The 144179-nt window shown below is 38.0% G+C and overlaps 3 protein-coding genes across 5 annotated transcripts; 2 read left to right on the forward strand and 1 right to left on the reverse strand.

The window, feature by feature from the left end:
- Positions 1-601: 601 nt before the first annotated feature.
- KIAA1143 (KIAA1143 ortholog) lies at positions 602-41354 on the reverse strand. The gene is made up of 3 exons (XM_001379316.4): positions 41114-41354; positions 31415-31559; positions 602-4957 (listed from the first exon to the last, which is right to left on the reverse strand). Exons 1-3 carry the CDS (start codon positions 41219-41221, stop codon positions 4746-4748), a joined length of 465 nt encoding a protein of 154 aa, XP_001379353.1. The 5' UTR covers positions 41222-41354; the 3' UTR covers positions 602-4745.
- A 40-nt stretch (positions 41355-41394) lies between these two features.
- On the forward strand, positions 41395-109574 carry KIF15 (kinesin family member 15). Its single transcript, XM_001379339.5, has 35 exons — positions 41395-41586; positions 44578-44620; positions 45497-45683; positions 47760-47836; positions 48974-49011; positions 50490-50587; positions 51490-51669; positions 57024-57233; positions 58184-58309; positions 58434-58556; positions 62302-62410; positions 65612-65688; positions 65925-66134; positions 67657-67831; positions 70323-70464; positions 71057-71198; positions 72654-72851; positions 74163-74270; positions 74652-74757; positions 79131-79296; positions 82502-82652; positions 85077-85162; positions 85653-85722; positions 86158-86244; positions 94497-94601; positions 95199-95321; positions 99204-99350; positions 99664-99765; positions 100417-100581; positions 102747-102856; positions 103368-103443; positions 105546-105583; positions 107146-107311; positions 107546-107677; positions 108011-109574. The coding sequence occupies exons 1-35, from the start codon at positions 41568-41570 to the stop codon at positions 108095-108097; spliced, it is 4179 nt and encodes a 1392-aa protein (XP_001379376.2). The 5' UTR covers positions 41395-41567; the 3' UTR covers positions 108098-109574.
- A 6481-nt stretch (positions 109575-116055) lies between these two features.
- On the forward strand, positions 116056-135378 carry TMEM42 (transmembrane protein 42). 3 transcript variants are annotated; one of them, XM_007505058.3, is made up of 3 exons: positions 116056-116461; positions 131850-131996; positions 133133-135378. In XM_007505058.3, exons 1-3 carry the CDS (start codon positions 116111-116113, stop codon positions 133271-133273), a joined length of 639 nt encoding a protein of 212 aa, XP_007505120.1. In that variant the 5' UTR covers positions 116056-116110; the 3' UTR covers positions 133274-135378. The 3 variants fall into 3 exon arrangements, with proteins under 3 accessions (XP_007505120.1, XP_007505121.1, XP_016281907.1); XM_007505059.3 differs by lacking the exon at positions 116056-116461 and adding an exon at positions 121655-122099; XM_016426421.2 differs by lacking the exon at positions 116056-116461 and adding an exon at positions 126433-126815.
- Positions 135379-144179: the final 8801 nt, after the last annotated feature.

Here is a 144179-nt window from a genome sequence, read left to right on the forward strand (position 1 = left end):
CAACTCATATTTGGCCATGTTCACAAAGACCATGCTAAATCATCACAGTGAACCATTCGCTGTCAGTGGGAGTGATTTTGCCATGTTAGGAGTCTTGCTTTTGTTTGCTTTAATTAACCAAAAGAAGTAGGTATGCTTATGCAAGAGTTATCCTTATTAAAGGATCTGGAACAATCCCATAGAACGAATGAAAAAGGATGATGCCACATCTAAAGGAAGAGCTATGGGAGTAGAAACGCAGAAGAAAAACATATGACTTATCCCTTGGTTATATGGGTATATTATATGGGTATATGACTTGGGGTTTTGGTTTTTAAAAGATTATTACAAATATGAATAATAGAGAGATAGGTTTTGACATGTATAGACCATTGGAATTGCTTGTCAGCTCTGGGAGGGGGAGGAGAAGAGGAGAGAGAGAACATATATCATGTAAACATGGAAAAAATTCTAAAAAATAAATAAAATAATATGAAAAAAAGTTATCCTTGAAAATATACAATATTTTTTTACTAGTGTTTCCTCACCCTTATCCTCAAGCCTCAGAGTGATGCACTTCACAACTTGAGAATTCAGGAGAAAAAATAAATTGTACACAATGTTTTGAGTCATTGGTATTTTTAAAATTAAAAAAGCATAACATCATTACTGTTACCATTTACAGAACATAGATTTTACAATCAAGACACACACACACACACACAAATCAGACACAGATTTCACTGTAACTTATAAATATAGCATAAGAATAATCTCAATATGAAAAACCAGAAAGCTCTCAAAAAGGTTACAAAATGAAAATTATTTAGAAATTGCTGCAAATGTTGACAAGTTAAAACAATTTTCCCAGCACTTTAAAAACTTATACATGCAAAACAAGCTGAGGATTGATTTAAAACTAAGACAAAAGCAAAGCATTCATTAAGTCTAGTTCCAGAATTAGAAATAAATGAAATGCCTAAAACAAGGATTACCAATAAGAGAAAAAAAACCCCAATACATTTTCTATTTTAATAACTTAAAACGGGCTATTAGAAGATTTTAAGTTTCTCACTTAAAAAAAAAAAACCAACAAAAAACAGTCAAGAAATAGCTAGGTGGCTCAGTGGACAGCCAGCCAGACCTGAAGATGTGAAGCCTTGGCTTCAAATCTGGTCTCAGACACTTCTTAGCTGTGTTACCCTGGGCACAAGTCACTTAACCCCAGTTGCCTAGTCCTTGCTACCACTTTGCCTTGGAACTGATACTTAATATCAATTTTAAGAAAGAAGGTTAGGGTTTTTAAAAAGTTATAATAAAACCTCAATTAGAAAGTAGGATAGATCAAAAGGCTTCATATTAAATTACAGAGTAGAGAGGAAACACTCTACCAATAAGTTTTCAAGTTAACTGTACATTTGTTTTATTTCTGCACCATAACTAACTTATCGTTTTGTTTAAAGTCCTAAAATAAAAAATAACTTTCTTTTCCTACAGTTTAAATTTTTACCTTATTTTTTAGTGCTAAAAAAAATTGAAATGGCCTTTAAAAAGCATCTTTAAATTATATGGCATATACTCTCATGTCTCTTCCAAAGCATTTAAAAAGCATCATAAAATTATAATGTAGAAACACTATATTATGCATTCTATACAACATGCAACTTTTATAATTTGTGATAAAGTTCAATTTTAAAATGAACTCTAAGAGTGGTTGGCAGCCAATAAAATAATTTCAACTATGAAACTTTGCTTTAAGACGCCCACAATCCAGTGTCTAATTTATTTCTTCAGTGTATCAATACATTGTTGTTCTACCTTGAAGACATGTCCAGCAACTTCTACCCGGGGAGGAAGTATGACTAATAACCAGCATTTGAAAAAGAAATATTAGTATTGCAAAGAACCTCAAGAGGGCATCTTTTCCTCCCTCATTTTAAGCAGAACTTCACATAACATTCTGAATAGTTTCCAAGGAAGTACATTCCTAACCTCTTTCAGGAATGCCCTGGGGAGCCTTTGAATGCTATTTTCTTTAAAATGCTAGTTTTTGAGGATCTGTGCTGAATAACCAAGTTGCTCAGGCCCCTTTTTCCTTTGCTCATAAAGAAAAATGTTCAAATCAGTTAGAAAGTAAAAAAAAAATCCAAAGAAAATGAGGGTCATTTGGTTCGGATCATAATTTTGAAAATGTTCATCTATTTCAATGTAGTGCCTATTGAGAATACAATTTTTGATCTAATTCATAAGGATGAACGCCATAAAACCACAATTTAGAAGTGGGAGGGGCCATCATGTCCAAAACCCTGATTTTACAGATAAAGAAGTTTAAGTATAAGAGAGAAGAAATGATTTACGTAAGAGTCACATAGTATAGAAGTATCTAAAGATGCCAAGTCCCACTCTAGCTTTGGTACACAACATCTGCTTAGACCAGCAAATAGCTCTTCCCACATTTTCAGCAGTCAGGGTGGGAAGTTGAAGAAACCTTCCCCACCCCAGCTCACACCAATACTTGGGAAGCAAAATTAAAGTGTCTTCTTCTAGATTTTTGTACCAATTTGCACCTGAAACCTTTCCACTTACCTTTTTCTCCAGTTTCTTAAAGAGATGGCGAATTCCACAGGGATTTTTAAAAAATCATTATTATTTCAATGCTGACAAATTTTTTGCATGCACTTTTTTCAAACCTATTATCAGCTCAACTCCAAAGCCTTTCGCATACAAATTTTAATAATTATCTCAGCCCCACAGCCTGAAATAATTATATTAGAACTAAAAGATGACTCTGAGCAATGAAGAATTATAATTAAAATGAAAAAGAAAAGTTTCCCACAATGCTGGCTACCATTTTTTTCAAGCCACTTAACTTTTCCATCATCAGATGTTTCATTCTGACAATTCAAAAGTAATGGGGAGCTGGTGAAAATCTAGGGAACTGGTAATAATGATAGATATTACCTAAGCTTAATTTACAGGGCAAGTTTATGTAGACCATGAACCAATCGTGAATAATCATTATTATTAACAATAACCTTCTAAACCAATGTAGGGGTAAAGGATAGCAAGGAAGATCCAGGACTGTAGGCATAGTGCTTTTGAGTAAGTCTAAAACCCCTAAGGACTGGCAAACTCTATATGGAAATTAAAAGCCCTTTGGCAATTTTCATAAGTTTGGCTCGAATGAGTTGGCCCAAATTTCCAGGATATAACTGACAATCCTATGTAACAGGTAGTAATACCACTGAATGAAAATTAAAATTTAATTAAATTTTTATTTCTTGCCTTGAGAAATTTGCTGCCATCTTGTTCAGCTTTTAGCCTATTCCCCAAGCTCTCTCTCTGCTATATTTTAGGCAGAAGACTAGTCACAGAGCCAAAAGCTTTACTGCAAAGTAAAAGAACATTCCCATCCATAACCAATTACTGTAAACCACCATTTCTCAAAGTATGGTCCACAGACACTTTCAGGGGGTCCTTGAGGTCAAAACAATTTTAATAATAATACTAAGCTGTTTTCATTTCAAATACAATAAATATCATTAGGTATAACCCAAACAAACAAAAGCTCTTTGGAGGTCCTCAATAATTTTTAAGGAAGTAAAGAACACTAAAACGTTTGAGAATCACTGCTGGAATCTAAAGTGCTGATGGAGTAGAGTAGAGAAAAAAAGAAGCAAGTCATTTTAAAAGAATTAACCACTGGCTTAGGTGGGCAAAATCAGAATCACATCAGAATCCTCATTTTGTCTTTATGGATCTTGGCTTTAGGTTCATGTATAAACACATATAAGGATCAGTTTTATTTATTTACGTTTTCTGCTTTTATTTTCTGCTTGTGAGCTACATTGAAAAAGTAACAGTTAAACCTCAAACAGCTGCAACAAGACAAATTCCAATCTGCTCTTTTGCAAAGCTTTACATTCTCCATTAATTTTACTTCTCTTGCTGCAAAATAAGAAAATAGATTCAGGATGTTTTCACACACCAAGAGAGTCTGGGCCAACCTGCCATAAATTCTTGGATGTGTTTTAATTAGAATAAAATTAGATAGTTATATGGGGTTGAGAATCCACCTAATTTTTTTGTTGTTGTTGAAATGCACCCTAAATCTCAAATCTTTTTTTTTAATATATATGCCATAAAGGAGTAAATCATTCACAAACTTATGTGGAACTTTCTAAGGTTGAAAGGGGGATTATAACAAAAATGGCAAAAAGTCTCAAAAAACAAAGCATAGGCTTTAAATACTTACATTAAGCAAAGTGTTTTAACGTTTGAGGGAAGTTGCAAGCAATAAAGTAAAAAAAGTATTTTGCATTAATATTCATTTGGAGAGATTCAAGGTGTTAAAATAAATCAATGCATAAATTATAGATGGGGAAAACAAGGCAAGTTCCTCATGGTTCTTCAAGGTCATTTAGCAAATCACATAAGATCCTTGTCTCTAGCTCTAATCAATAGTCTTAAATGAATACATATACTTCCTGTCTTTTACCTAAATGGTCATAAATTTTATGTTAGAAATCTTACAAAAGCAGGAAGAGTGGTGTTAGGTACAGACATATGCCATGGGTTCCTGATCTAATAATTGCTATTATTTTTGTTGAAATATTTCAATTACATTAAATAGAGTTCAAACATACTCCACATAACTAACATATGCCATTCTTTAAAAAAATGAAGAGGCCAAAATAAAATGCTTAAGAAACATTCCCAAATGGCTGCAAAGGAGAAAATACAAATGTTCATAATATTTACAAATATTAATCTTCTTCCTCTGCATCATCAAAAGAAAGCAGACTACTATTTTTTATTTGCTTTTGAACATTTTTTGGAACCAAGTCCTCCTTTTTCTTTTCTTCATCTTTTTTCTTCTTTCTGGAGTTTGCTGTCAAACCCATATACTTCTCATCAGAGGATCTCTTGGCTGGTTTTCTGAACATAATTTTTCCATCAGATGGAGCTGGTTCTTCATCTATAGTAAAGAACAAAGTTAAAAACTTCTTTCAAGTTATTCCATACTAGCATTTTCTCCTCTTCTGGTTAAGCCTTGCATAGTTAAATATTGAACATCAAAGTTTATTTCAAAAGAAAACAAGGGGACCCAACACAGTAAACTATTTTCAAGAAACTCTTGTATCATGGTTCTTTCCCCAACTACTTCATTTTTAGAAGGAAACAAAAGGCAAGAAAACCATCTGATAGTAACAGTTTTTAAAAATAACTTCCAGGGAAGGTCCTGGAGTCATATTTTGCCTACTTTTCTATATCTTCATTATCTAAAACACATACAATTCCAACTCATGAAAAGAGTGGTTGACTATTTGGGTCATTTTTTTTTTTGTTTTTTAATTGTTTTGGTTTTTTGGGGTGTGAACAGACCAATGATTTCTTTGGTGTGGGAGATCTCCCTGGTGGGGAAACACCCTATGTCTATCAGTTAAAAAAAACAATTGTTCCACTACTTATGGTCTTAGAAAGTTGCCCAGGAGCACCAAGAGTACTTATGTGACTTGTCCAAGATTATACAGCCAATATGCATCAGAGGAGAACTGAATACAAGGCATTTTGACTGAGGCTGTCTCCTGTTTTAGATTTATGATCCAAAATTTTGATACTGAGTTACCTGGCACTCAGATATATTGTCACATAGAAATAATTTTCCATATACTAGTTTTCTAGAGCGGCTCACAAAGGCCCATTAATTCTATATGTATAAAAAATATGGTGCTAATTATATTATTTAAATTATAACTATGTTGTCATTAGAAAATGCATACCTTCTTCTCTACTCCCCCAGAAGCTCCCTGTATTTCAAGAAGAAGGTAAAGAATGGGTTTTGGTAAGATGTTCTCAAGCACTATTAATGCTGTATTCCTTCCTATAATTTTGGATCTCAAATAAGAGAAAACATTTCTATAAATTAGTCATTTCTTAGATATTCTGAAAGGAGGAACAAAGGACTTCTTATATGCACTGATGTCAGAAGACTGATGATTCTTGAAAATCATTAATCTTCAAAAAAGGATTCAATTATGTTCATAAAATCGAATTTACCAAAGAAGATTCCAAACAAAAAGGGATCTCTAGTTAAGATAAATTTTATCTTCTAGTTAATCTTGGTTTTATTGTAGAATTTGTCTCTTTTTTTTTTTTCCAGAAAAGAGGCAGCGGGTAACTAAAATGTAATTGATGGTCATTTCCCAATAGAGTAGTGGTAAAAAACTATGAAGTTATCAAAAAAAATTACAAACTATCATTTGAAAATGTTCCAAGTCACTTATAAAGAAAATGTAAATTAAAACTACTCTGAAGTGACAAAAAAAATAGGACAAGTCCATTTTGAGGAGACTGTGGGAAAGTAGCCACATTAAATAAACTATCTGTAGAACCATGAATTGGTCCAGCTATTCTGGGTATCACCTTGTTCTCTGATCCACCTATCCCACTAAGTGAATAGCCCAAAGAAGTTAAAGACAGAAACAAAGGTCCATTCAAATAGCAGCATGCTTTGTTTAAAACTGGAAACAAAGTGGGTCACTATCAGTTGGGAAATGGATGAAATGGTACATAAATGTAATAAAACATTATTGTACACTATGAAATGTCAAATATAGGAAATTCAAAGACAAATGCAGATATCCACATGAACTGATCTGAGAGTAAAAAACTAACATATAATATGACTATAATAACATAAGTAAAACATAAACTAAAAAAATGCTACGTATTTTTTAATGACCCCAGAAAACAGATAATGAAATATGCCTTCTTCATAGCAGAGGCAGACTATTAATAGTACCTACCATTAACTTCGTGTTTTAAGATTTGAAAAACATTTCACACATATTAAATCAATTTATCCTCAAAACAATCTTGAGAAGCCAATGTTGCTATTATCTTTATTTTTGCAAATGAGAAAAAATGAGACAGAGGTTAACTTGCCCAGGATCCCACAGGTAGAAAGTGTCTGAAGTCAGATTTGAACCTGGGTCTTCACTCAAGTTCTAGTGCTCTATGTTTTGAAACCATCCAGTTGCCCCACTACTAGACTAAAATGTTCTGTACATTAACAAAAGGGGCTGCTATGTCTGATATTTGGATTCAATTCTGTGGTTTGTAGCAGCTATAAAGACAAAAGGCATCAATATAGTTTTTTAAAGTAATGTTAAACATTTTTTTTTTAATGCAGACCAGTGTTTTTTGACAGGAAATTTTGGAGGGCAGCTAGGTGGCTCAGTAGATATCCAGACCTAGAGATGGGAAGTCTTGGACTAAAATCTGGCCTCAGAAACTTCCTAGCTGGATGACCCTAGGCAAGTTACTTAACCCCAAATGCCTAGCCCTTACTACTCTTCTGCCTTGGAATGAATACTTAATATCATTTCTAAGACTGAAGGTAAGGGTTTAAAAAAATTATGAAACTATTAATCTTATAAACTTGGGATGATACTTCTCCAAGCACAAACATCTCATCACAGAGTTGAAAAGAGTTCCACTACTTGCTTGGCCAGGTAGATATGCTACATTTTGAGTTATTTGGTTTCCTAATTTTTTTTTTAATGAGGACGCACTTATAATCTGTTTTCAACAAACAGCTCATTGCATGTGTAAATAAGGGTTACCTAGATCTAATAAATACATGATGATCTAAATAAATCTCTTCTTTGTTTTCTTAAGATTATCTATAATGGCATTCTATGTTTTCTCCCTTTATAGGATAACATTAGGCCAAAAAAAAAATAGGGCCTGGGCAGAAAAAAAGTCTAAGATGACAAAATAAATGCAAGAAGTATCTCTGACCTCAAGTCTCAAGGTGACTTGTTATTGTTGTTCAGTCTTGCCCAACTCTCTATGAACTCTTGTGGTATGCCATTTCCTTCTCTGGCTCATTTGACAGATGAGAAAAATGAGATAAATAGGGTTAAGTGACTTGTCCAGGGTCACACAGTTGGAAGTGTCTAAGGCTAGTTTTGAACACAGGAAGTTGAGTCTTCCTGATTTGAGAGCTGGAATCCATTATGTCATCCATTGTACTACTAGCCACTCTGTTTTTTTGACTAGTTCTGTTTTTAAAAGGAGAGTAGCATAGTAGAAGGAACACAGGATTTAGAGTTAGGAGATCTGAGTTCAAATATTGACTCTGCTACTCATTGCTTATGTGAGATTGGGCAAGAAACAACATCTTTGGGCCTCTGATTCTTCATGTGTAAAGCAGATGATTGGTTTAGGTGGCTTTAAGTTCCCTTCTAGCTCTAAATCTATGATCTATGATTTTTTTGGTGGGGAGAAGAGGTGGGAAAAAATAAATTCTACAACCTGCTGACTTCCTTTAGAAATCTCTACTTTTTACAAAGACAAAAATAATTTTCTTTGCGGAGAAGAAATGTTTTCAAAGCATTGGTTTCACCTCTATGTGTATCAGGGAAGCAGTTTTTTCCAATGTAGTAATAAACCAAGAATAGTTTAAAGAAATAGGGAGGTCACTTTAGGTCACTTTGAGAGTAAAGTCATGCTTTACTGGCCAGAAATCTTATTGGTTTATTTTTTAAGTAAGTTTTAATTGATATTTTCTGCTTCTTTTTTCACTAGAATAGCTTTCCCCACTTCTTCCAGAGTCATCCCATACAACAGATAGTATTTTCTGGAGAGAAAAAAAAAAGGTTGGCACAAGTGATTGATACAATGAAAAAGTCAAAAAACATGTGCAGTGTAAAGTCCCTGAAGACCTCCCACCTCCACCAGGGGTAGGTCGAGTATGACTGCTCAATATTTATCTGCATCTCTTCATCTGCGTCCTGCTTGATTTTTAGAAGTCTCTCATATTTACTTCTGATTTTCTACAGCGTTGTTCTATTCACAGCAATCATTTTGTTTTCCTAGCCCTGCTTACTTCACTCTGTATCAGTTCAGAGAGATCTTCCCATGCTTCTCATATCCATCACACACATATCATTTCTTATAGCACAGTAACATTCTAGTATATTCATGTACCACGAGTTGTTAAGCCATCCTCCAATTGATGGACATCCACTTTGTTTCTAATTCCTGGCTATCACAAGTGCTACTATACATATTTTGGAGTATATGGGGATTTTTTTTTCCTTATCAGCAGCTTCCTTGGTGTGGCAGCTCAATAATGGAATCTCTGGTTCAATGGGTATACACATTTTAGTCACTTTACTTGCATAACATCACTTCACAGCTACATCAACGATGTTAAGGTGCCCATGCTTCCATAACTCCTCCAACATTAACTATTGTTATTTTTGCTTATTTGCAGAGTATGAGGTAACACCTTAAAATTGTTTTAATTTCCATTTCTCTTACTATTGGTGATATGGAACATTTCTTCATATGGCTATAAATACTCTTCAGTCCCTTTGAGAATTACTTGTTCATATCCTTTGACCATTTATCTATTGGGAAATGGCAGTTAGTAATACATACACATATATACAAATGCATATATTTATTATTTATGTAACCATATATTTAAGCAGGTAAATATATATTTATAACTTTATATATCTTAAATACCAAACCCCCATTAGAGAAGTTTGAATGCAAAGATTTTTTTTCCATTTGACTATTTCCCTTCTTAACCTCAATGCATTAATGTTTCTTTAGTTCATTTAAATAGTTGTTTAAAAATTTTTAAATAAATACCATCTAACATTCCTTCGTTTAAAAAATTATAAGTGTCTTTTTAGAGTCGCTTGCACATATATAAAAACTCAACCGATATACTGCATGGGGAAAAAGCAAAATTCTGTTGCCTCAGTATCCTTCACCCTAAATAAGTCAAAAGAAATCAAGATCTGAGCTTGAATTAAGAAGAAAAAGGGTTTGTGTCTGTGCTTGAAAGCAAGATCTCACCATGGTGTAGTGGAAAGAGCATGAAATCTGGAGTCAAGAGAGACCGAGGCAAGTCAAGTGAGATTCCCTCAACCATAGTTTCTTTACCTGCAAAATGAAGTTAATAATAATCTATGCTACACTGAAGATCAAATAAGCTAATTAATATATATGGAAAGCACTTTGCAAACCTCAAGGGGTCATACAACTATCAGTTGGAATTATGGAAAAAGAGAAGAGGTATCATAAGCAGGCTTCATTCCTGAACCACTTTGGTAAATGTAAAAACCAGAAGCATGAATCAAAATCCAGAGTCTGGTATTCTAGTAGGTTACCATTTAGAGAATTTATAGGTGACAGAACATTTAAGAATCACAGCTTCACAGGACAACACATTTTTCTTAACTACATAAAAACATTTTTTTTTTAAAAAGGGGAGAAAAAAGGTCAGTCATGTAATAGAAGCTTCTAGATGACAGAATGGTAGGGTCTGACTGTCTGGGCCTTATTGATTCCCATTTAACAATGTATACTGTGCCTTCCTAACGTATTATCACTATATTTATTACAAATGACTCAAGGCAGAGGAATCAGTGGCAGCACTGAAATAAATGGTGAATATTTTTTAAATGAACTCTAGCAGGAGGCTGGGCTTGGTCAGAGTCACAACAACCATTAAGCTACTTGGGTGAGGGCTTAAACTGAAAATACTGATTTTCGTTTCCATTCTATGCCCCTCCACCCCCAACTTTTAATTTCCTTTCTAAAGAAAAGAACTGAACACTTTTGACAATTTCCAGAGATCAGAAATGAGTCTGGTTTTTCTCATGACTAGAAAACAGGAAAATGATGCTCCTCATTAATGGTCTGACTGATTGTACAGGCCTCGCTGGAGGTCTTTAAGCCTATAATAGGGACCTGCTACTTCCTCTCTTGTGAACTAAACAGCCCTCCTTGGCTTCCTGTCCAGTCTTCAGATTTGGATCTGATTTCTGTTGGGGGCAGAGAGAGCCTTCGTCCCTATCCACTCTCTGGACACCTTCTACCCCTGGCTTTTTTGCTCATCCTCATTCATTCTGGATCAGTCCTCCAGACTTAGCCTTTCAGTCTAATATTTGGATCAGCTCCCATGATTCTGTTGACCAGCGATTCCTCTAAGTTTACTTTGGATATACAGCACATGGGACAAAACTTGTATTTAATTCAGGTTGATAGTGTTTCTGAATTGATATTCTAAAGTGACCAAAATGAGGAGAACGATGGAACAGAGAGAAAGGACAGGAGGAACCGGAGGTTTGTGCAGGAGAGAAGCCTTAGGGAGTGGCTAATCCTGGGTAAAACCGCAGGCCTCTTCCCTGGCCCTTCAGGTTTTTCTGAGGGATACCACGCATAAGTCCACCCCCTCCTATTTGGGACCTCCTCACCAAGCGCCCAGCCTGAGGAAGTGGTGGTGAGCCTCTCTTCCTCGGCAGCAGCACCCTTCTATTCAGTCAGTTTCTTAACTGTTCCTACAAGGCTTCATTCAAACCAACAGGCACAAATGGTTGCTTGCATTGGCCCTTAATTTGCAGCTCGCTAGCCAGACCATTCATCTAAGCTGAGGGTGACAAGGTAAGAGGGCCCTGCTGTCCAAGCAGGCCTGATGGATGGCCAGATGAACTGCCTCTAATCATGACCCCTGGTCGGATGGTGGCCACCATGCTGGACGCAGCCGCTAAAGAGCACAATGAACTTCCCCTCCCAGGGAAGGAAGGCCTTAGAGCTAATCCTTGGGATGCTAATGAGATGGGGCCTCAAGGTGTGGCAGCCAGCAAACCTGCTTCTGCTGCTGCTGGCTAGTGGCATTAGGCCTGCTCTTGGCATTGTCCTAAATGTGTCATTTCTATCGGAGAATAGATTGCTACTAGCCTGGGTTAGCCTCATGGGATAGGGAAGCCTATATAACCCTATTATGGCCACGTTCAGGCCAAAAGGCAACAAAGTGACATACAGAGGGGTCTCGGGCTCTAGCAAGAAATACACAGCCAAAATAACAGAAGGGGATTTCCAATACAGCAGGATTTTTGGGGAAGGGGACATCATTGGGGGCTTGGCTCAGTAACTCCTAAGCCAGTGGATGTTTCTGTCTTTCTTCAAAAGGAACCTCTCAAGAAGCAACACAAGAGGGGGCAGCTGGGCAGCTCAGTGGATTGAGTCAGGCCTAGAGACAGGAGGTCCTAGGTTCAAATCTGGCCTCAGACACTTCCCAGCTGTGTGACCCTGGGCAAGTCCCTTGACCCCCATGGCCTAGCCCTTACCACTCTTCTGCCTTGGAGCTAATACACAGTACTGACTCCAAGATGGAAGGTGAGGGTTTAAAAAAAAAAGAAGAAGAAACAACACAAGGCATCACTATGTACCATTACAATTTCAAGTGTTACTGGATTAAGGGAAACATAAAGGCCTCGTGGTAAGGCTGCTTACTCTACTGCCTCAGGTTGTCAGAAGATTCATTGCTGGGTCCCTTCCATCCCAAAAGGCACCAGCCTTCCTGGTGGCCTGCCCTTTAGAGCAAAGCAGCACATTCAGGTGGGCACTAGGCCCTACTTTGTATTATGAAGAAGCACCACATAAACGTCCCAGGATGCTTCCTAAAATGGCACCTTCCTGCTCTTCCTCTGGTCTTTCTCCTTTTCCAGATGACATAATTCCCATCTCCATTTGGTGGGCGGCCCCATATTCTTTCCTTTGTAATGCCACAATCCAGCAACAATGCAAATGTGTCCCTGAAGGACATTTCCCTTTCCCTGAAATGCTGAATCTCCTCCTACCCTGAGTGAATGCTAAGGTCTGTCAGGTTCCCGGTGGTACCCAAATGTAGACCAGCCTTCTGGCCAAAAGATCCCAGTCCACCTGAGGAAAAAAGTCAGCACCAAGAGGGACATGTGTCCTGACAACAATATGAAACCTTTGGAGTAAAGGGTCGAGGAGGCAACAAGCTCAACCTCATGGAGAGCAATGCGCTCTGTATACAGAAACCAGAACTCTCAGGGTTTTCCTGGATTTTTGTCTGAATGATTTAGCCAAATCCTGGGATTCATTTTGCGCATCTTGCCCTTTCCCTCCTCTTCCCTGGGGAAGGCAGGGAGGGGTTGTGCCACTCTCCTCCTAACTCCGGGACGAGCCTGGCATTGATAACCCGGAGAGATGTTGTAACCAATGAGGAGGAGGTCTGAACAAGGCCACTTGACAGAAACTGCCCTTCTCGATTTCCCTGTTCCATGAGTGGAACTGCACTCCTTTCATACGAGGGCATGGACTTTAACCATCAAAATCTGATGGGACTTTTAATTAATCAAGCAGTTAAATCCTGCCACTTTAATCACCAAGCATAGGACCTTTTCAGCCCTGGAGCTACACGTGACTGGAATTTCTCATACTTGCACTGTATGAGTTGTCTTAAGATTCATTTTCCCTCCTTGACCTTTCTGCCTCTCACTCCACTTATTCCTTTCCTTTTGCTAATTTAGCTGATGTGATGAGCTAAATCACCAGCCCACCTCACTATCCATTATCTGCTGTCATCTTGCATGCCACTACACATCAGTAGTTACTGCTGAAACTAGCCATGCTCGTCATCTCATAGGATCATGGCTGAGATCTGCTGAGATCTGTCTGGAACAAGGTACTAGTTACCTGACACCCCCCTCCCCCAGGCCCCAGGCCCCTACCAATCTAGAATGACCTTCCCTCTCAACTTCCCCATGTGGCCAGTGTGGGAAAACCACAACTCTTGGAATGAGGATGGCTTAGAATACTAAGTCAGGTCATGCTATTCCCCAGGTACACAGCTCTTAAAGTTCCAAGCTACTTTTGCCTTAAAAAAGTATTGAAAAAACAGTCCTGGAGATATAATTAGGGCCAGACCTATTACCATAGCATGCTGGTGGTCTAAGTGAAAAAGAAAAAATCTGAACAGTCAAGAGCTCCTCCTTCAGGCTTCAGATGAGGACCAGCAAGGCCAACCCAGACAGAGGAAGGAAGCCTCCCAAAATTCACCTCCTCATTGCACAGGTTAGGACTGTATTGCTTCAACTGCATACTGGTAATAAAATGGACAAAGGGCTGGGCTTGGAATTGAAAAATCTGAGTTTGAATTGGGCCTCTGACATTCATTAACTATGTGATTTAAGCAAGTCATCAAACCTTTCTCAGTCTCAGTTTTCTCATCTAAAAAATGAAGGTGCTAACAACTAGTTTTCTTCTCAAAGAGTTTCCTGTATGGTCCAACAGTCTTTGGCCTTTCTTGGTCCTTCTTCACAATTAGTGTTTCTAATATATTTCTCATAATATCTAGCTAATTCCACCTTAGCAAAGAAGTCCCTGAGTATCAAAGAATATATTGATTTAATTTGAAGAATGGTATCAAGTTCATTCTGGAATTTCTCCACCCAATCAGCTACAGAAGGCAGGCACATAAACAATCCCTTTTTAGAGCAATCTTTTTGCAAATGCACATTATGCATGACCTTGCAAAGTGAGACAAAACTTACACAAAGGCCATCTTTCAGTTGCTCTAAAGCACATGATAAAACCAAACCAAGTCCTCCAACTCCCTCATTTACCTCTCAATGAGCCATCCTTGTATTTAAATGTAAAAGTCTTTCTTTCTTCTAATTTCAGGTATTGCTAGAACATCAGGATTAATCACTAGTACTTCCTAGTGCCTAGCCCTTACCTTTGGATTCTAAGAGGGAAGGGAAGGGTTAAAAAAAAAAAGATGAATGAGTTAGGTCATTCACTTAAATATGTACTTGCTGGTTTGTGGATGAAGAGTTCACCTTTAGAGTACCAACAGTCAAGTTAAATTCACAGGTAGCCTAAAACCTGTTTGCTTCTTAGCACCCTGAACACCATTTCTATGATTCTGCCACATCAACTACACTAGTTAGAAGAGAGTTAAAGAGGAGCTAGAGCCATTTTTGTTTATTTTTTTCATGGGTTGCCATGGTCAAAGAATTCATCACCAAGTAGCCCGTGTACTAAATGGTACATTTTGCTTAACAGAATCCTTTAGAATAAGTGAATTATTTACATATTTTTCCTTCAACTTGGCTATTTTCTCTTCATATTTTTGTTTTAAGAACATTTTAAAATCTTCACCCACATAAAATTAGAGTTTTAACAATGGAGAGAATGGTAATTCAAATATTTGAATTTCTGTTTTAAAATGAAAATTAAAAAGGATATATCATATCATTTACAATTAATAGCAAATAGAAAACATATTTGAAAACCTTTTCCCATAAGAAGTATTCATTTTTCAACACTGACACTAAATGTTTCTTTAATTAATGCCCTACTATTTCTAAAAACCTTTTTTCTATCACCATTACAAAAAATTCAAGGCTCCAAATTTCCTTATGGCCAAAGTACATCTCACCAAGAACATGCGTGGTTTATTGACAATATTAGCACAGCTCAGACAAATGTTTATACCAACTGTACCCTACAACTTCTGCCAAAACCCAAGTGTTGTCATCATTTTCAATTAAATTGCAGACCACTGTATCTTGAGGATCTTTTCTTTAAACAATGGAATGCTAAATCATACTTCCAAGTCTTCTAAAGCTCAATCAAACTGAGGGACCAGATGGCCCAGAAAGAACCACAATGTTTTACCAACCCAGAGCCCAGTCAGTGCTAAAACACTGCCCCCAAATGGTTAGTCTCATGGCTCCAAAATGGCCAATATGAAATAATCTGATGATTTTCATTCAGTTATGAGTTAAAAAAAAATGTGTTCACACCCAAAACTCCAAACTATTACCAAGGCAACCTGGAAATCTGGGGGAAGTTTTAGCGAAGGGCCAAACACGAATCAGCCCCTAAGGTAAGTATCCACAGATAGAGATCCAAATTAGTAAGGAAGCATTTTGGCACAGCATAGCAAAACACCACCTAACATGACAAATTAAAAGAAAGGCTGATCTCTAAGGGGGTCAATCTTTTGCATATAATTAATGTATTAGTTTGGTTTATTTTTAGGGCACTGAAGATTGACAACTGGAACTTTTAACATGCTATAAATCAGGCTGGAAAAAATATGCTTTTTTTCCCCTATTTTAAAAGAAAGGTCAATTCTTCTTTCAGATGTTTACACAGAGTGTATTTCTAGTAGGCCTCAACATGAGAACCATGGTCATTCACCTTGAAGGGCTTATATGCCTTTTTTTTTAACCCTTACCTTCTGTCTTGGAATTGATTCCAGATGTGTAGTAAGGGATAAGCAGTTGGGTTAAGTGATTTGCACAGGGTCACACTGCTAGGAAGTGTCTGAGGCCACATTTGAACCCAGGACCTCCTCTCTCCAGGCCTGGTTCTCCATCCACTGAGAAACGCAGCTGCCCTAAAGGCTTACTTTCTAATGAGCTGAAAACATAAATACATTTTACAACACACTTGGGTAGGAGGAGGCCATAGGAACGGGACACATTTATGTATTCATAATGTAAATTATTTTTAAAACTCCTTCAGAAAAGCATTACATTTTGTTTTTTTTTTTCATTAAGAGGCAGACAAATAACCTTTTAAGACAGAAACTGGATATATAAACAAAAAGGATCCTCCTGCTGCTATTGCATTGTTCAAAAGCTGGACATAAAGCAACCCCTGCTGGTTATTCTTGACATCCAAAAAAATCACTTCCTAATTGTCTGAACGATTTAAGACAGTCAGAAGGAAGCTTCCTGCTGCTCCTAAGATTTTTCCCAGAACAAATATCAAGTTTCCTAGAAATAATAAAGTCAGTCAGATAGTCAGTCAAGTAGCATTTGTTTAATGCCACCCAGTTTGTGCCTGGCACTGTGCTAAAGAACATTAAAAATACTCCCTGCCCCCATGGAGCTTGGAGTCTCATGACAGGGAACAACATGCCAATATAAACAAGATATAGACTGGGGGTAGTCATAGAGGGAAAGAATTAAGATGAATAAAGATATGATTATTAAAGGCATTAAGATGAATAAAGGCACTCGAAAAGAACAAAGACTCCCCTATTTATTAATGCTGGCCTAACTTCTGACCCCTCAAATCACCCTTCCTTCTCTGAATGGACACTCAGCCACCTGTTTTCTATACATTTTCCATTCTCATCTTTATCAAGTGAACCTGAGACTAAGCATTTTTGACCAATAAAGGATGGGAAGAAATAAGAAACTCCCCTTGAGAGTCTCCAAAAAAAAAGGAGCATTGTTGCCCGCAGAGTCCTTGGCAAAGTTTCACATCACTGTTCCTATTGTCCCTCCTCAAGAACCCCAGGACAGCAGCGAAGATAACAGCAATGGAGGAGTCCTAAAGAGACAGAGGACTGCCCATCTCTGCCCTGGTCAGCAGCTGCCTGGGCTTCCAGGGGACAGAAGAATCACTGTGGCTTTCAGGGAACAGCTGGGATTCCCAATATCAAGCTGACAAAGGGGATGGGGGAAGTGAAGGGGGGGGGGGGGAACGACTCTCAAATAGTCCAACCATTTTTCTGTATCTACACAGACTTTGGATATGACAAAAAGGTAGAAAGGAAACTCTTTCCTTTTTTAATCAATTCAGGGTTCCATAAAATAATGTCTATCCTCTATAGATCAGCGGCTTGGTCTGCAAGGCTATTTCAGAATCTACTGAAGAGTGTCCTAACAAGACTGTCAAAACGACTGTGCTACTCTGACTGTACTTTAATAGTCACTATTAACCACAGAAAGCCCAGGCAGGGGCACGAGCACCCATGGGAACTGCAGCCCGACCAGCCCTGCCCATGAAGTCAGAGAATGCTGGGAGCTGGGAGGGCAGAGGAAACCATGGTTACTACACACAGCCAAGCTCTGTTTAAATGCCATCATTTGAGGGGCAGGCTCCTTATTTTTGACCATAAATTCCCCATCTAGGCTGAAGATTGTTTTTTAAAGCTGATTTAGGGAACAATAATATGAAGTAAATAGGTATGAGTGTATGGACACACAGACATTTTTTGGCCCAGCCCTGTGATTTCTCTGGAGTGAGGAACTCCAGGTGTAGAAACTCTCTCCACCAAAGTAGAGGGACAATTTCTCTGTAATTGACAGTTCCAGAGCCTTGCCTGGAACTCTGAGGGGTTAAGCAAGTTATCCAGAGTCATACAGCTAGGATATATGAAGAGCAGGACTTGAACTCACGTTTTTCTGACAAAGTCATTTTCCTTGAGTGTATATCTGACCTTGCCCCTCAATCAAACTCCAGTGGCCCCCTACTGCCTCTTGGACAAAGGAGAAGTTCCGCTGTTTGGCTTGGTATACACCCACAGAGCGAGGGTGATTAGACTGCTGGGCCTGGAATGAGAAAACCCTGAGTTCTAATCCAGATGCAGAATATTTACTAGCTGTGTGATGCTGGGAAAGTCACTTAAATCTTTTTTTGTTTGCCTCAGTTTCCTTAACTGTAAAATAGGTAAAATAATAACACCTAACACAAGGTTGTTATGAGGATCAAATGAAATACAATATAGTATTGATTCTATGATAGAAAGTAAGGGTTTCAAATGTGTAATTAATTTATGTACCCTTGAACTATGATTCCCAGCACCCTACTTTCCTGTTTACATTGCATGAACTATGCATGAATCATAGTTCAAGGGTACGGAAATTAATTACACACAAAGAGATAATAGGGGAAAATACATTTACAAGAATGTTCATAGCTGCGCTCTTTGTGGTGGCCAAAAATTGGAAAATGAGGGGATGCCCTTCAATTGGGGAATGGCTGAACAAATTGTGGTATATGTTGGTGATGGAGTACTATTGTGCTCAAAGGAATAATAAAGTGGAGGAATTCCATGGAGACTGGAACAACCTCCAGGAAGTGATGCAGAGCGAGAGGAGCAGAACCAGGAAAACATTGTACACAGAGACTGATGCACTGTGGCACAATCAAATGTAATGGACTTCTCTACTAGCAGCAATGCAATGACCCAGGACAATTCTGAGGGACTTATGAGAAAGAACGCTATCCACATCCTGAGGAAGAAGTGTGGGAGCAAAAACACAGAAGAAAAACAACTGCTTAATCACATGGTTCGATGGGGATAGGATTGGGGATTTTGATTGCTCTAATGCAAATATTAATAATATGGAAGTAGGTTTTGAACAATGATACAAGTAAAACCCAGTGGAATTGCTCATTGGCTCTGGAAGGGGGGGAGGAAAGAGTGGAGGGTGCCATTATGAATCATGAAACCATGAAAAAATATTCTAAATTAAATGAAAAATGAAAAAAAGAAAGTGTTTAAAAAAAATTTTAGGGGCAGCTGGGTAGCTCAGTGGATTGAGAGCCAGGCCCAGAGATGGGAGGTCCTGGGTTCAAATCTAGCCCCAGACACTTCCCAGCTGTGTGACCCTGGGCAAGTCACTTGACCCCCATTGCCTAGCCCTTACCACTCTTCTGCCTTGGAGCCAATACACAGTACTGACTCCAAGATGGAAGGTAAGGGTTTAAAAAAAAAATTTTTTTTTAAGTACTTAGCATAGTGCCTGGCACATTGTAGGCTCTATATAAGTACTTGTTCACTTCTCTCTGCCTCTGTCTTTCTGTCTCTATATGTATGTCTATGTATAGATATGTACATCTAGATGTACAGCACACAGAAAGACACACACACATATTTACTTAGGGAAAGGAAGGACCGTTTCATTTTTTTTTGTATTTTGTACTTTGTATTCTTCTATTCTTTGTATTCTTGGCACCCAGCACCCTGCCTGGCACCTAATAGGGACCAAACAGGTTTGTTGATGGATTCCTGACTCTAAGGAGAGCCTTCTAGGCTTCTCTAGAAACACGGGGCTCCATAAACAACAGAAACATTTACCTTTTGTAAAAGGAAGGCAGACAAAGCCTGTCAAGCCCAAGTGGTGTGTAGATGGAATTTGCTTCCCAGAACTACCTTACCCAGGGTCTCATTTGTGTCCTTATGTTAAGTGTGAAGGCACAGAAGATAAAGTTTTGGTGTAACTCTGCCCCTCTCTCTCTCTTCTTCCCTGAATAAGGCTGTGGAGGCCTGGGAGAGAGCTTGGTCGTAAAGTTTACTAACATGGTCTTACTTTAGTTAGAAAATTAGGCTTTAAACTTCTATTTCTATTTATTTCTTCTACTTCAAGTGATTACTAATAAATCTTACAAAGTTATTGATATTAATTTAAATCTTACATTTTTGGCGACCAGAAATCCGTAGGACCCTTAGTCTTATCTGAAAGACAGATTAGCTTTAAAATCCTTTGCTGCCTTCGGTGCCCCCCCCCCCCTTCTTCCTTCCTTGCTAACTACCTGGGGGTCCTTACTGAGCTTGCTGCCCACCCGTCGCTTCTCTTGAGCACACTGGCTGGGGGTCCTTGTGAGCCATTTTCCTGTGCAGGAGGGTGAGTTATAAATCCATTTTAGCACCTTCTAACTTGGTAATAACATAATTCCTTACAGGCAGAAAATCTTAGAGAAATTCACCTTCTGAGGCAGCAGTCAAAATTCAGTCTCTGAAAATGAATATGGGAAATTCCATGGAATTCTTGTTCCAACATGGGGACTGAGGCTCATTAGACATCATGATGTGGAACAGGGGATGAAGATGAGAAACTCAAAGCTGTGTCCTACCTCCAATCTGTAAAGTTCATGGACTTTCAGAGCTCACAAGTATTTTCAGCTCTTGACTAAATGCTGCTAACATGGAACAACCAAAAAGCTCAATGATATTTTTCCATGGTTCAAAATCTCATGTCAGATCAGAAGCTACCTTGGAAATGGAAATGGAAATGGAAATAGAAATCAATCATTAGCCAAAGAAATGGGGATGCTGGTCAGGGAGAAGGCAGATTGGCTGTGGCATTACAAAGAGGCCTGGCTAAGGCTTGACTAGACCTCTGCCTTGTTAGGCCCACAGCAATGCTAAGGATCCCAAAAACGGTACTGGCCTTATATAATAGGACACAGCTAAGGAGCAATGTGGATAGAGCACTGGACCTGGAATAAGAGAGTCCTGAGCTCAAATTCAGCCTAACTGTATAGCTTTGGCCAAGTCACTTAACCTCTGTCTGCTTCAGTTTTCTCATCTGTAAAATGGAGATAATAATAGCACCTACTTTCCAAGGCTGCTGGGAGACATAAGAAGTTAATATCTGCAAAGTGTTTTTCAAATCTTAAAGTGTTACATAAATGCTTCCAATGATTAGGAATTAGTGTGGGGTTAAATGGGACAAGGAAAGCAGAAGAGAAATTCTAGCCTACAAATGAGTAAGTCTGAAGTCTATTGATAGGGGTAAGTGGAGATACCCCAAGGAAAATGAAGGATGGTCTCAGAAGCATCTGCTTCTTTGCTCTTCCCTTTAAATCACTTAGTCTGGGTCTCTGGGAGAAAGGAGAGCAGGCCTCAGGGCCATGAAAACCCCCAACAAATACTGGCTATGTGACTGAGTAAGCCAATTAACCTCTCCCTGGTGCTCTTAGCAACTCCCCAGGCAGAGAAGGTCCTGATCTGCACTGGGAGAGGAAGTTTCCTCATCAGGGAGGTCTCTCTCTCCCTTATCTTTTCTGATAACCAAGGGAAGGCAAAATGGAAAGAGGAAAGTTGATCATGAATTCCAGCAACCCTGTCAGAGTAAAAGGGTAGAGGAAGAGGACCACTGTCCCTCACTACTACCAATGCCTACTAGCTGAGTGATAAGCTAGAAGTTTCAGGTCCTGAGTTTATTCAAAGGTGACAAGGAGAGTGTCAAGATAATAATAAAGCCATCATACATTAATCCAATTTCACATACTGCTATCTTGGCCACATCACACTGAAAGGTAATAAAAAGAAAATTAATTTCCACTTAGGTGAAGTGGGATAGCACAGAGTTATGTGCCTGACAACCTTGAAGAGAATAGGGTCAATAAGCCAATAAAAGTAGTATTGGGTGTGCAGTCTCAAGGGGATCTGGATCTTTCCATGCAGGTATGTCCATATCAAAGAAGTGGGGCACTCAACTTCCTTTTCCAACCTGGCCTGGGAAGTTCATTGGTTGTAGGGAGCTATATCAACTCTGTAGGGGCCTTTCTACATCCAGGGATTAGGTTGCTGGGCAGTACATGCCCTTTCACTCACAGTCTTAAGAGACTTGCCCTGGCTCACATGGGAGTACAGGGGAGGCAGGCTTTGAACCCAGGTCCGCTGGCTCAGAAGCCTGACTCCATGGCCCCTCTCTCTGTGACTAACTTCTTGGTCACACCAACTGCCACTGCTGTCTTCTCTGTCACTAGCTGTCAGTCTTCCCAACATGACACTTTGTTCTTTTTGGATCCTTCTCAGCACTTAAGATAAGAGGAGCCACACTGAGGCTGCGAGGAGGGAAGGGTCTGTGAGACAAATACAAAAAGGGAGTACACAAGGGCCCCAGAAAGGAGGCAAGCCTGTGGCCCAGATGGGAATTAGGTGCTGGCCTCTAATTGATGGTTACCTATCTAGTTATAATGGAGCATAGGGATGGGCTGCATGGTGCTAGATGAGCCAAACAGAACAATTTAACCTACCTGATATCTTTTTGTAAATTATAGTATGGAATAGATATATTTATAAAAATTATGAAAATAAATATATAGCAAAAATATTTTGATTATATTGTACTATATATTGTTATATAGTAATGTGGTGGGAATATTAGCAATCAAACTGAATTGATTTATATAATATTAGTCTTCCTCTCATTCCTAGAGCACACAATAAATCTATGAATATATGGGGACATAAGCTGCAAAAACACTATGATTTCCACTGCTTAGTAACAAAGAAGGACCTCTAATATTCTGGGCGCTACAGAATTCTGCACCCAGAAATGATGATTGGTTCTGCAGGCAGCAAATACATCACTCAGAGGGGCAAAGCAGCAGGGGCAGAGCTTTAAAGAGCACGCTATGAAAGAAGAAGACTAGAATGATCTAGACCCAGCGTCATTCATCTGAAATATTGAAGTAAAGAAATGTTGATTTGTTAATGCCTGTTACAATGCCTTCTTTAAACTGGTAAAGCACATCTCACCTTTTCACATTAAAAAGAAGACGGATGAGACTAACCTTGCTTTGAATTTACAAGGACAACCTCTAGAAATTGATTTAAAAAAAATCTTTCCTCCAGCAGCTTGAGAGATGAAATTAAAGATGCAATCTTGATTCTGATAGTTCTTAAATTGAAGCTAGAATAAAAGCCAACCTCAGGACTACAAATCAGGGGAAGTGGCATTTCTAGATCAAATGCTAAAAAGAGTTAAAAAAAAAACAGCTGGAAGGTAATGATTGACAATATGAAAGATTTTTTTAAAAAGGAGGAACTTAACTGTCTGAACGGGTAATTTTATAGTTTCATCTACGTTTAGCAAGAATTTATCTAAGAGCAGGTAGGTGGCTCAGGAGATAGATCACCAGGCCTGGAGAAGGAAGGTTCTGGGTTCAAATTTCACTTCAGCTATTTGATGGCTAATAAGTAGGGGTCAGTTTGCTGATGCTAGACAAAGAAAGTCTGATTCACATTTCACACCAAATTGCCTCCTATATCTCCATCTCTACTCTAATCCATCCTGCATATTACTTCCAAATTAGTTTTTCTAAAATACTCCTTTCAACAAGTCACTCCCACTCTCAAACAGGTTTATGTCTTTTCCATTTAGATAAAGGTCAAACTCCTTGGTCCCATGTGCAAAAGTGACGTAGCTGTGGAAGTTAAAGCAGTGAACAATAACAAGAGATTTGGGTTCTAATGCTGACTCTGTTACTAACAAACAAGGCATTAATTACTCTGATTCAGTTTCCTCATCTGTAAGATATAACTAGACTGTGAGTTCCTGAGAGGAGGAGTTGTCTTTTGTTTCTTTGTATTCTTGGCATTTAGCCCAGTACTTGGGCCACAGTAGTGTAAGGATAATTTTAGGGTTGTAACCTAATCTAAATTAACTTGGTCGCCAGAGAAAATCCCAAATAAAATACCCATGTCAGTTTGGAAATTTATGGTGATTTTAATTAATATAGAAGGAAGGAATTAAGGAGAAGAAAGAGAAAGCGGGTATAGGATTTCTCCTGCCTGGCCTGTGCCAGGGGAGTTCAAAGACCTCTGCCACGAGGTCTTTGAAGAAGATTAGAGGCTTTTCTAAGAGGATAGTGTTTGGAAGGTAAAGGAGAAAAGAATCAGCCTAAACTCTAAGAGAGCTCAGTGAAGATGCCTCACCTGAGCTAGGCTACTAAGCTTCTCCCAGTATAGTATCAAGGAAAAGTCACCACCAACCCAGGACAATAGCTGCCATCATGCTAAGATGCCGAAACACTTAGCAAGCTACCACCAGAGCCACCTCTCCACAGAAAGAGACCAGAGAGAGGAAGTGACATGAAATATATAGACTTTTTTACATTACTTTCCTGTGTCTCACATGTACCAATGGTAGCTTAAGCTTGACTTAGGACAACCCAGGGGTCTGTCAGTTGTTTCTGATTTGTCATTTGCTAGCACATGTCTGTCATAGGCCATCCTCCTAAATACTTAATCCTTAAGTATGGGTGTAGACATTCCTGTTTTTGTTAGACTAAGTAGGGCGGAATAATCTAAAGTTCACAGTAGGCACATAGTAAATCTTGATTGACAGACTGTAAAATTAGGGAATTGGACTAAGTTTCTTTCCATGTCTAAATGCTATAAAGTCACCTTCTGATCTCTTTTTAAGCTCTAGATTTTTAACCAGTTTTTAAAGATTTTGCTTCAACTCTCTGCTCAAGTTAGACTTTTCCTCAATCACCTACCTCTACTCCTTTGCTCACCTTCCCCTCAATGCTAATGCTCTATCTCAGCATTGGAGAAGGTTTTCAAGTTGATGTACCCAAACTACAACTTCAAGTTGCCTGTGAGTTCCCACCTTACCCCAGAGAGTGGAGGGAGGGAGTGTTCACTTTGGGTGACTAGACAGAGGGATGGGGTATGTCCTCGGGAAATGTACTTGGGAGCTGAGAAGAGGGAGAATACAGAAGCTCCACCCTGCCCTTCCCCGCCCCATGCTGGATGGGCATGTGTGCCAAAGCTTCACCAATACTGCTATATCTCCTTCTCTCTACTTATCAGAATTTTATCTAGACTTCAAGTCTCATCAACTTCATGGTGCCTTGCCTGACCCCTTTTACTCAGTAATTTCCTCCAAATTCTCCTAACATATTGTTTGGTCCCCTCACTGATTACTTAATCATGTACTGTCATTCCTAGTGTGCTTTTTATACTGTTTCTTGATATTATTTAACCCTTTTAATATGATTTAGCTTTTTTTTATCCCTCACACATATAATATCTTGTCTTTCCATCTAGGTTGTGCGCTCCTTGCTTATTATTGGTTGTTGAATCCAACAACCATGATTTCTAATCCTTTTTATATTCCCCACTGTACCCTGTACAATACTACAGACATAGCCCTTAACATTAGGGGCAGTTGGGAAAGGGGAGATGGAGCTAGAATGACTTGGAGGTGGGAACAGCCCTGGGTTTGAATCCTGCATTCAACACTGTAAGGAATTTAAATTTAGGGTTTCACTAAATATATGAGAATTTTAAGATGATACTGTGGCTGCCAATTTAAAAATATTATAGCTCAAGTCAAAATGACTTTTAGTAGTTTTATTTACAAAAAGGTGGAAGGAGTGAAAGTAGAGAAATATAAAAGAGGGTAGAGAAGATGGTCTAGCCTATCACCCTAAATTTTGTTCAGGTCTCCAGTTGTAACTCCAAGTCCTAGTCCCAGTCCAAGATCCTCCAAGCCCAAGATTCAGACCAAAAACCTCCTTGGACAGGAAGTTCAGGATTTTTATAGTCCTTTTTCCACATCACTTCCTGTTCCTTCCTCCACTTTATGGAAGCCAATTGCAGTCTTTAAATTTGCTTAGTACTGCCCAGGGGGTAGTCAGTCACTTCTGGAGTTGTCACCAACTTTAGTAAGTAGCTTGAGGACCTCCCCTACTTTGCATTAAATAGGGCTGTTTTCAGTTTTTGTTGATTAATTTAAAAATAACACCTACCAGCTATGTGATTATAGTTGGTTTACTTTTCAGAGTCCCACATCCTTCATCAAGATCACAATGCCTAAGGCACTTCTTTTCTGTCACTGCTATAGGAATCAGATATAATAACATGGATCACTGGGTTGTAGAACTTGAGCCAGGAGGGACTTGAGATCATCTAGTTCAAACCTATCATGTTAGAAAAGAAAACCTAGTCCCAAAAAGGAAAAGTGATGTGCCCAAGGTAACATAGGCAGTGAAGTATCAGGGATGGGATTTAAACCCTAGTCCTATAAAGATAGGATTAACTCTCCCTTTGTCTATTTTTAGCCAGACAAATCAAGAACTTAAAGTATTCCTACTTGACATTAAGTTCTAAAGTCACTTATTAGGGTAAGTTGACACCTCCAAAGGTCACTGCCTCCCCCCTCCCCGCTCCTGGCAGTACTAGATAAATTGAAAAACTGTGATTGGTTCCTATAAAGTGGAGGAGCAACAGGAAGTGATGTCAGCTTGCTAGGTGAGTAGTTGGCCTTCTTTTCCTGACTTCCAGAAAGATTGGTTAGGGAGATTGAGTCCCTTCCTGGTATCTGGAGAGACTGATATGGAAGATTCCTTTCCTGGCTTGGAGGAAACCTTTTCCCTAGATCTTGCATTAGCTTGCAGTAGTGAGTGGAGTGATTCCTTCCTTGCTTCTTCAGTGAGGTGACCCTCTCTACTCATTGGCGCTTCAGTAGGACACTCCCTTCAGCATGAATTCTGATGAGATTCTTGATGGTCTTAGCCTTGTACACTGAAGGTTCTTCAGTATCTCCTGGCTCTTCGGATTTCAGCTTCCTAATAAGGACTTTGGATTCTGGTGAGATTTGCTTTCAGATTCACATTTGCAGTCTAGAGAGATTAGGATTAAACTTAGAGTATTTATAGCTAGGTAATACTTTCTGTCTCTACATTTTCCCACCTCTTTTTAAATAAAGCTGCTAAAAGTCATTTTGACTTAAGCTATAATGTTTTTAAATCGGCAACCACCATATTATTTTAGAACTTTCATATTAGTATAAAAACCTAAATTTAAATTCTTACAGTCCTATGTATGAATCATTTTAAAGCCAGGGCTCCATCCACTATGCCAGTTAGGAATTTTTTATCATTATTAGCAGCAGCAGTAACAATGTGTTTGAAATATCTAAAACAGTTTACAAAAGCACCCCATATGACGCCAGTCCCCTGCCCAGAGGACTTCCTCTATCCATGGGGTCATGGGATTTCTACTGGAACCTAATAGGGAGGAGATAAAGTGGCCGTTCATAAGACAGGCTGAAGTCCAAAGGCATTAAAATAAGTGATGATAGGAGGATCCAGGCCACAATCTAATACATTCTCCTACATCTGAGGGAAACATGGCACAAGAGATTCAACAAAGAAATCAGCTCTTGGTTTACAAAACTGATCCAATGAAAACTAGAAACTACATGGGCAGAGAATTCACAGGCTGATTAAGATGAAGTAATTTGTGTGCCTGGCACTAAATCCCAATGTCAAACTCAAACCACATAAGCTATGAAATTACTTCTAATGACACTGGCAATTATCCAAGATTAAAGTTTCAAACTAGGGTATGAAAATGGTGCAAGTCCAGGCTAAAATAGCAGATCCATGTACAAGAATACAAATGCTAAAATGACTAAGTTAGCTTGCACTCTGGGACAATAGGGAAGCTCTCTGAAAAGGCCCCAAAGACTCCAGGAGACACATTTTTACACAAGTAAATTGAACAGTACTAAAATAACATTAACACAGTTAGAATGAGTTAGGTCACTTGCTGCCAAGTTTGGGTCATCTGCATATATCAGAAAGTCCCTGAGCCCAGAGATGAACCAGAAAAGCAGCAGAAAAATCAATCTAAAAGGTTATAATGAATGCAGGGAAACGACATCTCCTACCAATTACCATTTTGGCTTTCATGCAATTTCATTTCTCAGAAGATTTCTCTCTTCTTTTTCCTCCCCAACTTTTGACCCAACAACATTGCTTTGTTTTAGAAAGTTCTCTGAGGAAATCTATTGCAAAGAGTGACCCTATAAAAAACCATGGCAAGTTGTTAAAACAAATTCCAGCCCATCCTCCATAAAATAGAAAATCTATATGTAAGATATATATAAGATATATATATATAAGATATATATAAGATATATATATATAAAGATATATATATAAGATATATATAAACCATAAAGAAGTTATAAATAGTGTTTACAAGGTTTTCTAAATATAATTTTAGTTGAAAAATTGCATTCTATATAAATAAGAGAGCAAAGGAAGAGACATGATGGGGCTATAACATTTCTTGGGCCTCCTTTCAAGTCTTAAGTAGTGGTACAAAAATAGCATCTAGTATCTGGAACAAGGGCAGTTTCTGAAGCATGGAGTAATAAGAAAGTGGCTGTATTTTCCCATAGAAGAAATATTAAAATTCAGGGTTGTTTGAGTTCTTGGTCAGTAGCTCTGTATCATATAGCCCACAGCCATGACCAACAACATAAGAGAAAGGCAGAGACAACAAATAGAAACCTCTATAATAATAACAATTCTTAAATTCTTTCCTTCCATTTTAGAATTAATACTGTATATTAGTTCTAAGGCATTTTCATTTTTCTTTGAAGAATGGCTCTCTAGCAGGAAAGTTAAGATATGGTAAGGGTTTGGCAATTGGGGTTAAGTGGCTTGCCCAGAATCACATAGCTAGGAAATGTCTGAAACCACATTTGAACTAGTTTGATAGATCTTCCTATAACAGAGGCATTCAAAAATTATTCTCTTAGCCTTGTGACTTGGATTGAAGTTAGATTTTTTTTTTTTTAAACTGCCCTTGCTTTCAACTAAATGTGTGAAGTTCTCCTTAAGGATGCCCAAGCTTCCACCTGGTCCAGAGATACCAAGAACACAATTGAGCCAGCTAGACTAAAAGGTAATCCCAATGTTTTGGTTTTTTTCATTCCTCATCCATCTATGTGTGTACACATGCATACACACACGCACACACTATATATATATACAAAAGTATGTACATATCTTTCCACATGTACCTATGTAAACCTATGTTATCACACACATCTATGTACTCATATACACTGATAGCTTATTAAACTTCAATAATTTAAGACTGTATTAACACTTTGGGGATATCCTGTGGCTGAGTAGGTCAGTTAAGGTTACTCTGTGCCTCAGTTTCTTACAATGAGATAAGGTACTTTACAAGTTTTAAAGCACTACATATATGCCCATTGTTAACTAAGTAATTCCGGAGTGGAAAGCTCAAAACCAAGCCTGAATGACAAAGGCTTCCTGGAGGAGGAGGCATTTATAAGGTGGTCTTTGGGGAAGAGACAGAGAAAGAAGGAATTCAAGGCATGGGGAATGGCCAGAGTAAAAAGAAGAAGGAAGGATGATGGCAGAAAGTCATCTGTTGTGGCTGGAGTGTCAGAATGGAAGTATATGCACCAAGGCAAGGAAGGTTCAGTAAGGTCAAGTTGTGATGTATTGCCATGCAAAGAGATTTCAATATATAAGCTAGAGGAAGTCACTGAAGATTTATGAAGAGAAGAGTAATGGGAAGAACAATTATTGTGGTAGCAAGCAGCATGTGTGCTGGACTAGAGTAAGGAGAGAATGGACTTGGGAGGGCCCACATTGACATTGCCACAATAATCTGCATAGGTGATAAAGATCTGAATGCAGGGTGGCAGTGGGAATGAAGAAGAGAAGACAATTCAAAAGATAATGTAGAAACAAAAAATGATGGGATCTAGTAAATGATACCCAGATACCCAGACACCCAGAGTAAGAGAGAGAAGAGTCAGAGATAAGTTCAAGGTAACCAACACAGGGACACTGGAAGAGTGGCAAAACACAGAGAAACAGGATAGTTAGAATGGGCAGGTTTAGAGGGAAGATAATGAGCTTAATTTGGAACACATTGGATCTGCAATAACAATGAGACACCTGAGTGAAGATATACTGTAGGCAGCTGGAGATGTAGGTCTCAAATACAAAAAATTCAGGGCTAGGTAGAATTGATTTTGGAGTCATCTACAAACCATAGTAGAAAATAAGATCATCAAAGAAGAATGTGGAGAAAAGAGAAAGGAATTTTGGGGAATATAGGAAGAGAATGATGAGCTAATAAAGCTGATAGAGAAGTGATCAGGGTGGCAGAAGGAGAACCAGGTGGGTATGGTGTCTTTAAAATAAAAAAACATAGAAGGGAGTAGAAAGCCATGCTAAAAAGCCAAGGACTCTAGGAGGATGAAGACTGAAAAAAGGGCATTAACAAAAAAATCATACAGGAATTAAACTATGAGCCTTAGAGAGAAGGGGCTATTTTTTTGCCTTTCTAGGCCCTCTCTGAGAGGCAAGCCCTAAAATACATACATTGTTAACTTTGTATTTACAAGTTGTGGCATAACTACAATATAAGACATTATTAGAATTGGACAGAGGATTGCATAAAGGTTACACTTTTCTAATAGTTGACTATTTTTGGAGGGAAGAGTTAGTTTATTTTTTTAACTAAATTTTTTTTTTAATTTTAGTAACAAATTTCCACAGAAGTTTTCCAAAATTATATGCTCCAAACTGTCTCCCTCCCTTCTTTCTCTGGTCTCTGGAAGAGTTAGTTTAAAAAAAAAATAGCACTTCTAGGAAAAAAGCTGGAATTATCAACAAAGCTATTGGAAGAAAGGTAAAATTGGGGTCAATATTAATTTGAGGACTATTAGCAGGTAGGAATCTAAAACAGTATTTTTAAATGGACCTTTGATCTTATCCATGTACATATTCCCTACCAAAACACAGATCCCAACCTATCTGTGACTGCCCATCCTATGCACCTCTTGTCCAGGTACTCCCACAAAGTTGGGCACAGTGGTCCACCTAAAGTACTACCCTCAATTTCTCCTGTCATCTTGAAAAGTGCTTGTAAGAAAGAAATGGCCAAAGAGATGGGTTCAGAGAAACCTGGGAAGACTTTTGTAACCCGATGCAGAATAAAGTGAGCAGAACCAGGAGAACTATTTGAAAGCTGTAGGAACTCTGAATAATGCAATGGCCAACCAAGATTCTAGGGGAGCATTGATGAAGCATGGTACCAACCTCCAGACTGAGAGGTGATTAATGCAAGATGCAGAATGAAAAATACATTTCCAGACATGGTCTATGTGAGAATTTGTTTGCTTGACTACATATATTTATTCCAAGGGTTTTCTTTTTTTGTTTACATCAAGACTGGACCAGGTAGAAGGGGGAAAATAATTTTTTTTTCAAGATCTATCCAAGTGATGACCAAAAATCTTCATTAGATTAGATTTTTCTACTTTTTCAGGAAATTTTAGAAGGTTTTCAGCTAAGTTGACATAGGGTTACCATAAAATGCTAGCCAGTATTAAATATTTCAAGGAAATATAAATAAACAAATTAATTCCATGTTTAAGTTTACTGCTATCATCTGGAAAATGAAACTGACAGACTATACCTTGTTTGGAAGATTTTATCTGCTGCTTAATTTTCATTACTTCTTCTGCTGATAAATCACCTTTTTTCAGCACCACAACTTGTGGCTGCTCATCTTCATTGTCACTCTGGTCACTATTCCCCTCAGGGATCTGAGGCTGAATTTTCTAGAAAAAAGTTCCAAAAAACAAAGCAAATCACTAAACTCAATCAACTCTACATATTTGAAATTGAAAAATAAAGGGAAAATGTAACCTTACTAAGAACATAATATTCTTATAAATATTATCTTACTAAGTAAATTAAGTGCTTATAATGAATTTCACAGTGCCTGAAGGCAAATTTATATGCCATGCCTCACCACTATTACTTCATTCCTCCATTTGTTTTTTTTTAAGACATTTATTCATTTCCTTCTTATTGATGATTTTCTAAGAGTTTACCAACATATACCATTTCTATTATTCTTATTATCCCATCACTTCTATTAAATCCTCTTGTACCAATATGAAGAGCTATGTCTTTTTTGAATCTTGTTCTGGCTACATTCAAAACCTCCACATCTCTCTTTTTTCACTTCCCACTAACCAATAAGCATTGATCCTTGAAAAGTACTGTACATAATAACTTCAATATTGCAAGAGATTGTGATTTCATTGGTTCAGGCACACTCTCCACCAATAAGGATTATAATCCCTTTATCACTTAGCAAAGGATCTTTAGACAGGAAATCTTTTCATTAGACTGCTAGGTCCTTGAAAATAAAGCCTATCTTTCACCTTTGGTTGTATTTTCAGCACTTAGCACAGTGTTTCTCACATAGTAGGTGTTTGTTGTTCATCCTTCATTTTCTAAGAGAGACCAATGACATCATAAGGATAATGACTTGTTTGTGGGTTAGATTTAAGTGAGACCGAGCTGTACAAAACCATCAGTCTCACTCTCTCCAGAGTCAATGAAGTTCGGGGTCAAGGCAAAAGTCAAGAAGATTGGCGATGGCCTGGGATGCACTAGATGATTTTGGCTTCTTTGATATATGATCAAGCTCGAAGCATTCCATTGTGCCCGCTTCAGCTAGCTTCAAGGTAATTAGAACAAATTGTTCTCATTTCCCCATTCCAAAGGGAAGCCTTCCCATAGGTGCTTAATAAAAATTCATCACCATGTGGCTGGTCTCACAATTAGCCTATGAAAACCTGATTAGCTTAGCTTGCTACCAGGCTTATATGCAAAGTCTTTCCAGTTTGGTGGTGATAATAACAATAAAAACTAGCATTTATGTAGTACTCTAAGGTTTATAATGCACTTTACATGTGTTAACTAATTTAATCCTCACAACAACCTGACAAGTAGATGCTTTTATTATCCCCATTTTATAAATGTAGAAACTGAGGCTTAAGGAGATTAAGTGGCTTACATGGGGTAACATTTAAATTCAGATCATCTTGGCCAAACCCAGCACTTGGACAACCATATCACTACATGAGACCTTATCCTCCACAGTATATCTTTTGAGAACCCAGGATGATCCCATGCTACCCAGAGGCATTAGAATAGGATCTGGTTGGAAGTAATATATACTAGACCTATTATAGAACATACTATTTATTCTTGTCCAGTTGTTTGTCTTTATTCTCTCCTTGATTTGTGACAAAATGGAAAAAGCATTCAATTTGAAGTCAGAAGTCTCAGGTTACACATCAATTTGCCATATATTGCAATGTAACCTTGGACAAATCACTAGCCTCTAATCTCTCTGGGCCTCAGTTTCATCATCTGTAAAAATAAGATGGTGGGACTGATGATCTTTATGGTGCCTTCTAGCTCTCACATTCTGTGGCTGTCATTTATCTGTATACCTTCTCTACCATTGTTGGCATCTTGATTGGACTGGCTATGAAAAAAGTGCCTGATTTAGTGGTAATGTAAATTATATACGGAATAAATGCTCCAGAATGGTAAAATGAAAAACTAAAATAAAATCCTTTGGGATACTGATGAAGCTCTGAGATCTGGGCATTATGGTTTTTTTATTTTAATCCATCATTTCAATGAAAAACAAAAGGAAATGTTTCTAAACAAAAGCAAAGGTAGTCACTGAGGATTATCAAAGGTTTTTTGAATTAGTTTCCAAAAAGGTGTAATAAGGTATATTAATAACCCTAATTGCAGAACAATTTCTCCTGATGCTGTTATTTTCTCCTCTGGCTCACAAATTATAAGGGATGCCCAGTTAACAGGATGAATTTGTACTTCTAAACTGAATGAGGAGTCAGTCTTGCTCACTGCCTGATGAGTACCAAAGAAGCAAGTGTACTTCTCCAAAAGGAAATCTCTATAAGGGGAAATGGGGTTAACTTTAAAAGGGTTTGACTTGATTATTTAAGAGTGTGATCACCAGGAATTTAATTAATTCCAAAGAAATTTTATTTACAAAATGTAGAAAGAGTGAAGTAAGAAATAAGAGAGAGGATAAGGTAAGATATCTAGTCTAAACACTAAGTAATTTACTCCCGGCCTCTGGGCAGGGAGAGTTAGTTCTTAACTGGAGGGGCCCTTGTAGCCGAGACCCTGGGGATATAGGGAATCTCTCTCAAGAGGACAGGTCTCTCCTGAGGATAGTCTCTTCTGAATATCCAGCAGTTAAGAGTCAGCTTTTCACTCACCACATGTCAGTCTAAGTCAGTGGTTCTCAACCTTTCTAATGCCCTGACCCCACAATACAGTTCCTCATGTTGCGGTGACCCCAAACCAAAAAATTATCTTGGTGGCTACTTCAAAACTGTCATTTTGCTACAGTTATGATTCGGAATGTAAATACCTGATATGCATTATGTATTCTCATTGCTACAAATTGAGAGGTTGAGAACCGCTGGTCTAAAGGAACAGGGTCTCAGTTCCAGTCAACAGATTCTTCTGCCCCTCTTCACAAGCCTCAACTTAAAAGCATGTAGAATTGAACTCCTTCAGGAAGTTGTCACTCTCTTTTAAAGACATTTTATTTTCTCTTGCATAACTCCCTGTGTCTTCCCCTAATTTTACATCTACCAATCACAGTTGACTCTCTGCTCTAGGACTGCCCAGAAGGCAGTCAGCCAATTCTGATTCATCACCCACTATTGCACACGTGGGTCACAGACCTCCCACTCAATGATTAAGTGGGATGTTTACACTTTTGTTGATTAGATCTAAAAATGGGCAGATGTCCATACTCAACTTTTAAGTAGGGTGTTCTAAAAATATTCAGGGGTTACAATTTAATCTTCACAATCAGGGGAGAGTTAATTAATTGTATTGTTATAATCAGGGGAGAGTTAAATTTAATCTTCACATCTCTTAATTCTCCAGGTTGAGTTAGTTAGTAAATGAAGCTTGATCTGGAATAAGAACTACTCAAATGATTACTGTCAATACAAATGTCTTTTATTTCTGTTCTTTTGAGGGGAAAGCTAAAATATGGTAACTGGTAATCAATGAATAAATATGATAAGGATTTTTATTGAGTACTTATTATGTGTTAAGCATTGAGAATACAGATAGAAAGAGTTTCCTGCTCTCAAGGAACTCGCATTCTAATTGTATAAAAGGAATCTGAGCTGCAGGGTAGGTGATAGGGCCTAGACGACCTTAGAAACCAGAGGTAAGGAAGATGTGATAAGACTTGATGGTACTCCATCTCTTTAGAAGGGATGGAGTCACTGATGTCTATCTCATCAAGGCCCTGTAAGCAGTCATGGTGGAAGAGGAAGATACCACCACCATCCAGGTCTTTTCACCACTCAGAAGTCTTAGATGGGTTCTGAGATTGGGTGCCACACTTGGGTTGAAGTCCAAATTGTCAAATGCACAAAGTTGATTTTAATCAACTTCCTATATTCCTTGTAATACTGTCTTCCCACTCCTTTACTCTTTTTTTTCCAGTGTTCTGTCCCCCACAAACCCAGAAACCTCTCGAATTCCCTCCAATAAACTAAATCCCTGTTTCTATTACCCAAGATTTCTCTCCCTATCTATAGTACCAAGCTCCAAAATGGACTCTCACCCTCTCCCTCCGCTTTGCTTTCCACAAATGAAATTCTCTCTTAAAAGAAGCAATCTTCTCTTTTTTAAACTATTCATACTAAGGCATAACAGACTAACAGTTTTAAGTTTCCAAGGGCTGAATACACTGTAAAAGGGATGTATTATTAATCCAAAAGAATCTCTAACTAGTAGAATGTGTGGAGGTTTTTTTTTTTAGCACAAAAGTCATTTTCAGGACCATGCACACTGAAAAAATAAAAATAAAAAACAAATGTAATCTTTCACTATTTTAAGAACTGAAAGCCAGGTGGTTTAAGAGCAGTAATGATCTCAAGATCTGAATATGGGTATACCCTGCCTAATGTTCTACACAAAAAAGGTGTTAGGAGGGGTTGCTAAAGGGGGGTGGGGTGGAATTTTGCAGACTGAAGATTTTATTTCTGTTCTTTATTAAGGCTATTATTGTGAAATGTAATGGGGGGTGAGGGAAAGGATACAGTGAGGAACTTTAAGTAGAGTATAACTTACCAAGATTCTTCTACCTTAAAAACATGAAACACAGTGGTTTTTAAAAGGCAACCTCAACAATTTTCAAACAAAGAAACCAAAACTATCAATAAGCACATGAAAATGTGTTCTAAATCTCTTATAACTAGAAAAATGCAAATCAAAACAACTCTGAGGTACCACTTCACACCTAGCAGGTTGGCAAATATGACAGCAAAGGAATGCAATAAATGTTAGAGGGGATGTGTCAAAATTGGGACACTAATGCATTGCTGGTGGAGTTGTGAATTGATCCGACCATTCTGGAAGGAAATTTGGAATTATGCCCAAAGGGCTTTAAATGACTTCCTTCCCCTTGATCCAGTTATACCACTCCTAGATTTGTACCCTAAAGAGATAATAAGGAAAAAGACTTGTACAAAAATATTTATAGTCTTGTTCTCTGTGGTGGCAAAAAACTGAAAAATAAGGGGATGCCCTTCATTTGGAGAATGGCTGAACAAACTGTGGTCATCTGTTGGTGATGGAATACTATTGAGCTGAAAGGAATAATGAACTGGAGGAATTCCATGTGAACTGGAACGACCTCCAGGCATTGATGCAGAAAGGAGAGGAACCAGGAGAACATTATACACAGAGACTGATATACAGTGGCACAATCAAATGTAATGAACTTCTCTACCAGCAGCAATGCAATGATACAAGACAATTCTGAGGCACTTATTAGAAAGAACACTATCCATAGTCAGAGAAAGAACTGAGGGAGTAGAAAACCAGAAGAAAAACATTTGATTGATCACATGACTCAACAAGGATATGATTGAGGATGAGTAGAGAAGACTCTAAATGATCACTCTATTGCAAATATTAATAATATAAAAATAGGTCTTGATCAATGATACATGTAAAACCCAGTGGAATTGCTCATTGGCTAAGGGAGGGGGGAGAGAGGAGGGGAGGAGAAGAGCATGAATCATGTAACCATGGAAAAATACTCTAAATTAATTAATTAAATAAAATTTAGAAAATAAAAAATAAAAGGCAGTCTCAAGAATAGCTATTAAACTCACTCTCATCTTATAATAATTTTTTTAGCACATGAAACAAAAAATATTTTTAAAACAAAATTCTTACTTCCTAAGAAAGGAGAAGGCATTATTAAAAAGCCTTAGTTTACAATCCCAGATGTGGGAACCTCTATCACCTTAACTCAGAAGCCTGAAATAATATTCTTGCCTTTCTATCATTTGTACTACTAGGCTTTGAGATCTTAAAAAAGTCTTTTCTATTGAATTATCAGAGTTCTACAACATAAACTATGCTTTTTTAGTGTATATTTAATAAAAAATAACGTTCATAGCATTAGTCCTATCAGTGTAGACTTTGTGGAATATTTGTACTCCATCTGCTGGTTGGCTAGCCTTAAGTTCTATATAACTGGCAAATTTCTTCAGTTACATTATTGAATTTTTAATTAAAACCTAGAGAAAATCTATATATCTCAGGGTTATTCCCCAGAGTTCTAGGGCCTTTAATTAAATTTTAAGTGATTTTACGTAAACAAAAATTCCAGATGCCAGGCAGCACTATATTTCATGATACGTAGAAAGAAAAGAAATACTCATTTGATGGTTTATGTAACAAAACTTTAAAATAACACTTTGAAATTTCAACATTTATGTGGCTTTCTTCTATTGTTATTAGATATTTATTAATTCTTTTAAGTTGGATGGACTGTTAGGGGAGGAAAGAGAAGAAACTTCTCCTTTGTGATAAACTGATTCTAATTTCTAAGAATCTATACTATACAAGAGCTTGGTTAAAAGGTATAAAAATGAAGTAACTATAAGGGTGGTTGGGCTGTTAAAAAAGAGAGAATTTTAATTTAAATTGCATTTCTAATAGAGAACATCTGTCCCTTAGCCTTTGGCTATGAGAAATGTTTTACCCAAGGCTATGACTAAACAGCCTACAGTAGGTGGGTGTGTTACAGTGAAACATATAAAGTGATGATGCTTAGCTCAGATATTTTATGTCAGTCTGTAATCGAATAGTTGGTAAGTTGTTAAGAGTTCTTTTATACTAATGCCAAAATTGACTATTAGATCTTCTTGTGAGTCAAATAAGGTTTGAGATGCTATCCGGAGACAGATTCCTTTCAATCTTATAAATTAGGTCTTTGGTCACTAGGAAATTTGGAAATGGCATGAACCAATACTGGAAAAATAACTCAAAATGAAGCTGTACTCCCGGTAGGCAATAACGTCATATTTGTAATGCAGAGGAGCCTTCAAGCCTTAGATTGTATAGTTGCTACTCTATCAATTTCTTTGAAAATTAGTTTCTTGATTTTGAGTCCTATTAATTTTAATTAAATATTATGGCTCTATAGGTATGGTTTCCATCATAGAATTGTGCAGAAAAATTTCCTAAAAGGCAGCCAGAAAAAGAGGTGGCCTATTTGTGCCATGTGCATCTCTCCAGTCCTCTCCTTGGATTGCTTACAAATTTGATTCTTTGAAGATTCTTGGTCACATAGCATCACTAGGAAAACACTGATTTTAGAACTTTTAAAAAATCAAGATTTAAGGGGAAGAAACCCACCACGAAACATCTGTGGCATCAGTCCCGGATTCAAGCTCCAAGTCCTCTACTAACTACCAAGTATGATGCAAAAAGTCATATAATTTCTATGCAATGTAATCTCCACATGTGTAAAATGGACTCACCATTACCAATTCATTACCAATAAGATAATGAATTTGAATCAAATCTATCAGCAAGCATTTATTAAGTTCCTGCTATGTATCAAGCCTATGCTAGGTACTGGAGCTATAAAGACAAAAATGTAACAGTCCTATTTCTCAAAAAGCATATATTCTAAAAGGGCAAACAACAGGTATAAATGGAAGTAAATATCAAGGAAATTTGAGGGAAAGAGGAGACACCAATCATGAAAGCAACCTACACTAAAGCTCTACACCATCAATAACTTGCTACAACAGGGGAGATTCGGAAACAAAAAGCCACAAAAAAATCTACTATACTGGCTCAGGCCACTTCCTAGTCCTGCTCTCCTTTTGAACTGTGTAACTATTTCTTTAAGAAACAATTAAAAGCAGTTGTATGAAAAGGTGAGGAAATGTATGGAGGTTATTACATCCAAGTACTATGTGTATTCTTAGCTGACAGACAATGGGATCAGACATCAGGGGGACAGGTTGATAACTACTCATATACTCTCAGTGGCTCTGGTGGGTATTAATATGAGCTTACATCCTCTTCCCTCAACCTTTTGGCCTTTTCCCCTTCCTTTTCAGTAAAACAATCTCTCAGTGCTTTCAAGATGTCACCTCCTACAGAGATATCCACAGTATGTCCAGTGGTTCTTTAGTCCATTTAATTGGCATTTCGACTGCCTCATAAGACACTCTGGGGATAAAGGTGGTGGTTCCATAGTGACTGAAGACAAGAGGTCATTATGGAATAAAGTTGTCAGCCCTCCTATTTCCCAATTATTGTTTCTTCCTGATAGTTTGGCTTATAGCTACTTCTAGGAGGACATGGCTCAGCGTAGTCTAAAGCCAAGTCTTCACTAGGCTTATTTTTACCTATAATGGTTTTTTTTGTTGTTGTTTTATGAAGTGCTTCAATTCATAATGTGCTCTATTCTCCTTCAAAGGCTCAAAAATGAATTTTTATTATTAAGAAATTATTTTCCCCCCTTCTGCTTAGGAAGAAAAAACACAATTTTGCAGCTGGGTGTCACAGCAGATAGAAAACTGGTCTAAAATCAGGAAGACCAGAGTTAAAATCTGACCTCAGGCACTTTATTAGTTGTGTGACCTTGAGCAAGTCATTTAGACCCCTGCCTATCCCTTACCACTCTTCTACCATGGCACATATATACGCAATATTAATTTTAAGATGGAAAATAAAGGATTTTTTTTTAATTCTAGGTCCTGTATGGTTCAGTAAATTCTTATCTTCAAGATCCAAACCATCCCCACACCTTAAAGAAAATTAAGGTAGTATTTTAAAGAAGTTTCAGGAAATACCTAATTCTTTAATATTTTTACCTCATACTAAATGTCAGGATCTTGTGATAAAAAAAGAGTTATGTGAAATTTGTGTTAGGAGAGCTTTACCCTTTTTGGTATAAATTAGACTATTTGAGACCCAGTGGCCTTAAAGGCTGATTCCCTGTAAGCTCATAACCTGACTTCATTACCCCACAGCCTAGCTGTTATAGAACTTTAGATTTAGAGGCCAACTCATCCAACTCTTTTGTCTTCGGATTTCAGTCTATTTCATAACTAAATTTTTCTTTAAACATTCATCTGAGAAGGGATGTGTGAGTATTGCTTAACACGCTTGTAAGCAAAACAAACAAAAAATCAAACAAGTTATAAGTTTAGTATTTGTGACTATGGTTAGGTCGACACTTTAATCTACACAGGTCAACGAACAAAATAAATGGTGTAAATCGCTTCCCCTCACTTCCACACACCCACCACCCCATAAAGAAGGAGCCTTAATGGTTCAGTGGGACAGGAGTTAGAAAGACTTAAGTTCAAATCTAGTTTCCGACTTTTACTAGAAAAGTCACTTGACCTGAGTTAGCCTCAGTTTCCACATCTGCGGAATGGGAATAATAAGCATACACCTCCTATGGTTGGGGTGTTGAGTCTCAAATGAGATAATTGTCAAGCATTTTGCAAACCTTAAAGTGTCACAAAAATGCTAGCTATTACTGTTATTGAGAAGCTGCAACTTGAAAGGTGACGACCTAGAGCCATCCCTGGGGCTAAATCAGAATGACAACAACTTAACAATAGTTAAGTTTAACACTTTTTCAAAACTACTGGATTCTTTGAATACAAGATCTTTTCTGATTCTAACAACCCTGATGTGGATAAAGTATTATTTATTAAGTTCCAATTTTACAGACTAGAAAACCTGGGCAAATATAGGTAAAGTGACTTGCCCGAGGGGCTGGATTTAAACTCCCTCAGGGTTGAGACAACAGGAAGGCTCTGTCAGGGCGCCCCGCTTCGCAGGGAACTCGAGCTGCGCTGCAGGCCAAGCCTGACCCAGCCAGCAGCCCGTAGAGTACGCAGCAACCGGAAGTGAAGGACCCCGGGCGGGGGGGAGGTTCCCTAGCAACGAGGGGGCGGGACAAATTCCTCACCTTGGTTTCTACAGTAGGCCCTTCCTTATAGCCCACCTTCTGCTTAAAGCGGGCCAGGAACGTGGGCTCCGGCGGACGCACATATGACACCTGGTTCCGTTTGCTCATAGTTTCTCTGAGAGGAAACGGCTGGTACTGGAAGAAAGGCAAACGAGATCCGGATCTTACCCGTCCCCTGGAAGTGGAAGTATGCCTCCTCCCATACCGGCCTCCGTAGCCGGGGGCGGGATTGAGAACGCCTAACCCATGACCCCGTCACGTGACATTAGCCCGCTATCTTTTCTCTGACTTCCGTCCCTTTCAATGGCGGCTCCCAATGAGGCTTCCTGGTTCTTTCTCGCCCCGCCCCTTTCCGTCTGCCTAGCGCCAAATTCAAACGCCGCCATTTTACTCGGACTTGGGGTTGTTGCTTGTCTTTAAGGGCTTGGGTTGGGGTTTACGTTTTGGGAGCGTCATGGCACCTGGTGTCAAAGGTGAGAGACAGAAAGACAGACAGTGCGTGTGAGAGTGTGTATGTATTGGGGATGAGGGAGCTTCTATCGTAGTCGCTGTCCGGGTCCCTGGCCCCTTCCTGGGGACTGAGGCCAGCAGGACCTGACCGGGACTGGAAGCCCTTTGGGGGCTAGGGTGAAGGAGGGAGGTGTAGAGGCTGGGCCTTTCGTTTAATAACATTGTATAGTATATAAGTTATACCGCGTAATGTATAATAACACGTCGTATAACATATAATGCATAACGTGTAATAATAACATAAGGTATCACACAATGCAGTGGACCCGGAGCCAGTAAGGCCTGAGTTCAAATCCAGACTCAGACATCTAGTAACTGTGTGACCTTGAGCAAGTCATTTCACCCTGTTGACCTCAGTTTCTCATCTGTCTAATGAGCCAGAGAACGAAATGACAAACCAATATCTTTACCCAAATAGACTTAAAAGCAATTCTTGGGGATTTTAAATGGTGTCTTAAAGACTGAAATGGCTGAACAGCAACAACAAATTATATAATGTATAATCACGTTGTATGCTAAATAATATGTAATGTATAACAACATTAAATAATATCTAATGTGTATTATGTGACATAATAGTTGTAATTACATGTATAATGTATAACTAGCATACTATTATACATTTATGTGATGATTTAATATAATTGACATTGTAATTAATACAAAAATCTTAATGCTGTTTTAAATTTTCATAGTTTATACAAACAGAATATCTCCAAAGTCTCAATTCTTCATTTTTAGACACCGTTTTTACAAATAAGCTATGAAAACTTAAAACATATGAGATATATATAGATGAGCTGTTTGAGATACTATGTACAGTGCTTTGCAAACCTTGAGGCAGTATATAAAATGTAACTATTATTACTACTACTTGGGCAAGTCTCTTAATCCTTCTTTGCTATTGTTTCCTCACCTGTAAAATGAAGGGGTTGGACCATGATGGTCCGCTAAGGTACCTTCCAGCCTTAAATCTGTGATGTTGGGACCGGTGTGTGAAGTCAAGCATGCCTTTTATGTATCTTGGAGTCTCCATTTTTCTTACTTGTAAAATAATAGGGTTAAAACTGGAAAGCCCTTAAGTCTCTTACAACTCTTAAAAATATTTGTTAAACCTAGGTTAACTCTATCCAAAGTAGGTGAAACTTTTTCTCATTAAGGGATAAGGAGAATGAGGCAAAGTAGAATAAAAAATATTATTAATCTTAATAAATGGCTTTATTCAATAAAGAACATGTTCTAGGTTTAGGTGCTAGAAATACAAAGGAAAACAAGATTTGGACCCATTACAGGACTCAAGTGTCTTGACTCATTACTTCATCGCTTTTCCTAATAGTCTGTTGGTTTGCAAATTTTCTATTCTCAGGACTATTTGTACTCTTTAAAATTATTGAGAACTCTCAAGATTTTTCATTAGTCATCTATCAATATTTACCATATTAATGATTAAAACATGAATTTTAAAATGTTAATTCATTTAGATGACAGTAAACCCATTGCATTAACATAAATAACATGCTTTTAAGCAAATAAGTGCATTTTCCAGAACAAATTTTAGTGAGAATTGTGGCATTGTTTTACTTATTTTTGTATATCTCTTTAAAATTTGGTTTAATAAAAGACAGTTCTTAATCCTCCTTTTGTATTCCCTCTGTTGCAATGTTATTTTGATTGAAGTATATGAAGGTGCTATCTTTAAAATACCTTAGCTGGTTTGTGGGAAGTGCAGTAAAGACTAGGAAAAATTGGAAATAGGTTTCTCTTTCTTTAACTCAGCTAAGACAACATATGCTATCTTTAGCCTGTGTTATTTTCTTGCCTTTCTTTCCCTCCCTAATTTTGCACCTGTAATATGTATAAGGCACTTTGCATACTTAAGAGTGTTAGAGAGTTTGTGGTGCATTGAGGTGCTAAGTCATTTGCAATTGATCACATAGCTACTGTGTGTCCTGGACAGGATCTGAACTCACTTTTCCTGCCTGAATCAAATTATCCATATTGTCTCTATAATGCTCATGTGCATCAATTAAATGTGGTCACAGAGTTTAAGTCAAACTGCTACTGCATTAGTTAGGACAGTTCATTTCTTTTACATTATGAAGGTCTATGACTTCATTGGTATCCATATTGAATGTACGAAGGGTTGTATCAGTGATTTTCCTTCTTTTCCTTTTTATTTTTTCTTGTGTTGAAAGATTGTCTTTTTTTTCCCCCAGATGTGAACAGTCATAGCTATCCTTTGCTTCTGTTTTTGGGACTTAACCCAGAGAATACAACTTTGCTGTCAAATACTAATTTTTTTTATTTTTTACTATATGCTTGAGTCTAGAGCAGTGATGGTGAACCTATGATACAAGTGCCAGAGATGGCTTGCCCAGTCTTCTCTGTGGGCACATGGCCACTTACCTCTCCCCATCCCCCATTTCTAGAAAGGCAGAGCTGTTCCCTTCCACTTTTCCAGCACATCTGATGACATTTTTTCACATCATCACCCAGCAGCCCAATGAGAGCATTTTCTCTTCCCTCCCCTGAGTGTGTGTGTGTGTGTGTGTGTGTGTTTGTGCGCGCGCGTGGGGGGGGGGGACAGGCATGTGGTCCCTGAGGTAGGGGGCATGGTACTCAGCTTGGGGCGTAGTGCCCAACACTGTCTCTGAAAGGTTTGCCATCATTGGGCTAGAGCTATCCATATACTTACATATAGGCTGGTTGTAAGAAATTTGGTTCTGAGATAACAGGTTTTGAAAGCACTTTCTTGCTTTCAGAACACTTCATTGAGATTGTATATCATTCTCTTATTTGAAAAATAAATATAAATGTTACTTCACTATTTCATCTGATAACTGTCAAGGAGCTATACTGGAGGTGAGATTAAGGGGGTAAAAAAGCCTATCAGTAGGAGTGTCCTATGATACCTGTTTAATTCATATTCAGTGTTTTTCTCTCTTTTTTTCTAGATAGTTTACGTGCTGTAACACCAACACAGTCTAACCACATAAGGTAAAAAACCAAAAGAAAAAAAAACTTCTTTTTGAAGGTGGTGTGGAAATGGAGTGTTCTTAAGCAGATTTAGTCTCAAAAAGCAGCATAGACTAGAGAGGTAACAGGGCCTTAATGAAAGGAATGGACTTTGATTCAAGAGACATGGATTAGTATCCTGGGGCTAACACCTAACAGTTTTGTGACCACAGGCAAGTCATTTAATTTCTCTGACTCCTTTTCTTCATGTATAAAAGAAGATAATGGTATTAATACTGCCTCACAGGGTTCTTATGAGGGAAACATTTTTTTTTAAACCCTTACCTTCCGTCTTGGAGTAAATACTGTGTATTGGCTCCAAGGAAGAAGAGTGGTAAGGGCTAGGCAATGGGGGTCAAGTGACTTGCCCAGGGTCACACAGTTGAGAAGTGTCTGAGGCTAGATTTGAACCTAGGACCTACCGTCTCTAGGGCTGGCTCTCAATCCACTGAGCTACCCAGCTGCCCCCGAGGGAAGCATTTTAGATACTTGAAGAGCTACATAAATGTAGACTACTGGGCTCTTGTTCCTCCTATTCATTGCTCTTTTCCTTGATAAGCCAGAACCTTGGGCAAGTCACTTCTATTCTATAAAATATGAACAGATATATTTGTTCTCTTGTCAGAATAAGCTTTGAGAAACACTTGGAGCATCTTGAAATGAATACCCTATAACTTATAGAAATTCCTCCAAGGAAAGTGAGAAAGGGATAATAAGATCTGATAGATGGTTTTTGGGATTGATTTGTTGAAAGGAGAAATTTTAAATAGATTATAGAGTTCATTTTATTTTTAAGTATCTTTTAACTAGAAACTCATCTTTAGTAGATTTTGACTTGAAACATTTGTTTTCCTCTAGTAATGAGGGTGATGTCATCAAAGTTTTTATAAGAGTCCGTCCCCCTGTTGAGGGGCCTATCCTCAACGATGGAGAACATCCTGGCTTGTGCTTATCAGTGCTCACTTCCAATAGTCTCCGTTTGCATTCTAAACCAGAGCCCAAGATCTTCACATTTGATCATGTTGCAGATATGGACACTACTCAGGTAAGTGCCTTTAGATGGGAATAGACCTAATAGTTTTGTTCCATATATTATTTAGCTTTAGGAGGTATTGATTTTAGTGATTACCTTCTGCTTTCTGTTACCATGAGTCATTTGAAATAGAAAAGGTTTTATAAAATTTTCAAGTAATGCAGAGGACTAATTTTAATAAATAGTTTGATTCTCTTCTTTCATCAAAACTTTTACTGAAACTGCCTAGTCTGCTTTACTTTTCTACCTAATGATTATTATACTTAATTGCCAGACCAAAAGTCATTTATGGGAAAGAAGAGCAGCACATTATGCGACTGGTTTAATGATAGGCAGGATTAAAAACTATTTAAAAATAAATGATATTTTTTTTACTTATAACATACATGTGATTAATTAAAATACAAATAAGAACTAATATAATTAGAGTAATAATGATATTTATTTTGTGTTTAAAATTTACAAAGGACTTTACATACATTAGCTACTTGAGGCTTACAACAACCTTGTGAGATGGCTACCACAGGTGTTACCCTGATTTTATAAAAGACAGAGGTAAAGTAACTTGTCAGGGGTCACATAGCTGTTTTATCAGAGGCAAGGTTTGAACCCAAGACTTCTTGACTCCAAATCCAATATTCTATCTGCCAAATCATTATGTAAGTTAAAGAAATTAATTCACTATTGACTTACATTCTATAAACACATACTATATGAGAATTAATTATATTAATGTAACATAGGAGAATTTCTGAACCCAGGAGTTAAGGACATTCTTAATATTTTGAGCTTTTAATCTGCAATTTAAAAAAAAAAACTTCTGTCTTAAAACCAATACTAAGTATAGGTTTCAAGGCAAAAGAGCGATAAGGGCTAGGCAATTGGGTTAAGTGTCTTGCCCCAGGATCACAAAACTAAGAAGGAGCTGAGACCAGATTTAAACCCAGTATCTCCCATCTCCAGGCCTTGCTATCTATCCACTGAGCCACCTAGCTGGCCCTTCTTTGAATGTTTTAAACAAGAATTTTTGGGGCCATTAGTAGAACCGTAGGAATTTGAAAATTAAAAATGTTTTCTAGTTATTGACTCAGAATCACATGCCTACAATCCTGCAAATTACAAATTTGAAAGGAATCAAAATTAGCATTTCATAGTAATTTACAAAATTATCAGTCTATAAATGACAGTAGACAACATTTGATTATTGCGACTCCTGAGTAATATCTATTTATGAATTGAATTTTATGTGATTAGGTAGCTTAATATAAATTGATATAAGGATCTAATACCAAACCAAATGTGTTTTGAAACATCAACTGAGTTTGAAGGCATCTCAGGGCCACAAAATTGAATTTTTCAGGCTTCTAGTTCTTTAAATATTGTAATTCAAACTACTGCATACAGTTACATAAGAGGGTATAAGTCTCTTATAAAAGCTAATGGTAATGAAATAGGAGTTGTAAGCCTGACCCTATGAACTTTCTAATACTATGTTTTGATAACTGTACTTTAATATAGTTTACTTTGTAATCCTATGTATTTTATTGTATGTATTTTAAAACATTCTGAGGGAAGGGTTCATAAGTCTTACCAGATTTCCAAAGAAGCCCATGACCCAAAAAAGGTTAAGGACTCTTGAACTGAAAGCATTTCACTGAGTGTACAACACTGAAAAAGATTTAATCACCTTGTAAAACTGACCATGGGGCTCCAGGATTTTTTTTTTTAAACGGTTTTGGAATTTTGATGTTGAGACATTCTTCTTTATAAACAAACTTTTCCTATAAACTGCATTTGTTAGCAATGTTACAACTCCATAGAAACACCCTCTTCAGAAAATAAACTTAATCTATGGGAACAGACTTTTTCTGTATTAATAAACAGAAGAATATTAATAGTACAGAGTAATCTGAGTTAATAGCATTTATGTTTGCTTTTTAAATGCACTTCTAGCATGACATGCATTATAACTATGAATTTGTGCCTCATTCTCTTAAATTATAATTCAATTCAACCAGCATAAAGTAGTTTAGGATTTTTTTTTTAATTATAAAATTTTAACTATGCATTTTTGCACTTAATTCACAGGAGTCTGTGTTCTCAAGTGTGGCCAAAAGCATTGTTGAATCCTGCATGAATGGTTATAATGGTACCATCTTTGCATAGTAAGTTTAATTTAGTTTGTATAAGATGCAAACAAAATGTTACTAGAACTATTAACAGAATTACAGGATAATTTTTTGTCATTTTGAGAATTATGGGCTCATACAATCCTGATGTCAAAAATGATGAGTAGTTTATGTGATTAGTGTAACTTTGTAGGTGAATGTTGATATGACTGCAAAGTAATTTCAGAAGTGTGTATAAAATATACATGCAGTTTTTCAGCAGTTAATAGCATAGTATTCTTTCTATATCATCTAACAAACTTTTTTATTCTACCAAGGGGACTTCTGACAAAGTATGCTAGGAATTGTATAATATTTTAAGACCTTTTAGATTTATGTCTCTGTTATGGTTCTTTAAATGACCCAAATGTGAATAAGTCAAAAGACACATAATATGATAACAGTTCTCATATTTTATACATTGTACAGGGAAAATTAACTTTTGCTATTCACTCATCCCCCTATAAAAAGCTAATTTATTCAGGAGAATTAAATTTCCTTTCCTAGGCAATGAGGCAGATCATGCTTTTCTAATACTGTTTTCCCATCAGAGTAATGATTTTTAGGCAATATTTTTGGTGGTAGAGTTTCTAAAAATTAATTTTGAATATAAACAGTGGCTTGAAATATTTTAGTTTCAAGACTATGATCTTTGCAAATTGCTGTCATTAATTGTAATAGCTTGCAAAGTATATAATGGCTTTTTTTTTTAAGGCTTTGAGCAATATCTAGTGTAGATGACTTTAGAAAAATAAATGTTTGTGCTACGGGGAACTCAAAAATGAAATTATTGTGTATGGAGTATTCATGCTGAAGAATTTTTTCATCTTTAAGCCGAAAAAGTTTAAAAACTATAATTATCTGTTGAATGAGTTTGCACTCTGAATCATATACACATATTTTTTCCTACATTCTTGGCTTTCTCATTAGCTATAATAAGAACTGAACAGAAAGAATATATTTGTATGCCTCTAAGCTGCCAAAGACCTTTAAGTGAAAGGACTTTAGTAGATTGATTTTTAAAAACAATTATCTTTGAAAAAAGTGTATGTATTTGGTATATAGCATTAAAAGGAAATGGGCACCCTTTCTAAGCAGTGTTTTAATTATTGTTTTTAATTTTGTTTTTTCTAGTGGACAAACTGGCTCAGGAAAAACATTTACTATGATGGGTAAGTAAATTAAAGTTTTTTAAATCTTCTATTGAATCAGACAGTGGTTTTTCTTTTAAGTAGAGTTTAAGTAATTTTCTCTTGAAGACCTTATCCTTTCCAATTGAGGCACAAGCTAGATTTGTCATCCAAGTAGAGCAAAACATGTTGGGGCACATAAACCCTTAGAGACCTACATCTTAGGAAGATAATAGAGATATAAGATGCCTTTAAAATTAAGATAATCTTTATTAAGCAGGGACATATACACATGTGAAGCTAATCAGCCTGAAAGGACCTCAATTTAAAAGCAACAAAGAACTGATTAAATAATCTTCTAGAGAAGGGGCTAGAAGTGGCTGGTCCAGAGAAAAGTCTGAGTTAGTATGATTGGAGAATTCCTAGGAATAGGGGTGACAGATTCCCTGGTGTGAGGGGAAAGAAAAACTCTTGGGTACATTTAATTGGCATACACTAACAAGAAAAAGAGAATGAAGTAACTCAATCTCAAGGTTTCAGCAGTACAATGACCCACTGAGTCTTAGGGCCAGATGTCCTGTAGTTAAAACCCAAAGTTAACAGAGAGATAGTTTGCTCAACAGAACATGAGACCTAAAGTTAGCTAAATATCCCATCCCTAGTTTCTATGATTCCTTCAGTTTGGTTTATTTGAAATCATTTTCTCAAGGATTGTCAGTTTCTCTGAGTCACTCTGGGTCCCCAGGTAAGTAGAATAAATCTTACATATTATCATCACCCACATGGTAGAACAACTTGAGCATATCAAGATAATTGTCAAGATGATTTACACTTTGCCCTTTTCTGCTATCCTGCATAGCAATTTGAAATCTCTACATTGATTTTTTTTATTACCTGAAATGGTATTTATTTTGATATTTGGAGTTGGCAAATTATTAAAACCAAAGCCTGTAATGCTTTTTTCTGAGTTAAAATCACTTGGGAGTGTGACAATTTGATTTCTCCTGATAATGTGGAGATAGCCCTGGGATCTTGAAGTGACAGCAATCATGCTGAGTTCTACCTTTCTGGAGAAGTTTTCTGATTAGAGGGTAGGTATGTTTATCTTCTAGGACCAGCCCAAGAAAGGCCAGATCACCTGAGCACCTTCCCAAAAGTTTGCCAGCAAGTATCCACTAATATCAACTAGTTAATGGCTGGTTTGGGAGGATAGAATTCATGGTAAAGAATTCATTAATCTTTAAAAATTTTAAAGCAATGACTTGAACTCTTCTCTATGAGCCCTCTCCTGGGCCTATTGCTTTGCAGATAATTTTGTTTGAGGTTGTAATTTAGATATTTCACAAATTTTTTAAATTTACCTAATGCTAAAGCAAAAATAAGAATATAGATTAATGGGTAAAATTTCTTTTATTTTCAGTAATTTATAAAATTTTTCAGTATTTTAAAATAGCTGGTCTAGTTCTATAAAAATATACTTGATACTTTTATGAACTCTATCATAATTTTTTTTTCTTTAGGACCATCTGAATCTGATAATTTCACCCATAATCTTAGAGGAGTAATTCCCAGAAGTTTTGAATATCTTTTTTTTTTAATTGATCGTGAAAAGGAGAAGGTACATTTTATTTTAAGTTGAGAGTTATAAGGTATATGGTTTTGAATATATTAGAATGTAAAAGTGATGCTATTTATTTTATTAGGCTATAGAAGAAACATGAAGGAGAAAAGGGAAAAACCGTAGTAGTGTGATGTACAAAACTCAGTTCTTAGAGATAAATTGGATTCATCATAATTGCATATGGCTTTCATTTGGTTATTTGTAAAAATAGATCATAATATGTCCAACTCAGTGAAAAATGATAAAATAATTACTTTAGTCTCACACTTCTCAAAAGAAATAATATTCTTAAAATATTTTTGTTTGCTTGGTGTCCAATCTCACTTTGCCATGTTGCATGCCATGCATGGATTCTGCCTTCTTCCCCATAAGCAAGTGGGACTCTGATTTTACCCCTTCAGGTAGGAGTCATCATCATGGTATCTAGACCTCCCAGTATGTGATGTTTGTAGAGTCCTATTCTTGTGTCTGCGCCTTCTCTTGTGCTTGTATTCTAATTTAGTGAATCAAAAGTTTTGGTATATATTTAAAATAGACTTTGAGCCTATAACTAGCCATATGCTCTATCCCCTTGTGATAGACTGTAATCTAGTTCCAGAACTGCCCTCTGACTGCCACTTAAACTAAGGAATATGTATTAATTGAGATATGTGTATATATAAATACATGTGTATGTTAGAAAAATAGTAGATTTACAAAATATAGAAAGTGTTTGGTTAATATAGATATTTTGAGAGAGAGATTAAAAATACAAGTCTTATGCTTTTTAATTTTATTAAATTATAACACAGGAAATTATACCTAATGAATTCACCTTAAGGTATGATTATCATGATTGCAACTGTTAGAAAAGTGCTGTTAATAAAATGATACATCCATATAAAAATGCTATTTTGCAGGCTGGGGCTGGAAAGAGTTTCCTTTGTAAGTGCTCATTCATTGAAATTTACAATGAGCAGATATTTGATTTACTGGATTCTGCTTCTGCTGGGCTGTTTTTAAGAGAACACATCAAGAAGGGTGTCTTTGTAGTTGGAGCTGTTGAACAAGTGGTAACTTCTGCTGCTGAAGCCTATCAGGTAACCAATCCATCTTGTTATTCGGTGTTTAGGCAGCATTCCCATGTACTTGAGACACACATTGTTGGCAAAAGTATGAGTTAAAAATGCCAAAAATAAATCTGGAATATTTTGCAAAGGAGTTATAGAGGATATACATATAAAAAAGAAAAAAATTAAGCTTGTTTCATATATTTTGCTTTTGCATAAAGAAACATTTTTGATGAGAATATTATTTAAATATTTGATATCTAGTATTTTTATTCTTATTAATTCCTAAGGGAGTCTGACTACTCAAATTCCAACACAGTGAATTCGGTTGTCCTCATGGTAGCTTGACTATGGCAAATGCTTCTTTCAACTTTTTATTAAAATAACTGTTCTTTACTTAAACTATTCATTTAAAAATAATCATTTTAAAGCATTTTCCTATGTATTTCCTCTTTCAATCATCTAATAAGATTACACTTGAAAGTGGTTTCCCAGTATAAGATGGGGGAAATATATCCAGAATTAATCTAAAAAGCCATGGATTTTAACATATATATATATATAGTATAAGTGAGTGATATGAAGTGGTGCCAACAAAAGCTAATGCTACATTAAAAGAGTCCTAGTTTCAAGGACTGGAACGGTCAAGGTGCCACTGAATACTACCCGTCAGAGACCATGACTAGAGGAACCTATTTTCATTGTGGTTGCCACATTTTAGGGAGAACAATGAGAATTTCCAAAGGAAAGAAACTGATTTGGAAACTGCAGAGAAAATGGCAAGTCTTCTGTTTGGCATTAATGCTTTTCCCAATCTAACTTCAGTCTTGTCTTTCTGGACTGATCTGGCTGAATAACTATGCCTCATGCAATCTCTGCTTTAGCTAGATTGGCATACTTGTCTTTCTCCTTTCAAAATATTTTATCTTCTGCCTTGATGCCTTGCACCTTTGCATTGTGTATATAATTTAGTTTTCACATAGTGGTTTACCTTTGACTGTGAGCTCCTTCAAGGGCAGAGATTATTTTTTGCCTTTCTTTGTATGCTTAGTGGGCCTAGAACATAGTAAGTGCCTAATTGATGCCTTTTGGTTTGAGATCTGCAGGGTGTGTACATTTTCTTCTTGCCTGATTCAGTAACTGTTCATGGTTGATGTAAATATAAAGTGACATGGGAAAAGAAAAACTTGTTTATATTAGAGGAAACAAAGGATCCCCGGACAAAATAGAAAAAATAAGAAAAGGCAAAAATCAAAGAGAAGAATGCTCCATGGTAGAAGAGAATCTAGGTATTATTAGATTATTGACTAGAATAGATAATAGTAGAGTAGAATCTTATCTCTGCTACTAACAAGCCACGTGACTTGCCAAATCAGCTTCAACTTAGCACTGTACAAGATTGGAATTCGACTCCTTGCCATTTCAAAAGTTGATACTAAGAAGTCCTACTTTACTGATACTGTAAAAAGGATCAGTCTCTTTCCATCGGTAAATCTCGACCTTCTATAGAAACAACAGCCTATGCTCTATAGAACAATCAGGGATTCAAGGACTGGAAAAACCTGGGAAGGAGGACAAAAAGTGACTTGGCTTGATGGTCTTCAATCAGGAAGCATTTATTAAATTCCTATCTGGTGCCAAAACTTATGCTAGCCCTTTGTAACAATGATTTAAGAGTTGTGACTTAAAATCCAGATTTAATTGGTCGCCAAATAAAATACCCAAGTCAGTCTGGTATGTTATGGTAATTTAATTAATATAGAGGGAAGGAATTAAGGAGAGGGTAGGAAGGGTATATAGGATTTCTCCCACCTGGCCTGTGCCAGGGGGAATTTAAAAAATCCCTGCTTCTAGGTCTCTGAAGAAGATTAGAGGCTTCTAAGGATAAAGTTGGAAAGTAAAGGAGGAAAACTCAGCCAGAAACTCACCACCAAACTGGACAATAGCTTGTAGCCATGCTAAGATGCCGAAAGGCTCAGCACGCTCCTTTCAGCTAACTCTCCACCGCCAATAAGGGAAAGAGAGTGATTCCAATCAAGATTCTCTTGGAGACAGCAAGGGAGCCAAATAGATAGACCTTTCACCCTTGTGTCTCCTCCTCTAAACTTTCACATCTACCAATCACATCAAAGGCTTTCTCCAGGACTGCTCATACTTTTAGTTCTCACCTTCTTTGATTAGATTTTTGAGTTACTTAACACTTCTTCGTTAAGCACACCTTTCATTAGTTACTTGACCTTTTTGTGGTTAATTTAACCTTTATAGTTACTTAACACCTTTTTGTATTAAGATACTTGACCTTTTTGTGATTAATTTAAACTTTATAGTTACTTAACACCCTTTTGTATTAGGATACTAAAAATAGACTTAGCTTAAAGTTCTAGCTTTACTCTAAGGTGAGAACTAAGTATCTTCATTGTTCAATCAGGAGATTACAACTTTATCTTCCCCTAAAGTAAGGTTTAAGTAGGGTGGAGTATTTTAAAGTTTACACCTTAGAGATACAAAGATAAAAGTAAAACCATCTATGCCCTTGACATTACATTTGACCAAAAAAAAAAATGCATATAAATGAGATGACAGGATTTTTTTGAGGAGAGTGCACTGCCTTCTGGGAGGATCAGGATAGCTTCTATGTAGAAAGTGGTACTTGAGACCTTGATAGGAAACAAGGGATTTTACAAGCAAAATGGAAAGAATACATCTAGGTCCTGGGACAAAGCATCAAGAATTTGTCATCCTGGTCAAAACCAGCTACTGATAAGTAAACAAATAAGTCCAGGAGCCCTGAGAAGAGCGGCACATTCCGAACTGCTGGCCCTGCTTTCAGCCCAGCCATTCCTATCAGTTGCCATCCACGGAAAGCCATTCTGGTCAAGCAACAGGACACCCTGAGAGGTAGAAGGTGACCTTTGTCCAAATGGTCAAACCATTGCCTTCAGCTCTACTATCACCTCACCCCAGATGAGAATGATTACAGCTCAAGACCAGGACTCCCAAGAACTTTGGGAGTATCCAGCTTGCTTCCAATTCAGCCCTAATAACCATCATCTAGGGAATCAGATCTTCTGGAGACACCACTTGATAACTGCCCTGCAGGTGCAGTTGCTCCTGCCTATCCTTTTACTTCTTATCACCCATAGCTTCTGATAACCTAGAAAAGAAAGTTGTTACCACCGAGGTTCTTGGCACTAACAATTCATTATTGTTTTGACGGTGGAAATATTAAAGAAGATGCATTATCACCTGCTTTGTCACCGAACCCGAGGACCTCTGAGCTTTTCCATTAGACTTGAAGTTGGGCCATTTTTTTTTGTTGCCTTCTATTAGAATTTATGCAAAGGTGCTGAAACATGGGTTGGAAAAAAAAAAGGTGGTCTTGTTCGACTCGACTATAGAGTATAGGGAAGAGAGTAATGTCTGATAAGGTTCAAATGTAGATTGGGATCAGATTGCAAAGGACTTTAAAAGCAAAACAGAAGAGTTTATATTTGAACATACAGACACTAGGGAACCACTGAAATTGAATGAGTAAGGGAACGATCTAGTCAGACTTGTACTTTAGTGTAACCTGTTTGGCAGCTGTTGGGGGTGACTTAAAGCATGGAGTTCAATTAATAATTAGCATTCATATAATACATTAAAGTTTACAGAGCACTTTATGAATATTATTTTGTTCTTCACAACAACCCTGAGAGCTATTACAGCTTTTATCATCCCCATTTTACAGATGAAGAAACATGAAGCTGGTAAATGAATTGCCTGGATTTACATACCTAGTATTGGATACAGGATCTGAACTCTGGTCTTTCTGATGACATATTTAGTGCTCTATTCCCTGATCACCTATATGTCCAATTAGGAGGCTGTTGCAATAGTGTAGACAAGAGATAATGCAGGTCTGGCCTAGCCTGGTAGTTATAGGAGAAGAAAGAAGAAGTCCAGTAAAAGATTTTGTAGAGGGGGTAGAAATCATATGATTGGTAACTGATCGGATATATAGGTCAAAGAGAGTGAGGCATTCAGTATAATGCCATTATTTCAAACATGGGTGATCAGAAGAATGGTGGCAACCTCAACAGGAATAGGAATGAATGTTTGGGAGTAAAGATAATGAATTTGTTCATGGTGAATTTAAGAAGCCACTAGGACATTCATTTTGAGATAAATAATAGAGTTGCAGGTGTGATTGTAATACAAGAGAGAACTAGTCATGGAATAGATTTGGAAATTGTCTGCACAGAGATAATAAATAGCATCACAGTAGCTCACAGGGCCCAGGATAGAGGCTTGGTGATATACTCACAATTAGGAGGCATGCTATGAATGATGAAACAGCAAAAGAAACTGAGAAAAGGAGCAAAACAAATAGTTTCCCCAAAACCCTGATTTGAGGGTCCAAGACTAGTTTCCTTCTCTACTTTTTTGTGACAATTTGAAAGGAAGATGAATTTACATTATTCTCCCTCCCCCCCCCCCCAAGGGCAGATGTAAAAACAATGGGCAGAAGTTGCAGTAAGGCACATTTCTGTTGGAAATAATTTCCTAGTAACTTGTATTATCGAAAGGGGAATGTTTTTCATGAGAGGTAGCAAGGTGTCATCAGTGCAAATCTTCAAACAGAAGCTTCTTTTTTTTTTTTTTTAAATAAACCCTTACCTTCTGTCTTGGAGTCAATACTGTGTATTGGCTCCAAGGCAGAAGAGTGGTAAGGGCTAGGCAATGGGGGTCAAATGACTTGCCCAGGGTCACACCGCTGGGAAGTGTCTGAGGCCAGATTTGAACCCAGGACCTCTCATCTCTAGGGCTAGCTCTCAGTCCACTGAGCCACCCAGCTGCCCCCAAAACAGAAGCTTCTTAACCATTGTAAAGCATGGTATTCAACATTTATGCAGCTCATGCTATGTTGAAAGTATTGTAGTAGGCTATATAGATGGTAGCTTTTTAGAGCCTACAGGAATCTAACTTTACATCTTATGACTGTGAACTGAGGGTGGGGAGGGGAGGTGTCTTGCCCAAAGTCCTAAAATTAGTTAAATTATTTCAGTCTCTTAACTCTTTTGTCATGCTAATTACTTTAAAATGCCAGTGTCCTTGCAAATATTGATACAAAATTAGCTATCACCTTACTATCAATTTGGGGCTTGGGAGGAATTTTAGCAGTCTTGGTAAACTCCTGATAAACCACTTAGCATTTGCCTAGAAGGTCAAGTAAAATTAAGATGATGGAGATAGTGTTTCTCTGCCCTGTCTAGAGTTGGAGCATTTATGAGGTTAGAGAGGAGAGATAGAGAGAGAGAGTTAGTTATCCTCAAATTCCTAGTTAGATATTTCTATTTTGGGAATGTACCTCTTGCTGATTTTTTTGATATCTTTCTTCCTAGGTATTATCAGGGGGATGGCGAAATAGACGTGTGGCAGCTACATCTATGAATAGAGAGTCTTCCAGGTCTCATGCTGTCTTTACAATTACAATAGAGTCAATGGAGAAAAATGATGATATTGTGAATATTCGATCCTCCCAGCTCAACCTGGTAGACTTAGCTGGATCTGAAAGACAAAAAGATACACATACAGAAGGTTTGAGATTGAAGGTGAGAATTCAGTGTGGAATCTACTCTGTATCTGGAGTATTTGACCTCCTATTATAGGACTGCTGAAAAGTATGATGTGTAGCACAGACTTTGAGGAACTTATTCTCTTACTAGGCAGACAAAATAGCAGTTATTTCTTTGAAGTTTCTATTTATCAGGTAACAGAATTCCTGCTGTAATTGATAAGTGGTTCAGAAAAGGGAGAAATCAGATCAGCCCAGAATGGATGAGGAATGCTTCTTGAAGGAAGATAAACTTGGACTAGGTCTGAAGAATAGGTAGCACTTAGATAAGAGGAAAGTTCATACCAGATCATGGTAGCTCTTTGGACACTAAAACGGGTATTGCATTTTCAGAAATGATGAGGCCACCATCCATCCTTATTAGAATACAGGCTTTACTTTAGAGAGAAAAGGGAAGAGAGTTTGGATGGATAGGATGGACCCAAACTATGGAGGAATTAAGGAAAAAGTAATAATATAAACTATTGCTTCCTCATCTCCTCTTAAAGCTAATATTTCCACTGATAATAGAGCAAAGCAAACAAAAGGTAACAGCTTCAAAATGCTGCTTTCTGATTTATTTTTTTCAAAAACACTATCAAATCAAATAACTGAAACAGCTTCACACAGAAAAACCTAGACACGTGTTATCTTGTGTCCAAAAGTCAGTAATACAAGGGTTCACTTTATTTCATAATGTTAAACCTAGTATATTTCTTTGCTTCCCTTTGAGTACTAAAAGTTGCACAAAAGTAGGTTTAAAAAGTAGGTAAAAAATGTAGGTAAAGATTTGAGTGTGGTCAAGCACTCTCTTTTGTTAAGGAAATCGTTGCTAGTACTATTCTTTATCACTTCCCACTCAAAGTTTCAGCAACTATGACATGATTAGTTACAAAACAAGTAATGTGCTAAACTATGCATTTCTTTTTTTTCCCTCTTATGATTTAGGAAGCAGGTAATATAAATCGATCATTGAGCTGCCTGGGTCAAGTGATTACAGCGCTTGTTGATGTGGGTAATGGAAAACAGAGACATGTTTGCTACAGGGACTCCAAGCTTACTTTCTTACTACGGGTAAAGTAGGACATCTCAGCATACTACTTTTAAAAGTCACACTGAATGAATTGGGCATGGAAGCAACAAAGAGAAAATTTTGTCTGATTTTTTTTTTTAACCATAAATTAATACCACTAAACAGGATTCTCTTGGAGGTAATGCCAAAACAGCCATAATTGCAAATGTTCACCCTGGATCCAAGTGTTTTGGAGAAACTCTATCAACTCTTAACTTTGCTCAGAGAGCTAAGCTGATTAAAAACAAGGTAAAATTCTTTTGTGAGTATCTTTTATTACTAGTAAAATAAATAAGAAAAATTTTAACTTGGCCAGCCTTTCAATTTCATAAAAATGGAATGTTGACCATTTATTTTATAGTCATATCAAGTCAGCAATCTGTTAAGCACTTCTATGCCATGCCCTCAAAAAGCTTACACTCAAAAGGGAAAAAACAATCAAAATTAAGCTTTGGAGTACACCTTCTGCTTAGGTAGCTTTTCATAGTTTGGGGCCATTTTGGGAAAAGTTCAGCTTAAGTAGAATTGGCAGTTTGAGACTAAATTATCCTTACATAATCTCAGAGGTATCAAGAACCTCAGAGACTATTCCAACTCATACTTGAATTCCAGTTGAATTTGTGCCCACACTGTTTTCTTTGAAACTTTATTGTAGATATTTTAGAATCCTCTTTCCTTGGGTTTATGTCTTGAGTATGTTACCAGAATAACTTTTTATGATGTGATATTTTGTTTGTTTGTTCTTCTGACCTCAGACTTTTTATGTTAAGGCTAGAGTGTGCATTTCTTGTCCTGCTACTGCTTTCTTGTGCTGTTGAGTTGTGTTATAGGATATCAAGAACAAGTCAGGCTGTGGACCTGCAAATTATCAGTGCTCCCAAAGTAACCTGATGCAGGGTAAAGTCTGATCACTGCCCTGTGGGTATAAGCTATGCAAGTCCCTGACTAAGGTCTGGATGTGCAAACACTCCAGCTAGCTTATCCCTGGTTGGAAGCTCCAGTAGACGGTGACTGAATTCAGGGGCTAGAATACTCTCAGGAGTTAGAAAGCTCTGCTGGCTCTGAGTGACCAAATTATAGGAGCCTCTCTGGTCTGGGATTCTGCTTTGGTTATTCCTCTGTAGGCGTTAGGCTGGGATGAAGGCTGTAACTATAGTAATTGTGCCTCCCAGCTTTGTGTCATCTGCACATTTCCTAAGTATGCCATCTCTGCCTTTATCCAAGCTACTAACAGAAATGTTAAAAGAATGCAAGACCAAGCACAACCCAGGGGTGCTTCACTACATATGTGCTTCCAAGCTGGCACAGAACAATTAGTCTTAAAAGCACTGCTTTTAAGGCTTAGGTACTGTCCATTCTAAATGTCTCACTTGCAGATCTCATCATCTTGTTCATAAGAAGAGGAACTTCATCAAATAACTTCTCTTCCTCATCTCATAACTATGGTTTTTTTACAAAAGGAAACTCTAGGTATTTGCTTACATTTTCACTAATAATATATTTCAGAATTTCATCAGGAACAAGTCAAGCTTTGCTTAGTTGGCAGATTGCACTCTCCTTTTTGTAAAACAACCTAGTTTTATATAGTACTTTTCCATATCTTAGAATACCTTCTGATATAGGTCATCTTGGTCTGGTGGCTAGAGGTCAACAAGAGCAACTGGAGACTCTGTTTCCCTATGAATCTTTTAAAGTCAGAGGAGGATTCCTTTCTTATTGTCTTTGCAGCTTTCTATGCAAATTGTCTTCCCTTTGAGAGGGATCCTTTGCCAGTTCCCAACCAGAGTAGAGGTTAACTTAATCAAGTAAGAGGTAAGTGACTGCTCACCATGAGGAGTCAGCTCTGCTATTGATTGGCCAAGTCAGAACCGTTGTAAGGAAAAGTTAAATTATGTAGGAGAGTGTGTAAATTTGCAGAGAGAAGGGGCATGAGGCCAGCAGGAAGATTCTGGAACTTTGAAGGATTAGACTGATACTGAGACTGTTATCTGCTGTCTCTAGAGAATATCTTGTGGTGGAGACTGCATTTCCTTAGTGGCTGATCCTATCCTGCTTGCTTTATTGGTTTCTGTATTTCATCGAGGCAGTTCCTGGTGATCCTGAACCATCTGCAGTAATTGTGAGACCATGCCTGGATCCTTTTGGATCTAGGACTTCCCTGGGCCTATCAAAGGCTTACACAGACCCTTTCCTTATACCCAGCTAAGTGGGGGTGGGGTGGTTTAGTTGTAGGTTTAGTCAAGATCAGGGACTGGGGATTTAGGCAGTTAGGGAGGATTAGAGTAGGAAATTCACTCTGAAGAAATCTCTATGAAGAGATATTTAGATCTAGGGGGATTTAGGTAGTTGACATTAGTTTAGGATTATCCCAAATCCCCTTTTCACCTTCCCTTGACCACATAATTTAACTTTTCCTTATAACAATTCCTACAACTTCTACAAGGGCAGTATCTACCCTGATTAAGAAGCCTGTGAGATTTTCTCCAAAAGACCTCCAGCATCTTGTTGAGTCAAAGTGATCCTAGAGTCTTTAAGGCTCAGCCAATGGGACGTAAGTTCCTGCTGATCTAGAAAACCAGTAACCCTGGGCCTGACTTCTTGAAGCAGCTTTGAAAGAAGGTTGTCTACAGGATGATATATTTCAGAAACTCGTGAAAGCCATCTACTGTAAGGTTTTTGAGAGGAATAGTCTTAAACCGATGGAGAGATTGTACTCACCCTGACAGAATCATAATCCCTGAAGTACCAAAGCAAATATATTCTCCCTAGAAAGGGGGCCCAGCTTAGCCAAACAGGACTCTTTGGCAGAGTAGAAATCAGGGGCCTGAAGTTACTCATTGTATTAGATCACTATTCTGGGCACAAGACCATGAAGAAAGCAAAAGTGAGGCAAAAATCTTGTTTTAAAAAGAAGTTCCCTTAAGAGAACCTATACCCCCAAAGTTGTTCTAGAGCTATGCACTGGGGACAGAGACTCAAAATGGCTTTTACTCTCTTTGCAGGAAGAAAACTTGAGAGAGGAGAAAAGGGAGTTTGCTCTAAGAACCTAAGAATCCCAAATCAGAATTGAAAGAAGGCTTAGGGCTGGAGTAACCAAGCATGTCACTTGGAGCTAGTCACTCTGAGACTTCTTGACCAAAAAGTAGTGTTTACGTCCCTTAGTTTTTTCCTACAAAGCCAAACATAGGCTGCCTGGGTCACTCTTTAGAGTTCTAGCTTGTCTGAGACATTGAGACACTGAGTCGCGCAGTCCTGGACCTTTGCCCAGACTATGTACTCTGTTCTTGGAATGCTCTCCCTCCTTATCCCCATCTCTTCCTAGAACCTACCCTAGCTATCATCATGGCTTAACCCCAAGGCTATCTTCTTCAAGAGACCTAATAATGCTGTGTGTGTGTGTGTACACATATATACACTTCACTTTGTACAAACACAGAGAAATGAATATACACCATGTTGTATCCTTCTGATAAAATATAAGCTCTTTGAGGGCAGGGACTGTGTCATTATTAGCATATGTAACACCAGTAGCTGGTACCTTGGTGCTTAATAAATACTTTTTGACTGATTGGACTGGGCCTTAAGTCCTAGATCACTAGGTAAGCAAACCTCTTAGTTATCGTCCCCATATTACTATTAGAATAGTTAGTGACTTTGGGCTTCCATTTCCTTACCATGTGGAATAGCATTTTGTCATTCTATATCATACACAAATTTGGATATAAAACTGTACATTGTGTATCATTAGGAATTCTGATGCCTACTATGTTTTCCCCTGAAAAATATTAATAAATGCCTGTGTGTGCATAACAGTTATAGCTATCTTTCCACATGAAAATAGGCTCAATTTTCTTTCAAAATGTTCCCAATTTCTTTTACTGGCAGCATTTTCAGCATCATATTTAAAATTCAGTGGCCAAATGAATTTGGGGAAAGTATTTAACAAAAGAAAAAATTGCATTGTGTCTGTCAATGATTTTTTTTTTTGCATCAGGCTGTGGTAAATGAAGACACACAAGGAAATGTGAGCCAACTTCAAGCTGAAGTGAAGAAGCTCAAAGAACAGCTTGCTCTGCTGGCCACAGGCACCTGTGGTGTCCCAGGTGAAGTAACTAGTATTTCTCATCCTCTGTTTTACCCAACAGTAGTTTGGTGTTAACCTGGCAATTTAGTGCCACCCTGGTCAAGTGATCTAGGAGCTACTGTCTAGAACAATGTATAGAGCAAAAGGTCAAGGATGGCAAGGCAAATGGCACAAGAGGCCTAGGAGACTAGATCTCGAACTGTTATAAAATAGTCATTAAAATGATAGAAAAAGATCAAAGGAACAAGTAGATAAGCCAGCATACCAGCCCAGGATTTATAAATCCCAGGGGAGGGACAATTTGTGATTAATCTGGAAAGCAATTTGTAGAAAAGTGCTTATACCTTTCACTTAGACTATGTGTCACAATGAGCTTCAGATGTAAACATGATCCAAATGTCAGAGGTCACATCAAAAGTAATTTAGAAGGGGGCAGACTAGGTGGCTCAGTGGATAAAGCACCAGGCCTGGAGATGGGAGGTCCTAGGTTCAGTCTTGCCTCAGACACTTTCTACCTGTGTGACCCTGGACGAGTCACTTAACTCTAATTGCTTAGCTCTTTCTACTGCCCTGCCTTGGAACCAATATTTAGTATTGGTTCTAATAAAGAGGGTAAGATTTTATTTGCTGTTTTTTTTTTAATCCTTTAGAAGGTTTTGTTCATACAACAAAGCCTCTTAGACTGCCTCGTTGCTATGACTTTTATAAGTGTCATATAGCCTGTGTTGACCCATTTTCCCCCACATACACACATACACTTGTCGCAAGTCTGCTTAAAAATATTAAAAATAGTGTTTGTCTCTCCTTGTCCTCAGTGTTGAAGGTTATCTTCATATCACTATTCTCATTCCTATTGCTATGCAGAATCCAAAAGTGGCTCTATCAGCTGGCAGATATTTTTATTTTATAAACCTTAGGAATTAAAAATCAGAAATCACATTTCTTTCTTTTCCGTGCTAATCCATTTGCACAGGTTTAACATACATATATGCCATTACCTTTATCCCTCCCATCAATCCTTAAGGCAGGCACTGGGTGTGACATTTACTTTGGGTAGGTCATTTGCCCTTCATGGGCCTTGGTTTCTTATAAATACCTCACAGAGTTGTTGGGAGGAAAATACTTTGTCAGCATCTATAAATATTCAAATTCAAATGTGTCCTCAGACACTTCCTAGCTCTGTGACACTGGGTTGGGGCAAGTCACTTAACCCCTATCGCCTAGCCCTGACTACTTATCTGCCTTGGAATCAACACTTAGTATTAATTGTGAGATAGGAAGTAAAGGTTTTTTTTTTTTTAAACAGATCAGCATCCAGCCTAGAAGTCAGGAACACTTTGAGTTCAGGACCTGCCTCTAACTCATTTTGGCTTTGTGATCCTGCACAAGTCACTTACTACACTATAAAACGTTTTCTGTCCATTGCCTCATGATCAAAAATAGTCTTTCTCTTTACCTCCCCAATGTCTCTTTCATTGGTCCTACCGACATTTAATATTCAGAATGTCAGTCAGATTGACCATCCTTAAAATCACCCTGGAGGCCAGCTGGGGTTATTTGTTTTCTTTCATTTCCTTAATGATTGACATCTCAAGTCAGCCAGCATTAGTGAGCACTTGCTGTATACCAGGCCCTGTGCTAAGTGCTGGGAATACACATACAAGCCAAGCAAAACCTGCCCTTAAGCGACTTCTATTTGAATGGATTAGAGAACACATAAAAGAAGCTGAAGGGGGTGGGGAGCATCTTCTCAATGAGATGCAGCCAAAGCCCAGGACTGAGGTCCAGGGATGGGCGCAGAGTTCATAGGGTGGTGAAGCTCATTCTCATGTGGAACATCCCTTGTAAAGGCATCTAATAGTAAGGCTCTTATCTCCCCTCCGTTTCTCTCTATTGGCAAGGCTTTGATATCACATCTTCTGGGGAAGCATTCATGTGGCTCCAGTTGTTACTCTTCTAGTCCAGTGATGGCAAACCTTTTAGAGACTACATGCAGTAGTCCTCCCCCCCTGAGTGCCAAGCACCACCATCCCCCTTACCCCACACAGGGGAGGGAGGAAGTGTGGTGAAGAGGGAGGGTGGCCGAGTTCTCACAGAGAGTACTCTGTGTGCCCTCTTTGGTACCCATGCTGTAAGTTCACCATCACTGGTCTAGTCCATGTATTATTGTGGTTCATTCACATCAAACTCTTTGTAAGCCCCATACAGTTCTTGGGGTTTTCTTGTCAAAGATACTGGAGTGGTTTGCCATTTCCTTCTCCAATAGATTAAGACAAATAGGTTAACTGACTTGCCTGGGGACTGAGGCTAGATTTGAACTCAAGCCTTCCTGACTCCAAGCCCAACTTTCTATTCAGTAAATCATCTAGCTGCCTCAATCCATGTGTTACTATTGATCTAAAAATTAGATCAGAAACAAATGTGTTTTTCTGATATTGTGGTATAAATCTAATGGCATTTTTATAATAAAACTAAATTTGGTTGTAGTATTTTTCTTATCTGTTAAAGCATATTTGAATTGAACTCCAGAGCAAATAAAAATAAATGTAGTTACCTTAAAATATGGATTTTTATCCTACTCCTAAAGATTTCTAAGTGACCCAGATCAACAAATAGTAAGCACTCATCTACAATCCCTTCATATCTCTCATATATATAATCCCATAGAGATTTTTCAGGTAGACATTCATTTGATATGACTTCTAACTCATTTCCCTTTACTGTAGTTTTTGCCCCTTCTTATTTTCCAGTGCTTAAAAGGATGAGACCTTTTTATTTTAAACATTTCTTAGTCCTGTTTTTAAGTATAAATATCTACTCACACTCCCTATTGTTATTCATATCATACTAAGAAACATACAACTAAGAAATAATTGTTATGCCTATAGTCAGATAACCATGATACAAAAAGGCCTTAGTAAAAATTTCAGATCTATTCCTTGTATGCATTGTTTATGTGTATAATTTTGCTATTCAGGGCACAAGAAACTTAATTTTCTGCATTGAATAACTATTGGAAAAGTAAAGATCCTGGAAATATATCCCCTATAAATGGAGAGATTGGACTAATACTTCAACGTTTTTCTAGCCTTGAAATTCCAATTTTTTTATACTAGGAAACTTGTTACATTTAAAAGAACATTTTTGCATTTGTTGTTGGGGTTTTTTTTGTTTGTCCCTTGGTATTTTTGTTGGAGTGAAATAACATTTGTTTTCCTAGATGAAGAAAATACTAATTACATGAACTGTTTTCGAGAGGCAATGCTATTCTTGAAGAAATCTGAACATGAAAAAAAGGTAAGAAATTGGGTTTTACTACAGTGAAATTAGAGTTATTTTTGGCATTCCTTTTTTTTAACTTTTGAAAATTAAAGCAAATTTTTGCTAGCAAAATGGTAAAAATAAAAACTAGGAAGAATATAAACAAATCTGAATTAAGGTTTCCTTTGAAGTTAATATTTACAGATTCTCTTATCTGGTTGTGAGTTCTTAAGAAATGTTATGGGTAAGTTCTAATTTATCTTTTCCTTAAGTCTTTATTAGAAAAGGTTGCACAGTTGGAAGATCTCAGTGTCAAAAAAGAAAAATTCATTCAGTCCAATAAAATGATTGTTAAGTTTCGGGAGGATCATATAATGCGCTTAGAGAAACTCCAGAAAGAAGCAAGGGGCAGTTTTATGTCTGAAGAACAGGATAAGCTGCTCTCCGAATTAAGGGAAGAGATACAGACTCTGAGAGAACAAGTAAGTGTGGGTTACTTGGGTTTTTTTTCTGTGATCAGGGAACCTCATAAAATGCACACAAAACAAAGATGTGGCAGGTGAGTACAATGGCCCACAAGGCTTTTTAACTGCCTGTTATTTGATGAAATGAATATTTTTTCATGAAATTTATTGATTAAGTTGCTTGAACTACTTAATTCAGGTAACTTTTTGTTACTTGATTCTATAATCTCAACAAATCTAAAATGGGAAGAGATACAGTGGGACTTCCTCCACCATCCAAGACAAAGTCTGAAGCCACTAGGTCAGAGATATGCCTGCAGCCTCCAGGAATAACTGCTGAGTTGCTACCAGTGGGATTTCTCACATTCCTAAATAATTTGTTTACTCAAAACTTTTTGTTTTCTTTTGCTTTTACAACTATAGACCAACCCTGTTTGACTCTAACAGGATTTTGTTTGGGGAGAAAAACCTCAGAAATTAAATGGAGCCTGGATAAAAGTATAGCTTTCATGTATGCATAATGGGTCATACTGGATGTCTCCAAAATGAGGTGATGCAATATGACTTTTTTTAATGCTTCATGAACTTTGAAGCTCTAATGATGTCTTGGTTTACAATCAAGACTGATTTAATTTCTGTAACTTAAAATAATCTTTTACATAACTGTAAAACCTGATTTCAGGAGAAAGGCACAGGACATAGTTATACTTTTTGAAAAATGAATTTCAAAGTATGAAATTAAAAGCAAATGAGCTGTTTCCTCCAGAGTAACATTACTACTTATGACGGTGTTGGCAAAATTTACTCTAGGCCTTTTAACTTTCTAGTCTACGTTTATACACTTAAGAGTTGAAGAAAAAAAATTTTGAGATAGACTTATAGGAATAAACTCAGTTGAACTACTATGATTTCAGAAAAACCAAAACTTTATTTTCCCTACTCCTACTCATAAGAATAGTCTTCTCAATGGGGAGAGATACTGAAAGGGGAAAAAAACCCAGGATTGAGTAGCAGTGTGGTGTGGGAGAGGATAAATTAAATGAAAGATAATTGGGTAGAACCCACTAACCATAGAATTTAGATGTCTTTATTAGAGATAACCCCATAGTCACTTAACATTGCTCTTAATAAAGAAAAGCTAATTCTTGCTATATATATCATAATCATCAAGAGAATTAAAAGAACTATTAAAAGTCAAAGAATTCACAGAAGGTAGGAAGTTTAGAGCAATAATAAAATACTATCTTTTTGGCAGACTACATAGCTGTAAAAGTAGCATAGCCAATCTAGAAGTTACAGCTATGTAATATTTGGTGTCACTGTGATTAGTATATTTTCTTTGTATGAGTAAAACTGGGGAGTAGGCCTTTACTCTTGACTGATAAATCATATGCAGGACTGATTTAATTGTGACTTTTTTTCCCCCAAAGGCATTTTATTTTAGATTTTTCTCTGGGAGATTTAATTTCAGCAAACCAGTTTGTTTAGAAAATGATCCTCTATAATAATAATATAAGTCTGTAAACTTTTTCTGTCCCAGATAGAGCAGCACCCTCGTATTGTGAAATATGCCATGGAAAACCACTCCCTCAGGGAGGAGAACAAGCGACTTAAGTCCTTAGAATCTGTGAAAAGAGTACAAGAAATGGATGCTCAGGCCATTGCAAAATTAGAAAAAACTTTCTTTGAAATTTCTGGCAAAGAGAAAAATGAAGGTAAAAAAAAAATAGAGCGGTGAGTGGCCTAAGAAATAACATCTACCAGGAATATATAAATTTGCCTTGTAAAAGTAGTTTGTCTTCTAAATAGTGTTTGTAATATATTTTTAGCATTGTCGCTTTAAGAGCTGATTCTGTCTTCTGTGTTAGGTCCTCTGCATGTGGAAATGGCTATATGTCAGTTAATGTGTGTCAGGTTCCTTTTTTTAAACACAAACCCATTTTCTTTAAAATCATATAGTAATGAATTACGTAACATAATAAAAATGGTAATGTCCTTTTTTACTTATCTGTTTATCACTGTTGGAGTTTCACATAATGCAACCTATTGCTTTCATGTTTAATACGTTTCCATTTAAAATGCCTGGCATGAAAGTTCAGTTCATCAAACATCTATTAAGCCCTACTATGTGCAAGTCTATATGCTAGGTTCTGAGTGTAAAAAGACAAATGTGAAATCAGTTCCTGTTCTGAAGGAGCTCATTCTAATTAAAAAGGCAACATGCAAAGAGTTAGTACCAACAAGAAATGAACAGGGTAATTTGAAGATCATCAACAAAGGGAAGGCACCTCAGGAAAGACTTCTTTTAAAGAAAGTAGGATTTTTAGATGGGAACTGAAAGAAGCCAGGGATGCCAGCAGGTGGAGTTGAGCAGGGAGATTGCTTTAGGTGAGAGGGACAGCCATGAAAATTTCTGAAATTGAGATGTGGAGTGTCTTGTGGAACAAAGCAATGTCATTGAATCATGGAGTAAGTGAGGAATAAAATGTGTAAGGAAATTGAAAAGATCAGAGGAATCCAGTTTATGAAGAATTTTGTATTAGATCCTCAAGTCAATGGAGTTTATTGAACAAGGTTAAAAAGGCCAGACCTGCCACTCGTTAGGAAAATCACTTTTGGTAGCTCTATGTAGCATAGTTTAGAATGGGGGGGAGACTTGAGGCCAGTATACTTCCCCAACAGGTGTGAGATGATGTGGGACATATGTCAGAGGATAGAAAGAAGCACATTCAGATGTTTAGAAGGTTGAAAGGACAGGCTTTGCAACTGATTGGACATGGCAGGTGTGAGAAAACTCTAAGATGGCACCTTGGCGTGACCTGGGAACTGGGACTATGCCTTTTTTGATAGCTAGGCTATATACCTGATGCAAATTATATGCTTAACAAATGTTTTTTCATTTCAAGAATTGCTAGAAAAAATGATCACCTCGTGACCAAGATTCTTGTGATGAGGCTTTTATTAAAAATCACTGGCCAAGTCTTTGGACACCAGACCCACAGTTGGTCTCTAGGCTAAGGACCCAAGCCTTTCCCACTTGGTAGAACCAACAAAGCTGTATTTTGTTGGCAGAATCTTTGAGAACATGAGCCAGCTCTGTACTGTGGCCACAGAGGGAGATTTTAGTGCAGGAATAAGGCACACAAATACCATCCCAGGTCAGATTCCAATGAGTCTAGTTATATTGTGCAGCCATACCCTCTCACCAAATGTCCTTTTGTGTTCATTGTTAAATCCAGAAGCTTAAAACATAGTCCATCCCCTTCTGAATTCCCCCAAATAGTTATTAGGCAGTGAATTTACTCAAGTTTTTCTTGAATATTTTCTTGCCTACACCATTCTTTGGGATAAATTTATTTCCACACTGTATGATGATAATTTGTACTAAAACCACTTAATTCAACCCTCAAGAGATACTGAAGTTTACTGGAGTATAATTGAATCTTAAATTTACTTTTTAATGATGAAATTTTATGAGAAATTCTTTTTTTTTTAATCTTCCACATTAATCTTTTCTTATTCCTTTGTACCTTTGATCATTTTAGTTATCTTTTTTAGACCATCTCTATCCATCTTGAGGTAGAGATAAAAATCAAACAGTATTTCACTTGAATACAAACTATACTTTTCTAAATGTCACAAATGTTTTGTTTCCAATGACCTTTTATTTCTCTGTGTTTTGTTGGCCTTTTAAGGCCTCTAGAGCACATTGTACAAATTGGGAAATATAATTAACCATAGCTCCTGTTTGGAGCTCACAACCTTACAAATGCTTTTTCCTCATGCTTTATATCTAGTTGCCTCCAATACTGATCCCAGTTAACACAATTTGTTAATCTTCCTCTGTTCAGAGAATTGCCTTTTTAGCAGTCTCTTCTTCCCTGTCTTTGCATCCTTCTCCCTGTCCTCTAGCCATAATCAAATCTTTCCTGTCCTGTGTCATGTTTTCTGTTACTTTGAAACACACTGGGTATATGCTGGGCTTCCAGTTAGATTATAAATTCCTCCAAATGAGAAATGTATTTTCTGATTTTACCTCTCCTCTCATGCTTCCCTTCAATACAGGACATAATGCCCAGTATGTTACAATTGGGGAATGATCAATAAATATTTTTGGCTGAATGACTTGACTGAAGTATAGAAAATGTGTATTAACCAACAATTTAGTAGTTTGAATTTCATTGCTTCTGTTCTGTTGTTATTCAGGTCAGCAAGGACACCTTCTAATGACTTCCTCAGAATCTAGCTCATCAGCATCAGTAGAGAAACTAAGAGCACAGCTTCTGCAATCCCAGAGTGAACTGAGTAATTCAAAGCAAGAATATGAAGAATTTAAAGAGCTCACCAAGTAAGTTGTATTTTGTACAAACTACTTACCACACCTTTTATCAGATGGATAATTAATCTGCACCTTTTTCTAATACTGATGTATGTCAGCAATTGTAATGTTAATTCCTTTAGACTTGATATCCTATATGTGACTTTCAATATTAATCATGTGTACTTGGAGGTAGTCAAGGCCATTGTTTTATTTCTTCCTGAAATATAAATGGACTGACTTTTCCAGCTCTCTATTATTCTAGAGAATAGGCTAGTCCAAATTATACAAGTCTTCTTACTAATGGATGGATGTATTAACAATTATACTATTTTTGAATTTAATATTTTAAACCTTTATATGGCCCTAAAATGCTGTTTATGTGAAAGTATTACATCTTTAATTTTAAAAAATAAAATTTTTAATGGTGAATTTATGTTAGAATCAACTGGTTTTTATTATTTTATGTTACCAGTAGAAATTGTAGATTTCCAGACTTGGGGCCTAATTCTATTTTGTAAAGGAAAAATAAACTAGAATATAGCCAATCTTCATTTCTTCTCATTGGTCACATAAACTATGGCAAAATAAGTACATTGATATTTCGATGATATATAAACAGGAAGAGACAGCTGGAACTGGAGTCAGAGCTTCAATCCCTGCGTAAAGCAAATCGGAGCCTGGAGAGCATTTTAGAGGCCACCAAAGCATCCAAGCGCCAGGAAGTGTCTCAGTTGAATAAGATCCATGCAGAGACACTGAAGGTAGGCAGGTCTGGGTGGGAAGAAGTGGGGCGAAGTCACTCTTGTTATCATCAGCCAGTTGTTGCCTCATCTTACTGTCTATTCTCAACCACTTTTTCTATGCATCCTCTCCAGCTTCAGGACAGAGTTTTCTGTTTAGCCAGAAATCATCCTGGCCTGGTCAGTGTACCAAGTCTCTCTCTCTCTGCTTGTCTGCCTCTCAGACATAGAAGGAAAAGAAGCTATGATGGTGGAAGGGCATTGGAAAACATGAAGAGTTTGTGACATTTACTGCTTTTCAAAGTCAAAATGTCAGGCTTAATGTGAAAGATGAAACAGAATATGCCAGAAAAGGGAGAGGAAGTTATAATTTCAGATTAACTGGCTGTTCTGCCAAATCCTTTTAAAAGTTGATTACTTAATCAATAAGAATAAGTGGCTGTTTTCTTACATTATGTTAAACTCTCCTTTTTATTTATTCCTGTTTATAATTGTCATGGGTAACTTTATCTTCTTCCTTTTTCATTATTTAGTTGAAAATTACATTCTTCATTAAAATAATATTTCAAACTAGATTTTAGCTATTCTCCAGTAGAATGTAAGCTCCTTGAGAGCAAGCATTGGTTCCTGTTTGTCTAAACTCTTGGTGCTCAGCACAGTGACTCATGATGCCTGGTGGGTGCACTTAACATGTGATTTTTGAATTGAAATCGATTCATATCACATATTAACAGAAAAAAGTGGCCTAACATCTTTTTAAAATGAGAAGTATTAAAGATAGCCCTAACATTTTGAACATGAGTGTGACCAGTGGAATCATAGATGCAAATCATGAAGGAAAAAGGAATACCTTGAGTCAAGTCTTGAACATGTTGAACTTTGAATGCTTCTGAGGGAAATCTCGGGGGGGGGGGGGGGGGGTGAGATTTAGCAGATAATCAGAACTATAGAATTGGAGTTCGGTAAAATAATCAAGACCACAGGCATCAATTTAGACATCACAATCAACAGTCATGCATGAGAGATGGTTATTAAAGTCATGGGATCAGATTGCTTAGGGGGAAAGTATAGAAAGAGAAGAAGGGTTGAAGGCCAGGACTTTAAGGATGTCCATTTGAGGAGTCCAAGAGAGGAGATGAAACAACTAAGGAAACCAAGGAGGATTGGTTAGACAAGTGGGAGGACAAACCATAAAAGTTCAAGACAAAAAAAGAGATCCAGAAATAAGAGGACAGGAGACAGTGTCACTGCAGAGAGATCAAGGAGGAAGAAGAGGCCAGTGATTTTCTACATTTACCATACATTCCTTCTAGAAATCAAGATTTTTTTCTTAGAGCCTATTATAGCCAAAAAAATTTAGAGTTTGATTTCTTACCTTCATATAATATACCTTACAATGAAACATGTCTTCTCACAGTTTTTAAATTATGATGTTAATATGTACTAATGCTGCATTTCTTTTTTTTTTTACACCAGATCATAACGACGCCTACCAAGGCTTATCAGCTTCGATCTCGATTAGTACCTCGACTGAGTCCAGATATCTTAAACTCTAGCTCCAGGGACAGTCAGAACACAAATGACTTGGATACTGATATATTCAATGAGCCAGTTCCTCCAGACATGAATGAACAGGCTTGCGAAGCCATTTCTGAGGAACTTAAAGTGGTTCAGGTAATTTGTTGCCTAAAGAAGGGAAATGGAGGCTCTTCTTTTTTAGTTATTTATCCTGAATTTTAACTATTTAATTTCTTACTGTGTTAAAATTATATTTAAAGATTATCCTTAATGTGCTATAATTAGAAAGTTGTATTGGAGCAGCTAGGTGGCTCAGTATATTGCAAGTTAGGTAAAGGTTTAAAAAAATAAAAGATGATAATGATTAGGCAGTTTCTCAGAAAGGGATTGCTTCAGCCCTCAGCTTTAGTAAAAACTTAGGATTTGCTGGCATGTATTTAATTTTACTCTAATAACTTGAGTCTAAAATCAGTTACCATAGAAACTTAGATTGTGTTGCCTTCCTGTTCCCGAGAAGGAATTTTAAAACCCCATAGTTAATCCAGAATTTTAATGATTAGTTTTAGAAATTGATACTTTGCCAAGTTAACATTCTGAAAAATCCAGTGGTGATTCTGAAAACTTCAGATCTTTTCTGCGCCACAGTGCACCTTTGCCTCCTTTGGGTTTTTTTAGTAAATTTTTGTGGCATTTCAGCTTATGATGAGGATTGGCCCAATGGAGGAGCATTTATAACACCAGGTGCAGAGCAATGAGGCACACACTGGGATACCAGTAGAAAAGGAAGACAGCTAGGAAGGTTTGGCCAGCCACAGGGTAGGTAGTAAGCCACAGTGGACTAAGGCTAAGGGGTAAGGCCTTGGCTGCCATAGTACATGGCTAGTTGGGCCCTTCTTCTCCAAGTCCTAACCTGTGATGGAAGATGGAAGAGAGTTAAGAAAGCCTCTAGGTTTACCTCTGGTTGGGGAGGAGCTGGAGGTTGGTAACAGCATCTTGATGGAGTTGAACATGGAAATTAAAAAGGAGAACAGTTCCATGTAATGTCTGCACCAGTTGGGCCCTTTCTCGTCCCTTTGGGATCTGGACAATTCATAACTGCCCCTCAGGGGCTGCTCCTGTTAGTAGGAAGGAAGGAAGCACCTATTAAGCACCTACTGTATGCCAGGCAAAGTACTAAGTGCTTTACAGATATTACCTTTTTTGATTCTTAAAACAACCCTGGGAAGAAGGTGTTATCATCATCCCCATTTTATATTTGAAGAACCTGAGGCAGGCAGCATTGAAGACTTGCCCACAGTCATCCAGCTAGAAAATGAGATTGGATTTGAACTTTGGAATCTTCCTGACTCTAGACCCCACGTTCTGCCCTGAGGCATTACCTAACAACCTAATCATAGTAGAGGCACAATTTGTGTTCACTGTCCAAAAGCCTTTATCTCTGAATTGGCCTTTTTTTCACTTCTTCAGGAACAACTGAGTGTTCTTCAGACAAAGCTGGATGAAAAGGAAAGTACAAACATGAAACTTCAGCAGCATATTGACAAATTAGAGCATCATTCCACACAAACCCAGGAGGTACATCATTGCACAACATGGGTCGTAACATAAGAGTGTTAAGTAATGAAAAAATGTGCATGACTTTGTTACTAAAGGAAAAAATAAAGAAAGACATCTAAAATTTTATGAAACATGTGACTCCTGCAATGACTTCTAATGTAGTACGATAAGCCTAGTAATTTTTGCCCATCATCTTATTTTCCATAAATGTTCAAGATAAAATGTGAATCATTTTTATTTTTAAATTTTTTCTCCTTCTGGGGCAATTCAGATGTAATGAATGTCTTGATTTTTTTCTTACTGTTGAGAAGACCTTAAATATAGTTCTTTACATAGTGAATTATTTTAGATATAGTTTGACATTCCTCTGTTCTCTTAACTTTGATATTTTTTCCAAAGCTCTTCTCTTCAGAAAGAACTGAATGGCAAAAACAGCAGCAAGAGTATCTTACACAATTGAGTTCCCTTGAAAAACAACTTCAAGATGCTCATGGCAAGAATGAATGTGAGTGTTTTTAATTTGGTACTTGATTAGGTTGACTTTCTTTTATGTGACTGGATTCAAATTTTGTGGGATTTTGTCTCTTGCTATTAGGAATGTTAGTCTTCATGGTTTATTTGTGTTTTTTGCTGAGGCTAGACTACTCATTTTTATTGTAACAAGTCAAATAATCATAGTATATCCTTTGAAGCAATCTTCTCAAATATGTCACATTGTCACAATTTAAAATGTTTATGCTGCCTTGAAAAATGCCTATAGAATATTGTGTGTAAATTCTTGAGTCTTTTACTTCTCTCCTCCCATGCTTATATCTGTGATACCATGGATATAAGCATTCCCACTAGAGATACAGACTGTGATGCATCTGTGACTTCTTTTCCTGTGACTTGTCCATATTGTCTTGTTGGTCTTCAAATGTTTCCCCAGACATGTTGATAGCCACTCTTGAGCTCTTTGACTTAGCATGGAAACCAACAGAGCACATAGGCACTCATCAATTAATTACCCATTTTTGCTACAAAGCTATCTCACTTTTTTATTTGTCAATCTCTGATAATATCTTTTACACTGTTTCTTTGGTGCAGTTTGTTTTTAGTCCTTGGAACCTATTCATTCCTGCCATGTACCTTTGTATTTGTTGTTTTGGTGATTTGAGATAGGTAATACTTATTATTTTAGGAAAAATCCATTTATTTTTATGTTTTCTCATATTTTTAATAGGAATGGCATTTTGTTTTTTTAAAAAAAAGCTTTTTCTGAATCTATTGAGATAACCATATGATTTTTGTTGACTTTTTTTTTTTTTGGTCATGAGGTCATTGTGTATGATTTGTGTTAAAAGGAATTTGGTTTTGGCCTAGTTACCAGACAGTTTTCATAATATTGGATTTAACTGTTCTTTAAATGTTTGTTAGAATTCTCTTGTGCATCTATCTGGTCTTGGGGAATTTTTGTTAAGGAGCTCATTTATGACTTGTTCAATTTCCTTTTCTAATATAGGGAATATTCTGTTACTCTTCTGTTAATTTGGGCAATTTATATTTTTGTAAATATGTATCCATTCACTTAGATCATTAGACTTATTGACATCTAATATATGTTATGGATAATATATAATTAATATATTAATAGTGATATATGGTATAATTATATAAATAACTTCTAATAATTGCTTTTATTTCTTCTTCATTGGTAGTGAATTCACCCTTTTCATTTTTAATACTAATAATATAGTTTTTTTAATCAGATTAATCAATGGTTTGTCTTTTTTTCTTCATAAAACTAATTCCTAGTTTTATTTTTTTCAACCATTTTCTTTCAATCTTATTTATTTTCCTTTGATTTTCAGGTTTCCAATTTATTGTTTAATTGGGGATTTTTTATTAGGTCCTTTTTTTTTTCAGTTTCATGCTCAATTCTTTATTTTATTGATGCAAGCATTTGGAGATGAAAGTTTTCCCCAAAATTCCACTTTGGCTGTGTCCCATAAATTTCAAATGTTATCTCATTGTTACTCTCTTTAATGAAATTATTGACTTTCTATGATTTGTTTTTGGCCCGCTCATCTTTAGGATTATATTTTTAAATTTCCAATTAATTTTTAATCTATCTTTCCAATGCTCTTTATCAAATATAATCTTGTTGCATCTTCATCTGAAAATGATACATTTACTATTTCTGATTTCCTTCATTTGGTTGTAAAATTTCATGCCCTAATACATGATCAATTGTTGTGTAGGTTCTGTGTATTACTGAGGAAAAGGCATATATTCCTTTCTGCCTCCACTTTTCTCCAGAGGTCTGTCATATCTAACATTTCTAAAATTCTATTCATCTCCTTAACTTATATACTATCGGGGGAATCAGGAACCAAAGCTTGAAAGATCTAAGAGAGAGAGGGGACAGATAAAAAGAAGTACTACTTCCTCTTAGGTAGAGCTACACAAGGGAAGGTGAGAGATTTGACCAAAGTCCAAAGCTGAAAGGTAAGGCAGAAATCCCCTTCAGTCTCTGGTTTCTGATTTCTTCCCTTGATAGATATCCTCATCCCCTTAGTACATTAAATGAATGAGATGTTCAGTTTCTTCTGGATTAATAAGATCTATTTATTCTTTTTGGTATTTGGTAGGTTTAGGATAGAGAGAAAACTAGGAAATTCCTAATTTATATTTTAATCTAAATTCTCCTCAGGGGTTGAGAGCTCAGATCTGGGGACCTGAGTCCCTGATGAGATTGTGGAGTCAGGCTGTTGTATTTTCCTAATATAGAGAGATGTACAGTTATCGAAGAGATCAATTGAAAATCTTCTTGGGTGGATAGTCTCTTATCTTCCCTAAAGGGAAAATGTCTCTATCTACCACTACTGATTGGCTAATCTGATTTCTTCAGATAGATGAGGGATCTCAACAAGTTGAGCTCAGCAAGATGCTCCTCTCTCTTCCAGTTCAAAAGAGAGAAGAAGAAGCCTTTCTCCAACTGCTGATCTGCTTTTCTTGGCTAGAGGTTCTGACCCCATTCCCCATTGCCAGCAGAATTCCATTCTCTTCCTGCATGAGGTTTTCCAAACCAAGTCTTTGCAATGCAGACTGTACCTCTCTCATCCACACTTATTTCTTGTTTATATTTATCTAGTTCTGAGAGGCAAAAGTTGAGGTCCCCTGCTAGTATAGTTTTACTCTATTTCCTCCTATAGCTCATAACTTTCCTTTAAGAATTTAGATCCTATACCATTTGGTGCATATGTTTACTATGGATATTACTTTATTGCCTATGATACCTTTTAGCAAAATGATGTTTCCCTGATTATCTTTTATTTAGATTCCTTTGCTTTTGCTTTGTCAGATAGCATGATTGCTACCCCTGCTTTTAATTTTTTACTTCAGCTTAAATATAATACATTCTGCTTTAGTTCCTTATCTTTGCTCTGTATATGTCTCTCGACTTCAAGTGTATTCTTGTAGACAACATATTATAGGATTTTGGTTTTTAATCTACTCTACCATCTATATCCATTTTATGGGTGAATACATTCCATTTCACATTCACAGTTATGATTACTTACTGTGTATTCCTTCTATCCTCTTTTTTGCCCCCTGTTTAACTTTTTCTCTCTCTTTTCAACTTGTCCTTCCTTGAAAATATTTGTTGCTGACCTCAGTCTCTCCCAGTTCAACTCTCCTATCAGCCCCTACCTTCTCTTATCCCTCCTCCTCTTATTTCCCTATAATATAAAACAAATTTCTATATTCAACTGAGAGTGTTATTCCCTCTTTGAGCCAATTCAGATTGAGTGTAAAGTTTAAGCATTGCCCACTACCACTTCCATCTTCCCTTCAACTGTAAAAGCTCTTTCACTCCACTTTTATGTAAAAATTTATCTCATTTTTACCTCTTCTCTTCCCCCTTCTCTCATCCTTTTTTCTCTTTACTTCATTTTTTTTTAGCGGTCAACCCATCAACATTAACTCATGCCTGTGCCCTCTTTGTAGACTCCTAACTGCCCTAATAATAATAAAATTCTTAGGAGTTATAAGTATCATCTTCCCATGTACATAGATCTTGTTTTCTTACTATAAAATGGTTTATGGGAGGGGAAGTGGAACCAAGATGACAGCTTAGTAACAGCAAAAGCTAAAACTGCTCTGACAATCCTTTACAAAATGGTTTATGGCATAGCAATGGCATGGTGGCTGGAGACCCAAGAAGATTTGAGTACCTCTGACTAGCTATGTGACCCTGCACAAGGGATAAACTCAGTCTCATTTTCCTGATTTGTAAAACGGGAATAATAATATCAACTACTTCAAAGGTCATTGGGAAAATCAAATGCAAAAATATACATAAAGCACTTTGCAAACTTTAGACCATGGTTTGTCCCTTTGGTGTCATCTCACACCCCATATCCATTTTCTTCATACCTATCTCTCTCCCTCTTCTTCTCCCTCTCCTTCCTCTTTGCCTCTGGGTCTCCATCTTTCTCCTTCCCCCAACCCCAAGTGGTTCTCCCCTCCATATTTTTTGAAATCCGAGGATATTTTTCTCTCTGCCATTCCACAATATACTACATCTCTCAATTCCATCCTGTATCACTAGCCTATCCCTCATTCCTGGAACGATCACTCGCCTGATCTCTGGCTCCTTGTTTGCTTTACTTCCTTCAAATCTCAATTGAGATCCCACTTTCTAGAAGATTATCTTCCCTTTCTCCATGTTTGTACATAGTTGTTTACAAGTTTTTATCTCTGAGCCTTGTGCTTGGCAAGTGCATGGCACATATTAAATGATTGACTATCATATCCATGCCACAGTGTGGCATTAAAATAGATTTGTACTAGAGGTAAAATAATTAATCTTAAAAAATTAATATTGTTTTTCAGTCATGACAAGTGAAATACGTGACCTGCGTATAGTTCTTCAGTCTGCAGATAAGGAGTTATCTTCAGTGAAACTCGAATGCAATTTATTAAGAGAAAATCAGGAAAAGGAACTCGGTCAACTTTCCCAAAGACATATGGATGTACAACTCCAATTAGATAATGTCAGGTATTGCATTTTTGGCATGGATAAAGTTGCCTGATAATTCACATGACTGATTATACAAATCTTATTGTGAGTTATTGGATAGAGCTTTGTCTATAAGTGACTTAAAATTGAACATTAATTTTTTATTGTTCATTTCAATTATTTCCAAAGCTTACTCTGTCCTAAGCAATATTTGATTTGCCTTGTCATTGTTTCCCTTATCTATACTCTAGCTTGCTTTGAAGAAATAACATAGGTTTCAGTGCTTTGAGCAATCCTGGAGTAGAACGAGACTGGGTTCAGAATAGGAAGGCCTAGATTTGAGTTGCAGCTCTTCTACTTTCTGCTATGTGCCCTTGGACCTCAACATCTCTGAATGTGTTTCATCCACTATGAAACGGGGATACTCGTACTATATGACATTTAAATAAGTTGGCATTGCTGACTTGGCAGAGCATTCATTGTAAATCAGGTTATGTTTCTCATTCAATAAGCATTTGTTATTTACTTTGTTCTAAGTTCTTTACCTAAAAAGTTAGACATTATGCAGGAATGGGTATGCCTTAAGCCCAGAAATGTTGGCTAGAACCTTATTATGATGGGCGTTAAAAACCAAACAGAAGAGTTTGTATTCTATTTTAGAGGCAAGGGGAAGTCACTGGAGTTTTTTGAGCAAGGAAATGAAGTGATCAATGCTGTGCTTTAGGAAAAAATGTCAGTTTGGCAACTGTGTGAAGGATCTGTTGGAAAGTGAAGAAAATAGAAGCAGGGAGACTGATTAAGAGGTTCTTGCAATAATTCATGTGCGAGATTTAAATTAGGGCAATGAGTCTCTGGGTGAGGAAGAAGATAGTGGGTGAGGAGACATATTGTGGGACAGAATCTCATATTTGTGGTAACTTCAAAAAATAATTTTGTTGCATTTGATTTTTTTTTCTCTTCCCACACAGATGTCACATGTTTCTGAATATAAATTAAGTAACAATTTAGTAATAAATTAACCCTAGTAAAGGCCTGGGTTTAGTTTATCTCCATAGCAATGCATTTAATTCACTTAAAGCAAAATTTTCTTCATAATTTAAAAGGAGTCCCAGTCATTGCTAAAAGATCATTGTAAGCTGGTATATTATATCAATGGTAACATTCATTCACAACCAACCAATAATGTAGACAGTGCGTGTTTTTTTTCCTATTTTACAGTCAGAGAAACATGCTGAGAGTTCAAACAACTCACCCAAATTTACACAGTAAATATCTATCAGATGGAACTCCTCAAATCCAGATATCCTGATTCTTAGTCCTATATACTTCTAGTATGAAAAAGTGAATATAATCACTACTCTCCATTATCTGAAGAGTGGTGAAGATTCCTTAGAGGCTTCTAATATTTTTAAAACAAACAAAACAATCTTTTCTTCCTTACATGTCATAAACTCCAGGATTGATTCTAGCTCTGCCCCTAATATATCACTGTGGACTTTTCCTGATAAAATGAGAGGACTGAATTAGATAATCAATTACTTAGAGCCTTTTCTACTCTGTATCTACTATCCTGTTACCCAGCAGAGTAAAATGTTTGCAGGATTTTGAAGACTGGTTTCTGAATCCTTGATTTGCCACTTACTGCCTGTATAACCTTGGGGAAAGTTAACTGACCTCTCTGGGCCTCAGTTTTCCTCATCTGTAAAATGAGGGAATTGAACTCAGTGGACCACTAAAGGTCCTTTCTAACAGTCTATGATCTCCAAGTTCTCTTCCATCTTCCCTTTATAATCCCATCAGCCTAAATACAAGTTCCCCTGTTAAGAGGACAGCAGCAAAAGAATCTGGAGCTTACTCTTAAGTTTAAATCAAACAAGCATTATAATGATAATTTTAAGTAGAAATCTTGTTTTAATCTTGCTTCAATTCTTAAGCCGACTATACTAACTATAATTTAAAACCTTTTCTTGCTGACTTAGGATCATTTTTTGAAAGTCATTTGGAATATTATGGCATAATACACCCTTAGGGGTTATTAAGGTCTGCGTGCTTCTTTGCTCCTCTACGTTTTTTGCCTCCCATACTGTTGTGCTTTTTAATATAGTGTCTGGGGTTTTTTTGTAACTTTTTTCACCAACTCTATTCATGTTAGTTGTCACTTCATGCTGTTGTCAATGTATTTTTCTTAAGCAGATCTCTTCTATTTTCTTTTTTTTTCTTTTTTTTTGCTTTCTAATATTCCTTGTTAGAATAAACTGGAGGGCGGGGGGACTTTATTAGAACTATATCTGAAGTAAGAGTAAATTCAAGTAGGTTCTATAAAATTTAAATTAATATCCAATAACTCTAAGTATTATATTTTATGTTTATTAATAATCACTTGAAGTAGAAAGAAAATAAACTAAGAAATAGAAGTTCAAACCTAATTATCTAATAAAAAGTAAACCCATATGTGTAGATTCTCCTGCCTGGATTAAAACCAGCTTTCCCAGTCTCGATCAGGGGAAAAGAGAGTGAGAGGGCAGAGCTACACAAAACTCAGATCCTCCCTAAATTGGCATGTATCATGAGAAAGAACATAGGAAGCTGGGAAAGAGAGTTCCTGGGAAGCAAATTTCTAATTATAAAATTCTGAATGAAGATGTGAAGGGCTCTTTGGTGGAAAAGTATATACACTTTCTGGATTTTATTTTTGGTCAGAAGCTATTTTAAGCTAAAGCAACTCCAGAAAAGTGAGTGAAAATGAGTATATTAATAAAGTATATTAATTTGAGTTGCAATTTGTTTTATCCAGAAGTTCCTTTTAAGAGTTAGCTTAGTATGCTTAATGATTTAAATGATTTAATTTTAAAAGCAATTTTTTTTACAAACTTAACTATTTTGTAAAGCCAGCCCTACCTGTAATGAAAGCATACTGGAGACTGCCAGAGAGGTAGCAAAGAAGCTGGCTTTCCTAGCTAACTTGTGCTCATTTTCCTGAAATGTGGTAGAAATAGCTTTCTCTCAAAATGAGTCAGACTCTGCCCTTTCCAATCTTCTCTAGCATGGAGAATGAACAAAGTAATGGATAGGGTAGAGATCTTTAAAAGATTACAATTCAAACTAAATTGTTAGGGGTCATCCATCTTGAAAAGTATTTGCTGTGGAACAACTGAGTTGCAATAATAGATCTCTAAATAATCTGAATAACTAAAATACATCAAATATCCTTATTTAACATTGTCATAATATTTTCATAATGAAGACTAGAGCATGAAAAATTGCTTGAAACAAAAGCCTGCCTGCAGGACTCCTATGATAACCTTCAGGAAGTGATGAAGTTTGAGACCGATCAGCTTTCAAAGGAACTCCAGGACAGCCAAGAAGCAAACGAGACTCTTCGAACTGACCTTAGTGTAAGGACATTGTACCCTAGGCCTATGCTTTTGTGTTCAGTTATCGCCTCTGGTGATGGGATCAGAATCTACAGTGCTCTATTTGAGGACTAGCATTCACACTCCCACCATGGCCTTTTGTTAGTGTCCATTTGCCAACTAGATATCCCAACAATCCATTGATGTGAGTGGGCATGAAACTCTTAAAGTGTTTTAAGTCTTCAAAATGTTATTAAAGCCATATGGCTTTACAGTTTTATTAAATATCCCCTCTGGAATGTTCAAAACTGAAACTTTGCCTTACCCTAAGGTTCCTCAGGATAATTCATTTTAGAGAGCTCTTCTAAATACAAGGCATTTCCTCCTCCTTTTCAGGGTTGTAGCTACTATATTCACTTAGGGGGTCATCATATATCACTATGCACTCAAATTCCAGGATTTTTAAAAATAAAATTTCCATGGTAAATATAAATTCTGAGTAAAATTGATCTAGAGAACTTGGAAAATGAATGGAAATATTATCACATGAACAAATATGGCATATTTAATGCAAAGAAAAGATTTGCCAATTTCTTTTGTATATTTTTAACTGCTTTTAGAAGGTAGCATGGTGTTGAAAAGTTGGAGTTGGTAGTTTAGAAGGTAGCATGGAGTTGAAAAGGTACACAATATGGCCTTCTAAATAAGGTTCTCATCATATATTGATTTCTTGCTCTCTCATCTTTGAAGAACTTGATTTTTTTTAGGCCCTTCCCTTTCGACTTAGAACTTATACTACGTAGGCAAAAGGGGTGAAATGACTTGCCCAGGGTCATACAGATAGGCAGTGTCCAAGATCAGATTTGAACCCAGGTCCTCTCCACTCAAGGCCTGATGCTTTATCCACTATCTGGCTGCCCCTTTATCTTTGAATTACTTGAAAGAACAATAGTTTGAAGGAAAGGAGAGCATTGTGCTTACATATATTGTCTTATGTCTTTCTGTTTACAGGGTTTAGATTTGTCTATTAATAACTGTAATCTAGCAAATGTTTACTAGGGACCTGGTGTTGGCAGGCCCTGGAAATACAAAGACATGGAGTAGACCTTGCCCTATTAGACCCAGAAGATCTACTGGGGTAAAACAATACACCCATGGAAGATTAAAATACAAATATTACAAAGCGATTTCCTCAGAGAAGGCAGTAGCACTGGGGAAACTCAGAATAAACTTCCTTTATAGGCTATAGCACTTGAGATGAACTTTGAAAGAATTCAGGAATCCTGAAGTAAAGGAGAGGAGAAAGCACATTCCAGCCATTATGAAGGTATAGAGGTGAAAAATTGGATTATTTGTCCTTGTGCAGCCAAAAGGCTGCAAAAAGGCTAATTGTAACATAGAGAATGTAAAGGAGAGTCTTATTTAGTTTGAAAAAGTGGCTAAAGCCAGATGATTAAGAGCTTTAAAAACCAAACAGTATATAATTTATCCTAGAGGCATGATGCAGCCCTGGGAGCTTTTTGAGCCCAGGATTGTACATTAACAATATAAATTTGACAGTTGTATGCATGAAGGACAATGGATTAAGGAAAGGGCCCTTGAAGGGCTAGGAGACCATTGAGGAGCTTATGTACTTTGGCTTTGTGAGTAAAAAGAAGGGAATGGTTTTGAGATATTTTATGGAGAAGTAACTGACAAAGGTGAACGATGGCAGCTGGATGGAGGGAGGGCAGTCAACAGCCTACTCCTACAAACCTGAGTGACTGGGAAGATAATGTTATCTTCACCAGAAGCAGAAAGTTAAGAAGAGGGGAGGTTTTGGTGGAGAAGATAATGAATTCTATTTTGGTCATGGTGAGTATCTACAGAACATCCAGTTGGAGGTATCCAGGAAGCAGTTGATAATGCAAGATTGGCATTTAGGTGAGACTATAGCTTGATGTATAGATCTAAATTTAAGCTACTGAAATTTTCTTGAATTGAGGGTTTATTCCATATAACTCTATGATCATTTTGATAATTTTATATCCCAGTTTTAAAACTTTCAGTGATTCCCTTGGCCTAGACACCATCTACAGTGCTCGATTGCTTATAAAATAGTATCTGTTTTTTTTAACTAGGCAGACCTGGTCATTGTGCTGTTCCCACTCCCACCCCCAGCCCGGAGCTTTTATCTTCCATAGATTTTTTTAGCAGCAGCCAGAATATTCTATTTGTTTCTCAAATGAGGCATAATGTTGCTCACACACTTTCCTTTCCATTTGGAAACCCTTTCTCTCTACCTCCAACCACTTGTCTGAATCCTACCCCTGTGTTCAAGACCTGTCTGAAGTCCCATTCAGTAAAGAATATCTCACATCTGTTTCCCTTGTTTTCTGAGTTATACTCGATACATAATAGGCTTCAGAAAATGTATTATTGATGTTAATATGCCTATAATTAAACTTTACAATTTGTGTCCTTTAGAATTTGTTGGAGCTTTTAGAAACAGAAAAAGAACGCAATATAAAGTTGATATCACAGTTGGAAGAAGACAAAGAAAATGATTCAAAGTGAGTATTGGTTAGTGCTTTTCCTTCAGATTTATAGAATATTTTAAATTTAATACCTTTAAATGTTTATTTCTGATTGTTAATACATTGCAAATAATAATTTTAAGGGTTTTCTAAATAAATATAGGTCCTCTTCATTTAACATTTAAAAGTTTGAATACATTTAATTTGTTAAATATTTACCATTTAGATATTATTGTTGCCTTTTGTTAAAAAGAAATTTAAAATTAAATTAAGACCATTAAACAGGTTAGATAATTAGTTTTTAAGTAGTCTAAGCTTCTCTGAAGTAATCAACATTGGATTTTGGGAAACTGAAAACAGCTATTTTTTAATATCTCTATCCCCACACTTTTATTTGATCTAAGCATCTATAATGATCATAGTGGGGAATCAAACCTAGAATTATCTCTTTAAGTATTGATTGCTTAGATTCATAGAATGTTGGTTTGAAGTAAGTCACTTACAAAATGCATTACTTCTCTTTCAGGAAGTTCTTGGAAGTTCTTGACACAGTACAACAGGAGAAGCAGAAAGAGATTGCTAAGTGTGAGCAGCAGGTAACTAGAATATAATTACACCAGTGTTGTAGATTTTGTGGTTCTTGATAGATATATTGGGGATAAATTTTAGAAGACTGGAAATAAAATACCTAGTTTTCTGGTATATTTTATTAATTTATCATCTTACCTTTGGTAACTCAGATGCTGTATGATATGCAGCTGTGGTCTTTTAGATGAATTCCCTTCTGTTCACATTCTAATATTTCATCAGAGCTGATCTCTGAGATGCTGTTTGCATTTGTATTTACCTTTTATGTTTTTAATAGAGAGCCAATATTCACTGTATTATTTTCATTTAACTTTGTAAACAGATCTGGGTTCTAGAAAACATTGTACTTTAAAATCATAATGCAAATATTATATTATCTATCCTTGAGGAAAATTTAAGATAAATTCTTGAGAAGAACCTGCTTTTCTCCCCTCATTCCCCAGACTGCAAATATACAAAAACTGGAACAGAGCTTGTCAGCTTCTGAAAAGATCATTGCTTCTCTGGAAAAGACTAAGGCTGCTGACCAGGTAAGGGGTTTGGAGGTTTTCTTATTCCTTGAAAGTTGAAGCTGTGTCCTTCTCTGGCATATTTATGTTGATAATCTACAATCCAGTCCCCTTTTCCTTTTTTCTCAAAATTTATTGACAAGTATTGAAATACTGCTACTTGTTTTAATAAAAACCAGATTATATAGTAAGTTTAGAAAGTGATAGAAGGAAGTTTTGTCTTTTGTCTAGAATCATCTAGCTATCATCATTTCTAGTAACACATTTGTTTGCTTGTCTTGCCCATTAGACTGGATCTCTTAAAAGTAAAGGACTATCTTTTGCCTCTTTGTATCCCCAACGCTTAGCACAGTACCTGGCACATAGCAGGAGCTTATTGACTAACTAGCATTTCATATGCTGTTTAATAATGAGTATGTGATACCTTTCTTAACTTATGAATTAAATGGCCACAGTTTAGTAGCTAAAAGGGTGTGGAGGGCCATAGATGAAGGAGACCAGTTATTTCATTAGTTACAGCAATGTGTATCTCCTTCCCTGATAACCTTTATTCTTTTGGCCTTGTGACTTTTTATTTTCTAGGAAACTACATTATTAAACTTATTAAGAATTATCTTTGGGGAGCCTAGGTGGTTCAGAAGATAGAGAGCCAAATCCTGGATCAAATTTGGTGTTAGACACTTCCTAGCTGTATGACCCTGGGCAAGTCATTTAACCCCAGTTGCATAGCCCTTACCACTCTTCTGCCTTGGAACTGATACTTAAGATCCATTCTAAGACAGAAGGAAAGAGTTTTGAGAGAAAGAGAGAATAATCTTTTAGATAGGAGTATATTTTGTAGTTATTTAGATAGGGCATATTTAATCTTAATGATTATAGAATGAGATCCTTGTCACTTTTATTTGGAGGATATTTTCACAGGATTTGGTGTGCTATTCTAGAGTCTAATAGGGGTCCCCAAACTTTTACACAGGGGGCCAGTTCACTGTCCCTCAGACTGTTGGAGGGCCAGACTATAAAAACCTAACCCTAACCCTAACTGGGCAGCAGCATATACCTTCGGAATCCCCTCCTCCAGATCACCTCTCACCATGCTGATGTCTTCCATTGTGCAGCCACATAATCCTTTGTGTGGAGCCTTATTCTAAAGTGCCATGCAAAGGATTATGTCACCAGAAGTAGTACTATATGTGTGTGATGCCACCACATACAGTGCTCTTCTCACTGACCACCAATGAAAGAGATACTGCTTTCGGAAGTGCGGTGGAGGCCCGGATACATGGCCTCAGGGGGCCACAGTTTGGGGACCCCTGTTCTAGAGGGATATGGTTGCTCTAAATCTAGATTATTAAGGCATTACCCTAGATCTGTCAATGACCTCCAGATTGATCTCTGTTTCTCAGGTTGCTCTGTGTTCCAGACTTTCTCATACTACTACTGCTAAAGTTACTTTAAATATAAAACTAAATAATGTCACGTCCCTACTCAGTAAATTCCAGTGTCTCGCTATCACCCCTAAGATCGAATTTTAAAACTTCTATTTAGTTTTTAAACCTTTTACAAAAATTCCCCAGCATTTTTAGGCTGATTATATATTACTTGCCCTCCTTCACTGTGCTTTCCCCGCCCATTTAGCTTTCTCTGCTCTTCTCACACAGCCCCTTTTCTCTCCCATCCATGCTTTATCATAATCATCTCATAGACTGCTCCTCTTCCTTCAAGACAAGATCTAAGTACAACCTTCTAGTTGAAAATGCCCTTTCAAATCACCTTATATTTTTACTTTGTATTTACTCTCTGGATATTTTTTTCCAGATATATACATATAGGTACTTGTTATCAATCCTGCTGAAACATACTGCTTAGGAGTAAGAATTGTTTTATTTACTGTATTTGTATCTCCTGTGCCTAGCAAATAACAGAATTTCCTAAATGATTGTTAATTAAGTACTTGACTGAAGTTTAAATGAAAGACTGAAGGAACAGATCCAAGATGGTAGAGAAAGTATAGTACCCATCTGATCTCTATCAAATTACCCTCCAAAAAGCAATGATATGCTGCTCCAAAATTTATTTTGCAGCATTATTACACCAAAAGACAAGGTGAAGCAATTTTTTTGGCCCAAAACAACTTAGAAGGCCCACATGAGGGATCTAGCACACCAAGGTAGAGATGGAGCTCAGGGCACCAGGGCAGTTCGGATCACAGCAACAGGCTTTGGGCACAGCTAAAGCAGCAACCAAGGCTTCCAGAAATCAGCTACAGATGATAAGGGGGCAGTCAGACAACTTCTAAGAAGTTAATAGCAGGAGGTCCCTTTGCTGGCTCTTGGTGAAAGACTCTTCTGCATTGCCCATACACAGAATCTGGGACACAATTGTAATGTGAGGAGGAGTACCAGTATATACCAGCACTTGCAGCCACAGGGGAACAGTGGACCCTGGTCATGGTTCTAAGGGGTAAAAGAGTACTTGGGGTTACTCACCAGAGCATAGGCCTAGAAAACATTAAACATACCTCTCCTTACATCATGCCACCTTGGAAGAACCAAAAGCAAATAGATCCCAAGTACCAGCTCTGAAGCCAACAGCACAAAGAGCCTGAAGCTTGGAACAGTGTTCTCTTCAGAGTTACAGAGACCAACTTTAGAGGATTTTTTTTTTTAATACTAACGTGCAAGGAAATGAGCAAACATCAACAAAGAAAGTTATTTTGCTGACAGGGTATACTCAAACTCGAAAGAAGACAACAAAGTCAATACTGCAGCATCCAAAGCCTCTAAGAAAGATATTAATTGCTCTCAAGCCCAAAATGAATTAATGGGGGAGTTCAAAAAGGATTTTTTAAAATCAAGTAAGATATAGAAGAAGAAAAATTGGGAAAAGAAGTGAGAGCGATACAGGAAAAGAGCCAACAGCTTGGTAAAGGAGGCACAAAAAAATACTGAATAAACGAGTATTTTAAACAGAATAGGCCATTTGGTAAAAAGAGGCATAAAAGTCCAAACAAAATTCTTAAAGAGCAAAATTTCCCAAATGGAAAAAGATACATAAAAATGCACTGAAGAGAAAAACTTCTTAAAAGATAAGAGTTGGATCTTTGGAAAAAGAGATACAAAAAGTCACTGGGGGGGGGGGTACTTTGGACCAGTGGAAGTTAATGACTCCATGAGTTATGAGACGATGAGATATCAAAAATAATCAGAGTCTAAAGAATGAAAAAATATAAGAAAATGTGAAATATCATAGGGAAAAACAACTGACCTAGAAAATAAATCCAGAAGAGATAATTTAAGAATTATTGTACTACCTGAAAGCCATGATCAAAAAAAAAAAAGCTTAGATGTCATCTTGAAAGAAATTATCAAGGAAAAAATGTCCTGTTACTCTAGAACCAGAGAACAAAATAGAAATTGAACAAATTCTTCAATCACCTCCTGAAAGAGATCCCAAAAGGATAACTCTCAAAAATATTGTAGCCAAATTCCCAGACTCCCAGGTCAAGGAGAAAATATTGCAAACAGCCAAAAAGATTATTCACATGTTTTGGAGCCACCTCAAGATAACATAAGATTTAGCGATTTCTACATTAAAGGATCAGAGTCCCTAGAATAGGATATTCCAAAGGGCAAAGGAGCTAGGACTTCAACCAGGAATCATTCCAGCAAAACTGGGCATAATCCTTCAGGAGAAAAAATGGGTATTCAGTGAAATAGAAGACTTCAAACATTCCTGATGAAAAGACCAGAACTGAATGGAAAATTTGACTCTCAAATACAAAGACTCGAGAGAATCATAAAAAAGGTAAACAAGAGAGAGAAATCAAAAGTCATTCAAAAAAAAGTTAAACTGTGTACATCCCTACATGGGCAGATGATTCTTGTAACTCCAAAGAATTTTGTTATCATTAGGGCAATTAGAAGGAGTAAAGGGGGCAGCTGGGTAGCTCAGTGGATTGAGAGCCAGGCCTAGAGATGGGAGGTCCTAGGTTCACATCTGGTCTCAGACACTTCCTAGCTGTGTGACCCTGGACAAGTCACTTGACCCCCATTGCCTAGCCCTTACCACTCTTCTGCCTTGGAACCAGTACACAGTATTGATTCCAAGATGGGAACGTATGGGTTTAAAAAAAAAAAAGAAAACTATCTGTAATGGGGATAAACTAGAAGCCTTCCCAATAAGATCAGGAGTGAAACACAAACCAGGATGCCCATTATCACCTCTATTATTTAACAGTATACTAGAAACACTAACAGTAGCAATTGGAGAAGAAAAAGAAATTAGAGATATTAAAATAGGCAATAAGGAGATCAAGCTATCACTCTTTGCAAATGATATGATAGTCTACTTAAAGAATCTTAGAGAATCAACTAAAAAGCTAGTGGAAATAATCAACAATTTTAGCAAAGTTTCAGTATACAAAATAAACCCACATAAGTCATCAGCATTTCTATATATTTCCAACCCATTTCAGCAGCAAGAATTAGAAAGAGAAATTCCATTTAAAATTACCCTACACAATATAAAATACTTAGAAATCTATCTGCTGAGACAAACACAGGAACTACATGAACACAACTATAAAACACTCTCCACACAATTAAAACCAGATCTAAACAATTGGAAAAACATCAATTGCTCATGGGTAGGATGAGCTAACATAATAAAAATAACAATCCTACCCAAATTAATTTACTTATTTAGTGCCATACCCACTGAACTACCAAAAAACTTTTTTATAGAATTAGAAAAAAAATAACAAAGTTCATTTGGAAGAACAAAAGATCAAGGATATCCGGGGAAATAATGGGGGGAAAAAATGTAAAGGAAGGTGGCCTTGCAGTCCCAGATCTCAAACTATACTATAAAGCAGTGGTCATCAAAACAATTTGGTACTGGCTAAGAGATAGAAAGGAGGATCAGTGGAATAGAATTGGGGTAAGTGACCTCAGCAAGACAATCTATGATAAGCCCCAAAATCCCAGTTTTGGGGACTAAAGCCCACTATTTGATAAAAACTGCTGGGAAAATTGGAAGACAGTATGGAAAAGATTTGTTTTGGATCAACATCTCACACCCTACACCAAGATAAACTCAGAATGGGTGAATGACTTGAATATAAAGAAGGGAACTATTATTAGGTGAATACAGAATAGTATACTTGTCAGATCTTTGGGAAAGGAAAGATTTTAAGACCAAGCAAGAGTTAGAAAAAAAATCACAAAATGTAAAATAAATAATTTTGATTACATTAAATTAAAAAGGTTTTGTACAAACAAAACGAATGCAACCAAAATTAGAAGGGAAACAACAAACTGGGGAAAAACCTTCATAACGAAAACCTCTGACAAAGGTCTAATTACTCAAATCTATAAAGAGTTAACATCAAGCCATTCTCCAATTGATAAATGGGCAGGGGACACAAATAGGCAATTTTCAGATAAAGAAATCAAAACTATTAATAAGCACATGAAAAAATGTTCTAAATCTCTTATAATCAGAGAGATGCAAATCAAAACAACTCTGAGGTATCACCTCACACCTAGCAGATTGGCTAACATGACAGCAAAGGAAAGTAATGAATGCTGGAGGGGATGTGGCAAAGTTGGGACACTAATGCATTGCTGGTGGAGTTATGAATGGATCGCACTGCTAGGTTTATACCCCAAAGAGATAATAAGGAAAAAATCCTGTACAAGAATATTGGGAGCTGTGCTCTTTGAGGTGGCCAAAAATTGGAAAATATGAGAATGCCCTTCAATTGGGGAATGGCTGAACAAATTGTGGTATATGTTGGTGATGGAATACTATTGTGCTAAAAGGAATAATAAAGTGGAGGAATTCCATGGGGACTGGAACAACCAGAGGAATTGATGCAGAGTGAAAGGAGCAGAACCAGGAGAACATTGTACACAGAGGCTGATACACTGTGGTCCAGTCAAATGTAATGGACTTCTTCATTAGTGGCAACGCAGTGATCCAAACAACTTGGAGGGATCTATGAGGAAGAACGCTATCCACATTCAGAGGGAAAACTGTGGGAGTAGAAACATTGAAGAAAAACAACTGCTTGATTACATGAGTCGAGGGGAATATGATTGGGGATATAGACTCTAAATGATCATTCTAGTGCAAACATCAACAGCATGGAAATATGTTCTGATCAAGGACATGTGCAAAACCTAGTGTAATTTCACATTGGCTACGGGAAGGGGTAGGGGAAGGAGGGAAAGAAATATGATTCTTGTAACCAAGGAATAATGTTCTAAATAAATTTTTCCAAAAAAAGTATAGACAGGGTGAGGGCATGAACAGAATATGATGAGATGTCATTGAAAAATAGAATAAAATTAAGGCATGAGAGAGGCGGTGCATTGAGGGGAAGAAGAAAATAGAATGGGGTAAATTATTGTACATAAAAGGTATGAAATAGCCTCATAGTGGAAGGGAAGTTGGGGGAAGTGGGGAGGAGAACATGTGAACCTTACTCTCATAGGAATTGGTTCAATGAGGGAAGAACATACACAATCAGTTGGGTATAGAAAGCTGTCTTATCCTATAAGAGGGCAAGGGGATAAGAGATGAGAGTGGGACTGATAGAAAAGAGGGCAAATTAGAGGGAGATAAAGGTCAAACTAAATGGGTAAATAAGATGGAAAGTAAGGCACAATAATTATAATGGTGCAAAAATGTTTTACACGTCTCTAGTAAAATACATAGAGAAATTAGTTGAATATAAAAGAATATGAGCCATTCCCCAGTTGACAAATGGTCGAAGGATATGAACAGGCAGTTCTGGACAAAATAATAAAAGCTCTATAGTCATGTAAAAAATGTTCTAAATCACTATTAATTAGAGAAATGCACATTAAAACAACTCTAAGGTACCATCCCACACTTATCAGATTGGCTATTATTACAGAAAAGAAAAATGACAGAATTTGGAGGGGGATGTGGGGAAACTGGAACATGAATGCATTGTTGGGGGGAGTTGTGAATGGATTCAATCATACAGGGAAGCAATTTGGACCTATAAAACAAAATCAACCTTTGACCCAAGAATGCCATAACCCAGAGAGATTAAAAAACCAAAAAGAGTAAAGACCTCTATGTACAGAAACATGACCATTCTTTTTAGGGACAGTAAAGATTTGGAAAATGAGGGGATACCCATCAATCGGGGAAAGGATGAGTAGATTATAGTGTACAGTTGTAATGGAATACGATAGTGCCAGAAGAAATGACAAGCAAGAGGAGTCAAAAAAACAAACCCTGGAAATCTTACATGAACTGAAGTAGAGTGAAATAAACAGAAACAGCAAAACAGTGTAGTGACAAGGAATACTATACAATGAACAACTGAATAACAGTTATTCCTAGTACAATTATCCAACACTTATTCCAGAATGACTCATGATTTTTTCTAAAAATGCTGTCAACTTCCTGAGAGAACTGAGTGAACCCAGAACAAAGCAAACTTTCACTTTATTAGGTTTTTTCTATTTGAATTTCCTTCCACAAAAAGATTAATATTGGAAAATATCTTACATGTTTGTACATGTAAAATATATGAGGTTACTTATCTTAAGGAGAGTGAAAGGTTGAATTTGTTGAATATTCTTTGAAAAATGTTGGAAACTTTAATTGTAATTGGGAAAAAGTAAAATAAAAATTTAATACCTAGAAAAAGTGTGACCCATTTGAATTTGTAATGCTTTTACTAAATGTTATGAAGTAATTTAAAAAATAAATAGAAGACTGAAGAAAGTATTAGGTATTCTAAACATCCCTGAGAAAATTGCCCAGACTTTGTGTTTTAGTTCCCTGGAGTAGTGAGTTTCCCAACCAACATCTGTAGGTCATATTGTTTTATTCCTTTAAGCCAATTTCACTGTTGAGATCCCAGGGAAATTGACTGAAAAGGTAGTTTCCAAGGTAAGCTATTTTCCTTACATTCAAGGATCAAAACCTTGGATTGTGTTAGTTATTAAGAAGTCAATGAGAGAAGTAGATGAATGCACTGATTTTGGTAGTTGGGTAAGCTCTTATAGACTGGACAATCTCTCACTTGTTAGGAGCCCTCTGTGAAACTTTATAGGTCCCTTGGTGTTGCAGCAGAGCAGATTAGTATGGAGCGTGAGCTAGGTATAGATTAGAATAATCTCTTTTAAATGAAAATGGGAAGGCAGCCTAGAACTGGAGTTCTGGTCATTACCATTAGCAAGTAATGGTAAATGCACTATAATTAAATGATATTTTTCTTTCCTTTTTAGGAAGTCATAACTAATCTCATGAGTCAGATCCAGGACCTACGATCATCTGTCAGTCAGAAAAATGGAAATATAGATATGTTAACAAGAGAACTAGAGGACATTACAGTAAGTTCTTTGGTAACAAGATGTTATCAAGTACAGTTGGACTGTATTCTTTATAATTATATGCCTAGAAAATTACCACTTATTATTTTCCTTTTTTTTTCTTTGAGGGATCTATAATATCATTCATTAATGTAGACCATAGCCTCTGTCCCTAACAGTTTTCTCATCCTCTGCATTTTTTGTCTGTCTTAACAAAGATTTTTTTTATCCACGATTCTTATCCATAGTTAAACTTTACAAACATCTATAATTAAGATTAGGATTGCCTTATTATGTGTCTCAAACAAGTATGGTAGAAGAAAACTAGCCATAGTAGTATACAAGATAATGATAGATATTGATCTGTAGGTTTTAATAGTTAAGTACATTAAAGTCCCTCATTTGGAATCTGATATCAGGCATTGGCCTCATATATTACTCTGTTATCTCTTAAGGGATCTCTTCGTGCCAGTGATGATGTTTATCACATTGGCTACTTGCCTTCAATACAGAATTTCCCAGTCATCAGGCTGGGATTTTGCTGCATGCTAAAATAAATTTTAATTTGCATTGTATTCAGATAAATAGCTTTTTTGATCATAATATTTTGTTCTTTAGTACAAATATAACTCTACCTTGACTGAAAAAGATGACTATAAAGCAGATTTAAAGAAACAAGAAGAACAGATTATGGAACTGAAAGAAGCCCTTAATTTGAGAAAGTTGTCTGATGATATTGAGGTAAATTTTTCTGTTATGTTTGTTTCTCTATTAGATGAATGTGTATGCCAGTTTTTATCAGTGACTATTAGTAAACTTAAAACCCTAGATGGTTATTAAAACCAAATGCCCTTTTCTAGAAATATTTAATATTGGTTACATGGGAATAGAATATTTTGATGGTTAATTTATAATCTTAAACATTCTCTTGGCAAGATGTCCTAGTAAGCAGAAATCTGGCCTCAGAGTAAAAAGACCCAGATCCTTCTTGTACACTTTGGTTATGTGGCTCTAGACTATTTTTAAGGATGAAGACAAAGGAGTCTTAAAGAGGATTCTTAAGGTTTTACATTATTACTTGGTAACAAGTTATATTATTGACAGATATGGAAAAGTAAGAATAAGTGGAGTAAATGAGGAAAATAGTTTAGCTTTTGTCATTTAATTTTCTTATGATGTTATCTGAATGGATATATGCCATAGGCAACAGAAAACATGAATTGGAAGTTAAGCAAGAGGTTAGACTGGAGGTGTAAACTTGAGAAGATGTTTGATGAAGGTGATGAATATATAGAAAGCCAAAACTTATTAGGGAAGAAGAATCTAAAGGAAGAGCTTAGAATGATCAGAGCTAAGGCTGACATAGACCCAAGAGGAAATAGCTTTGTTGAAAAAATGATCAGAGCTTTAAGTTTTGCATAGTACTTTTGTAAAAATGAAATTATATATCTCTAATAATAAAAATATTATATTTTATGAGGTTTATTAAATGATCATTAGAAATCAAGGAATAAAGAGGATACAAGATAAAAACCACGTGCCCGTGGCTGGTTAGCCCATTTAAAATCCCCGCACTTAGCTTACCACCATACTTTCTGCATCTTTGCAAACGAAGAGCACCTGTGGGAGGTGTTACTGCCAGTTAAATACCAAAAACATGATCTAGCCAACGTGGAAATGCAGGAGAGGTTATAGGGAATTCTGGGAAATACCAAGGACTTCTGGGGAATTAAGTCTAGGGTTCAAAATCTCCATTTATACACTTTATGTATGTTATTTAATATCATAATAACCCTTTTAGAGAAGTGCTATTATTATCCTTCTTTTACAGATGAAGAAACTGAGGCTGAGTGTGAATATGACTTGCCCAGACTTGCACATCAAGTGAGTGTCTGAGGCTAGATTCGAACCAGATATTCCCCACCTATAGCACTCATATCTCCTACATCACCTAAGATTTAGATTGACTAAAAAGAGGCATGATTGTCATTAGGTAAATTTCAGTGTCATGTAGGAAGATACCAGAAGGCAGGTAGTTTTAAATAGATGATAAGGAAAGAAAGAATATTTAAATCACCTAAGGAATTTGGCCAAGGACTTAGGACTATTGGATCAGATTTAACAGAAAGGCAGATTTTAGATAAAAACCAGGAAAATGGAGACTAATATGAGGAGAGTTGGCAAGAGTAGTACCAGGGTCAAATAAAGGTCAGTGGTTTTTTTGTTGGTGATTTTTGGGAGAGAGGATGTTTTGGTTTGTGAATTTTACTTCTTCCATATAGAGGAAGCTAGTACTACACTATTCTTCTCTGAAGTTGTCAGCTAGGACCTGTGCATACATACAAAAATATTCCTAGCAGCTCTTTTTGTGGCGGCAAAGAAATAAAAATGGAGGGGTTACCCACTAATTGGGAAATAGCCTACAAGTTGTGGTATATAATTGTGATGGAATACTATTGTGCTATAAGAAATGACAAGGAGAACATGATTTCAGGAAAACCTGGGAAGTCTCATATGAACTGATGCAAAGTGAAGTGAGCAGAACCAGGAGAACATTGTACACACACATAAGGGCAATATTGTATAATAATAAGCTGTAAATGATTTAGCTTTTCTTAGCAATAAAATGATCCAAGACAGTTCCAAAGAATTTATGATAAGAAATGCCATCCATCTCCAGAAAAAGAACTGATGAATTCTGGAGTGCAGATTGAAGCAGATTTTTTTTCACGTTATGCCTCATATTTTTTCATGATGAGGGTGGTATCGGGGAGAAGAAAAGAGTGGGGTTGTTTTTTCATAGGAAAGAATTTTTAAAAGCAACATTGTCCCCTTAGGCATCCTGGAATCTTTACTAGTTTCTGACAATAGGGACATTTAATTGCTTTGGAGTCATATTCAGCTTCTTATCTCTGGCATAGCAGCTAATTACACTTTATTCTGTCATATTCTTTTTTTTCTGATTTTTTTTAATGTCTGGAATTGTTGTTATTTGTTTCCTTGTAAAAGTCAAATACCATGGGGGCAGTGGGTGGCTTAGTGGATTGAGAGCTAGACCCAGAAATGATAGCCTCAGACACTTCCTAGCAGTGATGCTGGGCAAGTCCCTTAACCACCATTGCCCAACCCTTACCGCAATTCTGCCTTGGAACCAATACACAGTATTGAGTCTAAGACAGAAGGTAAGGGTTGTTTGTTTTTGTTTTTTTTAATAATTTTATTTATTATAGCATGAAAGAGACACCCTGTTAAAAAGAGCACTGGATTCAATCAGACAACTGAGTTCTAGCCCTGGTCATACTTCTCATTAAAACGTGTGAGCCTGAACTAAGTAACTTCTTTTCAGTCCTCAGTTTCCTCATGAGTGAAAAGAGGGACTAAGCTGGATAATACCTGAATTCTTAATTCTCAGCTCTGCACCTGAGGACACTATAGAAACAAGTCATTGCCATGGATGATCTTGAAGACTGTGACCTTGTTTTGGGCTACCTTTGTAGCCCCACCTCACAGTGTCTTGCACATAGTGAGCACCTAATAGGTGCTTGTCAACTGTCTGAAATGCCTTAAGTAATACCAAAAAAATGAAAAAGGTCCTTGATTTTAGTTAGGAGAAAGAGTTGTATTGGATTTTTTATTTTGCCCTTATCTTAATTATTAGAATCTATACTGAGTATCAGTTTCAAGACAGAAGAAATAAGGGCTAGGCAATGGGGGGTTGTGACTTGCCCAAGGGCACCCAGCTAGGAAATGTCTGCAGCCATATTTGAATTCAGGACTTCCCCCTCTGCTGTCTGGCTCTCAATCCACTGAGCCACCCAACTGTCTCCAATTGTATTGGATTTTTATTAAGCACACCTTCTATACTACCCCAAACCTGAAACTAGGCTGTTTCTACCCTAACCTTTTCCAGAGCAGATTGCCATTTCAGGAGGTAATTTGGCCTCAGTAAATGGGTTTGTGTTTCCTCGCAGAAGGAGAAAAGTCAAAAATTAATAAGCATTGTCCTATTTATTTTGAGTTAAAGTTCTTGCCAAAGGCTTAATTACATTATTTTTTAAGTGAGGAGGCAAAAATGCACCTGGTGATGGCAGTTAAACAACCACATTTTTTCATTGTCCTGCCATTACTTCTCCAATGACTAACTGCAAGAATGAGTTCTTTCTCTTCTCCATCAGCTAACATTTGGTTCTGTGATTGTGGCTTTAAAACTTCATTGAAAGTTGATACTAAATTTTTTAAAAGAAACTGAATGCTACATATATCAACCACACTTATCCCTGAAGAAGAGATGAAAAAATGTGCCCTCCCCCCCTTTGAAGAGATACAGGGTTACGGATATAATATATATATACTGCCAGACTCAATTGCTGGGCTGATTTAGCTTTTCTTTCTTATTCTCTGTTACATGGAGTTGCACTCTGAGGAGGGGAATTGGTATTGAGAATGAATTGAGAAATAAAATGATGTAATAATTAAGGACATTAAAGAAAATTGTAAAGTGACACTTAATTTTAAGGGTTTTTTAATTGAATATATAAATAGTGATTACCAAATCTCTGTGGTATCAGCATTAATAACGTTGCTTTTTTCCTTTGGGGGTTGGGTAATATTATATTCTAACAGAGAGACATGTTATGTGAAGATCTGGCTCATGTCAGTGACCAGCTAAACAAATTAACAGAAGCCTCTAACAAGTATCCAGTGCTGCTTCAGTCTGCCCAAGAAGAGCTAGCAAAGAAAGAAGCTTTTATTCAGGAGCTTCAGGAACAGGTATATATCGGATGAGGGTTTCTTTCTAAAAAATAAGCCATATGCCTTAGCATTAAGTTGATAAGAATTTATTCATTTACTTGACATATTAAGATAAAGAAAAATACACATTTTTAACTAACAAGGTGATTGGAATAAGTCACGTGGTAGGTACTGCAACTGCCATAGGATTTGGGGTCAACATTTTGTTCTCTTTCATATTGTGAAATATTCCACCTATAAGAATTTTCACATCCTCCAAAAGCCTGCATTTTTTGTGTTGCCATGACACTTTTATTTTTCTCAAAGTTAATATTTTACTTTGTTTTCATAGCTAAGCGAAAAAGTGAAAGAATTGGAACAGAGGAAGAATGAATATAGTTTGAAAATGAGACATCTGGAATGTGCAATGGATTCCACTGCTGTACTTCCACAGGTACTGTTAGAACAATGGTTCCATTTTTAGCAGAGAGAACAGCTTCAGAGATTACAGAAGTGCCCACTTGAAAAGTATTGAGAGAAAAGATTGATTTTTTTGTTTTCAAAATAGTTCACACACAATTCAGAGACAGCTGAGGATAGTGGGAAAGTATTGGCCTCCAATTCAGCCTTGGTCTGAATCCTGTCTCCTTCCAGCAACTAACTCTGTGCTATTGGGAAAGTCACATCACCTCTCTCCCCCTGAGTCTCTTCACATAGTAATACCTGTAGAATTTGCCTTTTAGAGCTGAAATAGTTTTTATAAAATGATTTGCAAAGTTTGAAACCTCATGTATGTGTGACCCTGGGCAAGTCACTTAACCCCTATTGCCTGGTCTTTACCACTCTTCTGCCTTAGAACCAATATATAGTATTGATTCTAAGGTAATGGTTTAAAAAAGAAAATAAACCTATAAAATGCCAGCTGTTATTAGAAATGGAAAGATTCTTTCTTTATACCTTTTGGCTAATCGAACAAATTCTATAGACTTCTGAGTGGAAGACAATAACTAATAGGTATTTTCAGGTTTATAGTGCTAATATAGTTAAAATTAAATTATTATTAAAATTACTCAAATTAAAAATGAAAATCTACTATATCTTGCAGAGTCCTAAAACTCCACCTAGTTTTCGAACACATCTGGCAAAGCTCCTAGAAACACAAGAACAAGAAATAGAAGACCGAAGAGCATCCACAATCTCCTTACAGTATCTTGTAACAAAACTGAATGAAGAGAGAGACGTCAAAAATACTGAAATCCTTAGAATGAAGGTACTTGCTCTTTCCTGTTAAACAGTTGTATCGCTATTCTTGAAGGCCAGAGGAACAACTTAATTTTCTATAGCACTTTTATTTCTCGCTTTGGGAAGGAGAGAGCTTGAGTATCGCTCCCAAGAAGGCAATGATGCTCTGCAGCAACTCCTGTTCTTCCTGTGTCAAGAATGGGGTGTCAGTGGTATCCTCTACTCTGGAAAGAAGGAAGAGCCCTGTGCCTGGGAAATATGGAGGTCCTCAGGGACTTTGGAGAGAGCAGTTTGTAAGAATTTGAGAGGGTAGTGAGTGAATTAGGAAGGAATCTGGATACCAGCGTTAGGGAGTATCTGCAGCCTACTTGTAGTCAAGGGAAAGATTTGGTTGGGGCGTGATTCTAGTTGTTTGAATAAGATCCCACAGGGAGGCTGTGGGAACAAGGATTTCAGCTTTGGCAAGGAGGGGGCCCAACCATTCTCTGGAGTCAGCAGGAAAGAGGCAAGAATAGGAACAGATTCACGATTTTAAGAGAGAAGTAGGACTGCGGGAGCTTGTACTCAATGGTTCTTTTGATAAAATAAGCGAGATCATATACTAAGAAAGAGAGTCTCTCAAGGTTTGGAATAAAATTTTCATAGCCTTATTGTGCAGTAATGAATGCCCAAATTACATATATTTTTATTGTTGTACACAAATAGACCCATGACTCCCTCCAGCAGTATTCTGCTTATGTTTGTCAGAATTAAAAAGGAAGATGGTTATCAGGCCTTCAGTAATTAAATATTCATAAGAAATTAAAATATAGCAAGAGTAGTATTTCTTTGTGGTATTTATGGCCCATGAAATAAAATACGTCTTACTTGGTGCCAGATAAGAATTGAGAATGGGGTGGAGATGAAAGGTTAAAGAAAAAACAAGAGTCCCTGCCCTGAGAGATTACAGTCTAAGGAAATGAGTGAGAACAGTTAAATGTGAACTTGCTTTGGTCATTGTGAAGAGATTTTATACTTACTGAATTTATCTGTGAGAGGCAGCAGGGTATAGTGGATACATAGTGGCCAGCCTCAGTCAGGATGGTCTGGATTCAAGTTCTACCTGTGACAGTTCCTGGCCACAGAAGCCAGGGCAGCTAAATAACAGCAGCTATATTTGGGGCTAAAAGTTGCAAAGCAGTTGCCAATATGCATCTGTATAGAGGGTTTCCTCACTGGGAGTTCCCTGTGCCAATGAAGTAGTAACTAAAGTCCAAAGGATAAAAGGAAGGTTACTCTGAACTGTATTTTAAGTTAGAACCAGGAACCTATCTTCTGCTCTTCTTACATTTTCCTGTAATTTGAATTATTACTTATGAGATGTTCTACAAACAGAAGTAAAAGTCTATGCTAAAGTGCTTGTTTTTCAATTATTATTTTTAACTTTTTTCTTTTTAAGTTTTGAGTTCCACATTTTCTCCCTCTTACTCCATCCCATGCCCACTGAGAAGGCAAGCAGTATGTACTTGTGATATCTTACAAAATATGTCCATATTAGATATATCCCACTCCCCACTCCCCCACCCAAAAAAAAAAAAGTGAGGAAATGTACTTCAACTTGCCTTTCAGAGTTCATCCCTTATCTCTGGAGGTGAATAATGGTTTCTCCACATGAGTCCTTTAGAATCATGTTGATACGAGTGGCCAAGTCTTTGCTAGTTGCTCAGTATTACAACATTGCTGTCACTGTGCACAATGATTCTTCTCATTTCACTTTGCATCAGTTCATACAAGTCTTGCCATATTTTTCCGAAACTACCCCCTTTTAATTAGAGCACAATAGTACTCCACCACAACCACCTAACTTATTTAGCCATTCTCCAATTGATAAATATTCTCTAGATTTCCATTTCTTTGCTACGACAAAAAGAGCTGCAGTTCCTGCTGTGGCGTCTACTGCATCTGCCACATGTGTGGTCTCTAGACAGACTTTACCAGACCTCCACCCCAGTGTTATGGACTTCTCCTGCCTACTTAAGTTTTCTTAGGCTGAAAAAAATATCTCACTGGACTTTTTGTTGGCTGTGCCACTTGAAAATATGATTTAAAGGCATTATTTCAAAGTTGCTTGGAAGTTGATAAAGTTAAGTTGAGTGGGTAGCCCTAACCCACCATCTTTTTTCCACATGAAAGACACGTTTTATATGTCTTTAGGAACAGTTATGTGAATTAGAAAACACACGCTTAGAACTTCAGCAGCTAACAGAGACAAATCGAAACTTACAGAGACAACTTGATGATATTAAGAATCAAAAGAAAAGCAGGTAAGAAAAAGTTTCCATATTATCTAGTTTGCTTGCTTTATTGTGATTATTTAAGGAATTAATTTTTCAATAGGGAAATTTAATTCTCTTCCCTATGAACAGTAATTGATAAGGTTTAACACTTTCCAAAATGTTTTAAGTAAGTTAAATAACTTCTTGGTGGTGCCTGGAAATGATTGAACCAAATTTATTTCTAATATGAATTTTAAATTGATTTGTTATTAATGAGAAACAGGATGATATAGTAAATGGAGCAGTCAGCTTTGGAGTCAAGAAAACCCGAGTTCAATTCCTTCCAGGGAGCTCTGTAAAACTATACATTAGTGAAGAAGTTTGAATTCCAGAGAGTTCCTCCACACTAATGGAATCATAAGTCTAGACCTTCCCCCTGAAGCACCACCAAAAAAATTGTTGCCAACATTAATAATTGACTGAGATACAATTTCAATTTGGGAGAATACGCATGATTGTACTTTGTAATTTTTTTCAGTATTTTTTGTCATTTTTATAGTGAACAAAAATATCCCGATATTCAACAAATTAAAAAAGAACAAGAAAAGGAAATTATTGAAGAAAGACTTGCTAAGGTATGCTCCTGGTCTCATCCTTTCTAGTTCCCCTTTTTTATTTCTTTAAACATTTTTGTTGTTTTTCCATGGTGTTAGTTATTCTTTCTGCATATTAACTACCAAATGCTAACTCTTAAAAAATATCTTTATTGAAATCCAGTTTTATTCCACCTATATCTGATTTCTAAAAAACTAGCTGCAAAGTATGGGACAATAGCAGAGATAGCTAGAAATCATTTCTTGTGAAGAAAGCGTGGTGGGCTACAAATATAGAACTAACAGCACGATATGGTATAAAAGCTGACCCAATCAGGAACAGTAGTAATAAAAGATACAGAAAGTTATTTCAATAATAGTTTTGGAGCATGATGAGTTTATAATGACAATAGGACTTCAAATTTGAGATCTCCAAAGATTGTTGGAGATCCAAGAATGTCTGCATAAAGATAATTGAATATATAGGACTTGATGAGTCCACCCAGAAAAATAATAGAGAGAGAAGAGAAGGCCCAGAGCAGAGTCTTGAGGAATACTCTCAATTAGCAGGTATGACCTAGATAAAGTTCCAGTGAAGGAAACTAGGGAAGAGTAGTCAAATAAGTAGAAGGAAAACCCGGAGGGGAGAAAATGATCAACAGAGTCAAAAGCTGGAGGAAGGACAAAAAAGATAAGGATGGGAGAAAATGCCATCACATTTGACAAGAGACCATTGATGGAGCAACTCTGACATAGTGGATAGGGTGCCAGGCCTGGAGTTGGGAGAACCTGGGTTCAAATCTGGCTTCAGACACTTCCTAGCTTTGTAACCCTGAATGCACATCACTTAAACCCAATTGCTTAGCCCATGCCCTTCTGTCTCAAGTAAGGATTTAAAATAAAAACTTAAAAGAGAGCATTAATATGGAGAGTTTCAGCTAAATTGGGTCAGAAGCCAGATTATAAAGAATTGAGCATTAAAAAGGAAAAGCAAGTAGAAATTCACTTGGTATTAACACCCTTCTCAAGTTTAGCCAGAAAAGAGAGGTGATAAATTGTGAGGATGAATGAATTAAATGAGGGTACATTTTCTTGGTTTTCATTTTTTTAAGGATGGAGAAGACATGAGTATGTTATAGGCTGCAGTGAAGCAGCCAGTTGACAAGGAAAAGTTAAAGATTCATGACAGTATGAAGATGATAGAGGGAGCAATCAGCTGGTGAAGATGGCTTGAACAGAAATATGTGTGCTTCTAGAGATGCTAGTCTTGGCAGGAAAAGGAACTTCTTGATCGAGATGGGTAAAAGAATGGAGAGTGGAAAGTATCTGAGGGATATAAAGTGAAGAAAGGAGAAAAGAATAAGGAACTCTCACATGACTAATTTTTTCAGTGAAACAAAGTTCAAAGCTGAGAATATGAGGAAAGGAGATGCAAAAGGAGGTTTGAAGAGAGAGAAAAATGTTTGTAAGAGTTTTCATGTTCTTGGAGATAAGGAATTGGTTCAGGAGATGTGAAAGGATTATCTGGCAGCAGTGAGGGCCCAGTTGAGATGATGAAACAATTTGTAGTCAACCCCAGTCATCATGGTTTTCTCCAGCTTTATTCAGCAGCATGAGAACTGTAGTGAAGGCAGAAAATGGTGAGAAAAGTCTTAAGGGCAAGGTTTGTCAGTGCTTTGGGGTAAGAGGGCACAGGACTCAGAACAGAGGAGAATAGACTACAGTTGAACTGACTCACCAAAGGGTCAAGATAGGGAAGGGAAGAGAGTGTATCCAGTGTAAGGGTGAAAGCCTAGGAAAGAACTGAGGAATGGAGGTCATGGTATGTGCTGATTTTCTCTCTTAGTGAAGGGAAACATGATGGTAGAAATAATGTCAGGACATGATCAGAAATAGGATAAGGGAATAGACAGAAGAAATAAATGATAAATTACCTGCTATTTTTTCCTCTTCCTACTGATAAATAGCACTGTTAATTTTAGTATACCCTCAATATATGATAGCATATAAATAATTAGAGCAAAGACTGTTGGTTTCATTTTTCATTATGGCAGGCAAAGGAGACAGATGGATTTTTGTCTTTGAAATTTATTTTAAACAAGTCTTTTAAAACTTTAATGTTTTTCCATTTTGTTCTTAAACAGAATAAAGCAATTGAAGAAATGCTGAAAATTAAAGCAGAGTAAGTGAAATATTACTTCATGTTTTTAAAACATTATTCTAAATCTTTGCTCTTCATTCTGTAATCATAAAGAAGGAAGCATTTGTTAGATTAATAAGGAATGAACTTTGGCATTATTTATAATTTTTTGTGTAATTAAAAAATCTTGGATTTCACAACATAAAATGACTTCCTAAATGAAGTGACTAAAGGATAGGTATTGCATAATTATATGTGTATTTACATATTTATATTACATATGTATTTTATGTAATGTCATATATTATTGCACAATAATGCCAGACATATATGTCAGTGTATCTTTCCTGTTTTCCTACTCAGCAAGACTACAAATTCCTTGTCTAGTTAATCAAAAGTAGAAAGATTTTTGGTTGTTGTTAGTGTTTAAAAGGCTTGGGGAAAATTCTGGATCTTCATTCTACTCACTTGCTATTTGTATTTTAAAAAATTGAAATCAAACTATTGCTAAAGTCGATTTATCCCTTAGTATAAAAGATGAAGGCACAAAATGCCCTCCTATAGCAGTATCTCCTGCCTCTTTTTCACTCCCTTCCTATAATCTCTTCCTGAAACTTCACGTCTTTGTAAATTACATTATTGAAGGCTTTCCTGTAGACCAGAGATGTCAAACATTCATTCCACACCAGAACCTGATTAATATGTAATTAGGAAATGTTTAACAAAGTAAATAAAAATATATTCAAACATAGATAATGTTTATATATTATTTTCTAAGTCAATATGCAACCTGCGAGATCCTTAATGTATGGTCTAGGATGACCACATGGATTTCTGTTCCCAAATAGAAATCCTTTTGTGTGCAAAAAGGAAGAAATCCAAAGATCAGGCAAACAAGTTAATATGACCACTCAGGATTCTGTTTTATAGGTCAGGGGTTATTTTTTCCTTTTTTTTTTAAACCCTTATCTTCTGTCTTAGAAGGCAGAAGAGTGGTAAGGGCTAGGGCAATGGGGGTTAAGTGACTTGCCCAGCGTCACACAGCTAGGAAGTGTCTGGAGTCAGATTTGAACCCAGGACCTCCTGTCTCTGGGCCTGGCTCTCAGTCCATTGAGCCACCCAGCTGCCCCCTATTTTTACCTTTTAAAAAGTACCTGTACATCTTAGCAGGTCTTATACATCTAGTCCTATACATCTTAGCATGGACAAATGTATGAGTAATTAGAGTGAGCATTTATGAAGTGTTTACTGTGAACATGGAGGCGATACTGGATTATTGGAGGATATTCCAGTAAAAGTTGTACATTCTCAGTCTTTAGCAAGCTAGAAAGGTTCATTCAGGCCCAGGCCTAGTAATAAGCTCACTAAAAACTAGTCAACATTGTTGTTGGGGGGTTATATCGTGAACAGTTCGTGAATATCTTTTATTAAGGCCTAGAGAAGTTACTAATGGAAACATAGATGTCTGAAGTCATCAAGGACTCATGCACTCCTTGTGACTGGCCCAATATAGAGGCCCCTTCAAGGTTTAGACCTAATGTGTGAAGACATTTAACATTTCTAACATATCATGCCTATCCAAAAAATTCCATTTGTCTTTATAGATTAGAAGAAGTCAAAGGTGTCCTTACAGGCAAAGAGATAAGCTGGCTTAAAATGATGGAAGAAGTAGAACGAACAAGAGCTCTGGAATCTAAAGCCTTCCAGGAGAAGGAACAGCTGAGATCCAAGCTAGAAGTCGTCTATGAAGAAAAAGACAAAATTTTACAGGTTTGTTTGTTTACTTTCTCCAGTATTGTCTAGGTCCCTTGTATCTATAGAATTAATCTGTACAAAAGTCTGTAATACAAAGTCTTGGGATGAGAGAAAAGGGAATTCCCCATATTTTTTGCTTTAAGTATAGGTGCTCTTCTGTCTTTCTCCAGTGAAATACTACTCAAAATATTCTAGAAGCATAAATAGCATGATGAAAACCACTTCTCCTTTTTCATCCTTTTATTACAGGAGACAAACATGCTAAGGAAGCAAGTAGAGTTTCTTGCAGAAGAAAATGGAAAATTAGTAGGTCACAAAAATCCAAACCAGAAGATTCAGTACCTGGTGAAACTGAAGAAAGACAATGCCAGACTCACTGAAGTATGTTTTAATGCTGAAATCACTAATATGCTGGTTTTCATTAGTATTTAAAATTAATTGGAATTCTATTATTTACCTGATATAGATTAAGAAACCCACTCCAAGACATTTTTAAAATATCCATTTTATTAGGTCCTTGCATTCTGTGCAACAAATATACCTCCTGTCTTATTCGTTTAAGTATCATAAATATCAGATACTTAACTCTAATTTTATTCTGAAGAACTGAAAGTTTGGGTAATTTTGATTTAATATTTTAAATTTCATGATGTCCAGAAGCATATGTAGTTCTGTCAGAATTAGAGCTTTATTTTTTTATTCTCTCCTTTTCAGGAAGCTGAAAAATTACGTGTTGAAAATGTCTTCTTAAAGGAAAGCAGAAAATATGACTCTTATCAAGATCCTAGCCAAGTACCTTGAAGTCATCATGATTTAGGAGTCTGTTTCCTTTGTCATAAAAGTGAAATCTTTTTTCTCCCCTTGTTAGTATATATTCAACAGATAATTATTCTAGTGGCAGCCCAAAGTGTAATAGAGCATTTTGACTCCCTTTAATTAGCAGCCTTCTTATGCCATTCCAATTCCCAAAACCAGCTGCAAATACTGGAGACTTTTTTTTTGTTTGTTTGTTTTGAAAAATAAAACTCAGACTGGAAGGGTTTACCTAGAGACTGTGATGCTATACATTGCTTTTTGTTTTAACTGAAGACTCCTGACATGTGGGTTGTAGGAGTTGGTTTCAATGTGCTTTGATGTTATTGAGCTTCATTTCTTGCCGTTATTCTTCTCTGGCCTTTTCTACAGCATTTGTCCCTTGGATATTCAAAAGCAGCTTTTCTAAATACTTATTTTAACATCGCATTCTATTTTTCAAGACTCCTCTGGTGTTATTGGGCACATTTGCCATTATTAGAGAATTTGACAAAATTTTTAATACTAAACTTGTTGTCTGTTAAACAGAAAAAACTTGTCCTAGCACTATGTACTAACAAAGTTTATCTGATAGAAAAAAATAATAATATTGGCAATATTAATACTTTTCTTAATTATCCAGGAATAAAATCATTTGCAAGTTGTTATATAACAGTACCTTAGAGAATGGGGGGAGATTGCTATTCTCTCCCAAAATCCAGACTTCTGCCTTTTGAGGAATAATTTCCCACATATAAATTACAACTAATTGAATTTCCTGGAGCAGAATAACTTTTATTTCTTCGCTTTGGGGATACATCATTCTGTCTTTTCAGCGGAAAATATCTAATATTCTTGCTTGCTCTAATTATCAGTATCTTTGAGATTCATTATTTAAAAATAGGACTGCAGCATGTACGTGCATCAAACATTCATATAGTTCTTTTATTCATATGGTAACTGTGAAACACAATCAGAGATCTGGAATGATGGACACATTTTTCCTGCCACCTCTGCTTTGGAGATAGAGACTTAAAGAGCAAGCTGATTTCCAGGTTGGTATCTGTCTTGAAGGAGTCGCTTGGAGATTTCCTTGTTTGATTCTCCTAGGCAGCTGTGCCGGTCAGCAACATACCTGCATTATAGAACCAAGCATGACAGTTGCAAAGATTCCATTCTTCAGGATTCACCCTGTTCATCTTTAAACTTTGGTGACTGGAATCCCACAGACCAGGCCTTGTACTGCTTGCCAGACTCATCAAGGCAGGACAATTTAGACCCTAAACTCACCTACTGGCTTAGAAGCGGCAGAACACCAGGACAAAAGTATCTACCTTTAGCTCCTGAGGAAAAAATAATGTTAAAACTATTTCTTTAAGGAATACCAGCAAATTCCTCTATTTGTTTTGTGTCTTTTAGATGATAATTGTTCTAAATTCTCAGGTTAGAATTGAAAATAAAGTTTGTATTGCGATTTTGTAAGAAAGTTATTGTTATGCTTCTTATTTCTTAAGTGTACACGGGTTGCATGGCTGGAAATAATTATAAGGTGCATGTGAATCTAATATTTAGGAGTGTCATCCCTGCACAGATGATTTCACAGATATCTGTGTTGAGCCCTAGTCTGTCTTCTGAAAACCAGTTCCCTTTTAAACATTCCAAACTAAAAGTCCTGTAGGCATCTTAAATTCAACATAATAAAAAGAGAAATCATTATTTTCCATGCTATGAACCCACCCCTTTTACAACCCTCCCAATTTCTGTCAAGGGCACTACTCTTCTAGCTGTCAACTATTCATGGCATTTTCCTTGATTCCTCATTCTTACCCCACATATAGTCATTTGCTGATCTTTTTGTTTCCTCCGCCACAGGATCTTACTACTCAAATAGCTATCACCTTAGTTGAAGTATTTGTCTAAGTGGTCTATGTGCTTGCTGAAATTGTTAAAAGTGATTTTCCTAAAGCAAAGATCTGGCCATGTCACCATTAAACTCCAGTGGCTCCCTATTGCCTCTAGGATCAAATATAAATTCCCCTATCATTCAAATATTTTTTCTCAACCTGGTTTCAACTTTTGCAGCCATAATACAAATTACAGTCAGTTCTGCTCTAGCATGATTTTTATAACTTTGGGCATAATTCCAGCTTTCTCTCCAAAATGATTGGATCAGAAAAAATAAATCATCTAGAAGAACAAAAGGTCAAGAATATCAAGGGAATTAATGAGAAAAAATGTGAAGGAGGGTGGCCTAGCTCTACCACAGATCTAAAGGGATAATAATAGTCAAAACAATCTGGTACTGGCTAGATACAAATAGAGTGGTAAACTGATGGAAAAGATCAGATGCACAGTACTAAATGACCATAGTAATCTAATAATTGATAAATCTGAAGATCTGAGGTTCTGGAATAAAAATTCACTATTTGACAAAAATTATTAGGAAAACAGTATGAAGAAATTAGATATAAAACAATATCTGATACCTTATGCCAAGATAAAGTCAAATGGATACATGATTTAGATATGAAAGATGGTACCATAAGCAAATTAGGGGAGCATGGAATAGTTAAGCTATCAGATCTGTGGATAATGGAAGAATGTATGACCAATCACGATAGCATTGCAGGATAATAAAATAGATAATTTTGATTACATTAAAAAGAGGTTGCACAAATAAGACCAATGCAACCAAGATTAGAGGAAAAATAAGACTGGGGGTGGGGGGGGGGGAGATCATTACAGAAAATCTGACACTTCATTTCTCAAATTATAGAGGCTACAATCTATAAGAATACAAGTCCTTATTGATAAGTGGTCAAAGGATATGAACAAGAGTTTTCAGAAGAAATAAAATCTATATATAGTCATGAGAAAAAAAAGGCTCTAAATGGTTATTGATTAAAAATGCACATTTAAAACATCATTATCAGTTGGCTAATATGACAAGTAGAAAATGACAAGTGTTGGAGGCAATCTGTGAAGACTAGGACACTTGGTAGAGTTGTGAATTGTTCCAACCCTCCTGGAGAGCAATTTGGAACCATGCTAAAAGGATTATAAATCTCTGCATAACCTTTGATACAGTAATACCACTATCAGATCTGTATCCTGGAGATTTTTTAAGGGGGGGGTGCATTGAAGAGGATATTGCACAAATAGAAATTTACCTTCCCCCCTTCCCTTCCTGGGACCACACAGGTAATGTCTACTACCTGGGTACCTGGTGTGAGCCTGGACTTAACTGGGAGGCTAGGACAGGACAAAAAGAACCAAGAGGTTATAAAAAGGGCTAACCAGAAAGTTCAGGAACTCTCTGTCTCTGGCCTACCAAGGAACTTCCGTGCTGGAGGTCTGTTGTAGGAGACATGTGGAAATTTAGACTAGGGCTCCCTTTCTATCTCTCATCTTCTACCTATCTAAGTAATACCAATAAATTATACTAAAATCTAAGGGCCAGAACCTATACATACAAAAATTTAGCAGCTCTTTTTGTAGTGGCAAAGAATTGGAATTAAGGGCATGTCCATCAATTGGGAAATGACTGAACAAATTGTGTATGATTGTGATGGATTACCATTGTGCTATGCTTCCAGAAAAACCTGGAAAGATTTACATGAATTGCTACAAAGTAAAGTGAGCAGAACCAGGAAAACACTATGCAGTAATAGCAATTCTGTACAATGATAATTTAGTTATTTTCAGCAGTACAATGATTCAAGACAACTCCAAAGGATTCATGATGAAGAATGTTATCTACCACCAGAAAAAGAATTTGAATGGAGTCTGAATGCAAATAGCAGCATACCAGTTTTCACTTTATTTTCTTCATAAGTTGTTTTTAGTGATATATCTTCTTACACAATATGACAAACATGAAAATATGAAACATATCAAATTGCTTTTTGTCTTAGGGAGTGGGAAAGGAAAAGGTGAGTTAACTTGAAACAGTATATGAGAAAATGAATGTTAAAATTTGTTTCTACCTATAATGAGGGGGAGGGATAAATATTTTTAAAATGAGGCACTTGGATTCTTTGGCCTTAAAAATCCATTCCAGAGGAGGCGGATTTAAGATGGTGGCCTAGAAGCAGCAGAAGTCCAGACCTCTGAAAACCCTTCCTTACCAATCACAAACTGAATGCTCCTGGGGGACTGAAAATCAAACCTAACAAGACAGAGCCAAGGAACCCCTCTGCTGGACTCAATTCAAAAGGTACACCCCCCCCCCAAAAAGCCGAGAACACTCGGGTATAAGGGGAAGGCAGAAGGAAGGTCCCAGGACCCCACCCACCCACCTAGAGTGCTAAGCCTCCAGCGGCAGCAGGAACCTCTGGATGGGCAAGGGCAAAGGCGCTGTCTGGAGGGTGTACATTGCAGGCAGGGCTGTGCCAGGCAGCAGGGAAGGAGCAAAAGAGGGAGAATAGAGCAGGCAGCCTGGTCAGAGCGTGGCAGAGACCCTCCATATTGCTCCAGCCTTCTAGGAGGTTTTGGCCTCAGCACACCCAGCCCAACCCAGCTGAACTTAATCCCATCAAAAGTCTTCAGAAGTCAGGGAAGCTCAAGTTCCAACACCCCTCCCCCACAGACTGCTGGACTTTAATCCAATCAAAAGCCTCCAGAGGACAGGGAAGCTCAAACTCCAACACCGATCCCCCACAGACTGCACAGAGAGATCTGACAAAGCTCCAAGAGGGGAGACTGACAGAAAGCCCCAAAACCAAAAAAAAAAATTGAGAAGAGAAAGATCACAGACAAATATGGGGAGCAAAGAAGGGGTAAATATGAGCAAACAACAGAAAAAGAAGAAAAAATTACAACTGACAGCTTCTGTACAGGCAACGGACTAAGAGCAAAAGGAACAGATGAGGAGGCAAGCAATAAAAAAAAACCCCAGAGAATTGGATACAGGCTTTGGAAGAACTCAAAATGCAATTCAAAACACAATTAAGACAGGCTGAAGACAATTGGGAAAAGAATTTAAAAACTAAGATAAGTCATCTGGAAACAGAAAATAATGTCTTGAAAGTCAAAATCAACTAGCTTGAAAATGAGGCAAAGAAGATGAAAGATGAAGCAAAGAAGATGAAAGATGAGGCAAAGGAGACGAGAGATGAGGTAAAGAGAATGAAAGATGACCTCCAAAGAAAATCAGACCAGAAGGAAAAGGATGACCAAAAATCCAGGGATGAAATCCAATCTTTTAAGAACCAGAATACAAGAACTAGAATTAAGTGACCTCACAAGGCAGCAGGACACTATAAATCAAAACCAAAAGAATGAAAAAATTGAGGAAAATATGAAGCATCTCATTCACAAAATAGAGGATTTAGAAAATCATTCGAGGAGAGACAATTTAAGAATCATTGCTCTACCAGAAGACTATGACAAAAGAAAAAGCCTAGACATAATACTAAAGGAAATTATTCAAGAAAACTGTTCCAATATTCTAGAACAAGAGGGAAAAGAATCCACAGATCACCTCCTTTACTTAATCCCCGACTGACAACACCCAGAAATGTTGTAGCCAAATTCAAGAACTACCAGACCAAAGAAAAGATATTACAAGCTGCCAAGAAGAAGTCTTTCAGATACGCATGATCTAGCTGCATCCACACTGAAGGACAAAAAGGCATGGAATATGATATTCCAGAAAGCAAGGGAACTAGGTCTACAACCAAGAATCAACTACCCAGCAAAACTGACTATATTCTTACAGGGGAAAGTATGGTCATTCAACAAAATAGAAGAATTCCAAGAATTTGTAAAGACCAGACCTGAAAAGAAAATTTGATGCCCAAGCACAGAACTCAAGAGAATCATCCAAAGGTAATTAAAAGGGGGAAGGGGGAAGAAAACAAAACAAAACAACCTTTTTTTTTTAAGAGACTCAATAAGTTAAAATGTTATGTATCCCTATAAGAAAAGAGGTCAATGGTAACTCTTAAAAATTGTTATTATCACCTAGGCAGCTAGAAGAATTACACTTAGAGGGAACAGTGACAAACTGTATAGGATGAAAGGACAAGACATAAATAGGTATATAGATATATGTATGCATATATGCATATGCATGTGTACATATATGCATATATATAAAACTAGAGCTAAAAAAGGTTAATACTAAAAGAAATGGGTGGGAAAAGAAAAAAATGGGGGTAAATTTATATGTCACAAAGAAGCTCATGGCAGGAGAGGGAAGAACACCAATACATTGGAAGGGTAAAGAGTTTGGAGATAGGAAATACCCAATTCTTACGTGCATTGAAATTGACCCAAAGAGGGAAGAACAATCCAATTCATTGGATTAGAGAATAGAATTGCGCCCTATAGGGGAGTAAAAGGGTAACAAACAGACTGGTGGGGAGGGAAGCATTACAAGGGAGGGAGACAGTGGGGGGGTAGTTTTAGAAAGACTGCAGGGAAAATAAGGGGGGAATAAGAAGGGAGGGGGGTAGAAAGGGAAGTAATAAGTGTGGGAACTAGGGGGACTGATTAAAAACAAACATTGGTGTAGAAGGAAATAGTGAAAGAAGAAAAGGCAGGACCAGGAATAGAAATCAATGCTGGGAAATACACAGCTAGTAATCATAACTCTGAATGTGAATGGAATGAACTCACCCATAAAATGCACGCAAATAGAGTGGATTAGAATCCAAAACCCTACCATATGCTGTATACAAGAAACACACATGAGGAAGGTAGATATGTATAGGGTGAAAGTTAGAGGATGGAGCCAAATCTATTGGGCATCAACTGATAAAAAGAAGGCAGGAAAATTAGAAGGGAAGCAACCAATTGGGAAACAATCTTCATTACAAAAACCTCTGACAAAGGTCTAATTACTCAAATTTATAAGGAGCTAAACCAATTGTACAAAAAATCAAGCCATTCTCCAATTGATAAATGGGCAAGGGACATGAATAGGCAATTTTCAGTTAAAGAAATCAAAACTATTAAGCTCATGAAAAAGTGTTCTAAATCTCTTATAATCAGAGAAATGAAAATCAAAACAACTCTGAGGTATCACCTCACACCTAGCAGATTGGCCAACATGACAGCAAAGGAAAGTAATGAATGTTGGAGGGGATGTGGCAATGTCAGGACATTAATGCATTGCTGGTGGAGTGGTGAATTGATCCAACCATTCTGGAGGGCAATTTGGAACTATGCCCAAAGGGTTCTAAAAGACTGCCTGCTCTTTGATCCAGCCATAGCACTGCTAGGTTTATACCCCAAAGAGATAATAAGGAAAAAGACCTGTACAAGAATATTCATACCTGCTCCTTTTGTGGTGGCAAAAAATTGGAAAATATGAGAATGCCCTTCAATTGGGGAGTGGCTCAACAAACTGTGGTATGTGTTGGTGATGGAATACTATTGTGCTCAAAGGAATAATAAAGTGGAGGAATTCCATGGAGACTGGAACAACCTCCAGGAATTGATGCAGAGTGAGAGGGGCAGAACCATGAAAACATTGTACACAGAGACTGATACACTGTGGTACAATCGAAGGTAATGGACTTCTCCATGAGGGGTAATGCAGTGACCCTGAACAACTTGGAGGGATCTATGAGAAAAAAACACTATCCACATTCAGAGGAAAAAACTGTGGGAGTAGAAACACTGAAGAAAAACAACTGCTTGAACACATAGGTCTATGGGGATATGGTTGGAGATATAGACTCTAAATGATCATTCTAGTGCAAACGTCAACAACATGGAAATAGGTTCTGATCAAGGACACAAGTAATACCCAATGAAATTGTGCGTTGACTGCAGGAAAGGTGGGTAGAGGGGAGGGAGGGAAATAATGTGATTGTTGTAACCAAGGAATAATGTTCTAAATTGACTAAATAAACTAATTCAAATGGAAAAAAAAAATCCATTCCAGCTTGATATTGGGGGGGGGGGCGCGAGGGAGGAGGAGGAGGAACCCCAGGCGGGGCAATGAGGGTGAGATCAGTGTCATCGTCGACTTGTCGTCATTCTGACACAGAAGTCACGTGAAGCAGGTAGCCAATGGCGGCGCGTGGGCGTGGTTGCCGAAGAAGGAGAAGCACAGGCAGGGACCCCGGGAAAGGCTCGGGCTCGGCCTCGGCTCCCGGCTCAGGCACCGGCCCCATAGCCCTCCCGCTCCCGCTTCCGCTCCCGCTCCCGGTGCCAGCAGCGATGGCGGCCGTTCTGGGACCCAACGCCCTAGCTCGGCTCCGCTGGGGCTCCACGTTTTGCTCCATCGCAGCCGGCGGCTTGGGCGCCTTCGCGGCCGCCTTCGCCAAGCTAGCCCTGAAGCCTACCGTGTCCCAGGCACCGGAGGAGGAGGAGGACGTGGAGGGGCAGGAGCTCCCTTACCCGCCCGCCATGCAGGCCTGGGTAAGAGTCGGAGCCCGGGCCCCTCTAGGTGCTGGCCAGCTCCTGGGCAGCGGCGTCGCTGTCCATGGTGCTGTCCGGGCAACGCCCCCTCAGAACAAATGTCTAACCCTGTGCTGTCTGGGGAGAGACACCTCTCTACTGAGTCCCCAGGAGTGGGATTGATGGTGGGAGGTCCGGAGCAGACCCCTCTGCAGCGCCCCAAATAAGATTTTAGATGGTCAGAGGGGAAGCCACTCTGCAGCACTTCCTCGCAACAGGACTGCTGCTGGCGAGAGAAGAGCCCTCTCTCTGCTGCGCCCCCAGAGTGGGACTGCGAATGGGAAAGGAGGGAAGGACCCCTATGCAGCGCCCCCAGCAGGATGGAGAAGGGGGAACCGCTCTGTAGCGCCCCTTCGTAGTAGAACTGCTGAATGAAAGAGGAAAGTCTTCTCTTTGCTGCCCCAGATTTCGGGTGGGAGGTCAGGGGCGGACCCCTCTTCCGAGCCTTCAGGCAGGATTGTGGCTGGGGAAGAGATGAGGCGAACATCTCTGCTGCTCCCCCTTGTAGTAGTACTGCTGCTGGATCGAAGGGCTCCCTCTATCCGCTGCGCCCCCGAAGTGGGATTGCCTGTGGGAAGGCAGGGGTGGACAGCCCCACCCCGAACAGAATTGTGGATGGGAAAGGGATGGGAAGAACATATCTGCGTCGCTCCGACTAAAGCTGATTGCAGCTGGGAAAAGGGCGGGGGCGGATCCCTCCGTAGCACCCCCTTGGAATTAGACTGCAGGTTGGGGGTGGCGCGACGGATCCCTCTGCAGTAAGCCCATTGAACAGGATTGTGGTTAGGAAGGGCATGGGGGTGGACCCCTCTGCAGCATCCCCTAAGAACTGAACTACTGGGCCTAGGGCAGGTCACTGCAGCAGCTTTCCCTGAAGAGGATTAGGTGGGGGCTGGGTCCCTCTGCAGGACCCTCAAGAGAGCAGGATTGGGGCGATCTCTTATGCAGCCACACTTCTAAACAACACTCGTTAAGATAGGACGAAGAGGGGTGGAGCCTGAGGAATGGCAAAAGGGAAGAGGGATGGCTTGCTGCAGTGCCAGACATCCTGAGTGAGGTGGTGAAATGAGGCAGCTTAGACATTTCTGTTCTACTGTAAAGGCCATATTAGAAAAACCATTGACCACCTGGAGAACATCCAGGGCTCAAGAAGGACAGGGATGGCTCTGGCAACTAAATGAGCACCTGAATTAAGGAAGGAAACTGTTTAAGCTAGAGAAGAGAAGAAACTAGAATTGGTAATGGCACACAGACATATGGCCATGTTTAAACACTTGAAGGATTATCATATGGAGGAACAATTTAACTTGCTTAGAGAGAGCAGAAATAGGAGGACTCACTGTGGGGATGATGAAAAGAATGATTTTATCCTGATAAAAGAAAAAATTTAAAACAATTAGAATGTTCCCAAGATATATTTGTTGCCTTGCAAAATAGTTTCCTATCTCTGTAGTCTTTCAACAAGATGACCAGAAATTTTCAAAGGGCAGTGCGACCTATTGTGGATTGAACTAAATGACTTCTGAGGAATTTCTAACTTACATCCCAGTTACTTGAATTACTTGAAGGTAGAAAGATAGAGAAAAATTAATTTGTTTGGGTCTTAGAGAACCCCAAGGTCTTCTTTCCTACTTGAAATTTCTACATTTTCAAGGTTTATTGGTTTATTATAAATGCTTATTGGTTGATATAAACCCACCCACCCACCCACCCAACATTTCCTTCCTTTGGTTTGCATTGAGGAGTGAGTTTTCATTCTTGACTTTAATTTTCTAAGCTTGTAGTGAAATTCCCACCATAGAGAGTCAGGGACAGGAAGGAGGCTAGAGTCTCTCTAGTCACTAGAGCAAGAGGAAGTCCATTTAGTCCCCGGATTAGAGTTGATTTGGTATACAATGACCCTTCTACCCCCATAGGTCTCACTCAGCTCTGCCTTTTCTATCCTAGCCTCTACAGTAGAAATTGGCTATGTGGATGATCAAACATTTTGTATCTAGACTAACTAGTAAGACAACAATCTCCCAGAGGGGTTTGTGCCAGTGGTTGTTTTCCCTGAGTTTGTTTTTCTTGAAGGTATAGAATTTTTGAATTTTGGCTTTGCAAATTTGAGTTCCATATTGATGTGGGAGAACAGGCTTTTTTTTTTTTTTGCAGATGTGTGTGTGTGTGTGTGTGTGTGTGTGTGTGTGTGTGTGTGTGATTCCACTAGACAGAATAGTGTTTATTATAGTCAGGAAGACTTGAAATCTAATCCAACTTCCAACACTATTGTTTTTACCTTCATGGCCTTGGGCAAATCACTTAACCTCTGTATTCCTCGGTTTCCTTGTTTGTTTTGTAAATCCATTGGATTCAATGATATTAAAAGCCTCTTTTTGCCTTGAATGTGACCATCATGGGCACATGTGTCCCTTCCTCCCTTAGAATGTGGGGCCTTTAAGGAAAGGGAATGTTTCTTTTTTGTTTTAATATTTCTTGTGCATGTCACAAATGGCACTTGATAAATGTTTATTAGTTGATATGGACTTTATCCCAACCACCATTCCCTTCTTTTGAGTCACAGTATTCCACAAAAATACCTAGCAATATCTCAGAAGGGGCAGGCCAGTTATTAACTTATTCACAGTGTGGTTTTGTGTTCCAAGAGTATTCATTCAACAAACATTAATTAAGCACCTACTATGGCCAAAGTACTTTTGTGAGATCACCAGTAACTGATAGGATCCAGAAAAACCTTATGACAGAGGGGGCAGTTGAGCTGAGCTTGGGAGGGAAGGAAGGATTCAAAGACGCTGGAGAGGAAATTCATTCCAGGCATGGCAGAACAGGCTGTTCAAATACATGGAGATAGGAGATGAACTGTCATTTATAAGGGTATAGAAAGCAGCCTGGGATGTAGTGTGTGAATGTAATGTGTAATAACCCTGGAAAGATAAGCTGGATCCAGATTGTGAAGGACTTGAAATGCCAAAGAGTTAATTTGGTCCTAGAGTCAACAGGAAGGCACTGGAGTCTTAACATCAATAGAATTCCATGGTCCAACCTGACTTTTAGGACTATTGCTTTAGTAGCCATGTGAGGAATGAATTGGAGAAGGGAGAGATGAGGCAAAACCAGGTAGAGGGCTATTGGTAGGTGAGCAGTAATAAGGACTGATGAGGGATGTGACTGTGTGAATGGAGTGATGAGATGGATGTAAGAGAGGGAGGATTAAGAATACTTGGAAAGTGGTTAGACATTGAGAGAGAAGAAAAGTGGAGAGACCATGATGACCAAGGTTGTGAACTTGGATGACTCCAAGGAAATTGTATTATTTGGTGTGTTGAGGACAGGTCTTGGAATTATGAACAGAAGGGTTCAAGTCCTGCCTTTGACACATGCTAGTTGTTTGACTCTAGGCAAGCTCTTGACCCCAAGTACCACAGAGAATACATATAGCCTTAGTTTATCAATTACATAGGAGTTGCAAATGAAATCTGGGGTCTAAATAAACAAAAAATGATAAGGTAAATAATATGATATGGCAGTCATAATTGATCATGGAGGCAAGAAGACTTGAATTCAGTGTGCTTCTGAGTAAGTCATTTAAAAAGCTCACTGTTTCAGTGTCCTCCTCTATTCCTTAAGGGCACACTTTTCACATAAACAAATGTTGTCAAATCTTGTCATTTTGACCTTTCCCACATTTCTTCTATATATCCTCTTTTTTTCCATTCATACAACCACAATCCTAGTTAAAACCCTTATCACATCTCATAAGCACTATTTCAGTAGTCTTCTAATTGTTCTCCCCACCTCTATCTTTTCTCAATCCAACCTATTTTCCAGTTAGCTGCCTAATTGATCCCCTTAAATTCAAGTCTATGCATGTCAACTTTGCCCCCATTCTATAAATTTCAGTGGCTCTCTGTTATCTCTAGGGCCAAATTTGAAGTCCTCTAATTTAAAATCCTTCACAACTTATGGCCTACCCATTCTTCTGCCCTATCCTATTCTATCTAACCTATCTATTCTTCTTACATTTTTTTCCATCTTCACCGGTCCACTTGACTTTCTCTCACATGAACACCACATCTTCTGATTCTCTGCATTTACCATATCCATCTTGAGGTCTAGAATGTCCTTCCTCTTCATCTCTGATTCTTAAGTGACTTGCTTCATTACTCAGTGGACAACCTGCCCACTGAATCTGGGCAATACTGCCCCTTGGTATGGACCTCCCTTTATCCTACCACATTCTGCCTGTATTGCATCTTAGTTATCTGTTTCCATGTTTCATATCTGCTGTTAATGGCTTTAAGCTCTTTAAAGTCAGAGATAGCACCAGTGCTAGATTTTTTGAAAGTCTAGGGCCTGGAACTTCAATATAAGGGGGAAACAGGTCCATCAAAAAGTTCTATACAGAAATTAAAGAATCATATATGTTATAATTGAAATTGACCTTTAATGTCATCTAGCCTCTCATCTCACAGATAGGAACACTTAAAAAGAGAGGAAACGACTTAGCTAAGGGCATAGAACCATTAATGGCAAATTCAGGATTTGGATTCCTGGCTTCTTCCAAAATGTGCTCTTTCCGCTGAAAGAGGGAAAATCACTTTCAGATGTATTGATTAGGCACAGCATCATGGAAGACTGATGGGACCATTGGACAGGGTCTAATTAGAAAAGCAAAAACCTTGGACCTATGATATCCCACATTTTGCCTTCGGTTTGGTTTCAGGAAAAGAAAAACTCTTTTCCTTAGAGAAGGGGAGGGTTGTGAGAGTGAAAGGTGCGTTTGCAGCCAAAAGCCCACGACGCATCGTTTTTCCTGGACTGAATTTGCTGCTGTTGTTTTGTTAAATCTTTGTGTGCAGTGAAGCTGAGATCCTTGGGTGTGGGCGGGTTGGGGGATGGAGATGGGGATGGGGATGGGGATGGGGTTGTTCAGAAAAGAATTATGGCCAAAGAAAAAGCGTCATTCAAACCCAGAGGGTAGAAGAAACCCTGGACCCTAAGCCCCCAATCCCTAGGTCAGTGGTCCTGGGTGGATCTAGGAGGCTGCCTTGCCCGCTCCAGCCAGAGGATGCTGGGAGCTTCTGCAGGAGGGCCACCTCCCTCCCTCACTCCCTCCCTCCCTCCCTACCAAAACCTGGGGGCGGGGCGATGCGGGGGCGGAGAGGGGGCGGGACAGGAGGAGGGGCCTCAGAACCAAACTCCGGGTGAGCTCATCTTGGCTCCTCACTCTGACGCAGAAGTCACGTGAAGAAGGTAGCCAATGGCGGCACGCGGGCGTGGTTGCCGCAGAAGGCGAAGCACGGGCAGGGACCCGGGGAAAGGCTCCGGCTCGGCCTCGGCTCCTGGCTCCGGCCCCGGCCCCATTGCCCTGCCGCTACCGCTACCGCTACCGCTCCCGGTGCCAGAAGCGATGGCGGCCGTTTTGGGCCCCAACGCTCTGGCTCGGTTCCGCTGGGGCTCTGCGTTCTGCTCCATCGCAGCCGGCGGCTTGGGCGCCTTCGCGGCAGCCTTCGCCAAGCTGGCCCTGAAGCCCACCGTGTCCCAGGCACCGGAGGAGGAGGAAGACATGGAGGAGCTCCCCTACCCGCCTCCCATGCAGGTCTGAGTAAGAGCAGAGCCAGGGCGGGGTTCTGGAGCAGCTGTGCCGCTGTCCAGGGTGCTGCCGGGGAGGCAGAGAGCTGGAGGTTCCCGGGTGTGTCTAACTCTGCATTGCGGCTGGGGAGGGGGCATCCTCCGCAGAGCTGTTGTTTGTCTAGTTTCTGCACTGCGCTTGTAGGGGAGTCGTCGGGGGCGGACCCCCTGCAGCGCCTCTTCTCTTCCGATCTAGGGACAGCTGCTGAGGAGGGGGCCATGGTGGACCCTACTGCAGCACCTGCTTAGAATTGGGGACTGCGGTTGAGAAGAGGGCTGGGGCAGAACCCCCTGCAGCACCCTGGAAGCGAGTCTACGGGGTGGGGAGGGGGCTTGGGTGGACCCCTATGTAGCACCTTAATTGAGTGAGGGTCAGCGGCTGAGGAGAGGACCAAAGGTGGACCCCACCTGCAGCACCGTAGGAAATGGGTCTAAGAGGTGGGGAGGGATCTGGGGCGGCCCCCCACCCCACCCCTGCAGTGCCTCCTCAAAGCTAAAGAGCGCGTCTTGGGGGGGGCAGGAAGGACGCCCTTGCAGAGCCCAGGGTCTTCGGGGAGGGGGTCGGGGAGGACCTGTCTGCAGCTCTCCCTTGATTAGAACTGCGGATGGGATTGTTGGGGGGTGGGGGGTCCTGGAGAGAACCTCTGCAGCGCACCATCTAAGCAGGACCTGGAGGGGGAGAGCGGGGGGAGGGGGGAATCGATCTTTCTATAGCCCCCCTTAGAGCGGTATTGGTGAGGAGAAGAAAGATCCCTCTGCAGCACTCCCCTCCCCCTCGGAGCGGGAATGAAAGGAGTGGGAGGGCGAGCCAGAAAAATGGCAGAAGGGAAGAGGGATGACTTGGTGCAGTGTCTGCTATCCTGAGTGAGGTCATGAAGGTAGAGAGCTTAGACGCCTCTGCTTCATTGTGGTGGCCATTTTTAGGGAGAACCATCGACAATCTGAAGGGCATCTGAGACTCAATCAGGATGGCGACATTGGCAACCAAATGAAAATTTAGTAAAATAGGGATTTAACTAAGCCTAGAGAAAAGACCAAGAGTAGGAATTAAGAATGGTACCTGGTGGCTTTGTGTCCAAGCATTTAAAGTGATATAAGATGGAGGAGCATTTTTTTTACTCCTTTCAATTGGCCCCAGAGAGCAGAACTAGAAATGGTAGGTGAAAAAAATGGTTTCATCCTGATAATGAGAAACATTTCAAACAATTGGAGCCTTCCCAAGATAGAATTGGCTGTCTTGTACAGTATTTCTCATCTCTGCAGTCTTTCAAAAAGAGTCTCTTGTCAAAGATGTTTTGGAAGGGAACACAATTCAATTGTATGTTAGATAATGAATTCATTGATTACTTGTAGCTCTGACTATAGGTTCCTTAAGCTTCTTGAACATAATGGAGATAGAGAAGTCAGAGCTTATTTGAGCCTTAAAGGATACTAAAACCTCCATTCCCAGTTAAAATTTCCACCTGCCCAGGTTTTCACATTGAAATCCTAGGTCTTTTTGCTGCCTCTTATTTTCTAATATTGGGCCAAAGGGAAATAAATTAGGATCAGGACAGAAATTCAGTGACTAGTAAAGCAAAAAGAAGTTCATGCACTGTTGCTGAGATTTTCCCCTGCTTATGATGCTTAATGACCCTTTGACCGTGCTGTTTTTCATACAGGCCTGTCCTTCCCCTTCTACCTTTGACTCTGGAGCAGATTCCTATCTGATGAATCATTTTGAACCACAGAATAAAAAGTTAACAGCTTCTGGAAGGGGCTTATGCCAGTTTCTGGTGCTACTATGATCAGAGTTGTTATTTTTTGTTTGTTTGTTTGTTTTATAAGGCTAAATTTCTGCGTATCTGCTTTCCTGTCTAGGATTTGGAAACCTCGGACTACAAATTAATGAGGGAGTAGCAGATATGATTAGCACAACATTTTTTTTAGGAGCCAGTAGATGGCAGAATAAGTAGAATGCTGAATCTAGAGATAAAAAAACCTGAATTAAAATCTTACCTGTTACTCTTTGTGTGACCCTGAGCTAATCACTTAACTATTTTATTCCCTAGTAACCAGATTTATAAAATGGAATCATTGACATTGAGGTTTACCAATGCCTTTACTGGTCCTTTGATGATCTTTGATAAACATTGCCTCCCCCTTTAGAATGTGAGGATCTTGAAGAAAGGGGCGTTTTCGTTTTCGTTTTCTTTTTTTGTCTTGGTATCTCCAGTGTCTGTCACAAATGGCACTTAATAAGTGTTTATTGGTTGGTATGGACTTTGTCCCAACCACCATTCCCTTCTTTTTGGTCACAGTATTCCATAAAAATGCCTGGCAATATCTCAGAAGGGGCAGGCCAGTTATTAACTTATTCACAGTGTGGTTTTGTGTTCCAAGAGTATTCATTCAACAAACATTAATTAAGCACCTACTATGGCCAAAGTACTTTTGTGAGATCACCAGTAACTGATAGGATCCAGAAAAACCTTATGACAGAGGGGGCAGTTGAGCTGAGCTTGGGAGGGAAGGAAGGATTCAAAGATGCTGGAGAGGAAATTCATTCCAGGCATGGCAGAACAGGCTGTTCAAATACATGGAGATAGGAGATGAACTGTCATTTATAAGGGTATAGAAAGCAGCCTGGGATGTAGTGTGTGAATGTAATGTGTAATAACCCTGGAAAGATAAGCTGGATCCAGATTGTGAAGGACTTGAAATGCCAAAGAGTTAATTTGGTCCTAGAGTCAACAGGAAGGCACTGGAGTCTTAACATCAATAGAATTCCATGGTCCAACCTGACTTTTAGGACTATTGCTTTAGTAGCCATGTGAGGAATGAATTGGAGAAGGGAGAGATGAGGCAAAACCAGGTAGAGGGCTATTGGTAGGTGAGCAGTAATAAGGACTGATGAGGGATTTGACTGTGTGAATGGAGTGATGAGATGGATGTAAGAGAGGGAGGATTAAGAATACTTGGAAAGTGGTTAGACATTGAGAGAGAAGAAAAGTGGAGAGACCATGATGACCAAGGTTGTGAACTTGGATGACTCCAAGGAAATTGTATTATTTGGTGTGTTGAGGACAGGTCTTGGAATTATGGACAGCAGGGTTCAAGTCCTGCCTTTGACACATTGTAGGTCTGTTGCTTTGGGCAGCATATTTGCCTTCTCAGTGCTATAATAAGTTCCACCCCTGTTGCCATAAGTTAAAGAAAAGTTATAGTGAAATCGCTGATCTAAACATCAATAAAAATTTGATAAGGTTAAGTAACTCATCTAGACAAATGTATGAGCTGAGTTTGCAAGCAGGAAGTCCTGGGTTCAGGTCCTCCCTCTCACCCATGCTGACTATGTGCCTCTGGACAAGACATTTAATCTTTTTAACCATTTCATCTCTTGTTTATTCCTTTCCTCTAGTCACAACTATCACTCTAGTTCAGATATAAACCACCTCTCATCTTGCATTGGGCTTCTAATTGGCATCTCTCCCTGATGTCTCTTCCCATTCCCTTCAACAGGAGTGATTTTTCTAAAGCTCAGGTCTGACCATGTCACTCTACTCCTTACTCAATAAAGCCCAGTAACTTCCATTTACCTCCAAGATAAATATGAAGACTTCTGGGCATAAACTCCTTACTTTTCCAGTCCTCTTTCAATATATTCACCACCACACATATGCGGTCCAGCTATTGGATTATCGCTGTTCCTTCTACATAAATACACACCATCACCTGACCCTGGGCAGGTGAGCTGGCTGTCCCTCATGCATAGAATATTTGCCTTCCTTCCCTCTGATTCCTAATTTCCCCAGTTTCCTTACAGGTTTATCTCACATTCCACTGGATCTGTTCCCTATCAGTAATGACCTCTCCTTAGCCCTTCCACATTCTGCCTGAAGCAGGGCTGCTCACATATTTACATGGATCACCCCTTTTGCCCATCAATATATATGTTGTCTTCTTTGGAATTCCAAGTACTGGAACTGACGACGAGGCAAAGGAGGAGTCGAGACGAAATTTTAGGAGGAAATTTGAGAATCCTAGAAATTCGAGCTGAACCTTAGCAATCCTCTGGTCTCCTCAAAACGGAGAATACCGAAAAGCCGAGAGCCTAGCCCAGAGTTACCCCGAGTGGTATTCCCTAACCAGCGCTCTTCCCACTGCCTCTAGGGGGAGACATCACTTCCACCTGTACAGAACAGGTCTTGGGGTTTTGTGGGCTGAGCCTCCTACTGGGATTAAGAAGAGGGGGCGGGAGCGGGGGCAGGAGGCGGAGCCTCAGTCCCCGATTCAGGGTGAGCTCATCTTGGTTTCTCACTCTGACGCAGAAGTCACGTGAAGCAGGCAGCCAATGGCACCGCGTGGGCGTGGTTGCCGCAGTAGGCGAGGTGAAAGCAGGGACCCCGGGAAGGGTTCGGGCTCTGCCTCGGATCGCGGCTCAGGCAGCAGCCCCATTGCCCTCCCCCTCCCGCTCCAGTTCCCATTCCCGGTGCCAGAAGCGATGGCGGCCGTTTTGGGGCCCAATGCCCTGGCTCGGCTCCGCTGGGGTTCCGCGTTTTGCTCCATCGCAGCCGGCGGCTTGGGCGCCTTCGCGGCCGCCTTCGCCAAGCTAGCTCTGAAACCCACAGTGTCCCAGGCACCGGAGGAGGAGGAGGACGTCGAGGGGCAGGAACAACCTTACCCGCCAGCCATGCAGGCCTGGGTAAGAGAGATTGGGGAACAACCCCTTCAGCGCCCCTCTAGCGGGACTGCAGGTGGGGAAGGAGTGGATGATCCATCTGCCACGCCTCCTTCGAGTAGGGCTGCGGGTTGGGAGGGGACTAGGGGGGACCTCTGCAGCGCCCCCTTCGGTTAGGGCTGCAGGCGGAGAGGAGGCGGGGGCGACCCCCCCCCCCAGGAATGAGACTTCGAGGTGGGGAGGAGACAAGGGGGATGCCTCGGCAGCGCCTCCTTCCAGAACTGCAGGTGAGGAGGAGGCGGCGGCGGGGGGGGGGGGGGGGGGGCGGACGCACTCAGAGCGGAACTTTGAGGTGAGGAGGGGGAAAAAGGAGAACCTCTCTACAGTGCCCCCTCAGAGAGGGTCTAGGGGTGTGCCTGAGTGAGATCATGAAGGTAGGGAGCTTAGATGCCTCTGCTCTATTGTGGCCATATTTTAGGGAGAACCATTTACATACAGTCTGGAGGGCATCCAAGGCTCAACTAGGATGGGAGCACTGTCAACCAAATGAGAATCCGATTTAAAGAAGGGGGAACCTGAAGGGGGATGTACAGTAGAGGAGAGATTAAACTACTTTTGTTTGTCCCCAGAGCAGAACTAGGGTGACTTACTGAATGGATGGTGAAAAAGAATTTTTCTGAATAAAAGGGAAAATTTTCAAATAATCAGATCTTTCCTAAGGTAGAACAAGTTGCCTACGTTCTGGAACTCCCCCAGATTGTAGCCTTTCAGAAAAAAAGATTGAAAGAACGACTGAATGTCCTTGTTTTGTTAGTCATTGTTTAGTTATAGGCTAAATTCCATGATTTCTTCAGAGGCCTCTAGCTTAGACACCTGCTGCTTGAGTTTCTTGAAGATATTGTGATGAAGGAAAGGGAGTGAGTCTAGACTGAGCCAAGGAGGATCCCTAAGGGCTTTGTTCCCAAAGGAGATTTCAACTCCAGCAGAATTTCATTTTGGGATCCTAGATTTCATTGCTTCTTTGTTTCCAAGAGAGCAGAAACTGGGAGTCAGTCAAAAAATATTCATTGTTGGGGATACAAAAGAAATCAAAAGGCAGTCCTTGCTCTTAATGGGGAGGAAGATAACAAGTAAACAACAATGCAAAAAGATATGTACCAGACAAATTGGATATAATCAGTTGTGGGAAGCATCCAGAATGAAAGGTGATTGGCCAAACCTTCCCATATAAGGCAGGGCTTTAGCTGGGATGTTAGGGAAGTCAGGAGATAGAGAGGGAGAGAGAATAGAGAGAAGAAGAGAGGAAGAGAGGGGAGGGAAGGGGATGGAGGAAAGATAAAAATGTCCAAAGTCTGGTCAGTGAAGTACCCAGTGAGATGAAAAGCAAGGAGACTTGTCACTGCATAGGATACGTGGGGGCAGGTAAAGTGTCAGAAGACTGGAAAGAGGGAAAGGGCAGCAAATGAAGAGTTTTGACTGCCATACAAGATTTTATATGTGATCCTTTAGGTGATGGAGAGGCAATAGAGTTTACTGAGCAGTGAAGTGATTATGGCCAGAACTGTGATTTTTAAAGAATAGGAGTGGGAAGGTAGAGCAAGGATGGAGAAAAGCAAATAGAAGCAATGTTTCTGAGATACTTTGCTTTGACCCTCACTGACCCTCTCTGAGACCTGTCCCATCCTTTTCCATTGGGCTCTGTAGCAGGAGATGACTGTCTAGATGATGATCATCATATCCTAGAAGAGCAGCAGCTTTTGGTTGGGACTTATGCCAATTTTTTGGTGTGAATATACCTGAGCTGTTTGTTTTTCACATGACTATAGTTTGGGGTAGATGTTTTCATACCTTGGGTTTAGAAATCAAAATCCCTGAAATGGTGTAAAGGAGACATTTTGCAGAGTTCTGGAGGGCTGGATTTGTAGTGAAAACATTCTAAGTTTCAAGCCTATCTTAAATACCTGAGTCCTTACTATTCTATGCCTCAATTTCCTTATCTATACAATGGGAGATTGGATTCAATGTCCTTCAAAGTCCCATCATAAAAGAGAAGGAAATATATACATATATATATATGTATATATTTCCTTTTTTTTTGTCTTGGGATGCCCAGTACTTGTCATATAAATGCTTATTTATTTACTGATACCAATTTTGTTCCAATCACCATTTTCCTCTTTTATTGTTCACAATATTCTACACCAAGGATTGGCAATTTGTCAGAAGTGGCAGGCCAATTCTTCATTTATTCACTCTGAGGTATTTATTCATATTTGCAAGAAAAAAAATTTTTAAGACTCTACTCTGAGCCAAAATAATGTGTCAGAAGGATTATAAATATTCAAAAGGGGTTAATATTTTTTCCTAAAATATGTAGGGAGCCATAGAAATTTTTACAGAATGGAAATTACTTGACCAAAACTTGCCTTAGGAATTTGGCCAGGTCTGTTCTATAGAGGAAGGAAACTAAAGGCAAGACCAGATCAAGAGGTTGTTGCAGTAGAACTGTATTGAGACCTGCTTGACAAATTACTTGTGGGACAATGAACCAGGATGAGAGAAATGATTCTGGGATTACAAGAGGATTGAACTGACAGAGAGACATGCAGAATCCTCTTGCTGATCAGTGACAAAGTTTAAGAGTAGGGAAATGATTTAACATGGAGAGTTAGGAAGAGTAGGGGGTCAAAGTTGACTAAGATATATTTATAAAACTGTGGAAGAAAACTATGTCAAGAAAACCCAAGTTCAAGACTTTCCTTTGACATGCGAAAGTTGTGTGACTCTGGGCAAGTCATTTGTCCCTTATTGTCTCTGTGGATGCCAACACATGTAGCCTGTAAGTTATAGATATATTGCAAGTAAAATTTCAGGTCTAAAAAAATTTTCATTCTGAGTTAATCTTTTCTAATTAATAAGTAATAGTGTGGTCCCATAAACTTACAATCATGTAGTAACAGAGTATTAAAAGCAAGGCTGAGAATTTGCCAAATGAGAAACATTCCTGTTCAAAGGAAGTAAACTGAGTTGGGAGGGTTCTACTTTAGGACATGCCAAGATTGTCTTCCATACTTTCCAAGCAAATATTCTACCTGTCTCATTTCTTACATACAGCCCACATAATTTTCTCCTATTGGCTTTAAAACAATTCAGACAGCCATTCCCTATAATCCAAATTCAAAAAAATATAAAATTATAGTCACAAGAGTTTTTACCTCAGATAGCAAAATTTTATTAACCATAATTTAGCCTTTGAATACTATTAACTTCCTTATATTTCCTTAAGTTGGTTTTCATTTATCCTTTGCTTATAAATGAAAACTTACTACATTCTAGTATTGCAGCAAATAACTAAATTCATATTAACATCACGAAATTACCTACATTTTCATAATTTTATGAGGTAGTCAGAAAATTTCAAGTGAAAATTTGTTATTATGTATTATTTTTATGCATTATGTATACATGTTATATTACATATGATATATTATTAGTCTCTGTTTTAAAACAAAATATACATGATTTCTATATTTAAATTTTCAAATACCTAATTGTATCACATTCTTTTGAATGTTCAATGAACAATCTGAGTATCAACATAAAAGTTGCATTTTCAAACAAAATTCCTGATACAATGATTTTTCACAGCATTTCAGAATATTAAGAGAATTTAGAAATGCAATAATAACATACACAATATCTTATATTTAAAACATAAACAAAACTTATTACCAGTAACATACATTAATTCAAAAGAATGCATTTCCATATTATCCCCATATGGAAATTTTTAAACTTATACCTAGGGTGTTTTTTATTAAATTGCCTCTGTAATCTAGAGTTATCTCTATCAGTTTGACCTTCCTGTAATCCCAGAATTATTTCTCTCATCCTGGTTTGTCAATCCACGGGTAATTTGTAAAATTGGTATTTATAATTATGGTATCTGATGGTGATAGAATAATGAACTGGAGGAATTCCATGTGAACTGGAAAGACCTCCAGGAATTGATGCAGAGTGAAAGGAATAGAACCAGGAGAACATTATACACAGAGACTGATACACTGTGGTACAATTGAATGTAAGAGACTTTTCTACTAGCAGCAATGCAATGATTCAGGACAATTCTGAGGGACTTATGAGAAAGATGATATCTACATCCAGAGAAAGAACTATGGGAGTAGAAACGCAGAAGAAAAAAACAAATGATTGATCACATGGTTCAATGGGTATATGATTAGGGGGATGTTGACTTTAAATGATCACTCTATTGCAAATATTAATAATATGGAAATAGGTCTCAATCAATGATACATGTAAAACCCAGTGGAATTGTTCATCGATTCCAGGAGAGGGGAGGAGGAAGGGAAGGAAAGAGCATGAATCATGTAACCATGGAAAAATATTCTAAATTAATTAATAATTTTTTAAATATAAAAATAAATGGAAATGCTTATTTTGTTTGGATTTATAAACATTTTGAATTTTTAAAAAGTCACCTCCTTCTTCATCTCCTTCCTTTACATTTTTCATTAATTCCTTTAACAAATATTCTTGCTCTTTTGTTTTTCCAAATGAATATTATTAATTTTTTTCTTGTGCAAGAAAATATTTTTTTGTAATTTAATTAGGATGGCTTTTCTTCATCTCTTTATATAACTATACATATGATTCTTGTTGCATTTTTGTTGATGTAATCAATTATGTTAATTTTTTCCTTTATAGTAAATCATCCCTGCATCCTGGTATAAATCCTGTTTGGTCCTAATGTATAATCTTTGTGATACATTGTTGTAGTCTCCTGGCTAATGTTTTATTTAGGATTTTTTAATCTATATTCATTAATGAAATTGACCTATAATTTTCTTTTTCTATTTTTTCTCTTCCTGGCTTAGGTATCAACACCATATTTATTTCATAAATTTGTTAAATTGAGAATGAAGGGACTTGAGAGAACCTATTACTTTAGAGCATTGTTTCATTGGTGAAAATGTTCTAAAAATACCTGTAAGGCCCTGCTTCTCCAAGTGTACCTTTTTGGGTGTCTTTCCTCTGCAGCTGACCTTGATGTTTCGACTGATGGCCTTTTCTTTGATGATTGTTAGCAACTCGCTGATGTGGGCCTTCTTTTCCAAAGCGCTCAGCATTTCTTCTTCTTCTGCTACAGCGTCGCTGACAATGACTGCGTCTAACATCATTGCCTCCGTGAGTAACCACTACATGTAGAATGGAGCTTTTGCCCATCCTGGCTTAGAAAGGTAGCTAGTTTTAATTCTGAGTTATACTATGTCTGACCAATTGGAGGCCTGGCAAAGCTAGAATCTTAGTTTTGTGTCCTTGAAAGAGTCCACTGTTCTTGGACCCAGGTTTCCTGGTTCTGACACTTAACAGATAATACAACCTTAGGCAGTACCCTTAATTTCCCTGAGTTCTGTTTATTCCTTTGTGAAATATAAAACAAGGAGGTAACAGAGTAGTGGACAGAGAAGGCCATCCTGAAGCAAGGAAGAATTTAGAGCTAGAAGAGATGTTAAAGGTCATTTAGTCCAAAGCTCATTTTATGGAGAAGGGAAGGGGGAAGGGGGGCTTGTTGGAATTTACAAAGCCAGAGTTTGGGTCCTGCCCTTTGTCATATATGTATGAGCAAGGGCAAATCATTTAACCTCAGTGCCAGCAGCAATTCTCTGGGACTGTTCCAGATGAAATCTCATTATGTTTTAAAAGAGAGAGTTTCTAGGCTAAGACTTTCCCATACCCATGAAATCACAGATTTTGATTAAGAAAAAATGAAATAATATGGTTGTAACTTAGATCACATATGCAATAGAAAGGACTCTGGACCTGGATTCAAATCTGAGCCATGCCACTACCTGTGGCCTCAGGCTCCTTGTCTGTAAAATGAGTCAGTGAGATAAGTGGCCTCTAAAGTCCCTTTGAGTTCTAGATCCATGATCTTGTTTTCTCGTTTCCCAGCACTACATGACATCACACTTAACTGTGGGCTTTACATGAAACAACATTCCTCTATTTCCTTAGGGCTCAGCCTGTGATAAATAGCTAGGAGAGGATGTATTATTTGCCCAAGAATCTTCAGGTGACTTAGAACAACAAAGACCTGGGGATGAAAGGTGCAGCTGGGTGGAAGTGTGTGTGTGTGGGGGGGGGGTCCCAGGGTATTGAATTAACTTGGATTAACAACATACATTTCTATAGCTGGCCCCAAACTACCTGATAAGGAATCATGAAAGGAGACCAGTTTCTTTAGGTTTCCCAAGAAGAGGATCCAAAATAGCAAGTTTTACATGCACATTTTTCCTCCTCCTTATTGTTTTCTTCTTCAGGCCTTCCTGGGTTACCTGTTGTATGGAGAATACTGTGCCGTGATGTGGTGGGCTGGTGTCGTCCTGATCCTCTATGGACTCGCACTGATGCACATAAGCTCGACGGCCGATGAGGAGCTGGAGGAGAAGAAGAATCAGTAGGGACAGGCCTGAAGCTGAACCCGTTCCTTGTGCTCTTGTCAGCCCTTCAGAATCCTAAGCCTCAAGAAGGCCACAGTTCTGGGGGAGCAGTTGTGTCCTGTTGTTGTTGTTTTTTTTTTTAATTCCTATCTATGGAAGAAACCAATGCTAGACACCATCTGATTGACTCATGCTTTAAGGATCTCTTCAGGCAGGGTGTGTTCATGTCATTAGGCCTCTTTTCCCTGGGAGACCCAGTCTCTGGCAAGTGGATTTTTGCTTCTGACTTAGTTGAGAAATTCTGCTAGATGTCTAGAAACCCCAAGGAGAAAGAAAGCAGTATTCTTGCTGGAGTTGTTCAGATTTTTCTGTTCCTTCTGCCTAGGGAACAGATCCCAAGAAAAGGCTTGGCCTCTGGTCAGCATTTCTCCTTGGGATGTCCGAGACAGAATGGAGAAGGCTGGCCTTGGGATTGATCAGGGGTCTGAGTCTTTCTTGCTCTCTTTCTGTGGAGCCCCAGGAAATCCAGTAGTATGTTTATCACAAACCATAAATCTTAATTTAATTTGGATTTATGGTCAGTTGGTATTATTGATATGTGCCAATAACAATTCCTAAGTATCCAGGATAGATAAGGCCCTAGGGCAGAAACAATAACAGCAATGCCATTCCCTGCCCTCAAAGGGTAAACAGTATTTATGAAGGAGACAAGGTCACAAAGAAGAATACAGAGTAGAAAGTGATGAAGCCAAAAAAAAAAAAGATAAAAGCAAAGGAAAGGTCTAAGATTAGGGTGTCTTGATCATTTGGGGGGGCATAGGCCCCTTTGGCAGGCTGGTGAAGAAGCCTTTGGACCCTTTCTCAGAATATGGTTTTTTAAATAGTAAAACAAAATACAAAAGATTACAAGGAAACAAAATTGAAATAGTTATCAAAAAAAATTTTAATAACTACATGGACACCTAGTTTTAGAACCCCTCATCTAAGACAGTGTACCATAAGAAATTTAAGGAGGGTGCCCAGGTTAAGAACTCCTAGTTTAATATGTGCCATAAGAAATATGAGGAGAGAGAAGTCACTTTCAGATAGGGAGAGGCCAAGGAAGCCTTTCCAGAAGAGGTGGTTGCTGAGTTGGCATATAAGGAGGATTTCAGAAAGAAGAAAGGTAGAAGAAATGAGTTGCAGGTAAGGAAGAGCCTTGACAGATAGAATGGGAGAATGCAGAAAAGTTAGTTGTTTAGTTTGTGTAGAGGTAGAATTCATGGGAGAAGGTAGTCTGAAATCAGGCTCAACAGGTAGGGAAGAGCCAGACTGGAAAGGATCTTAAAATGCCAGGGGTACCCGCTATGGCGTCTCCCAACCCTCAAGTATGACTGTGTGCCATGCACAGTGCTAGATGCCAATGAAACCAAGACAGAAAATGAACCATCCCTTCTTGTTAGGAGCTTGTATTCTAATAGGAGAGGCAAATACAAATGTGACTGCAAATCTATATAAAGCAGGTAGGGTTCTACTCCCTATCTCCCCACCACTTCTAGACGCTACAGCCTTCAAAGAACAATCAGAATTTCCTTTTAATTGCATTTGATAATACTTGTGGTTCTGAATGATTTGAACACCCCAAAAGTGTATTAGGGACATTCTCCAGTCTGACTCCTTTCTTCCTCTGAAAGAACAAAGTCACCCCAAAAAGGAAAAGAAAAGCAGGCAGATTCTGTTAAGAGAAGTATGGAATGTGATTACAATGGATAGTCAAAGAATAATTGCAATGTTAAGAAAAACTGAGTTCTTTAAAAAAACAACAATACAATTGATAAACATACAATTGACACCAATCTGGTACCTCCTCACCTTACTGGAGATCCCCATTTCCTGAAGATCCCCAACCATGCTTGTGCTTGCTTCATTCCTAGCTCTCTCTCCCCCCACCGCTTTACCTGCTTAGCAGCCTCATCCCCAGCTTGATTACCCAAATCCCACCCCCAAGCCCCTTTTCCAGCTCCCCTTTATGTGCTGTATTCCTGCAGTAGGATGTAAGCTCCTTGAGAGGAGGAACTGATTTGTCTGCTTGTATTTGTATAGTATAGTGTCTAGCATGTAAGTGCTTAATAAATCTAGCAATCAAAGCAGTTGGTGGTGGTTTTTTTTTAAAAGCAAGAACTATAATTTTCCTATTGAGAAAAGGAAATTTTAGCAAAAGCAATCAAAGAGATCTCATGTTTCAATTCTATATTATATGGTGTCTAAACTTGAAAAAAAAGTCCCATTCCCAGTTATGTCTATGATATAAATGTGGAACAACTGGCCTGGAAGAGTGCCCCTTGGATGAGATTAGAATGGTTTACTGATCAGATCCTAGCGCACCCAAATGCCAAAGGTTTCAGTCCTTCCTCTGACACATCCTTCACGCCCACAAACCCCTTAACTTGTCTGAAATCCGTCAACTCCAAAAGGAAAAGAACGTCTTCATTTTAAATAGGCATTACTTACCTTAAGGATGTCATGGGAAATAAAGAATACAATATTTTAGAACATAAACTCTTTTTTTTTTTTTAACCCTTACCTTCTGTCTTGGAGTCAATACTGTGTACTGTGTATTGGCTCCAAGGCAGAAGAGTGGTAAGGGCTAGGCAATGGGGGTCAAGTGACTTGCCCAGGGTCACACAGCTGGGAAGTGTCTGAGGCCAGATTTGAACCTAGGACCTCCCATCTCTAGGCCTGGTTCTCAATCCACTCAGCTACCCAGCTACCCCCTAGAACATGAACTCTTAACTGTGTCACGACTTTGGAAGAGGCCAATGGAAGAAGGAGTTCCATCTGGTTGGGAGCATCATGGAAGATGCAACATTTGAACTGAATCTTGAAGGACTAGAATTTTAGCAGGTGGACACTAGTATAAGGCAGCATTGGTGAATGTTTTCAAGTTCACATGTCCAAATTGCAACTTCAAGCTGCCTATGAGCCCCTCCACCCCCTCACCCCCCTGCATTACCCCAGAGAGCAAAGGGAGGAAGTGAATGCTTTGGGGGGCTAGACAGGAGTGGGCTGTGCAAAAAGTGTCCTTGGGCGCTGGGAAGAGGGGGAATGAAGCAGCCCCCCCCCAGCCGGCCTGGCACCCATGCTAATACATCACCAGTGCTGGTATAGGGAGAGGGAAGGGAAGTTATTTCCAATATTCTATGGCACAGAGACTAGAAATCACACAGCAAATCTGGAATGACCACTTGGGGCTATGGTAGAGGGCAGGTCTGAGATTCCTTCTAATATTGAGATTCTGGCATCTAATCATACATCGTACAGACTGGCCCAACCATATCCTTGGGAGTCTAGTCACCCCAAAGAGGCTTGTTTGAAGAGATGGGACAGAGGAAGGGATGGTAATAAACATGATGTAGTGCCTGCTGTGCCAGGCATTGTGCTAAGTGTGTTACAAAGATTATTTCTTGATTCTGTTGGAGCCCTGACTAAATACTAATACAATAATAACTCAAATGGCTCAATTTGGGGAGATAGCTTGGAGGGAAGGGATGGGGTTGGGGTGGGGGGCAGAGAGATAGGGCAAAACTTCTTTCCTCAACAAGCACAATCATAGTTCTAGTCTAACCCAAGTCATGGGAAAAGTCTTGGAGACTGAAACAAATCCCTAAAATACATCACTTCATTTGTGTACTTGGGTGGTTTTCTCAGCCAGAACATATGCCGAAGTAAATGGACCCAGAACATCACAGAAGTAGAATTGTCCCAAAGCATGAAAAATTGAGGACACTCAGACCCTTTCCTTAAAAGTAAGCCAGGTAGGGTAAGTGGTCGAAACTCTGTGAGCCCAGATTACCTCAACTGTAAAATGGGGGAGAGGGGTTGGACTATGACCGCCAAAGCCCCTTCCTGCTCTATAAATCTGTGGACATCTTGGAGGTTCTAACTTGGAGGGGAAGAATGGGGTGACTGGGGAAAAGGGGAAACTACTGACAGCTGTGCTTTAATGCTCCCCAAAGAGATAACTAAGCCTGATTTTCAGGAATCAAAAGGGGAGGAAAACAGGGTCTGGGGATCTACTATGACAGGACTTAGTGGGACATGTGAGAGGTTCCAGAGGGCAGAGAGAGAGAAAGAGAAGCCCCATATATTATATAGCAAAATGTTCATGGCAGCACTTTTTGTGGTAGCAAAGAAATGGAAACAAAGTAGAAGCCCAATATTTGGGGAATGATGAACAAGTGGTGGCACATGAACCCAATGGGATATTAACTATGATTTAAGTCATAACAAATATGAAGAATTCAGAAGAAATGAGAAGGTTTATATGAACTGATGAGGAACTAGGAAGCCAATATAAATGATAACTGCAATGATTTAAGTGGAAAGAAAAGAGAGGGAGAAAGAATGAAAGAGAGAATGTTGTAATTCTCAGTACGGTGCTTTAGATGTTGCCTGAGACCATACTATCACACCTCTCAAGCTGTTAAAACTATGGACCTAGACCAACAAACAACTGTGAGAGATGATGGCCCCGATATTTCTTCCTTGGCAAAGCTGTAGTTACCAGACTGCCAAACTGCTCAAAGAAATCTTTGCTTCAGTTTAACTGAATGCCACTAACAGCCTTACATATTGCTTTACTCAGTTCAGTTGTTGCAGATCTTACTCTCTCAAACACGGGAATTTGGAATCGATTTGGTTTATCCTTTTGTGGGTCCCCAACTCACGTGGAAAGGAAATTCTTTGTTCCCTTGAAGTGTGTACTCAGAATAGGCAAAGGGAACAAAGAATTAATTCTTACTCTCAGGAATACCCTCTCAGGAATACCTCTCCTTTTTATCACAAAAGATACATGGGAAAAAAGATGGACAGTTCCTGAGTAGAAATTGTAATTCTTCGGTTGCTAAAGGACCCTGCTGGAATTCAATGTCTAATTTTTGTGGTTGGGAACATAGGTAGTTCTTCAAAATCTCAAAGTCAGAAAAAAAGTCGTCCATCTGGTACATACTCAGATCATAATCTCTTGCCTCTCTAGCTATTTCAAGAAGTCTTCTTCAATGGAGATGCAACACCATTAAGGCAACCCATGAAGGAGAGTCCCCAGCTTTTATGGCTATAGTCCAGCAAGTCCAAATTCAAAAGCTGAAGCCTGCACAAATAGAAACACTCAGAACAGACATAAATCACTCAACATTTGCCCTTTCACCCAGAGATCTGAAAACTTGTGAATAGAGAACCAATCCACTACCACAGATCCCTAACAGATACTCTCCCTTTCTGGAAAATGGATTCCACTTGGATCCAATAAAATAGGGGAAGGTTCCCAAAAGGATCTTATCTCCCTATCTCATTGCTGCCACCAGCTGTAGTGTTGGGATTTTAACAAAAAGGCAAACTGAGGCAGATCTCAGATCTCCAGGCAAGATAACATTTATTAACAAAGGCATGCTACCTGTCAATATATATGGGTCAATGGCTTGCTGCCATTTATGCCAAAGACCCTGAGCAAGAGGACAGTTTCCCTTATATAAGTACAGAATAAAGAACAGAATAAGGTAAATGATAGCATGGGATTATGGACAACATGACTGGTTATAGAGCTGAGGCTAAATTAGAAGAGTGTCTGCAGCATTCTGAGTCAATAGTCTTCTATCTCTCAAGAGCAAGAAAATGTATCTTCACAGTCTGGAATTAGTTTTTAACACAAGTTTAAACTCAGATGTCTTTTTTTATTGTTTGCCTTTACATAATGGCTGCCATTGTGTATATTTGGTGTCCCTTAGTTCTACCCTCTTTGGTCTTTTTCAGTCTATGCAAGACATTTTAAGGTTCTTTGATTTCCTTGGTAAGAATATGTTGTCAACAAACATTGATAGAAAATTCACCAGTTCTTTTCTGCAAAAGGTTTAGCTACCTTTGTGGCTTAGAATTCTTCCTGATCCCCCTTAAAAGATGGTATCTGCATCTGAAGAAGATAAACTAATCTATGGGTACCTAGTGCACCCAGAGCACAATTGATTTATAGAACTGAGCACTGAACCTAATGATGCCTGTAAAAATTAAAATTAGTCTCAATAAATAAAAATATTATATTTTTGGAGATTTATTAAATGATCATTAGAAATCAAGGAATAAAGAAGATACAAAATAAAGACCACATGCCCATGGCTGATTAACCCATTTAAAATCCTGCAAGTCCAAGAAAGTGGCCCAAGAGGACCGCCCACTCACTAATATCCTCTATCTACAGGAAGTATGGATCAACAGGAAGTCAGTGGGCTCCCGGGAAATGTAGTTCTTTTTTAGGGTAACAGATTTTCAATTATACATACCTTAAAGTGTGTGTTTGTGTGTGCAATATACACTATAACAAGGGGTTTTATAATCAGGAATGTAAGGATGGTCCACATGGTGATTAATATCAATATTAAAATCAGAAACCATATGATTTTCTCCATCAATGTAGAAAAAGCTTTTGGCAAAATATAACCTTCTATCCCTATTAAAAACCACTAGAGAACATCAGAATAAGTGGAGCTTTCCTTAAAATGATATGTTAAAATGATATATATAAATATAATATATATTATAAATAAAATAAAATGATAAAAGTTATCTATCTAAAACCATCTGTAATGGGAATAGGTTAGAAGCCTTCCCAATAAGACCAGGAATGAAGCAAGGATGCCCATGATTGCAACTACTATTCAATAGTGTACTAGAAATGCCAGCCAGAGCAATAAGAAAAAGGAATGGAGGGAATTAAAACAGGCAAAAAGGAAAGCAAGCGATCCCTCTTTGCATATGATATGATAATATACTTAGAGAATCCCAAAGAATCAACCAAAAACACTAATCAAAACAAGGAACAACTTTAGTAAAGTTGCAGGATAGAAAATAAAGCCATGTAAATTATCATATTTCTTTATACTACTGATAATAGTAGTATAGATAGTAGTAGTATAGATAATAATAGATAATACTGATAGAGAAATCCCACTTAAAATTACTGTACACAATAGAAAACACCAGAGAATCTACCTGCCAAGACAAATCCAAGAACTATATGAACACGATTACAAAATGCTTTTCCTACAAATAAAACCAGACCTAAATAATTGGAAACAATCAAAATAATTGGAAAACATTGGGGAAAAAATTGAAAAACATTAATTGCTCATGGGTAGGCCAAGCTAATAGAATAAAAATGATCATTCTAATATATATATAAAATATGTATAATTCTGCCTAAATCATGAATTGGCCTGTTCAGTGCCATACCAATCAAACTACCCCAAAATAATTTCATAGAACTAGAAAAGTAATCATGAAACTCATCTGAAAGAACAAAAGGATAAGAATATCAAGGGAATTAATGAAAAATATGAACAAAAATAAGTGGGGACATGTAGGGGCTGTGGATCTTGAAGGATCCTAGTTCCTACTTCTCTCCAAGTATTCTCTTCACCCATCAATTTTAGAAATTGAATAACTACCCTTTTTATTAATAATGTCAACAAATAACAAATAATTAACTGAAACTGAGTGTGGAAAGGACTTTATTTTAACTCAGAGAAATAGAAGCTAGAAGGTAAGTTTTTTTTCCTGCTTTTAAAACTAAAATTTTAATTAAAAAATTGTCTTAAATCTTAAAAGCTTGCAAATCCAGGTTTAATTGGATCCCAAGACTAAAGGTTGTAGATTATGTTCAGTCTGAATCTTGGAAACCAGCTTGGAAAACAGCAACCAAACAGAATTTTCCATGTTAATCTTTTTCCTGTTTCATGAAAAGAGGAAGCGTACCTAAGGAAGCCAGCAGCTTGGAGATGGATGAAATGTATGGGTTGGGGAGATTGATTAATTTTTTGTACCTGAGGCTCTAACCCTTTCATTCTTACTCCCCTCACAAAAATGGTGAATGCTTTTAGTCTTATTTTTTTTTTTAGTCTTCAATTAGAGAACACATCGACTAGATACTGAAGCCTCTAAATTTTAAATGCTGTTGAGGGTTTGAAGGTAGCCTCAGCATCTTTCTAACTGATTTCCTAAACATGACTTCCATGAGCCTTGTTTTTGGAGAACAGTGCTTTCTCCTTATACCTAAATCACTCTGTGAATAACTGGGGACACGGTCTCTTGGGCAGACAGGGCTACCATTCCTTGCTCTCTGATGATTCTCTGCGCCCTACAATGCCCCCCCCCCCAATAGCTGATGTCAGGGCAATTGGTTTAAAACTTCAAAATTAAGTTTTTTTTTCCTTTAAGGTATACTTTGATCAAGGCTTTTCTAAAGTGATCTTCAATACAAACCTTTCCAAAATGTATGCTTAAAAATGTACATTACTATTGTAAGAAACTATTTGTATAAGAAAGACTAGGAACTGGAAAATAAAACTCTTGTGATTTGGAATAGTAGCTCCGCAGATTCTGAAAGGCAAAGAAAGCATAGATAAATAGAGAAGAAAACAGAGTGAATAGAATTTAATCTGGAAAAAATGCTTTGAGTCGATTTTTTAAAATGGTATAACAGACCTTAATTGCTAATTGAGCAATCCAGGATTGTTTTTGTTTTTGTTTTTGTTTTTGCAAACTACTAACTAGGGCTGAGGGAGCTCAGAATTCCTTTCCTGTGCCTCAATAGGAGCATTAGCTATTGCAAGTCTCCTCAAGTTTTTGTAACTATTAAGGACATCTGAATAGATTGGGGGGGGGGTTGTCTCACAAACTTTGTCATATATTGGGACTAGGAATAGACAATGTTGGTTTCTGTCCCCTTCTGGGAGAGTGAGAGAAGTTTGGGGTACTTTGATCTACTAGAAAATAACTGACTTAACAAATAGCAATAGGGCATAGTTGGGATCAGTAAATTCTTTTTTTTTTCCATCTACACTTTTATTTTATTTTTTCTTTTTTTGAAAATTTTATTTAGTCAATTTAGAACATTATTCCTTGGTTACAGGAATCATATTCTTTCCCTCCCCTCCCGCCACCCCTTCCCATAGCCAACACCCAATTCCACAGGGTATTACATATGTTCTTGATCAAAATCTATTTCCATGTTGTTGATGTTTGCACTAGATGATCATTTAGAGTCTATGGGAAAGGTCAATTCTTGAAAGGGGCTCCTGGAATTGAAACTAACTATACAGTTGGGAAAATAAAAATTTTAGTAAAATAATAGGGTATTGGTTCCAAGGCAGAAAAGCAATGAGGGTTAGGGAATAGGGATTACGTGACTTGCCCAGGGTTACTCAGAAATGTTTGAGTTCATATTTGAACCCAAGACCTACTGTCTCCAAGCCTGGCTTTCAATCCTCTGAGCCACCTAGCTAACTAGCCCCCAATCATTAGATTTTAATAATAACAATATGAGCTAAAATTACAAAGGAAAATTCAGTGAATTGAATATAGGTTGAGATATGGTTGAAAGGAAAAGACATAGGTCTTGAGGAATTAATGGAAGATTTAGGAGAAAAAAATATAATGGAAATAAAAAAGGTATGGTTTTTAAGACCACTGGAAGAACATATAGAGATACATATATGTGCATATATATGGAGAGAGAGAAATTAAGGAAGAAAATTTAAGCATGTTGAGAAAGATTTGAGGAAGTTTTCTGAAATAAGGAGGTTATGGGGAATTTCATGTGTCTTAATTTGGCAGATGGAAGTTCCCAGGCTCTAAACTGTGGTATAGGAACACAAAGCTACCAAGGAAGAGGACAGGAACAAGAATTTGGTCAAGCCTTTTGAGTAATCCAAAGGTAAATTAAGAAAAAGTACATATCCATTAGTAACTATATCTGTAACCCAAAGAGATTTTTTAAAAAGAGGGTGGAAGGATTTATTTGTTAAAAAAAATTAACGTAGCTCTTTTTGTGATAGCAAAGAATTGGAAGTTGAGAATTATCTACCAACAAGGGAGAAACTTCTGCTTAGCAACAAGAGATGTTGGTCAGAAGTTTTCAATATAGACCAGGAAAAAGATGGAATGAAACAGCCTTGGGATTATCTACAGGAACTCCGGGACTGCTCAGGGCTGGTCTCAACTTTTCTCATGCAGGAACATCTGAAGGAACATTTTTCTTTTTCTTTCATTTAAAAAATTTAAATTTAATTAATTAATTTAGAATATTTTTCCATGGCTACATGATTCATGTTCTTACCTCCCCTCCCCCCGTTGATCAAGACCTATTTCCATATTATTGATATTTGCACCAAGGTGATCTTTTAGGGTTTATACCCCCAATCCTATCCCCATTGACTCATGTGATCAAACAGTTGTTTTTCTTCTGAGTTTCTACTCCCATGGTTCTTTCTCTGGATGTGGATAGTGTTCTTTCTCCTAAGTTCCTCAGAATTGTCCTGGGTCATTGCATTGTTGCTAGTAGAGAAGTCCATTACATTTATTTGTACCACAGTGTATTAGCCTCTGTATACAATGTTCTCTCCTGGTTCTGCTCCTTTCACTCTGCATCACTTCCTGGAGGTCTTTCCAGTTTACATGGAATTCCTCCAGTTCATTATTCCTTTGAGCACAATAGTATTCAGTCACCAACATATACCACAATTTGTCCAGCCATTCCCCAATTGAAGGGCATCCCCTCATTTTCTCTTTGGGCATAGGTCCAAATTGCCCTCCAGAATGGTTGAATTAATTCACAACTCCACCAGCAATGAATTAATGTCCCTACTTTGCCACATCCCCTCCAGCATTCATTACTTTCCTTGGCTGTCATGTTAGCCAATCTGCTAGGTGTGAGGTGATACCTCAGAGTTGTTTTGATTTTCATTTTTCTGATTATAAGAGATTTAGAATACTTTTTCATATGGTTATTGATAGTTTTGACTTCTTTATCTGAAAATTGCCTGAGTTATCCCTTGCCTATTTATCAATTGGCGAATGGCTTAATTTTTTTGTACAGTTGATTAAGCTCCTTATAAATTTG

Source organism: Monodelphis domestica, chromosome 5, assembly GCF_027887165.1.
Source record: "Monodelphis domestica isolate mMonDom1 chromosome 5, mMonDom1.pri, whole genome shotgun sequence".
In the NCBI taxonomy this organism is placed as follows: Eukaryota; Metazoa; Chordata; class Mammalia; order Didelphimorphia; family Didelphidae; genus Monodelphis; species Monodelphis domestica.

Bases quoted from the DNA above. Each gene is read 5' to 3' on its own strand.
- KIAA1143 (XM_001379316.4), bottom strand. From the start codon at position 41,221: ATGAGCAAACGGAACCAGGTGTCATATGTGCGTCCGCCGGAGCCCACG. The intron at 31,560-41,113 runs GTGAGGAATTTG...ACTTTTTTCTAG, and splicing joins GGCCTACTGTAGAAACCAAG to AAAATTCAGCCTCAGATCCC. The intron at 4,958-31,414 runs GTATAGTCTGTC...TCTTTACTATAG, and splicing joins GATAAAATCTTCCAAACAAG to ATGAAGAACCAGCTCCATCT.
- KIF15 (XM_001379339.5), top strand. The intron at 103,444-105,545 runs GTATGCTCCTGG...GTTCTTAAACAG, and splicing joins TTGAAGAAAGACTTGCTAAG to AATAAAGCAATTGAAGAAAT. The intron at 105,584-107,145 runs GTAAGTGAAATA...TTGTCTTTATAG, and splicing joins ATGCTGAAAATTAAAGCAGA to ATTAGAAGAAGTCAAAGGTG.
- TMEM42 (XM_007505058.3), top strand. From the start codon at position 116,111: ATGGCGGCGCGTGGGCGTGGTTGCCGAAGAAGGAGAAGCACAGGCAGG. The intron at 116,462-131,849 runs GTAAGAGTCGGA...TTTCCTCTGCAG, and splicing joins CGCCCGCCATGCAGGCCTGG to CTGACCTTGATGTTTCGACT. The intron at 131,997-133,132 runs GTGAGTAACCAC...TTTCTTCTTCAG, and splicing joins CGTCTAACATCATTGCCTCC to GCCTTCCTGGGTTACCTGTT.